This window comes from Halichoeres trimaculatus, unplaced genomic scaffold (genome assembly GCF_033239565.1).
Source record: "Halichoeres trimaculatus isolate MK-OKI-2021-1 unplaced genomic scaffold, fHalTri1.1 fHalTri1_scaffold_8, whole genome shotgun sequence".
NCBI lineage: Eukaryota > Metazoa > Chordata > Actinopteri > Labriformes > Labridae > Halichoeres > Halichoeres trimaculatus.
The window spans coordinates 38,004,201-38,114,311 of NW_027437186.1; the positions used below are offsets into that span (position 1 = coordinate 38,004,201).

At 40.2% G+C, this 110,111-nt stretch overlaps 6 protein-coding genes across 7 annotated transcripts; 2 read left to right on the top strand and 4 right to left on the bottom strand.

The window, feature by feature from the left end:
• Nucleotides 1-5,729: 5,729 nt before the first annotated feature.
• On the bottom strand, nucleotides 5,730-9,170 carry znf488 (zinc finger protein 488). The gene is made up of 4 exons (XM_074675790.1): nucleotides 9,006-9,170; nucleotides 8,122-8,341; nucleotides 7,569-7,797; nucleotides 5,730-7,465 (listed from the first exon to the last, which is right to left on the bottom strand). The coding sequence occupies exons 1-4, from the start codon at nucleotides 9,014-9,016 to the stop codon at nucleotides 6,381-6,383; spliced, it is 1,545 nt and encodes a 514-aa protein (XP_074531891.1). The 5' UTR covers nucleotides 9,017-9,170; the 3' UTR covers nucleotides 5,730-6,380.
• Nucleotides 9,171-11,014: 1,844 nt separating this feature from the next.
• antxr1d (ANTXR cell adhesion molecule 1d) lies at nucleotides 11,015-52,276 on the top strand. Its single transcript, XM_074675789.1, has 18 exons — nucleotides 11,015-11,727; nucleotides 21,933-22,004; nucleotides 22,084-22,155; nucleotides 22,569-22,650; nucleotides 24,361-24,391; nucleotides 24,474-24,547; nucleotides 26,841-26,909; nucleotides 27,004-27,084; nucleotides 27,206-27,266; nucleotides 32,044-32,142; nucleotides 34,997-35,066; nucleotides 40,275-40,353; nucleotides 40,585-40,680; nucleotides 40,762-40,800; nucleotides 40,902-41,000; nucleotides 41,089-41,253; nucleotides 41,352-41,432; nucleotides 51,405-52,276. Exons 1-18 carry the CDS (start codon nucleotides 11,585-11,587, stop codon nucleotides 51,708-51,710), a joined length of 1,719 nt encoding a protein of 572 aa, XP_074531890.1. The 5' UTR covers nucleotides 11,015-11,584; the 3' UTR covers nucleotides 51,711-52,276.
• Nucleotides 52,277-55,435: 3,159 nt separating this feature from the next.
• Nucleotides 55,436-74,106, bottom strand: rrp12 (ribosomal RNA processing 12 homolog). Its single transcript, XM_074676359.1, has 34 exons — nucleotides 73,844-74,106; nucleotides 71,793-72,019; nucleotides 71,553-71,636; nucleotides 71,376-71,452; nucleotides 71,175-71,280; nucleotides 69,825-69,941; nucleotides 69,597-69,735; nucleotides 69,384-69,511; nucleotides 69,188-69,286; nucleotides 69,025-69,116; nucleotides 68,822-68,933; nucleotides 68,637-68,737; nucleotides 66,009-66,123; nucleotides 65,769-65,911; nucleotides 64,509-64,630; nucleotides 64,355-64,419; nucleotides 64,121-64,283; nucleotides 63,876-64,030; nucleotides 63,729-63,796; nucleotides 63,541-63,634; nucleotides 62,413-62,571; nucleotides 62,202-62,282; nucleotides 62,009-62,114; nucleotides 61,727-61,834; nucleotides 61,491-61,648; nucleotides 61,323-61,414; nucleotides 58,552-58,707; nucleotides 58,291-58,466; nucleotides 58,107-58,211; nucleotides 57,980-58,026; nucleotides 57,708-57,786; nucleotides 56,333-56,400; nucleotides 56,170-56,252; nucleotides 55,436-56,091 (listed from the first exon to the last, which is right to left on the bottom strand). The coding sequence occupies exons 1-34, from the start codon at nucleotides 73,980-73,982 to the stop codon at nucleotides 55,992-55,994; spliced, it is 3,864 nt and encodes a 1,287-aa protein (XP_074532460.1). The 5' UTR covers nucleotides 73,983-74,106; the 3' UTR covers nucleotides 55,436-55,991.
• Nucleotides 74,107-74,677: 571 nt separating this feature from the next.
• On the bottom strand, nucleotides 74,678-86,718 carry ubtd1a (ubiquitin domain containing 1a). The gene is made up of 5 exons (XM_074676576.1): nucleotides 86,366-86,718; nucleotides 85,859-85,945; nucleotides 77,663-77,890; nucleotides 77,013-77,198; nucleotides 74,678-75,778 (listed from the first exon to the last, which is right to left on the bottom strand). Exons 1-5 carry the CDS (start codon nucleotides 86,415-86,417, stop codon nucleotides 75,564-75,566), a joined length of 768 nt encoding a protein of 255 aa, XP_074532677.1. The 5' UTR covers nucleotides 86,418-86,718; the 3' UTR covers nucleotides 74,678-75,563.
• A 2,794-nt stretch (nucleotides 86,719-89,512) lies between these two features.
• On the bottom strand, nucleotides 89,513-96,639 carry zdhhc16a (zDHHC palmitoyltransferase 16a). 2 transcript variants are annotated; one of them, XM_074675772.1, is made up of 11 exons: nucleotides 96,481-96,639; nucleotides 95,390-95,647; nucleotides 95,089-95,283; nucleotides 94,706-94,794; nucleotides 92,471-92,499; nucleotides 92,190-92,323; nucleotides 91,906-91,989; nucleotides 91,726-91,811; nucleotides 90,407-90,530; nucleotides 90,192-90,262; nucleotides 89,514-90,102 (listed from the first exon to the last, which is right to left on the bottom strand). In XM_074675772.1, the coding sequence occupies exons 2-11, from the start codon at nucleotides 95,621-95,623 to the stop codon at nucleotides 90,000-90,002; spliced, it is 1,149 nt and encodes a 382-aa protein (XP_074531873.1). In that variant the 5' UTR covers nucleotides 95,624-95,647; nucleotides 96,481-96,639; the 3' UTR covers nucleotides 89,514-89,999. The 2 variants fall into 2 exon arrangements, with proteins under 2 accessions (XP_074531874.1, XP_074531873.1); XM_074675773.1 differs by lacking the exon at nucleotides 96,481-96,639 and having other exon boundaries at nucleotides 89,513-90,102; nucleotides 95,390-95,641.
• A 202-nt stretch (nucleotides 96,640-96,841) lies between these two features.
• On the top strand, nucleotides 96,842-101,531 carry mettl18 (methyltransferase 18, RPL3 N3-histidine). The gene is made up of 2 exons (XM_074675885.1): nucleotides 96,842-97,090; nucleotides 99,640-101,531. Exons 1-2 carry the CDS (start codon nucleotides 96,986-96,988, stop codon nucleotides 100,600-100,602), a joined length of 1,068 nt encoding a protein of 355 aa, XP_074531986.1. The 5' UTR covers nucleotides 96,842-96,985; the 3' UTR covers nucleotides 100,603-101,531.
• Nucleotides 101,532-110,111: the final 8,580 nt, after the last annotated feature.

The window sequence follows — 110,111 nt, forward strand, 5'->3', positions numbered from 1 at the left end:
CATACCTGCCAGCTCAATCCCATTCTATTGTGAGAGTGCCTCCAACATGGTCGAGCTGGAGTTGATTACATCAGATGAAAACTCTGCATTTCTTCATTTACCTGTAATATTTCATCTTATACTTAACTGAATCAGTCACATGATAACGTTAGCATTAAAGCTGTATTCATCAAAGCTGAAGTTTAAAAAATAAAAGATAATTTCTTTACTTTTACAACTTTTTGTGTCCTAGGGATAGTCATCCTCTTAACGTCCGTTGTGTTGTGACTTTTGTATTCAAGTTGTTGGGGGGGCTATCTTTCAGTATTTTGTTTTCTTGTCTGTTAAAAAGTGACAGAAAATATTTTAATCTTGTGAAACAAAAGGTTAAAGCTTTTAGAGTGGGGTAAACAAAGCAGTGTGTAATGTTTCAAACAAATAGTGTCATTTTCACCTGATAGTAGAAGTTATAAGAGTTTTTTTTAATACCGTTTATCGTTCTGAGAGTTTAAACTAGGGCTGGTTATTGCCAAAAACCTCATGATTCAATCCGATTTTGATTCTTAAGGTTTCGATTCGTCGATTTCGTATTGATTTAAATGCTTCGATTATCGATTTTCATGCTTCATGTGAACATATGTGGTATGGCACGTTTACGTTTTGGAGCAATAAAACAACCCAAACGTCGGACTTTAAAACTTCAAGTCGATGCATCGATTCATCAATATTATTACCCACCCCTGGTGTAAACAGGCAGGTGACGAGCGTGGCCTGCAACGATGATGATGATGAGCGGTAACACAGCACCAACAGGTTAAATATGGATGGCTGAGAGCAAAGGATGATGGGAGAAAAGCTGAAAACATGACTTCCTGTATTTAGAAAAAGAAGGTAAAACTTTTTGGCTCCAGCCAGCCTTTTCACTGACTCGTCCTCTCTGAGCTGAAGCGTCTCTGATGACTGTGATCGAGGTTTTTATACGTCATGTTTGTGTTAACGGACAGTTTACCTTCACGTCGTCTGGCTCTTTCTCTTTTCCCTCCTTTCCTGACTGATCCTGGTCTGCGTTCACAAAGCCAACCCATGTAAACCACGATCTCAGTCACAGGAGAGCCTCCACAAAGGTCAGCTCCAGCCCAGAAACCACCAGGGTCCAGACCGGTGCTCGGAGCCCGCTGGGCCTAAAAGCCAGAACCAAACGAGCCGAGAGGGAAACCAAGAACAATATTAGTTTTTCCACATGATGACTGTTCAATTACAGCGAGCAGCGCGGCCTTTAAGAGACGACAGAGAGTTTCTGTGTCTGGGCTGAAGCAGCTTTCTCCTCCTGCTCCGAGGACCAACAGCTCCGTCCACCAGGATGGAGCTTTAATGGACGGACACCGTGCCTCTTAATCACCTCTTTAATCACACCGACCGCTGGGCATTTCACTTTATAAACTGTCCCACTCCATTATAACTGAGGGGAAAAATACCTTTACAGGTTTCCAAACCTGTTTCCAGCCAGAAACGGAGTTTTCACTGGGAAACTGAAACAGCCTCAGGGTGAACGTGGTCAGAAAATAACTCTTTATTTACCAGCTCGCTGTGGGAAGTGTCCCGGGATAACTCTGGCTATGGTTTGGTGTTTCGCTGGAAAGAAAAAATCTGATTGGAAAATAACGACCGGGCCTGCAGGATGTGAGGGAAATGTGTGATAAGTAGCGTTAGCGAAAGCAGCGTTAATGAGAGAAACTGACAAAATATTTTACTGGGAAGAAATAATTCCTGTTTTTTAATATCATGCTCTAAAAAAAGATAACACGAGACGGTTGGCTGCCATCTCCTTTGGTCTTATTTTTAGTAGAAAATGTCTTTATAGTAGAAAATCTGCCTGTGGTGTAGGAAAAAATGTTCTTGTATTAAGGAAGTATTTCTAATTCAAAAAAAAAACCTGACGAGCAAATTTTTCTTATCCCACGGACAGATAGTTTTACCTGTTATAAGAACTTCAGATTTTCATTTTTTTCTCCTAACATCTTGAAATAAGACGTGTTTCTGGGTTTGTCAGGTGAATGTGGCTCATATCAAGTCAAAAAAGACAATTTTTACTAAAAATAAGACAAAAACACTTGTTTTTAATCCATTTTTTTTTTGCATTTTCAAAGCCTTTGCTGACAAACTACCACCAACAACAACTTGGAGAAGTTGTCAGCTCGGCTGTAAGTTGTTAGGCGCCGCCCTGTTGGCTATGGCTGCCTGTTGCAGCAGCTCTCTCTTTCGTCATCTTTGTATTTGGAGTGGATCATTACTTTGTATGTTTCATTTGTTGGTCATGGACACCAAACTTTTTGTGTCTTCAGTGATATTTTTACTACTTTTTCTCCTGTGTTTGTCTGGAGATCCTACATGTAACCATGGCTGCATTGTTTACATGTGAAATCAGCTGTTAGCAGCATGTAGCATGTCAATGCTAACTGGTGCTAGGCCGGATGTTTCCCACAAGGTGAGGAGAAGGAGGTGAGGACGACGTGCTGGTTCTCAGGTGTGAGCTAAGAAGTGACGACATGGACCTGTCCTTCCATCCATCGTTATTGGTAATGTAAGATCTATCTCCAATAAGATGGACGAGCTAGCTGTGCTAACCCAGCAACAGAGGGAATACCAGAGGGCAGAGTAGCATCATGCTATCCACAGACATGGCTAACAGAGCTAACAGCAGACACCAAGGCCACATGTGAAGAGCTTCACCTGCTGTGAGCAGACAGGATCCAGGAGACAGAGACTGAACAGACTGCTGAAGAAGCTCAGTCCTGGACCCTGTGGAGGTGGAGGCTGGCTGACTGGACAATGATGGACAAGCTGTCAGCAGCTATTTTACTATGGAGCTTTCTTGATTGCTGCTGGGACTTCAATTTCGTTGTACTTGTTGCAACGAAATTGAAGCCTTATTCTATTCTATAAGATGTACGTTGATATATTGAGACCTGTGAAATGCTCATTTTCTCCCTCTGGGTTTTGAGTGTTTTCAGTTGAAGTTTCAGTCCTATTCTTAGAGAAGCAAGAAAAACCAACGAGGCTCATTCCTCTTAATTGGACTCCTTCATCCTCGTCCACACACGACAGATGGATCCAATACATTTTACAAAGTGTGAGACTTGAGAAAATCAGATTCTCTCTGAAAGTTTCCTTCAGACTGTTTATGAAATCTGCCAACCTGTTTCCTCCATACAGATACCTGACGTACTGAGGCTGGAAACCAATGAACTGCTGAGTTATTTTATTTATTTTTTCATCATTATCTGAAAATAATCAGATCTAAAGGTGTAATTCTTCCTTTTCCTTCCTCTTTCCAAGCCATCATCATTTTCCTGTTTTTACTCCATCACAGTTTAGTGTATTCTCCTTTTGTCCTCGTAGTGTGAATGAAGAAGTTGTTTTAGTTCAGAAATTGTTCAGTTTTCTGTATCTACTCTTATTTGTTTCTATGTGTTATTTTAATTCAGTCTATTTGTTTTATTGATGTTCTTATTTACTTATTTATTTATTTTTTACTGTGCAGCACTTTGGCAAGCTTTACTGTTTTTAAAATGTGCTCTAAAATGTCTTTTCCTTCTCTCCACCGACCTCGGGAACAGAGAATCTAATAAAGATAGCCTATTTGACATAAAAAAGGAAGAAACAAAAAAACAAAACAAATAGTCAGAAATCATCTTCAGTTATCAAACATGGGAATAACTGAAATGTATTTTGAGTTTTCAGGTTTTACTTCCAGGGAACCGTCCACATCCCCAAAGCCTTGAAGAGCGGCGTGGGCGAGTTCCCGTCTCTGCTGACGTTACAGAGACTGAACTCAGCCGAGCCGTGACTTTCCCATGAACTCCAGGCCGACTAACCGCCTCATTTACCTGAAACAGAAGCAGCTTTTTCTGTCTGTCTGCAGAGTTTAAGAAACGTAACACGCTCTGATGTCCTCAGAAAACTGGAGGATCTGAATCCAGAGCAGCGTGTGGACACCGTCAGGGTTTACTGATGAACGGTCACTTGGTTTGACTTTGAGAGGTCGTCTGATCAGTAAGATGAATTTGTTTCTGTGCTGTGAGAGGAAGAAGAGAGGAGGCAGAACATCTGAGACTGAAAAACACTCAAAACTCAGCTGCCAGGCTTTAACCTGCACGTCCAGACCAAGGTTATAACAGTTCACTAAAACAAAATTAAAAACAAAAACTAAAATTTAAAATACATAGCAGTTAACTCAAACTAATAAAAACTAGAAAAGAAAACAAAAACGATAAGTGAACTAAAACTGTATCTTGTGTTCACAAAACTAACTGAAACTAACTAAAATTAAAGACTAAATGTCCTTCGTTATCGTTTCTGACAATATTAACAGCCTTTAGGATTTAAATTAATCTGACACATTTTCCCAACCAGTTTTACCACAGTTTTCAGCAGTTGTCAGCGCCGTACGGCACCATCATAGTGACGTACTGGGACGTGTTTGTTTCCTGCACTGACTGGCTGTGCTCTGTGCTGAGACCAAACGTAGAGGAGCAACGAATCAGAGCATCTGTAATAGTTTAATTTAATCTGAGTCTGACTTTATTGATACAGAGTCCAAGTTTATCATTATTAAAAAACAGATTATATTGTTTTATTTAATTTATGTTTTTATTATTTTGATCAAATTTATGTTAATATTATTTTATATAAGTTATGTTTTTATCATTTCTATGTAATTTATGGTCACATTATTTTTATACAGTTTGTTTATATTATTTTATATAATTAATGTTCATATTATTTTTATGTAGTTTATGTTTATATTTTTATAAAATTAATTTTTATATTATTTTTATGTAATTTTTGTTAATGTTATTTTTATATAATCTATGTTAACATTATTTTTATATAGTTTATGTTAATATAATTTTTGTGTAATTTATGTTTATATTATTTTAATCAAATTTATGTAATATTATTTTTATGCAATTTATGTTAACATTATTTTTATAATGTTTATGTTTATATTATTTTTTTGTAATTTATGTTTACAATATTTTTGTATAATTTATGTTTATATTATTTTTTATATAACTTATATACTTTCTATATAATTTATGTGAACATTATATTTAGATAACTAATGTTTTGATTATTTTTGTGTAATTTCTGTTTATATTATTTTTATCTAATTTATGTTTATATAATTTTTAAATAATTTATATGTATATTATTTTTATATAATCTATGTTTATATTTTTATATTAAGTTTATATTATTTTCTTGTGTTTAAGGCAGCAGCCAACAGTTCAGTATCAGCATTGACTGAGCAGTGAGCTCTATGTTGGAAAATAAACAGTATTACAAAATATTTACTCTGAGCTTTTTGAATCCTGCACGAGGTTAATAAGGTATGAAAAACTAAAACTAAACTGAAACTAAACTAAAACTAAACTGAAACTAAGCCTTGTTGCAAAAATCTAAACTAAATAAAAACTAGAATGCCCGCTCTTAACGACAACGACAAATCCAAAACGATTATAACCTTGGTCCAGAGGTGACACGTGACCTCTGAGTTTTTGATTTCAGATTTTCCTGCTTGTTTTTAAAGCCCTCATTGGTCGGGCTGATACTGGTACAAAGATCCAGACCGGTCACACAGAGGATCTCAGACAAACTCAGTGAAACCTCTTCCTAAAACCCACTTTTAAAGTATTACTTTTTATTGACTTAAACTTCTCTTACATTGTTTTATGTGATCTTAACTGTTTTGTATTTCATTGTTGATCATCCTGTAACTTTGTTTTGAACGGTGTGATACAAATAAAGTTGGATTGGAAGTTTGGAAAACTGCTTCTTAGTGTTTAAACCTGTTTTTTTATTTCATCTCCACCGATAAGGAGTTTAGTGACACAGGAACTTGGTGTCCACACCTAATCCTGACCCCTTTGCTCTCACATGAGCACAATCCTCCTGTGGGCTCACACCCAACCTCTCTGGACTCTTCCAGGACCGAGGATTAAAAAGTAAACTCTGAATCAGACTGACAATGCCCTTTCTTTAGATGATGAAGAAAAACTCAACACGTCTGTTTCTTTTTCACATTTTAAGAGTTGAGAACCAAAGTGCAAACACACTCAGTCCATGTCTCGTCGTTCCCATCGGAGCAGAGAGAAGCTGATAAATTAGAGGAGAGGTCTGTGACAATCATGAGCTGTGCTTCAGAGCCCTCAGTCTGTTTCCTCCTCAGCTCCTTAAGGCACAAAGTCATCACCAGCTCACACCCAGGTCTCTACCGCCATCTAGCGGACAGGCTGGTGTTCACTACATTCATCACCAGAGCGTCTCTGAGGATCCGGACTCTGTTCAACATGAGCATCAGCTGAGGAATAAATAAAGTCCTGTGAGTCCTCCTGGTCTCAGTTATGGGAGGTCATGTGTCTCGACAGGTGGTGCCGCTCCCTGAAGTACTCGTGGCAGATCGGACAGGTGAGTTTCTCCTCCCTCCTCTTCCTCACCTGGGACTCCGCAGCGAACTCCTTCTTGTGGTGAGAGCGCATGTGGAAGACGAGGTCAGAGGTCATGCGGAAGGACAGGTTGCACTTGGCGCACCAGTTCTGCACAGAGACCCCGAAGGAGGTGAAAGTCGGAGGCAGGATGGTGAGGGACGACGTGGTCTGCAGCTGGACCCCGATGTTCCGGGACCAGTGCTCTGGGGCGTAGTGAAACGCGTTGTTTAGAGCGACAGGGGAGGGCCCAGCCTGTAGGTCCGTCCGCAGCATGCTGGACGCCATCAGGTTGCTGTACCCCACCACAGTCCTGGAGGGGAAGGGGTCTGACATCTCCTCTGCTCGGCTAGAGGGGGCTGTTGGCGCGCTGCTGGCGCACGCCTGAGGCTCCGCAGGGGAGGCTCTCTTACTGGGTTTACAAAACGCGCTCTTCTGCCCGCCCTGGCTGCTGGACACCACCAGAGAGAAGGCGCTGACGCTGCTGGAGCGCTGCGCAGAGCTCCCCCCTGTCTCCTCAGCCTCTCTGCCGTGCGTAAAAGTCCCTTTGGCGTCCCCTGCTTCCGCATCCTTACATCCCACATGATCCGGCTTCATCTTCTCAGCCTTCCCAGCAGAAGAGGACGCGTCTCCCGCTGCCTGCTCGTAGCCCCTGCTCAGCTGTGAGATGTTATCATCGTTGGAAATATTCGTTTTCTCCAGGAGAACCGCTTTCCGCCCCCTGGGGCTGAGGCTCTCCTCATATTTCCTCCTCTTTGGGAAAATCTCCGCGTCCTCCTGACTGCTGCTGCTGCTGCTGCTGGATCTCTTGTGCTCCAGGTCTCTGGCGATGTTGTGGAAATCCGTCACCCGGTGCTGCCTCTTCAGCTCCACCTGCTTGTGCTCGTAGGCTTCGCGGCTGTAGGTGTCACTCTTGACTTGAGTGCAGAGAAACCGGCAGTGGGCCAGGAAGGGGTACTCGTTCCTGAAGACCTGGAGACACCTTCCACATTTAAAGTCTGAAAGAGACAAGAATCACACGAAATGAGAACAAATACTCCCACAGAGGTTTGGAGGAGTCACAGAGATCCACCCTGGGTGTCTCTCTCGTCTCTGACTCACCTTCACTTGAGCTTTTGGTCATTTCCGTGAAGCCCAGCAGGTGAGACAGCTCCTGGTCGTACCACACCAGCAGCTCCTCCTCTTGCCTGATGTCCCGGATGGTCCTCACGTACAGCTGACCCGCTTTCAGGAAGGCCTCTGTGTTCTGCTCCTCTCCGTTACGCGCGGCCTGGACGAGCCTGAGCCAGGACAGCACCAGCGCGGAGTTACGCATGGCCTCAGGGTCCACCTGCGGAGGAGAATCATCAATACATCAGGTTTAAATATATTTTATTCCTTCAAAAGAGGGATCCTTGGCAGAAAATAAAACTTTTTTTTTAATTTTGAGTCTGGCTGTGTTGATTTTATTGATGCCACGTTTTCATTTAATACAAAATAATAAAATTCAAAGCAGGAAAACAGAAAAAAAAACATTAAAGTGAAAAAGTAAAGAATTATTTAAATGCATGAATTTCCCGCGTCTATCTGTGCCCATCATGAGGTGTTCAGGGACATTAAAAGCTGCCGGAAACAACTGATCCACGCTCAGCTCTTCAGACCCAGGACCACTCACCCGGAACACGTAGGACTTGCTCCTCTTGTCGCAGGATTTCTGCGCTATGAAGGCGATCGTGTCGTAGAAAGTGTTTTGGAGCAAACAGGGGCCGAAGCAGGTGCCTGCGGGGATGCTGCGCGTAACGACCACGCTGGTGAACAGATCCGCTGGAGGCTGCAGGAATTTACTGTCACCGGTCCAGATGGACCGAGGCAGGAAGGAGTGATCCATCATTAGACTGGAAGAAGGAGATGAGGATGGATTAGAAGCTGCTGTGGATGGAATGAGGTTCGTCTGATATTTGAAGGAAAAGGAGGAAACGCGGTCAGGGTTAGGGCCTAACATCAGCTTTAAAACGAGAAACACTGATTAAAAAATACTTTTTAGCTAAATTATTCTTAAAGCAAACACTGAGCAGAATAAAACGCGCGTTGGAGAGGTCTACTGTTAGCTGATGCTTTCATCTCCCGTTAGATCTCCTTCCATGCAATGTCGACAAAAATATCAGATAAGACACCAAATTTAATCTCACGATTTAAACTGATAAAATCTCCAAATCAAACAGAGAAACAGAGGCAGTCGGTGCCGAGGCGAAACGATTTCTAACGTCCTTTGTCTCAGTTTTTCAGTCGGTTTCTCCTTTTGTCTCCCCATCTGCCGCGCAGCCAACTGCCTGCTCTGTACGCAGGAGAAGTTCAGCGTGTGCTTTCCCTGGTGGATTCACAGCATCACTAAAAAAAAAAGATGAGGAGACACACGTTTCTGTTTTCCTCTCTGATTAAAAAAAAGTGAAGGGTCTCAGGAGTTTAAAATCTAAAGAGAGATGAGCTGAAGGTTCCAGCTGATGAAAAACGATGCACCCTGGTGTAAAAACACTGCGCTTCATCTGGATGTGGACCTACCTGCCGGACATTGGAGCAGCTGGTGCCGTGCGTCGGTGCCTTGCAGCAGGTGCTCGTCGCTGCCTTCGCTTCGTGCTGAGGAGTTACTTCTCCGGCTGCTTCTCGCTCCGTACTGTCCTCCCTGCGCTCTCCCACTCCCACTTATCCCCCTCACGGAGCGCACTGAAGCGTGGCGCATTGATGTAAACACGTGCGCGCTCACGGACACACACGCGCGTACACACTCCATGAATTTGGCTGATTGTCTCAGGCTCTGGTTTACTGTCCTCTCTCTGAAGAAGAGGGATGTAGAAGCTAATTTGGTGGAATCACGTGGTATTTATGAAGATATGATGTTAATCCAGGAACAAAGACACAGATTAAAACGTGTGATTCCTACAATCTGACCTGTGTAAGAATCCACCATCAGGGCCTTGATCACCACAGTATCTGTAGCAGACCTCACACACACAGTTAGCAGCCCCACAGATAATCAGACCTACTTGTCTTTACACGCTTTGGAAACCAGAAACAGTCTCTAAAAATCTTTCTGGAAACAATAAAACCACCCACACTCCAGATAAGCAGTGGTATGTATTTCACTGGCTCGTGTGGGCAAAGGGAAATAGTAAAATTGGCCACTTTCCTCAGTGTGAGGCAGGGTGGTCTGGGTTTGCCACCGGCTAAATGCATAATTCATAAAGTAAATGTTTCTGTCTAATGAGCATTTAATGGATTATTCTGCATCAAAGCTCCGGACTGGATAAATGTCCTGCTGCTGATGGAGCCAACTCTGCGTAATGAGAAAGCTGGAGCACATTAAAGCTTAAGATCCAACAGCCTGGTCAGAGAGCCACCACATCAGGGAGGGAGGGGGGATGGTTTATTTAGTGTGGATACAACATCTCTGAAACATTAGATTTTATAAAGATAAAATATTTATTTATTTATTTATTTATTTATTTATTTATTTATTTATTTATTTATATCTTTTTGGCGTTTTTTCGTTAAATATCACAATATAATTTTATTTTATTTTATTTTATTTTATTTATTTAATGATTTTTTCACCATTACAATAAAATGTGATTTAATTCTATTCAATACTTTTTAATGTATGTATTTTTTTTAAGTTATTAATCTTTTATTTATTTTTTTTATTTCTTCACATAACAATGTTAGACGTTTTTCTTTATTTATTTATGTGGTGATTTTTTCCATTTCACAATGTTAGGTGTTTGTTACTTTTTAGTTTATTTATTTATTTATTTATTTTTATATACTATTTTTTTGCAATTTGTTTCCACATAACGATGAAAAGTGATTGTATTCTATTATATACATTTTTATTTATGTATTATTTTTTATTAATTTTGTGGTTTATTTTTTTATTTTTTCCACATTACCATGTTTGGCGTGTTTTAATATTAATTTATTTATTAGTGATTTTTTTTTTTAATAATACAATGTTGGTTTTTTTTTTAAAATATTTATCTTTTATTTCTTTTTTAAGTGATTTATTTTTAGTGATTATTTTCACATTACGACATTTGTTGACTTTATTTTCAATATATTTTTTCTAATTTTTATCATTTTTATAATTTTTATATTACAATGTTATGTGGTTATTTTTAGTTTTTTAATTTTTATTATTATCTTTTTTTTTTTTATTTACGATGTTAGGTGGTATGTGTAAGGATTTTTTTAAAAATATTTAGTATTATTCATTATTTATTAGTGATTTTTCTTTTTTACATTACAATGGTAGGTGTTTTTTTTAGGATTTTCAAAAAATATTTATTATAATGTTTTTATGTATTACTGATTTTTTTACATTAAAATGTTAGGTGATAATTTTAATTTTTCTTTTAAATATTTATTTTCATTTATTTTTATTTTTTGAGATTTTTTTTTCACATTATAATGCCTATTGTCAGGACTCATGCCTATTGACAGTCTCAGGAGCACTTTTACAGAGGGTTTCAGGCACAATGAGTCTGTTTTTGCTGGAGGGCGTTTAAGGGTTGAATATCATCAGGCAGAGATTTAATCCAGTTTTTCTAAGGACAAAATCTGAAGTCACATGAATAACCAAACTTCTTTTATTCAAAACAAGAGGAAACTGATATTTATAAAATATGTGGTTCATTAACCAGGAATGGTTTTAAAAATCAAACATGTTGGGCATTAAACTCGTCCAGTGACTCGGACAAACACGAAGGACTGAGTCATGTCTTCGGTCTGAGGTAGTTTGATGTTTCTGTGGGAAATTCCCTGAGCCTGAGCAGATCCTCTCACTCCTCTTTGTGTTTGTCAGGGTAACACTGGAGTTTTGTGTCTCTCCTCGGGTGTCGCTCCTCTCCTCCATCCTGCTCTGCCTCGGTGCTGTTTTTTTTTTCTCCTGAGCAGAAAGAAGAGTTGGAGAGCCCGGCTCCAGCTGAACCACCCTGCTGTCTGCTGAAAGCTCCGAGCCTAGCAGGGCAAACCGTGAAAACAACACGTCTCCAGCGCAGCATCGACTCAGAAACTGCTGGATGGGATAAAATGTGAAGGTCTTGGCGTGTCACGGCGTTGGAGAAGTCAGCAGAGAACCGGGAAAGATGGCGTGGGCTCAGACTCGCGTGTTGCTCGCTGTGGCTCTGCTGGGAATTTTCCTCCTCGGTGTCTCGGTGAAAGGAGAGCAACAGGAGGAGGAGGAGAGATCATGTCAGGGAGCTTTCGACCTCTATTTTGTCCTCGACAAGTGAGTGTCCGATATTATTTATGGCTTTGTTACTTTCTCCTCGCTGCGCATTGCCATGCAACCGCCCCGTTGTTTGGAAACGCGGAGCGCATCAGTCAGATCCGGGCTGTCGGTGGTAAAAGCAGAAAGTCTGAGCCTCTGAAAGTGTGAAACTGACTCTTATTACAACACTTTAACACAAAGCAGGCCGTGAATGAAACTGTGTTTTCTGTTTTGAGGGATTTCTCCGCTGATTAGTCACTCAAACTCATTTTAACCCTCATTGTTCATCTCAAAGTGACTTTGCGTAAACGTTTCTTGATTTGTTTTTGAAGTGAGGTGACTTTTCAGACAAAAGAGCTTTTGCCTTCCTTTCTTTTCCTTTCTTTTCTTTTCTTTTCGTTTCTTTCCTCCGGTCCACAGTGGAGGGGCAAGCAGGCAGAGCAGCACTCACGGGATGTGGGCAGGGCGAGCAGGATGGATAGGGTTTCAGGCTGATGACGCCTGCGGATACAGCTGCAGCTGCTGCGCCTCAGCTCAGCGGTTCACTGAGGCCTGCACGGTCATCCTGTTAAACTCTATTATTTTCTCCATCTTCACTGAGCTCATAGCATCCTGGACAGCCTATAGAGACTGCAAGCTTGGAGTCAGATTACAGGGAGTTTGACCTCTGAGCACTAGATGTGATGAGGTTTGAAGAGTCTTCTGTTTAACACTTTGTCAGTCATGTTTATTTAGAGATTGATCCTGGTATCGAGTGTTGATTCTCCTTATAGCTGGATCAGTATCAGGAAGAGGGCTGATCCATGGTGCTGATCCAGGCAAACAGCTCTTTACCTTTTTTTTTTTATTTACCGGCTCCTGGCTTCTTGATTTGACTTGTTTCCTCTGATGCACTCTTTGTTTTTTGTTTTTTTTGCTGCATCACCAGTCCACAGGGTAAAAAGTTTGCAGTTGAAAAGAACTTGTTTTTTCATTCTGAAGCTTTGTTTTGCTGCTAAATATTTAAATATTCCATAGTCTGAATAAGTATTAACTTTAGTAATTCTGTTTACTCATTTTTTGGCTTTATTATTTAACACTGGTATCAGACTGTTACTAGTATTAGTCAGTGCCCAAAGTCCAGGTATCAGTAGAGATGGTTGCTGAATTAGGTACTTTTATGAGCCCCATTTACACGACAACGTTTCATCTGGAAATGCTGAAACACAGAGAAAAATCTGTTTACACAGAAACGTAGAGGGACTGAAAATGCTGTAGTGAGCATGCCAGGCCTGTAGGTGGTGCTGTAACTGTCATGTCCTGAAGCAGCTCTTGGTAGATCTCCTCTGAAGTAGAGTTGGGCCGATCATCTGGTGTAAACAGATGCTCATTTAGTTAAAGACAGTCACAGATTCAGCAGATTGAGCAGAACAAGATCAACACGGTATATCACCATGATCGTAACAACGGGACTGAAGAGGAGTGTGACGTCAGCGTTTCCACTGAAAAATGGCAATGGTGTCGGCAGCGTTTCAGAAAAACCCCACTCCGGAGGCCGTTTTCAAAGTTTGCGTTTATGGTTGGCCGAAACGCAACAAAACTTTTGTGTTTCAGCCTAAAACTGTTGTCGTTTTAACGGCCCCAGAGGTACTGACCAAATTCCATCTGTAGGACCGGTTCATATGAAATCAAACGGTACCATGTTTAGGTACCTGAACGCATCCTTGTGACTGAGGCAGTGGAAGAGTAGGAGATTTTCCATGCTGGACATGAACGCAGCATTACAAGTTTATATGTCTAGAAATACATGTGTTAAATTGAAAAACTTTGTGATTTTATTATTAACCCAATTAATATTTCTCACCACATAAACACACTAAAGTACTGAAAACTGGAACCGTTGAGCACCAATAACGATGGCAAAGTATCAGGAATCGTTAAATAGACTAGAACTTTATTGTCATTGTAACAAGTACAACGAAATTGAAGTCACAGCATCAATCAAGAAAACCAAAGTCAGAAAGTGTATAGAAAGTGTAAAAAGCTCCATAGTAAAACAGATGCTGACAGCTTGTCCATCATTGTCCAGTCAGCCAGCCTCCACCTCCACAGGGTCCAGGACTGAGCTTCTTCAGCAGTCTGTTCAGTCTCTGTCTCCTGGATCCTGTCTGCTCACAGCAGGTGAAGCTCTTCACATGTGGCCTTGGTGTCTGCTGTTAGCTCTGTTAGCCATGTCTGTGGATAGCATGATGCTACTCTGCCTTCTGGTATTCCCTCTGTTGCTGGGTTAGCACAGCTAGCTCGTCCATCTTATTGGAGATAGATCTTACGTTCCCAATAATGATGGATGGAAGGACAGGTCCATGTCGTCACTTCTTAGCTCACACCTGAGAACCAGCACGTCGCCCTCACCTCCTTCTCCTCACCTTGTGGGAAACATCTGGCCTAGCACCAGTTAGCACTGACATGCTACAGGCTGCTAACAGCTGAGTTCACATGTAAACAATGCAGCCATGGTTACATGTAGGATCTCCAGACAAACACAGGAGAAAAAGTAGTAAAAATATCACTGAAGACACAAAAAGTTTGGTGTCCATGACCAACAAATGAGCCAAACAAAGTGATGATCCACTCCAAATACAGAGATGACGAAAAAGAGACGAAAAAGTTACATGACTAGCAATATGCAAAAATATGAACGGCACCAATCCATAGGTGTCAGTATTGGAACCAGAAAAGCTATTTGTGTTGCACTGTTGTTAAAAATCCCACAAACTGTTTTCTGGCTTCACTCACTTTAGCTTTTCACTTTCTCTTCAGTTTGCCAAAGCGTAAACTTTGGGGAATTGAAAATGTAGATGAAGACGCTTGTAGATTTGAGTTGGAGACCCCATTCTTCGCTGAAATGAGAGAGGTGGTATCACTGCATCATCCTCTGGTTTTCCATTTTCTGTGGTTTTCTTGGGAATTTCAGTCGTCATCAGATAGCCGTCAGTTCAGGAATTCAGTAAATGAGGCATGAACGATCCAGGATGATAAACTCAGAGAATCATAGAGCGTCAGAAAAACTGAGCTCTCCCAGACAAAACAAGACAAACCCAGTTTCTCTGCACCAGCTCTCAGAGTAAACCCTGAATCAAACTTTAATATCTTTATACGTTTACGAGAAGGACTGAGAGCCCTAACGTGATGTCTCATCCCCAGAGCAGCGAGTTTCAGGCTGCACGCTCTCTGAGGATGTTTTTGCCATTTTTTGGCGCTGACTGCTCCAGTAATTACTCATGTGTGATCTCACCGCAGCCTCAGAGCTGCTGAGCTGTTTTTCGGAGCAGCTCAGACATTATAATCGACATTTTTGTCATATCTTGGGCCGCAGTTACAAGGTGAAGTTCAAGCATGAGGACGGAGAGCAGTCAGACGTGTCAGAGCGTGCAGAGTGAGCAGAAACAGACGAGGAAAAAGAAAATGAGTCTCTGAGGATTCTGCAGGTGATAACAGGTTTTAAAGCCAGAGGATTAAAGTGAGTTTGAGGTGGAGGACTGATTCTGCAGCGTGTTGTGATTCTGGGTGGAGGCGTTAAACTCTGTGGTGTCTTTATGGTGAGGTAACGGTGTATGAAACCCTCCGTATGACCTCGGCTGCCCTCTTTTTACCACCCACGAGCCGTGATGTGGACACGCTGAGTGACATTTGGCTCTGTGTTTGACACATTTATGATCTTTGGGGTGTCCATGGCAGCATCTGCAGCTGCTCTTTAGTTTTTACCCTTTGATTCAGAAAGTTTAGGAGCGTGGCGTGTAACGCGTGGCCAGGCCTGAGGTACGCCTGTGTTTGTCTGGGTGTCTGGACCTGCGTGTATCAGCAAGCCTCCAGGACGCTTCTCCTCCTGAGATGGCACCGACTCTTTGGATGTTTTCAGGTCTGAAATGCCAGGAGTGTGAGCGTCAGAGCTGTTTTAACCTGCTTAGTGTTTGTCTGACTCTCCTCTGTGGCGTCCCTGTCCTGAGGGTTCAGAGACGTGCTGAGCAGAGAATGTGAGCGTGAGGTTCACCGGACAAATTAAAGCAGCACCAGCGCCCCACATTCCTCCACTCCACGTGTGACCCCGACCAAACTCCAGGCTGCATACTTCCTCTTTATCTGATGTCGCCAGATCAGGATAAAAGCAGCTGTTTTAGTGAGTTATTCATCGCTTCAGATACAGACTCTGAAGGTAGAAACAGGAGGACATCCAGGGGAAACCTTTGCCTTGCCATCAGATCAAGTTACAGTGGCGCTAAAGAGTAACACAGACACTTTAACAGATCATATTTTCAAAACAAACATGAAATTTAAGCTTTTGTGAATAGTTTCCAATTTATATGAAATATTGATCATTTTAATTGTGTTTCTTTTAATTGCAAAGGACAGACTTGTCTGTTTTTAATGGGGCAGCTCCACAAAAGGCTCATAAGTGTGTGAAGCTGCTTGTGTGAACTCCCAGTTCCTCCTTTTTGTGTAATTTTGAGTAAAATAGCACAAAGGTACGTCAACGTTAACTCATAACAGCACTAAATAAAGCCAAAAAAAATGGATTTGATCTGACCTGGGCAAGAGTCTGCAACCTTTACTTTCAAAGGAGCCATTTTTCCTCAGCTCACCTGGATTAAAGTCATTCAGGAGCCACAACATCTACTTTATCTCCACAATAACCACTATGAAATGTATAAAATCTAGTGACTAATTATCTAAAAGAGAAGTTGTTAAAGTTTAGAAAAATGTACATGTGATGCCTTAATTTTTTTAAATTAAAATTTAAAAAAAATTAGAAGTGCCAAAAATTGCAAACAGTCGCAAAAAATCTAAAAATCTCACAAATCTTTCACAAAATTGAAATTTCAAAAGAATGATAAATAAAATAGTTATTTTGTAAAAACCTGAAATTTTAAAAAGTTGCAGTTTTTTGTAAAAGTTTTATCAAATTGAAAAAAATGACAATTAGAAAAAAAATGCAAAGCAATTGCAAAAAAATAAAAAAAAATGTAATTTCAAAGATTTGCAACCAATTAAAAAATAATCAAAAAATTGTAAAAAAAAATTGTAAAAAAAAAGTCACAAAAAAGAACAAAATACAATAAATTTGCAAAGTTTTTTCTAAGTTTCATAAAATTAAGATTTTGACAAACAGAAAAAATTAAAAATTTTGTATTTTCAAAAATTTGCAACAAATTAAAAAATAATCAAAAAAATTGTAAAAATGACACATTTAAATAATAAAAAAATGAAATTCAATAAATTTGCAAAGATTTTTTTTAAGTTTCATAAAAAAAAGACAAATAGAAAAAAAGTGAAATTTAAATAAAAAAATAACAAAAAAATCAAAATGTATGAAATTTCAAAAATTTGCAACAAATTAAAAAATAATCCAAAAATTGGAAAAAAAAGTCACATTTAAAAAAAGTTTGCACAGTTTTTTGTACATTTTATAAAATTAAGAAAATTGACAAATGGAAAAAAGTGAAATTTCAAAAAAATTGCAAAAAGAATCAAAATTTATGAAATTTAAAAAAATCTACAGCAAATAAAATAAAATCAAAAATTTGTAAAAATGACACATTTAAATAATTAAAAGAATGAAATTCTAAAATTTGCAAAAATTTTTGTAAGAATACTTTAAGGTGATTACATTGATCATGTTCGTCGAATTATCATTTGTTGTTTGCTCTTGTTTTGCCACATCTCAAGCATGTATTTGAAGTTGTCAGTGAAATGAATCCATCCACACAGAATTAAAATCAGTATTTTCTTCCAGATGAGTCTTTTTGTAGATGTAGTTATCTTCCCAGGGCTGTAAAACTTAAGTTAGCCACAGGTGCATGGAAAGTTGGTGGGCTGTTGATGTTGTAGGAGGTGAAGTAGAGCGGTGGCAGGCTTTATTGACAGATGGGATGAAGATTTAGTTCAACTAAATGTTAACGCAGTATTTTATTTAGTGTCAGTGTCTTTAATCATCAATACCCTCGGGAAGAAAAATAACTATTCTTTATTTCAGTAATATTTTTTAAAGCTTCAAAAAGCCATATGAGGTTGAAGACCCTTGGTTTAGGTAAACAAACACCCAAAGAGACGTAAAGCAGCGTCTGAGGATTTGGATCAGATGAAACTGATGAGCCTGTTCCCAGAGGAGAGTCCTCCTGGAGGCTTTTGTCCTGCTCTCACTCCCAGAGAAAAGGGATAAGTGGAGCAGGTAGTCAGTGGTTAAAGAAAGGGAACAAAGGCAGGTCATCAATCTACCAGCTCAGACTTTCTCTGTTTACAGCCCTGTCACACACACTCTCACACACACACACTCACACACACTTGCTGTAGAGGCTGTTTGAAGTTGCATCCTTAAGCAGACGCTCACACTCACATCGACCCCCTGCTGAGTGTTACTACTTTGTCCTGCTGTTGTTCATGTCGCAGCCTTTTCACTCTGCGGACCCCCAACCTGTTGTTAGCCTGGCTGTGCTCACTGAGACCATCTGTTCCGCCTCACGGGTCCAACACACACACACACACACACACACGCTCATATAAACACGAGCACACACAGCGGCACACGGGCCAGCTGCCTGCTACATGGTGCCTGCTAGAGGCAGACTGCTACATCTGTCCCTGTCTAACCTCCACCCCTCTGGCCCAGCAGCAATTAGCCCCCATTAGCAGCCCCCTGGGACTGCGCTTCATTAAGGAGACTGTCATGGCTGCAGCAGCATGTAGCGAGCTAACCAGCAGCTTCACCGCTGACAGGTTCCTGTCCACTGTGATGGCATCTGACGGCTCGGCTGCAGGAATGTCCTCAGATATGGACTCGAGAAGCTGTTAGCGCTGGATCTGGTTATTACCTACAACACTCATTACCTCTGAATCACTGGGTGAGACGGACGGAGCGCTGTATTATCTGGACCTGTATGATTCTGAGGTTTGCTTTTCTGTTGACTCAGCTAAACTCAGCATGAGTCATGAAGTGAAGCTGTGACTTCACAGACATGCATGTCAACAAGCGCTGATGCTAGCAGCTCAGTGAGCACAGGAGAAAGCAAAATGTGACAGTTAAGGAGAGGCACGGATACATGTGTATGGAAACACGCTAAAAATAGACGCCCTCCTGAGGATGGAGCAGTATGGAAGGAGATAAACATCCCTACAGATACACAGAGAAACACACAGAGAGCTCAACGCTAGTTAAGATTTTACAGCCTTTTCAGATGAGATTCAACTTCACAGATTTAGACCAAAAGAAGATCCTGACCTGGCTTGTTAGTAGTTTGAAGAATCGCCCTGTCAGCTCAGCCATTACATCACCACCATCGTCCACCATGACGTCTCTGATAAAACCTCAGAGAGACGATCGCAGGTTAATTACTTCACTTTACCGTCCCGCCTCTGTGCGTTACACACTGTATATGAGGCGTGACCAGGGATGGGAACCTTTCACATTTGAAACAATACGGTACTGATGCCAGATACCTGGCAATGGGTCCAGGTACTCAACGGTACCACTTTCGGTACTTTTTTGTGTTTATGTGGTAAAAAAACATTAATTTGTTTAATAATAAAATATTTTATTGTTCAATTTAATACAATTATTGTACAATATATAACCTTGCAATGCTGTGTTCATGTCCAGTAGGAAAATCACCTACTCATCCACTCCCTCACAGCCACAGAGATGCATTTAAATTAGATTAGATTAGATAAGTTCAACTTTATTGTCCTTTGAAGGAAATTTGTCTTAGACAGCAGTACTACTGGCCTAGGACGCAGTATTTTAAATGACAAAATACTAGACACATACAACAGTCACATAAGCAAGAGGTCGGCAGTAAGCATGGCCAGAAGTTATTGCACAAGGATGTAAAAGTGCAGTGCTGGACACAATACGATAAGAACAAAACATGGGTAAAAGTCAGATAATAACAGCTAAGAACAAGTAGAAGCAGATAATAAGTAAAATATGTAGAAACAAGTTAAAAAAAATAGATAAGAAATAGAAAATAAAACCATGGATAAAAGTGGAATAATCTTAACAAGTCAGTGACTGGTGGCAATAAATTAGGTACCTAAATGTGGTACCTTTTGGTTTTACGTGAATCGGAACCCGGTACTTTTGACAGAATTCAGACTTCGGTACCTCTAAAAGTACCTAATTCGGTACGCATCCCTAGGCGTGACACAGATGTTGGTATCTAGCCTTGAAATGGTGTTGCTGGTTCGATATAAATTAAGATTCTTTGATATTTATGATTTCTGTGGTTTTTAGTTTGACTCTCTAACACCAGACCATGTGAAAAGGTTGAATTCAGGAGTTAATCAGGTGATCTGACATCTCAACTTTTTCCAACCCGGCTGATAAACACAGACTAAAACGAAGGCCTTGTCAAACAAATCTTAACATAAAATAAAAAATAAAATGTTGTGGATAAATAATGAAGTTAGACTTTAATTCAATGTCCAGATTAGTTGGACTTTAAACATCTCATTCCTCTGGATCTACTCCAAAGTTGTCCCTGATGTCTGAAGCTTCATTTTCCATCTGTGTCTCTCTGTTAATGACAAGTTCTTTAGATACTTAAGAGTGTGTTAGGTATATTTGTGATTAAAAAAAAGGGTCTTCCTGGGGGGTCAGAGAAATGTGCTTTTATTATGACATTATTCTTATCTTGATGGACGCATTTCTCTGAACCCACTGGCAGATTCTTTTTACTTGTTTGAGGCAAAAAAAAAGACTTCAGATAACTCTCACGTCTTGCTCAGCTCTGATATTGTTGTTGTTGTGCTACAGATGTTGATTTGAAATATTAGATACTCAAAGGAGTTAAAGTTCCCATCTCCTGCTCCTTTCCTGCAGTTTAATCTGGATCATTGATGTCTTCATGAAATGGTAGTAACATGTTTTGGTCCAAAAAGCCAATGAATCAAGCACAGCAGCATTGTTTCCAGGCTCTCATAGCCCCTCTGTTCAGAACGCTCTGATTTAGTGGGCGTGGCCTTCATATGTAAATGAGCCACCGCTGATACCGCCCCGCTCTTCCACGTCACTGAGAGCGGCGCCACGAGCTCCGAGTGCACAATGTTTAGAAAAAAGAGAAGCTCGTTTACCGTAACATTACAGGCTAAAACAACAGGCTAACTGCAGCTAAAGTTAGCATCCTGAAGCTAACACAGAGACAGGGGGGACACTGAGGAAAAGCTCTTCCATCTGCTCCACAGCACACAGCATTTAAAATACTCACATTTCCAGGGTCCCAGGTTTGTTGGAGGATGGTTGGTAATGCGCCTGGATTCAGGACCAGTCTATTGGCTAGCCCTCTGTTGGACTGTCCAAAGTTGGAAAAGCAGTCGGCCGTGAAGTGACTAGCACACACATGCTCAGTTTTACTGAGTGTAGCTGGAACATTTCCTGATAAATGAACTCTAAACACTTAGTCTGTCTTCTTCTGAGATGGGAAGCTTGAGCATGGAACTATGTGGCTGTTTACAGCCAAAAACAGAGCAGTGATGGCTCTTCAACTTCAGCGCCCACTCCCCACTGCAAACAGCTGGTTTTAGGTCAGGATTTTACATTCACAAGCTCTACCAAGAACAGGTTTGGTCATTAAATATCACATTTTGTGGGCTGGGAGGAAAGACAAAGACCCACAATTTCACTAAAAGACTTAAAAAAGTGAGTTTTGTATAATATGGGACCTTGAAGTACCATTTAACAAAATGAATTGTCTTTTAAAAGATGCGCATCATGAACTTTATATCTTCAAACAACATGTCAGTTCAAGTTTTTCCACTTGATCTGATGAAGAAATCTAATCTATTGTGACAAACTTTATGAAACCCCCTCTGATGGAGCGAATGAGACGTAAAACTCCAAAGAAAAGCCAGATCACACTGGGACTATCACCCTCTGATGAAACTTCAGGATTATTCATCAGCAGTGTTGCACAACTTTAATACAGGCCAAACTATCCGACCGGCTGCCTGGTTTGTAATCTTTACACAGATGAGGGTGGTGACTGCATTAGTTTTACACATTTGGCTTTGATTTCACTTACTAGGAAAACAATCTTTATTTATTATTTTGTGAATAATCTCTGAGAAAGTTGGCGTCATTAACTATAAATCCTGAGTTCAATAAAAAGAAGTGTTGGCTGCAGCAGAGGATAATCAGTCATCTGCTGAAACATCACGTTTTCTCCTTACAAGGTTGTGTTCTTGTTGTTTTTCAGATCAGGAAGCGTGAAGCATCACTGGATAGAGATTTACTCCTTCGTGCAGCAGCTGGCGGAGAAGTTTATCAGGTAAAAAGTGTGTTCAGTTATTGGAGAATGTGACTGTTTGTCTTGTCTTGTGTGATGTGAAGTGACTCTGTGTTTGCAGCCCCATGCTTAGGATGTCCTTCATCGTCTTCTCCACACGAGGAACCATCATCATGAAACTGACTGAAAACAGGTGAGACCTGCGCCTGAAAAACAACCAAACTGTCTGAATCCTCTTTCTGTTTACGACTTCTCTAATACCTAACATTTCCTCTCTGCTCGTGTTTATGTTTAGTTTCCCAAACTTCTGCAAACTTGGTTTTTAGACCCAGACTTTCTTGCTCCTTCAAATTGAATTGATCACAAACTTTATCCAGCTTTAAGCAACCAAAAAATACACAACAGTCCATTCAGTCTCCTGGAGACACGTTCTGCTGTACAGAGATTGGCTTGAACACAACCTAATCCACGTAATTACTCGCCAACTCGAACCATTCCCTATCTCCTTCTCTGTCTACTGTACAGGGGAAGTTTCTCAGCATGTTTCCAGAAAAGCAGCTCGTTTCCAGAGAGTTTTATCTGCATCTCTGTCTGTTTATCCCACAGAGAGGCCATTGATGGAGGCTTAAGGGCTCTGAGCAGAGTGATCCCTGGAGGAGACACGTTTATGAACTTAGGGCTGGAGATGGTAAGGAAGAGGCCGAGGGCCTAACTCGCACGTAAAGCCATCCTTAATCCCACAAACTTAGTGTTCGACTCAGGATTTCACTCCAATATTTACAGAGGATAAAAAGGGTTCAAAGCAGGAACAATAGCAAGAGGAAGCGTAGGAGGAATGCATCAAATCATGTGATTTCCCCCGTTCTTGAAACAGCACAGATTTGTGAGTGAATGTAATGAGGCGCTGTGAAATTAAATCACTCAGCCATGTGGTTTCATTCTGGTTTGTTCAATCAAAAACATGCCGTCGTCGTTAAGATTTTACAGCATTTTCAGATGAGATCCAAGTCCAAAAATTCAGACCAAAAGAGAGATGCTAACATTTGCTAAGCCTTGTAAAAGAAGATTGTGACCTGGCTTGGAAAAAGTATGAACATATTTTAACACAGTGCTGCCTATAGATGTTTAAACCAGGGGTCTGCAACCTTTACTTTGATAGGAGCCACTTTACCTCAGCTCACCTGGGTTGAAGTCATTCAGAAACCACAAAATCTATTTTATATTCATAATAAAGACAATAAAGTGGATTAACACTTTAGTTAAATATAGTTAAATATAGTTAATGATCTAAACAAAGTTTTTTGAACTTATGAAATTCCATATATGATGTGTTAGTATTTTTTTATTACCAAAAAAGTTTTAAAGATATTGAAATTCAAAAAAATTTGAAAAGTTTCATGTCAAAACATTTTTGTACTTTTTGGGGGAAATTTTAATATATTGTGACTTTTTGTTATTGCAAGACATTTTGAAATTTAAAAAACTGCAAAGATTTTTGAAATGTCAAAAATCTGCAAATTTAAAATTAAAAAAAAAAAAAAAAACTTTAAACAATTTTGAAATTTAAAATAATTGCTGAAATTTCAGCATTAATGAAATAATATTAAAATTTGACAACATAGATGGACAAAATCGCTCAACTCATCATTTTTTGTTGGTTGCTAATGTTTTGCCACATATCAAGCCCAATATTAAGCTGACATGTTGTCAGTTAAATGAATCCACCAAAAATTGCAAAAAGATTCAAAAAGTTGAAAAATGACAAAAAATCACAAATAAATCAAAATGTCAAAAGTTAAGCAATTTTTGTACAAATAAAAAAAAATAAATTTGAAAAAAACAACAACATGCAACTTAAGAAATTTGCAAAGTTTTGGGGACTTTTTTAAAAATTTAATTAGAAAAATATGAAATCTAAAAAAATTGCAAATCATTTTTTTTTTGAAATTTTCAAAAATTTGCAAAAAATAAAAAAATAAAAATAAAAATAAATTCAACAACGCAAAAAAATCTCAAATTAAAAAAAATTAAAGAATGACGTTCAATAAATTTGCAAAATTTTAACATAAATGAACGAATATTTGAATATGATGGCTTACATCGATAACATGCTCAACTCATCAGGTTTCGTTGGTTGCTAATGTTTTGCCACAGATCAAGCCTAATATTAAGCCTATGATGTTGTAGGAGGTAAAGTAGAGTGGTGACAGGCTTTATTGACAGATTTCTTTAATCATCAATACTCTCTGTAAGAAAAATAACAATTCTTAAAGTTACAAGGAGCCACTGCAAAGTAGTCAAAGAGCTGCAGGTTGAAGACCCTTGGTCTAAACCTTTACCTTCTGTCTTTTTTGCTGAATGATTAACATGTCCTCTAATGCCTTGTTTGCATTTGCAGGCTAACGCACAGATATACCAGGAGAAGCATGGTGAGCTACTCTGTTAACTACTAAAGCATATAAACCTGTGTGTGGTCAGTTAATAGAGAAATGACAGGTTTATGCTCTGCAGGCACAGCCAGTGTTATCATCGCTCTGACTGACGGAGAGCTGAATGAGTGGCAGTTTGATACGGCTCAGCGGGAGGTAAGAGCTCTCATCAATCACATTAAATACATGAAAACATTTCCTCAAAGTTGAGTAAAATTTCTTTGTGGTTTCAACTGTTCTGATGTTTGGACTTGCTTCTGGTGTTGAGAATCATTGAGTGACCTAGAAAACTGCAGACTTTCAGCCAAATTAGTCCGTGGATGTTGTTTTAAACGCTATTGAAAACAGGAGGAAACTACTTTGCTGTCCTCGTAAATGCCTCTTTGTTTAGTCTTTCATGACAACATCCGAATATACTCTTCTCTTTTTGAACACTGCTTGTATTTGTGGTAAACAAGAACAGAGCAAATTGCTCTCCTCGTGAATCTCAGTCTAATAAACAATCTGAATAAACTCCTCATCTTTGTTGTCTCTTACAAAGACATCTGACACGTAAACTAAGAATTCAGTCATTCCTCTTGTAAACAAGAGTTACTGGATAAATTAATGAAAGATTCAGTCCCATCATGGAGAGAGAACAGATGTATTTCTGGAGACTGTCATCATATTAAATCATTAGCAGTGAAGCACGTTATTTACAGACAGCATACAGCCAGCTTTAAGTCACAGCTCTGAGAAACATACAGCTCAGCTTGAAGCCACATTTATCTGTGTTTGAAGTTTGGTTTCCAACCAGTCAATGCCAAGTGTAGTTTCTTATGTCTGGCTTCAGATTAATGATACAGATACAAACATTATTTCACAAGCAAAGGAACCAGAAACATAAGACAGACTAGTTCATATTACTTCAAAACAGGCCAACATAGAGAGCGTCTCTGTCCACAACATGTTTGTTTAATGAGTTCCTTCAGAGGGAAATAAATCATATAAAATAAAAAGTGATTCTTCATCTAGCCAACTTTAAATCAGAGTTTCACAAAAAGCAGAGGAGACAGTGCAAATAACTAAGGCAGCCCATGACCCAAGTACAAACTAAGGCCCAAAACTGGTCTTTTTTCAGGATCAAGAATAAGAACTTAGACATAACTGCCTAGGCTTATTAACATTGATCAAATCCCCACATTTTAATAGGGTAAGCTGTGTTATTTGGTCAAACAGTTAGCAGTTTCATCTGTAGGTGAAGCCTCCTCAGGTGTTTGGGAGTCAGTGTTTTATCAACTAACCAAAGGACAACATTACCAGACACCATTTGTTTTTTAAATCCATCAAACTATAACCAAAAAGCAAAACAAGTTCCCTAAGAAAGAGTTCAACACACCAAAACTAAAATTCATTGCGGTGTCAGAAACAGAAGCGGGAACAGAGGGACGTAACGAAAACACGGTGAGGGAGCTTAAAACTCCCGCCCGTATTTTACAACACTGATAATACAGCCTGTGATCAAAGTGATGCTTTAATACGTAAAATATACGTGAAAAGAGGCTACATCAACAGAAATTTTAGATAAGAACAGAAGAGGAAACGATGAAATTGAAAAATAGTGCTTACAGGCGTTAGCCCGGAACATCGGGTAGAATCCAGTCCGTGTTTTCCGATGGTCCAGTCACTCGGTCAGATTTGCCGCCGTAGTCCAACAGAGGAAATCGATAACATCCAAACGCTGTTTCTTCGAGATTTCTTTAAGTGTAATGTGGAATAAACCGATTTTAACTCCTTAAACTTGAATTAGTATGAAAGCAGACGACAAACTGTCAAATTTGAGACGTAGCAGCGCTAACCGCTTCTCCGTAGCCAGCGCCATTTTGGATTCCGGCGTCAACGCTTTATTGGACGTCTGAAGAAAACAGTACGTCTGGAGGCGGGAGGCGTGTCTGTGACGGTCAGGTGTGTTGCGTGGTTTGCGTGAAGACTGGAAAATTGTGCTTTGATTCCTCAACATCACTGTATTTTATATGGAAATAGATTAACGGTGAGCAAGGTCATCAAAATTTCCATCTTTTGTTCCGCCTCCCGCTTCGGACGGACTTATTTTCCTGCAACACAAAATACAGTGTGATGCCTGTATGAAGGATCATCCACTAGGATCTAGTTTATGATCATAACCATGCAGTTTATTATTTAAATAAATGTATGAATTTATGCTCTGTGCTATTAATCCTCATTATTATTTACTCTTTAGCTACTGATATGCCCCTGAAGAAGTAATTACTTCTTCAGGGGCATATCAGTAGCTAAAGAGTGGTAACAAGAAGCATATTAATATGCTTCTTGTTACCAGTCTACTGTTTAGTGTGTACTGTTTGGCAAAATAAGATGTGTTTTTTTTATTCCAGAAGCTCACTAACTGTTAAAGCTAACTGCATTTTTTTATTCATTCTTTTTATTGCAGGCGCAGAGGGCCAGATCTATGGGAGCCATTGTTTACTGTGTAGGGGTCAAAGAATTCAACCAGACCCAGGCAAGATCATAGATAGATTTTAAAGATTTAATGCATAATGATAGAAAAATAAGTGAATTAAAGTGTCTGTCTTTCTTGTTCTGTTTTCCTGTAGCTTGCAACCATTGCAGACACTGTGGAGCATGTGTTTCCTGTATGGGGAGGCTTCCAGGCCCTCAGGGGAATCATTGACTCGGTACGACACGAACATACCAAACGCATACACACACTCTGAGCCACACAGAAAATAAACACATGAAGCTGTTTAACTGTTTTCTGGATGTTTTCATCTTCTCTCTTCTCCTCAAATCTCCCAGATTATCAAGAAGTCCTGCATTGAGATTCTGGCGGCGGAGCCATCCAGCGTGTGTGCAGGAGGTAAGCAGCGTGAGCAGCCTGAGCAGCGAGCAGCGAGCAGCTCCCCTCCTTGTTAGGGAATCACAGAGCGGGATTGTGTCAGATGACAGTCATCTAAAGCCTGTGGAGTGGAACATGATGTTGAGTAATCGCATGGACGCTTATGACCGTGGAGTGACAGAGAGCGTATTGTCATTCACGGCCGGGGGAAATTAGCATAGCCGCTTCAGCACAGCGTGTGTGCAGGAAGGAGGGGGGGGGGGGGTCGGGTGTTGGTCAGAGGAATTAGCCGTGAATCTTTAAGCATGGCTGCTTCTCTGGCCTAGTTTGCCACATCATGTATGTTAAACAGCTATTCAGACTGCTCCTCATCCACTGTGTCCAGCCTCTCCTTTTTCTTCTGGTCAGCACTTTCAGGAAGTGAGGAAGAGGATGAGAGAGATGATGAGAGAGGGGGCTTTTATGTGCAGCCAGCAGGATGGATGAGCTTTGACATGACCTTATTAGGACTCACTTAGGAGAGTGCATTTACAGCCATGCTACCAGGACAACCAGGGGAGATTAGCATCCATTATGGGATGTGAAGGATGAGAGAAGACGCAGAGGGAGGAGAGGAGAGGAGGATGATAAAACTGTTGCCTTAAAAGCACAAAAACGAGGCAGAAATGCTGAAGAATCTCCGTCGTGGCTTCATGGTAATTACAGTGTCTGGTCTGAGTGTGTCACCAGACGTGTGCTCAGATATCCTCCAACAGCCTCGTTTGTAATTCGATTGATGAGCAGTGTAATGGTCAGTGAACTAAGAAAGCAAAGACCCACTTAGAGCAGGAGTTGATCTGGCCTAATTAACGAAGAGATTACAGCATGCTGTGCTTATGCAAACAATGCATCTGAAATCCTACTCCTGACCAATAACTGGCTTTTAGTCTGGTCCCATTGGAAGCAGATAACCACAGCTTTTGTTTTACAAACCGAAGGCTGCAGAAGAGACGCCCAGAGGTTTGTTTGAGCCATCCACACACTTCTTTTCCCTCTCACGCATTTACATATTACACATTATGACACATTGCATAGGTAAAGTGACAGTCTGTGTCCCCGTCTTTCTTCCTGCCTGCCTGTAGACACACACACACACACACACACGTGGGGATGTTCTTTATTCAGCACACACGAGCACATGCACACACACGTCCCTCACGTTGATGTGAAGTGACCAGAGCGGGCTGCCTGCAAACAGGCCATCAGACTGGACAGTGAATGTTGGGCCACACTATCTGACATGACAGCACACACACACACACACACACACACACACACACACACACACACACACACACACACACACACACACACACACACACACACACACACACACACACACACACACACACACACACACACACACACACACACACACTGAGAGGATGGTGAGAGTTGGGCCTTAGATTTAACATGACAGCAGAGATTGCTGCTTTCATTAACGCCTGACCCTTTTCCTCCCCGATGTCCCATCCTCCGCCGCCCCTCCCTGCCCTTCACTGTCCCGTCGCACTAACGTGATTGAAGAGCCGCTGTTCGGACAAGCCGTACCCCATTTTTTTCCCACACACACACACACACACACACACTCATAACAAAGGCAGAATCACACGTTGGTGCAGATGTAATCCTCGTCAAGCGTTCAGGTGTCGATGTAAATGGACGTGAGGCAGGCAGAGAGCGCAAAGGCCGGGCAGCAGCAGCTTGTGTTGTTCATGTCAGCAGGGCACCACCAGTCTCTGACCACCATGTGTCTGACAGCACTGACCTTTCAGCCCGTCAAGCCTCAGTGTGTGTGTGTGTGTGTGTGTGTGTGTGTGTGTGTGTGAGTGGAGGAGATGCTCATATTGAGTTCATGTCAATGATTGAATTATTGAGAAATGTAACATTCTGATTTTAACACTCCTGGTTTGTGAATCTTTAAGTGGTGTCAGGATTTAAAATTTAAAATAAGTTAAGATAAAACTTTCTTGATCCTCAGGAGGGATGGGAACCTTTCACATTTGTAGCGATACGGTACCGATAGATCGTACCTGGCCATCGGTACTGGTACTCAACGGTACTAATTTTAGGTACTTTTTTTGTGTTTATGTGGTAAAAAAATATCAATTTGTTTGATAATAAAATAAATATTTTTCTCAATTTAACATATTCATTCTTCAATATATAACCTTGCAATGCTGCGTTTATGTCCAGCATGGAAAATCTCCTACTATTCCACTCCCTCACAGTCACAAGGATGCGTTTAGGTACCTAAACATGGTACCTTTTGGTTTTACGTGAATCGGTACCCGGTACTTTTGATAGAATTCAGTCAGTACCTATAAAAGTACCTAATTTGGTACCCATCCCTAGGTCAGGGCATTCCTATCTGCAGCATACATCAAGTGGAAAGTAAGGAGCAGCACAGAGAAATATAACACACGGTACAGTACACTCATTTAACTTTAATAATAATAATACAGTAAACAAGATTGTAGCAGACTTTACAGATTTAACATATTAATAATATTTAAAGTGTAACAGGCCGGAGCTGCCTGTACAGATTGATATATTAAAGAATTATACTGTTGGATACCAACAAAGACTGGACATTTAACATTTACCTGTGCTGTATTTAACTGGACTGATGCAGTTTAATATCGTCTCTGACAAAAATATCAGTCATGTTTTAAAATCTAACATAACCAAATGTAATAATAATAATAATAATGCATTTTATTTATATTGCACTTTACATTTACACAATCTCAAAGTGCTACAGAATAAGAATAAGAATAAGACACAAATTAAAAACAAATTGAAAAGCAATTTGAAAAATAATTAAGACACCTTAAAAAAAAAAAAAAAGTCATTTAACTGTCTAAGATAACTGTGCATTGATTGGGGATAGACCGATTAATCGCTGGGCTGATTATTGGCGCCAATATTTAGATCTTAATGTATATCAGCATCAGCCTTTTTGTTTTAAATCCAACAGCCAATAAAAAAACCAAACAATTTAAAACTGTTTGCAGTCACTATTCTGTCTCCAGCATCGTCCCACCCACAGTACCACCTGATTGGTTACACACACAGCCATGACTCCGGTAACAGCCAATCAGCAGTGAAAGCTGAGGAAGTGTACTGTGTTTAGTTTTCCTTTAACTTTGAGACATGCTGCTGAGCCTGGGAGCTGTTTAATAAACATTTACTTAAAGCCAATGAAGTTACGTGTTGGAGTTTGTATCATTTAAAATGTTGACGGCAGTATTTTCACTTTTACTGCAAAAGAATATTGGCTCCAAATATCAGTTATCAGCCTTCTTGACTACCAGTAATCAGTATCTGCCCTGAAAAAACAACAACATATGGGTCAATCTCTAACCTTGATATTAGATTGTAAAGTGCTTGGACTTGGATTTTTTGTCAATTTGATTCCCTTAGAGCTAAATGTGATATGTTTCTGTTGCTGAGCTGTTTCCTTCGATGCTAACAATGTGGGAAGTGGTGCAACCGCTAAAGCAGCCGAAGCACTGAGCATGAGAAATGATGAGTTTTAAATCCCCTAATTAAACTTCACATTGTAGTGAAGCATTAAAAACCACACAGACCACAGGTTTCTGTGAAGAGGATCACAGAACAAGCTGTAAAATAAAACGCTGAACCAGAGTGATTTACGTACTTACAGTGATATTAGGGCGGGATTCAGGAGGAGACAAACAGCAGGCAGTGCACGAGCAGCAGGCAGTCATGCAAATGCTCAGGTTCATATCCTCCTGAGTCCACCTGTTTTTATCCAGCACTCGTCGTTTTGCTAAAATATGAACGAAGTCAGATTCGTTTCAATGTCTCTGTTTTGCACATTAAAACCTTTCCTTTTGGATCTCCTCCATCAGCAGCTCTGCTCTGAAATATTTCTGCAGCATCTGTAAATATGAAAATATCTGCAGACAAACTGAGATCCTGTGAGTGTGTGTGTGTCCTGTCTGACCTTTAGAGAAACACTGTCAGAAATACACCCACTGATGTTTTTATCCAGTGATCTTCACGCTGGAGCCCTAAATGTTAAAGGTGTGGCTGGAGCGCTGGAGGAAGTCTTAGTGCACAGCCAGAGAGAGCACAAACATCTGCACAGAGTCGTGCATGAAGACGTTAGTTTGACGTTTACACACTCCTCAGAAAACCACACCGTCACACACGTTGTGTTCAGACACACATCTGCATGCAGACTCAGACGTGTATCTGTGTGTTAATGGCGCCATAGGTAAGGTCAGAGCTCCTCTGACAGAGCTCTGCTGTTGTCAGCCCTGCAGGCGTGTTTCTCAGCGAGTGTTTTTTTTTCCCGCTCTCTAACATATGCTGGGTAGCAGCCACATAGACACTGCAGCATATGCTGGCAAGCCTCTGTCAGTGCGCTTTAACAGAGCCCGGGGGACGCTAAAGGTCAAAGACATGCACACACGCACACACAATCACACACACACCTCCTGGCTACTGCACAGCACACATTTGTGAATAGCAGCACTTTAAGCATTAGCACCACTGGAGCTTGTTATGGCCTTTCCACACATACACGCACAAGCACACAGATATAAACAAGCAGTAATGAGGCATGCACCAGTTTCTGCTGCTAGAGTTGAGCACATCAGAGGAAAGGATCGCCCTCAGCACTCAGCAAAGTGGTGCTGCAGAAATGTTTGACTTTAAGCTAAAACAGAAGAGCAGCTTTAACCCGCTGAAAAACCTGAATAATAAAAATCTCTCTGCTCTTTTTTAGAGAGTTTCCAGGTGGTGGTGAGAGGAAACGGGTTCCTGTACGCAAGAAATATCGACCAGGTCCTCTGCAGCTTCAAGCTGAATGATACGCACAGTCTGGGTAAGTTCTGCACATGCATACAAGTAAGTACGGTGGCCTGTGGGTGTCAGACCATGAATGCAAAGGCAAAAACACAAATGCAAAAAGCAAAAAAGTTATCCCAACAGACACAGGAAAGTTGCAAAAGTAATTAAATTATTATCTTTTTGCATCTATCTATGACTACAGGGTGGGCCAGAAGGATTTACCCATCGTATATCTCAATTTTGTTTGTTTAACTTTTGTCCTAAAAACTTAAAATTTTGGATAGTTTCTCTTAAAGTTTCTCTTGTTTACTCCTAATGATTGTTGAGTACGGCATCGAAGGGTAAGTGCGACCAGGTTGTTGCCTTGAAGGAGGCTGGACTGACAACAACGCAAATCATGAAAAAGATGAATGTTTGTGGTAAGACTGTCTACAATGTCATGAAACGTTACAAGGAGACTGGAAATACCAGCAGCAAGCCGATCCCTGGAAGAAAACGTTCAGTCTGGACCAAAAGGGTTGTTGAGATGGTGAGGAAGAGAAACCAAAGGAATCCTCGCAGGAGCACAGGAAGTGAACATCTCGAGACCTTCACTGAGAAGAATCCTCAAACAGGATCTCAGACTGAAAGCACTAAAAATGAAACACAGACGACTGATTTCAGCCGCTCCTGAGAAAAAACGTCTTGACAGAGGGAAATGATGCTGAAGGAGATCCAGAGTGCTGCAGACAAAGTCCTGGTTTGGTCTGATGAGTCGTCAGAAGCAGCTGGAGTCATGGTGTGAGCTGCTGCTGCATCTGATGTCTCAAAACCTGAACCGACCCGCACTGCTTGGTGGAAACGCAGCTTTTAGCTGCGTTTCCACCAAGCAGTACGGGTCGGTTCAGTACGGTTTGGGACGGATCCTGTTTGCGTTTCCACAGCAAACTGTGCCCTCCTGTGGTGGGCGGCGTGTAAGCTGGAAGCTGGTAAACAACAGCGTGACGCCGTAGCAGCTTACCCTGCTATTAAATCCAACAAAGAAGAAAACACGACACAGTAAACAAAGAGCACAGATGAAGACATGCAGCATTTCGTCCTGTCTGTGATTTTCATGTAACTCTCTGTTACAAAGAACAATCAAGCCTCGTTTCAGAGAAGTCTGTGAGCCGCCAGGAGAAATGCAGCCGCTGTCAGGGTAAGTGACAATTCTTTTGACCAATCAACCGTCTGCAGTGTTGTTGCTCCACCTTCTGAGAGCGGATCGGTTCAGTCTGGCACCCATACGAAAGGGTCCCAAAAAGTGGGACGGCTCGTCTCGGTTTTTAGGGATCCGTCCCGGGATGAGTCTGTGGAAACGCCGCTAAGAGGGCACCGTACCGAGACGAACTGACCCGGACTGCTTGGTGGAAACGCGGCTCCTTTGGTCTTCATTCAGGAGTGAACAGCCAGTTGTTCCTTCAAATGCTTGAAGAAAAAATGTTGCCTTGGTGAACCAGTGCGTTTGGAAACCAGTTTGTCTTCACACACGCTGGAGCAGCTGCACTTTCCTGGTCTCTGGGACGAGAACATGTGGCCTCTGTCAAGTCCGGACATCAATCCAATGGACTTTGGGATCTGGTCTATCCTGGAGAGGGAGGTCTGAAGAGTCTCTCACAGCAGTGTCAGCGCTTTGAAGACAGTAGAGGTAGACCGATATATCAGCCGGCCGATATATCGGGCCGATATTTGGACATTTGTCTCTATCGGCCATCGGCCATATTTTCTTTTAAAAAGCCGATTTTTGATCCGTTGTATAAAATGACGCAATTTTTGATCAGGCACAAAAAAGATGAGCACCTCAAACTTGTGGAACCACTTGGATACATTACATACTTTTGTTCAAATTATATTAATAAGTTTAAATTTCTTTTTTGACATTTTAAGAAGAGTGTGAATGTTTACTACTGCTTGTTACATTGTGCGTTTACTCAGACAAAATATTTCATTGTTTTGAAAGCTGAATAAATGTTCAGAGGACTGGACACGACTTGTAATAGATTTCTCTTAGTTGCTCAGAAATTGCTGCGTTTCACAAAAATGTGATAAATATATATTTATTTAACAATCGGCCTGAATATCAAATTGGAAAAACCGGCTACGCATATCGGCATCGGCCCCCAAAAAACCCATATCGGTCGACCTCTAGAAGACAGCTCTGATGAAGTCATGGTCAAACTTGATGCAGAGACAGAGCCAGGTCGTCTCCAGGCTGTGATAAAGGCAAAGGGCGGCCATATTGAGCTGTAAATCTTTTTGGTGACAGAGAATAAAGTTTAGAAACTATGTTTGTCTGCAAGAGTTTTTGGATAGAGCGGAAAAAACGATGGGTAAATCTTTCTGGCCCACCTTGTAATATCCTCATAGTACTTATATTTCTTTATTTACTGGAAAAATACGTCATCTTATATTAAACTTTATGAATCAACAACATTAGCGTCAAGTAGCATAGCTGAAGGTAAAAGACAAACAATCATTTACTTACTTTCACGACTTTTCTGTGTCTGTTGGGAAAACTGTCCTCTTATCTTTGTGTTGTGCGTTTTGCAAATCGTCCGACACCTACAGGCCACCGTAGGTAAGTGTTGAGAAAGCATGCAGAGAAGAGCAGGGATAAAAAACGATCCAACATTTTGCTTCTTGAGGATATATTTTCTGGAAAGTTCCTGCAGAGCACTGAGCTGTGATGGTTAAATTTTCTTTGTATGCTTCCCATTACAGCTAATTGCTGTTATACATGAATGCTAACTCTTTAAAGCGTTATTGGATTCTGGTTTGGCTCGTGTTTGTAGAGGAATGTGGGAACGGGTTCAGGCTGCAGATGTTAACGTTTCCCTGCTTCACCAGTGACTCTGTCTTTCCCCGTGCAGATGAGAGACCAGCTGGGATTCAGGACACCTTCCTGCTCTGCCCGGCTCCTGTCATCGAGGAGGTGGGGAGGTAAGACGTGTTTTCAGCTCAAACACTCTCAGCTCAGATATTTAGCAGCTGCACGCAAGTTTTGTGTGCGCTCAGAAGACTGCTGTCCTTGAACAAATTAGGGCCAAAGTCACAGAGTGTCTGTGATCAATCAGTGTTTGTCACAGCTAACGAAGCCAGACACCAATCAGGAGGGGACAACAGGAGCAGAGCCCAGGAACACGACTTAATGACAGCCTCAGTGGAGAGGACGCTTCAGCCCGTGTGTGATTTATCCCGTTTTCTGTCTGACACTTTGGGAGAGTGAAAGTGTGAGCTGAGACAGTGGGGCAGCGCAGAGTTTCCTCTCAGGGCTTCTGGTTTTGAGCAGGACTTTCAGAGCGATGCTGTGGGTTGAGCTGGGAGAGGACTGAGGGAGGACCGGCAGCCTCCCCGTCCCTGCTGCCTGCAGTCTTGTGCATAATTATACACTTGGCCCGTGGCTTCAGACACCTCCCAGTCATCATCTGTCTTGTTGCTGTCACTCAGATTTGTGGTGTGATTTGAGCTCGTCCTGTCTGCCAGTGAAAGTCCTGCCGCGGTGGGGAAGAGACGGGAAAAGATACGTTTACTTTTCACACTTTGGCAGCAGGAGGAGTTAACTACACACAGAATATATCACTCATCAATCATGACAGACGCCACACGTAGGATTTTAACTGTTACTCAGAGGTAACTCTTTGAAATCTCTTCACAGAGCAGAAAACACCCATCCTTAAGTCTGAGCAGGACCTGGAGCTTCAGTACACGCTGAAACGGCGCCCAAAGGAGGCGTCCTCACACGCAGCAGACGCTCATTAAAGCAGAGTCAGCAAAACTCGAGTCTTATGGTGCTACAGAGGAAATCAGCTGTGAATGGCTGAAGGGTTAACTGCAAAAAACTCAAATCTCATCAAGTGTTTTTGTCTTATTTTAAGTAAAAATGTCTTTTTAGACTCAGCCTGAGCCACATTCACCTGACCAGTCCAGAAAAATGTCTGATTTCAAGTTATTTAAAGACAAATTGAGGTCTGAATTGCTGTAACCAGCAAAAAAAATCTTCCAATGGAACAAGAGAAAAGTGACTTGTATTAAAGTTCCCATCTCCTGCTGCTTTCCTGCAGTTTAATCTGGATCATTGATGTCTTCATGAAATGGTAGTAACATGTTTTGGTCCAAAAAGCCAATAAATCAAGCACAGCAGCATTGTTTCCAGGCTCTCATAGCCCCTCTGTTCAGAACGCTCTGATTTAGTGGGCGTGGCCTTCATATGTAAATGAGCCACCGCTGATACCGCCCCGCTCTTCCACGTCACTGAGAGCGGCGCCACGAGCTCCGAGTGCACAATGTTTAGAAAACAGAGAAGCTGGTTTACCGTAACATTACAGGCTAAAACAACAGGCTAACTGCAGCTAAAGTTAGCATCCTGAAGCTAACACAGAGACAGGGGGGACACTGAGGAAAAGCTCTTCCATCTGCTCCACAGCACACAGCATTTAAAATACTCACATTTCCAGGGTCCCAGGTTTGTTGGAGGATGGTTGGTAATGCGCCTGGATTCAGGACCAGTCTATTGGCTAGCCCTCTGTTGGACTGTCCAAAGTTGGAAAAGCAGTCGGCCGTGAAGTGACTAGCACACACATGCTCAGTTTGACTGAGTGTAGCTGGAACATTTCCTGATAAATGAACTCTAGACACTTAGTCTGTCTTCTTCTGAGATGGGAAGCTTGAGCATGGAGCTATGTGGCTGTTTACAGACAAAAACAGAGCAGTGATGGCTCTGACGTCGGCAAATCCCCAAAATCCAAACAGCTCGTTTTAGGTCAGGATTTTATATTCACAAGCTCTACTAAGTGCAGGTTTGGTCATTAAATATCACATTTTGTGGGCTGGGAGGAAAGACAAAGACCCACAAGTTTCACTAAAAGACTTAATAAAGTGATTTTTGCAAAATATGGGACCTTTAAAAAGCAACACAGAGAAAAACTTTACTTTATTTTTCCAAATTGTTCAATAAAAACAAAAACAGGTGACATCATTGCCCTGAATCATTTTAGCATCAGATCTAGTTACAGAGGAGGTGGTTTCCTGTTGTGGGCTGATAAAGTCTGGACACGTGGTTTTGAGGGAGTCCAGCTCCCAGCACCACCTCCTCACCCTCAGACCCTCAGACCCTCAGACCCTCAGACCCTCAGACCCTCAGACCCTCAGACTCTCAGACCCTCAGACCCTGACTCCACTCCTGCTCCACCAGAGTCTGATCACATGTAATGAAGTCATTGACGCTCCTGTCACACAAATCTGTGTTGACTGGGAACCTTCCGGATGCAGCAGTTTCCCCTCCTCACACACACACACACACACACACACACACACACACACACACACACACACACACACACACACACACACACACACACACACAGATTGATGATTGATAGGGGCTGAGATCTCCCTGTCAGAGGGAGCTGATAGCGCTGTGTCCCCTCACGCCTGAGAGGAGGCTGAGGAGGACTCGGAGGACTCGGAGGGGGGAGCGGCACCTGCATCGCCAGTTTCTCCTCTGAAGCCAGTGTCAGCACGAGTTATGAGACGAGCTACGGCAGCAGGAGGGGGACAAAAACAGCCAGAGATTGAGGAAATGGTGAAGGAGGGTCTGAGAGCGCTGAGGGGATGTGGGACAGGAAAAGCCCTCCTCCTCCTACCATCCCCCCGTGTCTCTGTTTCCCTCCCCCTCGTCTCCTCCTCCTCCTCAATACCCCCTTGTGTCTCTCTGTGCCCCCCAAACCATAAGACCAGCACAAGAAGCCTTTCTCCTTTCTCGTCCCCAGCTTTAACAACAATCCAGCTGTCTGTCTCCACCCTCACTGCTCCTCCTTTGTTTCTGAATAACCTAAATATTCCTGTTTTTTCACTTCCTCCACCCTGGAGGAGGCACGGGCTCCTCCTCCATGAGTTATCCTGTCCTCCTCCAAACCAAAGCTGTGAGCTTCCTCTCCCCCCTCGGCCCTGCCCCGCAGATATCAGCTTCAGAAGTCATTTAGCCGTCTGTGGTTTCCACATTAAGGGTCTGGGTCCGATCCAGACGGAGGAGATTCTTTCTCTGGGTGGAGAACTCGCTGACCTCCTCCAGCGCTTTCTGTCCCTGTCAGCGTGTTTGTGAGCTTATAAAGCAGCGAGTTTGGACAGAGGAGCTGGAGGAAGGTATTCAACACCTCAGGCGTGCTGCTGCAGCTCCCAAAACATGACCCTGACGTGTGCACGCCGCAGATCAGCTGATCGGTTTCAGCTTCAGTATAAGTTAAAACCCCCTGTGTGTCAGTTCCCCCCAGCAGTCTAAACCTATAGCAGCAGGACTAAGAGCTGGTTCAGGCCTGATCCAGCTCTAACTGTAAGCTTCATCAAAAAGGAAAGTTTTAAGTCTATTCTTAAAGGCTGCTCCCCGGACCTCAACCGGTAAGTTATTCCAAAGAAGAGGAGCCTGATAACTAAAGGCTCGACCTCCCAGACTACTTTTAGAGACCCTAGGTACAACGAGCAGACCTGCATGTTGAGAACACAAAGACCTAGACCAGGGATCTGCAACCTTTACTTTCAAAAGAGCCGTTTTGCCTCAGCTCACCTGGATTAAAGTCATTCGGGAGCCGCAAAATCTACTTTATCTTCAAATTAAGACAAAAAAGTGTATAATCAGGTGAATAATTACCTGAATGAGAAGTTTTAGTGTTTATAAATTTGTACATGTAATTTCTTAGTTTTTTATTTTTATTAATTTTTTAATTTATAGAATTTATTTAATTTATTTTTTATTACATTTGCAAATTTAAGAAAAAAAAAGGAATTTGTAGTGTCATAGATTTTTATAAATTTTGCAAAATTTGGAAATTGAAAAAAAGATAAAAAATTTGCATGATAAGAAATGAATTTAAAAAATGTGAAAAATTTCAGAGAAATTGTTGAAATGTCATAAATTCGCAAAAAAACCCCTAAATAATGCAACTTCAAAATTTTGCTTAATTTCCAAAAATTGTAAAAAAAAGAGATTTATATTAAAAAAATCAAAAATTTGCAAAATCTTGAAAAAAAATGTGGAAAAAAATAAAATAAATATATAATAAAAAATAAAATTCCCCCCCCAATTTTTTTTTTAAACTTCAAAAAAAAAAAAAAAAAAATTAAAGCTTTGTTTCAAGAGGTGATGCAAGTTTATATTATGATTTTACTTAGCGTCTGTGTTGTTATCATTAAAATATTAAAAGCCCTTATTTTAATTATATTTTTACAGCTACAAGGAGCCACAGGTTGAACACCCCTGACCTAGACGGATTATATGGAACGATTAAGTCTTTAAGATACGATGGCCCGATGCCATTAAGCGCTTTGTAAGTCAGAAGAAGAGTTTTAAACTCTATCCTAGATTTTATAGGTAACCAGTGTAGAGACGCTAACACTGGAGAGATGTGCTCTCTCCTCCCAGTCCAAGTCAGTACCCGAGCGGCAGCATTCTGAACCAGCTGAAGAGTCCTAATAGACTTATTAGGACAGCCGGATCAAAGAGAGTTACAGTAGTCCAGCCTAGAAGAAACCAAAGCATGGACCAGTTTCTCAGCGTCGCTCCGAGACAAGATGTGTCTAATTCTCTTGATATTGCGAAGATGAAAAAATGCCGTCCTTGAGACCTGTTGGATGTGAGAGTTAAAGGACAGGTCCTGATCCAAAAGAACTCCCAGGTTCCTGACAATGGTGCTGGAAGCCAAGCTGATGTCGTCAGAGGCGGCGATGTTGTTCAAGAAAGCTTCTCTGAGATGTTTAGGTCCAAGAACAATGACTTCAGTCTTCTCTGAGTTCAGCAGTAAGAAGTTTCTGCTCATCCAGGACCTTACGTCTCTGAGGCATGCTTCAAGTTTAGATAAGTGGTTGGTTTCTTCAGGCTTCATTGACAAGTAAAGCTGAGTGTCATCTGCATAGCAGTGAAAGTTTGTGGAGTGTTTCCTCAATATAGTGCCGAGAGGAAGCAAATACAAGATGAAAAGGATCGGTCCAAGCACTGAACCTTGAGGAACTCCATACTGCACCCTGGTGTGCGAAGAAGAGACGTTGTTCACATGAACAAACTGATATCGATCCGAAAGATACGATCAAAGCCAGGCTAAGGCGGCTCCTGAGATAAGCAGAGCGTGACAGAGTGTGTGTGTGTGTGTGTGTTTTCAGGGTGATCTACCTCCAGGTGAGCATGAACGAAGGCCTGTCCTACATCACCAGCTCGGTTCACATCACCACCACCGAATGTGTGAGTCTATCCGTCCTCAGCTCACACCGTATCCTGCTTCACTTCACTTCTTTCCTTTCCTTATGTCCTTACTTCCTCTTCACTTCCAGTCTTTGTTTCCTCTCTGAGCTCTCCTCTGTTGAGTCTCATCAGAGGAGGCTGTGAGTACTTTCACTTTTTCCTTTCCAACGTCTTCTCATCGCTCATCCTTTGGTTGGTTTTGACTCTGACGCCGTGGTTTTGTGTTTGCAGTTCGACGGCACCATCGTGCTCATCTCTCTGCTGGTGGTGTTCCTGCTGCTGGCCGTGCTGCTGATGTGGTGGTTCTGGCCTCTGTGCTGCACCGTGGTGAGTCCGACCTCCACACCACGTCGGGGTTTAACTTCACTCAAACTTTAAATTAACTCCTCCTCATGTTTTTATCCTCAGGTGATCAAAGAGCCTCCTCCACCTCCTCCTCCAGAGCCAGTAAGACTCACAGCTAGCATCTCTCCTTGTTTGATAAATGTTAGCGTTAGCAGCTTTGAGACACAATGAGCTGCTTTTATTAATGACTCGTCCTCTCACAGGAATCTGATGATGAGGATGGGATGCCAAAGAAAAGATGGCCCACAGTGGATGCATCTTACTACGGAGGAAGAGGAGTGGGTGGCATCAAACGCATGGAGGTATGAACGCTAACGCTAACGCTAAGACCTTGCATGTTTTTCAGAGTCATGTATAAATAAATCAGAGTTTCATTAAATGATCTTTTAGGTGCGATGGGGAGAGAAAGGCTCCACTGAGGAGGGCGCAAAGCTGGACAAACCTAAAAACGCCGTCGTGAAGATGCCGGAGCAGGAGTTTGAACCGTACGAGCCGAAGCCTCGAAAGCCGCCCCGCAGACCGCCCCAGCAGAGGAGGTGGTACAGCCCCATCAAGGTCGGTCTTTAAACTTTAAAGTTAAATCATATTTATATTTGTGTTTTATCCTTTTCTTTAAATGACTCTGTTTAAACTGACTGATTTCTTTCCTCCAGGGGAAGCTGGACGCTCTGTGGGCTCTGTTCAGGAGAGGATACGATCAGGTGTCTCTGATGAGACCGCAGCCTGGAGACGAGGTGAGTCTGAGGATCAGTTTTAGGATAAAACACAAAAGTTTTGTTGTGTTTCGGCCTCTTATTAACACAGAAACTAAAACACAAACTTTTAAAAACAGCCTCAGAGTGGATTTTTCTGAAACGCTACAGCCAACGTTGCCGTATAAACAGTAAGCCACCGCTTGTGCTGCTCAATCTGCTGAATCTGTATCAAATCTTTAACTAAATGAGCATCTGTTGCTCCACTTCTGCTCTTAGCATTCACCAACACACCAGATGATCGTCCCAACTCTACTTCAGAGGAGATCTACCAAAAGCTGCTCCTGGACAGGACAGTTATAGCGCCACCTAAAGGCCTGGCATGCTCACTACAGCGTTTTCAGTCCCTTGGCGTTAGCGTATGAGGATGATTCTTCAATTAGGGGAGTTTTTCTGTCCCTGGGTTTGATTTCCAAGTTAAAATTTATTTTTTGTTTTACAAAAACAATAATTGTATTTGTCAGACTTTGGTTGAAGAAGCTCTGAAAAAATAACTGTGTCTCAATTTTGATATTTTAACACTTTTTCTGTTTCTGAAAATTCAAACGTTCAAGAAATTTAGTTTTGTGCTTGTTCCCAATCCAGGTATTTTAACATCCTCTCTATAATAAAGCAATAAAAGTGATAAATAAATTTAAGTCTTCACTTTAAATTTCCTGATAACCACTAAAAACGTCATTTTTTAAATTCATATAGTATATATTTGTTCATTTTTTTCTATTGCAATTAATTTATAGTTAATTATTGTTTTCCTTTACACTTCCATCATTACCACCATACTCAAAATTTTACAGATTAATAAAGTTTTTACAAAAATGACCGACATTGTTGCTAATTAGATGCTCCAGAGGAACATGCATGAGGCACAAGCCTGATTTTTTGATGCCCTTATACTTGAGTAATTTGATCTTTAATCCACCCTAATGTGAGCTGTCATTACCAAACAAGCTACTGTTTCAATATTTTAACTAATAAGTCCGAAATTTCACTTTATTTACATATATTTTGTGTACATTGTATGCTAGCTAACCTGTTAGCTCAGCAAGTCTAATTCTTAAAATCAACATTTTCTGCAGAAAGTCAAATTTGTCATTAACGTCACACAGGTAAAAGCCCAAACTACGTTTAATTTTTAACACAGAAAAAGGATTAAAATATCATCACTGAGGCACAGTTACTTTTTCATAACTCCTTCAACCTAACCCTCACAAATCTGCTTTTTTTTTTTAATCTTCTCATAAATCTTCCCTGGGGACAGAAAACTCCCTTAATTGAAGAATTATCCATAAACGCAGATTTTTTTTGTCTGTATTTTTGCATTTTGGTGTGAAACGTTGTCCTGAATCTCCTTCACTACCTTCACATCTGGAAAGAGGTTAAGTAAGCGTAATCAGGTATACTATAAACAGGATCCACACTGCGAAAAACTAAAATCTTATCTAATGTTTTTGTCTCATTTTAAGTAGAAAATTGTATATTATACTCCATATGAGCCACATTTATCTAAACAGTCCAGAAAAATGTCCTGTTTCAAGTTATTTAAAGACAAAATGAGGTCTAAATTTCTGTAACATGTTAAATTAAAGCTGCAAGCAGCGTTAGAGGGGTCCTCGGGCTCCTGCCGGTTTTCCCTCCAATGTGTCCATCAAAATAAGACGAACATTTCGGTGTTGGTTTCATCTGTCTACCACATTCCTAGCCCCAGTTAGAGCTGTTTTGGTGTGTGGGGTGGAAATGAGCCTAATGGCTCTGAGAGAATATTATGGGATGTCAGGGAGTCAGTTGATACCATGGCAACGTATCCTCTGCTATGCTGAATGACATCACCAGCTGCCTGCTTGGAACTCCTCTAATTAGCGTGAGACAAAGCCCCAGTAGAGTGTGGAATGAGAGTTTATCAGCCATCTAATGTAAAGAAGTCCTCACAGAGTCCACAATTTGACCCTAATCTGTGTAAAAAATATAATCAGTTTGTAGTAAATTTTGTCAGGAATCCATTTTTGGCATTTTTAAAGCTGTACAAGTTTTACTTTTTTGTCTAGAGGCCCAAACACGTCACAAAATCCTGGAATGGAGGGCTAAAAAGAAGGATTTATTTTAGAGAAATGTCCCAACTACTTGTCCTATAGGCCAGAATTTTGACTTAATCTGTGTTAAAAAATCAAATGGTTGTAGGACATTTTGTCAGGAATCCAACCATGTACTTTTTAAAGCTCTATGACTTTTAGTTTTTGTCTAGAGGCCCAAATGCAGCACTAGGGAGGTGCGTGCTTGGAGATGAAATCTGTCCTCCTCATCTGCTAACATTGAGAAATTCGAAAGCGGCCGAAAGCGGTCCGCAACTTTGAGGGCTCGCCATTCGAAAACCGGGCCCGAAACAACAACTTCCTGAACAACTTTTGTAGAGCAGGGTCTGGTCTGTCCTGTGATGCAATTTTCAAGCCGGTACCATTTCCGGTTTCGGAGGAGATAATTTTGGCAGAAAGGGTAAAAATTCGGAAAACTCTTATTTTGAAAGGCAAATTGCCGGCTTCCTGTGCGAGATAGGGCCATGGTGGCCATTACTTTTTTTGTGTGACACGATGAGACAAACACTTTGGTGTTGGTTTCATCTCTGTACGACATTCCTGGCCTGAGCTAAGGCCGTTGAAGTGTGTTTTTTAGAGGTTTCTTGGCTGTAGAGAGATTATTATGGGATGTCGGGTGTCATGTTTGGTATCATTACGCAATTTTTTGCAATTGTGAGGTGCGTGCCGATTTGGTGAGTTTTTGAGCATGTTTAAGGGGTCAAATTAGTGTTCATTGACGGTGCGGAATAATAAGAAAGAAACGCAGCAGGAACAATAGTGCCCTCTGCCTTAGGCCGAGGACCCTTAAAATCTGCCAATGGAACAAACGAAATTTGCTCAAAACTTTTCTCTTGTTCAGAGCTCATTTTGTCTTTGAATGACTTGAAGCAAAACATTTTTCTGGACTGTTCAGGTGAATGTGGCTCAGATTGAGTCTAAAAAGACAATTTTTACTTTAAATAAGACAAAAACACTTGATAAGATTTCAGTTTTTTGCAGTGTGTGTGATGCATTGAGTCTGGTTTAGTAAAGTTTTGTAGTTTTTGCTCCGTTCAGGGTTTGGTACAGAAAGGTTCAGTGTGTTCCTCGTCTTTGTTCGTGGTCAATCAAACATCTGCACTTTGTCTTTGAGTCTGTCACACTGAGACAACACGTGTCAGCGAGCTTCATGTACGGACTCTTCACACACACACACACACACTCATTAATGAGACACACAGGGTGTATGTGTGTGTGTGTGTGAATGAGCGACTGATCCAGCTCTGCCGGTCAAAGCTGCCCCTGTTCATACAGAAAGAGTACTGTACTCCTCTGTGCTCCTCTTTGAGGAGTCCCTGCAGCTCCCACAGAGTCTCTATCAGCTCCTGAATCACACTGCGCCTCCTCTTTGGAGGTCACAGCGAGTTTACGGTGATGGGAGAAGAAATAACGTCACAGAGGGTTTTATTCGCTTTGCTGCAGGTTTTATGACGCTGTTTAACTGGAAACTGATGCTGCAGCTCCTGAATCGTCTTGATAGCAGAGCTCTTATCTAACCTTGACCCTGTGTGTGTGTGTGTGTGTGTGTCGTAACCTCACAGACATGTTTTCATCCTCATACTGGTTGTCATGGTGAAACAGCTGCTCTGTAGTAAATGGTTTCATTGTGGCGTCTCGTAGCCGAGGCCGTATCACAGTCAGATTTATTGATTGGCTGGTTGAATGGCGTGATTCATCTGTAGGATGTATCCGTGTCAGCGTGTGTCTCTACTGTATCTGCAGTCTATAAACGCAGCCGCCATCGCCGCGTTCATCCCTCATTTCCATCTCAGAGGGTTTTTTTCCTCCGCGGGATAAATCATCTCAGTCAGGACAGAAGTTTCTGGAGTCTTTGTCCCACACTTTGTGGAGCTCGGGGTCATCGAGCTCCTCAACAATGACCCTCGCCGCTCTGTTCACGAGCCATTAACCCAGGAAAATACAACGCCAAGTCTCAGTGAGAGGAACGAGGAGGGAAAAATCCACTTTCATCACCAGGGAGGCCATCGCTCAAAACTGGAGCTAACAGCATCAGACACAAAGGGACAAGGATCCTCTTGTTGATGAAACCAGGACTGGATCTGAAACCCTCAGAGGGGATCCCTCACAGCTTTGGAGTCGCTCATCACAAAAGCTCAACTGTTTAACTCCTGCGTGGTGTTACGAGACAAAATCTTCAGATTACAAGATTTACAAAAAATAAAAAACAAATAAAAAAATAAACGACACCTCTGGTTTTAAAATATGACGCTGATGTAAAATTCTAAAGGCTGCAGTTCCTAAAGTGTCCACTTGAGGCCAGCTCAAGAGTCACCAGAGACCCATGTCCACCCATTCAGAAAGGCTGACCCTGACTGATACAGGAAACATGTTCAGAGCCTCACACGGGAAAAACTCTTTGGTCTGAACAACTTAAATTTTCTCTTTTGGAATTTTTTAACTCATAATTTTTTGAAGACATTAATTTTATAAGTTTTACATTAGTTCAGTTTAGTTGGTCTTTATTTCATTCATATTAAAAATATATTTACAATATGGAGATAAAAAAAACTCAAACAAATGAAAAGGAGCAGAAAGAAGAAAAAGTCTTATTGACTCTGCCCCTCCTCCCACAAAATGTTAAATAAACACATGATCAGAAAAAAACTGGGCCAGCCTTTTAACCAGGGATGGGTGGGTACTGGTACCAGTATCTGGTATCAGGCTGAGACCAGCAGCCGATACTCAAAGCAAAATAATCTTAAGTCAAGTAAGTCTTCCTTGCCAGTAGTTGGCGCTACATTGCTGCGGTTTGACCATAGACTGTAAAAAAAATGGACGTCCTCTTGCTCAGCTTAAAGTGAGGTCTCCACAAAAACTGCTCCCCCTGGTGGCTGGCTGCAGTATAGGTTAAAAATCCATCTCCCCAGTCATTCCAGATGGGCTGTGGTCAAACTTTAAAAAATTAATCCACCTGGTAGAAATGTTTCTCACGTCTGATTGTTGTGGTGATTTGAAGATATCATTTGGCTGTCTTGTATCCAAGTCCTCTTTTTTCAGAAAAGTTTTGTTAGTGAGTGAGTACTTGTACTGGTATCAGTCTGAAAAAAAGTGATTTCCAACATAATTTTAACTTTCCATTAATTGGTTCTTACAGAAAGAAGACATGGAAAACAATCTTCAAACATAAATACTAGTTTCTACTTTTCCACCAAACAAAAAAACTAAAAAAAAAATATTTTTATTTTTTCACTTATTTATTTTTTGCTAGATTTTGATCATCTTTTATCTCTGTATTTGTTTAATAAACTGGTTTTGATCAATTTTTTAAGGATACTAAGTGATTTGGCTTCTTTAGAGTCTCTGAGCTTCTTCCATGTTGCTCTGAATCTTAGTTTAGAAAATATTTCAAATCCTTTTAAATTGTAACTTTCCCTTTCCTCCAATCAGCGCTGGATGTTGGGTGTTAGGAGCTTTTTATGAGCGCTGTACATCATTTACAACATGTTAAAATCTAAAAAACTATTAAGTTTGAGCAGCTGTGATTTAACGAACACTGGGTTATTGATTTGTTCTGTAAAATGAAGATTGGTTGGATAAAAGTTTTACCTGCACTTCCTCACACTTCAACACAGTAGGTCAGGTAGGGCCCCAGTTATATAAAAGTTTTTATCTTTAAACATGATTGGCTGACCTGACTGAGGAGTGGGCTCACTGTGGCTGTTAGCAAACAGACTGAAGCTTTCAGGGATGTAAACTAAAATCTCTCAGCTTCGTGTCATTCAACAAAAAACGAGGGACAGCTGAGGTACAACCTGACCCGTCTCAGAAGCTGGAGCCTGCACCAAACACGTCAGGCTCCTGGATTCAGACCGTGAACCAGCAGCTCAGGACCACCTCCTCCTGCTCCCTCCACGTTACTCCTCTTTCTCTGCCTCTGCAAACGGCCATCAGCTTCCTGCCACTTCCTGCCACGCTCCCAGTGAGCGCGCGTGTGTGTGTGTGTCACTGTAACGTATGTCTCAGCTCTGCACGGTGAGCGTCACACAAACAGATGGGAGAGGAAAGGCCACGAGCCACATCCTGACAGAAGAGATTCACTTCTTTGTCCTCAGAGCTGACGGCACCGATGGGAGCGTCGGACCACAGAGCTGACCGCCACTCGTCCGTCCATCGATGAGTTTCTCTATCGATGCTAAGAGGATCTGATCACCCACTCTGGGTTTGTGTTTCCTGAGCTCGTCTAACGGCGTCGCTCGTTTCCCAGCAGCTCATCAGATCAGTGTTTGAGCGTGAACTCCTGTGAGCGCACACGCAGCGTCTTCCTCCTCTCAGTGGACGCTGTGAAGTCATGTGAGGTGACGGGCAGAGCTGTCAGGTCTGATACACGTCTCTGTCTCCATCCTCCTCCTCCTTTCTTTTTTACTGTAACGTCCACAAACGTTTGAGATCTTTGTAAACAGCCACGAAGTATCTGCTCCGTGTGTTTTTGTTGAAGACGGTGACGTCTGGAGGCTCCGGAGGAGAAAGAGGACAGATAGAGAGCGCTGAGAGGAGCGATGCTGGAGGTGTTTCTGGGTTTTGTTTATCTACACTCTGTGTCGCTGAGAGGATGAGCAAACGATCAGAGAGGAGGAGAGAGCAGGACAGTCATCAGAGCCAGAGGCTGAACTTAACGTATGACGACCCCTGACACCGCTCCTCTACAGTCAGAGGTCACAAACATACAATAAATTACCCAAGAAACACTAATCACTGTTTAAAAGAAAAGTCTACAGGAGTAGGAGCGTTAATTTAACTTCTTTACGGAAGTGAAGGAGGAAAAACTTCAGGCACATTTTCCCTCTCTGAGTTCAGGCTCGATATTTGTGCAGCGAAAGTTAACGAACTCCTTATTAAAGCTAAAGTAAAGACTCCAGTTTGAGAAATTTAAGTATTTTCCTCCAATCTTTTGGAAATGAAACTATTACTTAAACTGTTTCCTGACTAAATGAGTTTTTCCTGAAAAGTTTTGATGTGTGACTGAAAATACAGCAGAGACGTGAAGCTCAACTGACACGCTGCTCTGCAAAAAACTGAAAACTTATCAAGAGTTTTTGTCTAATTTTCAGTAGAAAATGTCTTTTTAGACTCAATCTGAGCCACATTCACCTGAGCAGTCCAGAAAAACTTCTTGTTTCAAGTTTTTTTTTTAAGAAAATGAGGTCTGAACCATTTTTCTGGACTGACCAGTTGAATGTTTATTATATATCAAGTATAATGAGACATTTTTTTAAATCAGACAAACTCACTTGGTAAGATTTCAGTTTTTTGCAGTGTGAATATCAACATGTGGAGCTGGCATATTTATTTTTATTATGTAATTTGCAGGGACAATGTATAATAATCAACATTTCAGTAAATAAGTCAGAGTCTGTAGCCCCTGGCCAGATGTTAGAGCAGGATTCAAGGATTCAAGGAGCTTTGTCTTTTCAAGGCATGTAAAAACACGAGGTGGAACAAAATGAGTTTCCCTGGTCCAGGTTTAAGCCCACATAACCTAAATAACATACTATATATCAGTGGTGATTGCTCTAAGACTGCAAGAGAAGCTCAGCTTCCCCTGAAATGTCCCTAAAAAGTGTTGATCTGTTCTGCTGTGTGAACATTTCATTGATAAAATCTGAGCTAGAATTCCTTCATCTTTAGTTCAGAATCAGCTCCTATCACAGGTAACTGGCTCCACCTCCTTCTCATTCATCCCCGCAGCGTCTCAGCGCTTTAACACAGTCGGACGCTCAGCGTCTTCTGACTTCAGCGGGGAAGCGTAGAGTGGGTTGTTCCACTGTGGAAACTGGACGGTCATTGGATAAACGCTGGGCTTTGTCCCGCCCATCGGACGCTCAGCGTCTCTGGGGGTCTATGAGGCAGTGGGCTGGCCTGGACGCTGGGCTTCTGCATGATGATTGGATGATCTGTCTGAGGCTGAATCCCTTTTTGATTGACAGTGAAATGAGCCAGTCAGTGATCTTGAAGTATAACCCTCCACAGGAGCATCTTCTGAGTTAAACAGTCAGTTGTTCTGGACTGATCCAGAGGTTTTATTGATCCTCAGAGAGTTTACTTTCCTTAAAAACGACGAGCGTTGTGTTTAAAGATTCTCTCTCTTTTCTCCAATAAGCAGCTACAGCTCCAGCTGAGGAGCTTCTCCCCCTGTCACTCACACTTACAGCCTGTCGTAGTCTCACTTAGCAGCTCCAGCTGATAACAAGCTGACACCGAGGGGAGAATTTACCTTTAAATAAATAAATAAACTAATTTATGATGAAGGCTGAAAAAAATGAGCTTCCCCTCCTCGACTGACCAGCAGCCGCCACTGAAATATAAATATAAAATCACACTTTATAAATATAGAGCACACAAATAAAATAAACGTCAATAAAAGGTGTCAAGTGGAAGCTGTAATATTTACAGCAGTTAGTGCAAATGGAAGAATAGTGCAAGTAATGCAGACACAATTAGCAGGCAACCTAAAAGCACAAGATCCCGTCCCTGGTCTGAATTTAACAACCTGAATAAAGGAGAGAAATACTAATAATATAATACTCCTCTGAATAACTTTGTTGGTGATTTTGGCGCCCCCTGTGGTGAAGCTTTACCCTTATTAGAGATGAGGACGGGATGTTTTGGTACCTAAATGCATCCTTGTGACTGTGAGAGTGGAAGAGTTGGTAATTTTCCTACTGGACATGAACACAGCATTATAAGGTTATAGATTCCTCATTTCCTCTGTCCTTCACTTGAGGAGTCTCCTCTCTCCTCTCTCCTCAGCGGTCTTCCTGTTTTATTTTCCTCTTCCTGCCCTCCTGCAGTCTTCCTCTAACCTTCCTCTGTCTCTGATATTCATGAGCTGCAGGTTTCATTCAGGCCATATGTTCTGGTGGAGGCATGCTTACAGTCACACACACACACACACACACACACTCACACACACACACACACACACACACACACACACACACACACACTCTGATATTCATGAGCCTGTGCTCTCATTGTGTCCATATGCTGTCTCTGGAGTTGAGCTGCTGCTCTGCTGCTCACAGACGGGTCCTTTCACCACCGCCTGGACTCCAGGCCCCAGCAGACCCCCCTCCTCCCCTTAACCGGGGTGTCCCCAATCAATTACCCACCCCTCACACACACACACACACACACACACACACACACACACAATGGCCTCCTCAGTCACAAAGCTGCTGCTCCCGGGGCCCTCTGATTGGCCCCTGGGTGACTTTGGGCCTCTGTGTTTAATAAGGTGTTATAATCAGACCACCAAGGGTCTGTGACACAGAGACCTCCTCTCCATCCCTCACACACACACACACACACACACACACACACTGAGCCTGACAGTGTGTGTGTGTGTGTGTGTGTGTGATGCAGTGCAGCACAGAGAGGAAACCATCAATGGGAACAATAAGAGCAGCGCTCCTTTCCACTCCTCTTGTAAATTATGTAAACTGCTGAGGGGCCTCTGTTAACCATTGTGGGCTCAAAGAAGACCCTCTTTACATCCCAACGAGTCCAGATCAGGAGACATAAACCACTTTGTGTCCTGGTCAGGAGACTCACAGCGCAGCCTCGGGGACGGCGAGGGGAACGGGGAGAGATCGAAGCTGCAGAGACGAGTCTGTGTGCAGCAGGTGCTGACGGAGCACAGACGCAGCTCTGTGTGTCTGCACGAGTCTGTAACACACACACACAGGTCTCTGACTGCAGAGCCTGGCAAACACACACACACACACACACACACACACACACACACACACACACACACACACACACACACCCTGAGTCTGATCTGCTTCTTTCAGCCTCTAAACGTGACGCGTGTGTCTGTCTGCAGGGCCGCTGCATCAGCTTCCAGAGGGTCAAAGACGCAGAGTCCACTCCAAACAACCGGCCTCCTCCTCCTCCTCGTATCCAGCACTCCCACTCCCCACCTCCTCCTCCTCCTCCTCCTCCTCCTCCTCACGCCGAGCAGCAACCTCTGGTCTCCAACTCCGTCCCCCGAACGAAGCCGCCATCGAGAGGACCACGCACTACACCACCCGCACGCACGCCGCCTCCTGTTTTCCAACCCCCTCCTGGTCCTCCTCCTTCTCGTGCACCACCAGGACCCCCGCCGTCTCGCCCCCCGCCCCGGCTCTGATGGAGAGGGGTCTTCATGAGGCCGGAGCTGAAAGCTGAAGCTCTGCGCTTTGTTGCTGGACAGCAAACGTATTTATGGGATGTTTTAGGTCGGCGTGTCGTTTCCTGTTGGAGTGTGCAGGTGGATGTTTTCAGAGGGAGGAGGAAGTGCAAAGCATTCTGGGAGGTTATGTGGTGTATTAGCGGTAGTTGAACAGCATGTGGCGGTGCAGAGGGAGGATGAGGAAGTGACGATGAGAGCAGCGTTGGTGACGTTACATCGTAGGTTTGACACATCACAGATTCATAGTTTCACGTTTTCAACCAAAGAAACTTTTTAAACTTAGTTAAAGTTTAGTGTAGAAGTACAGCGATCTTTGTAACTGCAGGGCAGTTTCTTTCTACTTTATTTATTTCTGCATCTGTTTCTATTTAGCATCAGGTGGTTTTTAATCTGCAGGAGGGAGCGGCTTTCTGGCATGTCTGACGGGATGTAACGAGGTCCTTTGGCGCCTTCTGGTGGAGGATTTTTATCAAACACGTGTATCTCATTTAATGACTGAAATGATCATTTGCATTATTTCTTTATTAACAACCTTTTTTCCAATAAACAGATTGGTTTTTTATCTGCTGCCTGCAGTGATTCATTTCCTCTTCCTGAATCCTGAAGGTGTTATTTTCCTGAATCAGCTCACAAACAACACAGACATGATGATTCATTAACTCAATAACTGGATATTACATTTGGATATATGTTTCTGTGAAGTCACAGCTCTTTAATTAAAGTTATTAAAGCTGCACAGCTGACGGGACACTAATAACCCACCCAGGAAATTTATGGAGCGAGCCTCCGAAGAGGAGCTCAGAGTCAGATCCTTCACGTTGCTTTTAGGTTTATTAAAAGACGTTTTTTGGGAAACAGCGTCGCTCAGAAATAAATCCTCCCACCGTTTGTTTCACATTTAAACGAGTTATTAAAAAAAGTCTGAATGAACTTTAAAAGTCTTTGTAAACTGCTCTAAATATTAAGTCCAGTAAATCAGAAACTCAGAGAAACTAACTGGACTTTGACATTGTGCTGGCTCCTACGGTGGCCCTGAAGGCTCACAGCGCTGCAGCTGAAGAAAACTCATCCAGAAAAACGAAACACAAGCAAATTCAGAAAACAACAGAAGCATTTAGGAAACACGCTCCAACAGAAGTGTTTCCAGGGGACACTTTAGAGTGATGCACATGTCCCGACACGCTCGCTGCTCTGTCCTGGTTTTCTTTCTCTCAGTCGTGTTGGAAAATGAGGTCAAAAGTTTGTGTTTTTGATTTATTTATAGAGCTGTGACTGAAAGTCTGCGTCATCAAACAAGCCTGTCTGGACATGTGCGTCACCTTTAAGTGTCCCCTGGAAACACCTCTGTTGCAGCGTATTTTCTAAATGCTGCTGTTTTCTGAATTTGCTTGGGTTTGTCTTTTTTTCATGTTTTCTTCAGCTGCAGCGCTATGAGCCTTCAGGGCCACCGTAGATTCAAGCACAACAGACTTTTACCAAATGAGAAAAAAGATGAAGTTTACTCCTCTCATCAGATTTAGCTTTTGATCTCAGTCTATGACTCTGGATGGACCCTGAACTCACCTTTAAACCACATGTTGACCTCGTCTCCAAAAACTGTTTGACTGTTCAGGTTTTCTGTATCGTCCAATCAGCTGTTTCTCTTTCCAGGTGAGGAAACAAATCACCTCCTGACTTCTGTTTCCCAAACTTGATCACACTGATACTGTTTATCAGGAGACCACAGACTCTCACCACTTTATACGACTAGTTATGCAGATTTGTTTTGAGATGTTTGAGCAGAATCTATCACTATTTCCTGTTTGAGTTCCTCGACTGGTTTCATCTAAAATCCAGACCAAAGTTTCACAGCTTGTTGCACGAACAGCCTCACATATCCCAAGATCCATTGCACATGAACGCCGAAGATGATGGACACAGCCAAACTCCAGAAGACGTGAAGGATTTCTGGCAACAACTATGTGATTATATTCCTAAAACATCAAAAATATTTCGTTTTACTGTGTAAAATGTGTTATTTGGGCTCTTTTTAGGTAATATACTGAGGAAAAACAGTTCTTTATAAATCTTCTCATTATTATTATATAAAAATATGTTCATAAATGTAAATCTCATGGTGTTTTTTTCTTTATTTTTTTTTACAGGGAATTAAATAAAATACATTCAATCATTCAGCAGATTTTATTTTATACTTTTTTATTTATCATCCCCCCAGTTCTTGTTCAGATGTTGAAAAATGTACGTTGTTAACTCTCATGTAAATGTTGGTTCTATTCTCTATCAATAAAGAAAATTATAATAATAATGTAAAGTAAAATAAAAAAGTATGATAGTAATAGTAAAAATCCTCCTGTTTTAAATGTGAGGTTTTGTTTCACATGTTTTTAAAAAGTGATGTAAGCCCGACAGGTGAGGGTGGCGCTGTGTGACGTCGAGGGCGACAAACAGGAAATGCTTCACAGACCAGACCGTCTTAGTTCAGTTCAGCCTTTGCGGTCTACACATAGTCTGTATAAAACATGGACGTAGTCTCACCAACGTCACCCGTCTGTTTCTGAAACGGTAAATGAAGCAGATCGGCTATAGCTACACCTTCAGCCATAGGGCACCTGTCGGTCACGTGACCCTCAGCTGTGCCTCTTATTGGGGGAGCTCACGATCTTAATATCCTCTGAACGGCTGAGTTAGACACAGTGGGAGCTGGTAGTAAAATTATCGACTCAGACAGGAGACGTTTTTTGAACCAGGCTGTAAAAAGGTTAATTTCTGCTTTGAAAACTGCTTTTTTTGGCTTGGTGTGTTTGTGACTTCCTGTACTTCCAGAGCCAGCCTCAAGAGGGCGCTGGAGAAACAGCAGATTTTAGCACTTCAGCATCGTCTCATATGGGTCCACGCAGGCTACGAAGGCCGGGTCCTCTGAAGGCTACAGCCCCTGAATTTAGACACAGCCATCGTGTCCATTAGAGACCCCACCTTAAACAGTTCCTGGATCCACGTCAGTCCCCAAATCCTCTTCCTGTTATGAATAACTTTTCTTTCACAGCCTCAAGAGTTCATAACGAAACAGGTCGTTTGTGTAGAAAGCTCCATCTCTCTGGAAGAGTTTTCCCTTTTTCCCAAAATCAATAACTTTTCAAGCTTTAGATCAAAATTATTCTCCCACTCACAACCAGTTGATCTTTATTCTGATGGTATCGTTTGTTTTTTTGTTTGATATTCTTTGTTTTTTTGGAGGTTAATTATTATTTTTTTACTAATATAATGTTGATGCTATCTGATGTTACTGTCATCACTATTATAATGATTTCTTTTTGTCATATTCTTATAACTTCATTATTTTTATTTTTTATATTTTTTATTTTAAAAAGGGCTTAGTGTGCGGTTTGTCTGGTATGACTTTCATTTATGTTATGTGTTGCAGTTGTTTTGGAGGCTTTCTCCATAAATTTCAAAACAAGATGCACCATCTCAAAGGGGCTTTCCTAAGTAAATTGAGATTAAATCAAAATTAAACCAAATTTACTGCAGGATTTTTTTTCAGCTTTTTCTTCCAGATTTTTCAGATAAAGGAAATTTAATCTGTTAAAAAAAGATTTGGTGTTTTTCGTCGTCTTCTTTCTGAAGTCATGTAATTTAAAGCTCCAGTCGTCTGATGTTTGGTCTGAGCTCATAAGACGAAGATGAAGAGGTCACTTCACCGCTTCATGACTCATCTCACAGGAGGGAAACGGTTTGTTAACCCATCCTGAGCGACCTACAGCTTCACTCCCAGCGTCTTTAGACGGTGCATTCACTGACACCTTAGAAAATCAGAAAAAACTACAGCAGGATGGAAACAGCTCTCTAACAGTTTGAGTCAAACAGGTGATTTTGTTTCAGCTCCTCAGATTAAAGTCTGCTTTAAAAACAGCAGCTGGGCTGATTCACTCCTTCACAGTCAGGACGGAGGCCTACAGCGCCCCCAAGTGGCCACATTAACACACAGCAGCAGTGACTTTTACCAAATCAGTGTTATTGATCTCCACAGCGTCACACATAAATACATTTCTATCAAAATCTGCAGAGACACATTCAACACGATCACGTCAGCGCCATGAAGCACGGACTGAGCTCCACGCCGCAGACGCCGCAGAGACGGAACGGCACACACACACACAGGCACAGAGAGTGTGTGTGTCTTTAAACTCTGTGTTTCTGAACACACACCTAAAGTCCACTGAGGAATGAGCATCATCTTCCTCAGGCTTTCTTCTTCTTGTGCATTTTCTTCCCAGAGAGCGCCCCCTTCTGGGCTCCCCTCACCATGCCCTTGAACTGGCCTTGTAGTTTGGCGCGTTTCCTGCACAAACAGATAGAAAACATTTCAGCGTCTGATGTTAAATTAATTCTTTATAAGCGGACGGTTGAGGATGGGTACCTGCGGTTGAGCTGAGCCTTCCTCAGAGGGATGTAGGCGTAAGGATCCAGCTTCCCTTCTTTCTTCACGTCTCCTTTTCCTTTCTGCAAACACGAAAGACTCAGGGTTAAAGTTTTCAGTCAGAAACTCCAAAAGAGTGTTTCTCTGGAGCTGACGGACTCACCTTTGATTTGTAGTCTCCTCCCACGTCCGGCCTTCCTCCCAGCGACCTGTGGATACCTGAGCCTCCAGCTGACGGGAGAAAACACCAGTTAACTCTCTGAATCCCAATCCATCACTGACAACAAACCAGTCACTCACTAGCAGGGCAACTGTGAGGAACTATGTACAAAAACACTTTATTCAAGTCTTGGATCAAAGAAAAGTGAAGTATTCTCAGTTAAACATGCTCTGAACACACAAACTGTTGCTGATTGGTGCAGAGCAGCCCCAAGCTGAAACATGACACCAGGAAGATGGAAGCAAATTTTCAAAGAATTATTTAGATTTAAATATAGGAGATATATCGATCATTCAGGGCTTATCTAAAGCAGTAAAACATGTAGAATTATCTGTTTTTACAGAATTGAGCAAACGGTTGATTTTCTGCAGATTTTCAAAAAGGACGTGTGAATAAACAAGATGTGGACGGCAGTCCCCCCAAAAATCACTCTTGCTTCCCTCCCTCCGGTTTAAAGCATGTTGCTGATGTCATACGTGATACATTCAGGGACCATCAGAAATTTGAAATTCTTACCTGAACACCACTTTTTCCAAGTAGAACTAACGGTTTGTAAATGCCAGACATTTGAAAACAAGTGCGTCTTTGAACGCCCCGCGGGTTTGGGATCCAGATTAATCTGGGTTTGTTTTTGTAATGCGTTAATTTGCAGTGTAATCAATTAATCTACTTAACGCGTTAAAATGACAGCCCTAATTTAAGGATTTTTTAAATAAAATTTGTAAAATTTTAGGATTTTTTTCTGTAACTTAAGTTTATATTTTTAAGATTTTTTTTTTTTTTTGTAAATTAAGTTCATAAGACTTTAGGATTTTTTTCTGTAAACAATATTTGTAAGATTCTGGTATTTTTTGTGAATAAAGCTCCTAAGATTTTAGGATTGAATCCAGTAAATAAAGTTAATAAAATTTAAGGATTTATAGAAAAATTGTTAAGTTTTTTATTTTTTTAATAAAGTTCTGAAAAATTTTGGATTTCTTTCTGTAAAATGTAAGGATTTTTTTTAATTTGTTGTTTTTGTAAATGAAGTTTGTAGGATTTTAGGATTTTTTTTTTCTGTAAATAAAATTTTTAAGATTAAAAAGCAGCATCATTTAGTGACTTTTAGTGATTTCTGGGACAGATAATAGTGATTTTCCTTTCTGAGGAGCTGGCATGTTGAAACTAGCAGAGCTTCACTCAGCTTTAATGATGTTTCAGATGGGAAACAGCCTCATTTTCAGCTTTTTAATGACTATACATGACATGACTGAGCTGAAAAATAATCTGTTAATAGTGGATTATTTCAGTTTATGCCGGCTCTGCTCACTGCTCCTACCTTTATACTTCATCTGAGGCTCCACGTCCATGTCCTCGTCAAAGTTATCGTCTCTGAACTTCCTCTTCTGGATCTTCCTCTAAACGTTTAAAAACAGATCAACCATCAGCTCAGTGATAAACCAGTTCAGTGATAAACCAGTTCAGTGATAAACCAGTTCAGTGATAAACCAGTTCAGTGATAAACCAGTTCAGTGATAAACCAGTTCAGTGATAAACCAGTTCAGTGATAAACCAGTTTGTAGTTTCTGTGTCAGCAGTTCGAGGACTCACACTCTTCACTCCAGCTTCCTCCAGGATGTCTTTCATCTCGCCGTCGCCTGCAGGAGGAGCAGGTCAGGTGACGTCACGGCCTTACGTTGATAATTAATGTGATTACTGAGAATGAAGATCCTCTCACCTTTCTCCTCCTCCTCCTCCTCCTCCCTGATGATGAGCCGTCCGTCGGAGGTCACCTTGAAGCCGTGCTCCACCTTGGCGCTCCTCTTCAGCTCTGGGTTGGTGGCTGAGGGAGACAGAAACAGGAGGTGTAAACCCCGAGCGAGCTCCTCTTTGATGGGAGGCTCACTGTGACCCTGACTCACCTAAAACCCTCTGAGAAACTTTAGGATCCAGGAAGTTCAGCGGGTCGTCCTCGCCTCCCTCTTTGAGCCAGGCCCGTCCTTTCTGCTGTCTGCCTGATTTCTTCTTCTGAGCGTTTCCAGCTTTCCCTTCGTCCTCCGACAGATCGCTGTCTGACTCTGCCAGGATCTCCTCGATGCTGGAGCCAGGAGGAGAGGGTTTTAGGACGTGGGGTAAAGGTGGAGGGATGGAGAGAGGGATCTGTGACGGGGACAGAAATCTACCTTTTGCTGCTGGCTTTGGGCGTTTCCTCCTCGCTCTCAGAGTCGTCCTTCTCCTCCGCCGCCTGTTTCCGTCTCTTGGTCCGAGCCTCTGCTTTGCGGATGTTGGCGAGCACCTTGTGATGCTCTGCAGGTAACATGCTCTTCACCAGCTCGAACCTGAGGACGCAGAGAAAAACATGGGAATCAGACAAAGGGACTGGTTGGGTTTGTTTTTTCATCCTGTTTCTGTTTCCATCACTCTGCAGACACTCAGCAAAAAACAGGAACAAACAGAGTCAAACAAACAGAAACGAACAGGAACAAACAGAAACAAACAGGAACAAACAAAGAGGAACAAACAAACAGGAACAAACAAACAGGAACAAGCAGGAACAAACAGGAACAAACAAACAGGAACAGCCAAACAGGAGCAAGCAGGAACAAACGGGAACAGACAAACAGGAACAAACAGGAACAAGCAGGAACAGACAAATAGGAACAAACAAACAGGAACAAACAGGAACAAATAGGAACAAACGGGAACAGACAAATTGGACCAAACTGGAACAAACAGGAACAAACAGAAACAAACAGGAACAAACAAACAGGAACAAACAAACAGGAACAAGCAGGAACAAACAGGAACAAACAAACAGGAACAGCCAAACAGGAGCAAGCAGGAACAAATAGGAACAAACGGGAACAGACAAATTGGACCAAACTGGAACAAACAGGAACAAACAGAAACAAACAGGAACAAACAAACAGGAACAAACAAACAGGAACAAACAAACAGGAACAAGCAGGAACAAACAGGAACAAACAAACAGGAACAGCCAAACAGGAGCAAGCAGGAACAAATAGGAACAAACGGGAACAGACAAATAGGACCAAACAGGAACAGAGAAACTGGAACAAACAAACAGGAACAAACAGGAACAAACAAACAGGAACAAACAAACAGGAACAAACAAACAGGAACAGACAAATAGGAACAAACAGGAACAAACAGGAACAAAAAGGAACAAACAGGAACAAACAGGAACAAACAGGAACAAAAAGAAACAAACAGGAACAAACAGGAACAAACAAACAGGAACAAACAAACAGGAACAAATAAACAGGAACAGACAAACGGGAACAAAGAAACAGGAACAAAGAAACAGGAACAAACGAACAGGAACAAACGAACAGGAACAAAAAGGAACCAAATTGTTCTCGGGGTAATCAGAAACAAAACCAGAGGCAGACTTAAATGATCCATGTGGACTGAGGGACAACGAGCTGATGTTAGACAATTAATTAAAAAAATAACCAAAAATAACCAAACCAATCCTTTATTTCTTTAACCCTCAGGGAACATTTTTGTCCTTCAGTTAATTTTTCTGCTCCATTTTTGGCCATTTTTGATAATATTTCGATACAAAGATATTTTATAAAAAAGTACAGCCCTTAAGGAAATTAAAGGACAAAATTTCCTCCACTGAAAACTGCTTTAGAAACATAACAGATTAATATTTTTCCTTTTTTTGCTCAAATTGTTCAATCACCTTCATTCCTGACTGAAAAAAACAAAAACTTAATTATTTTTTTATTGTTTAACCCTTTAAAATGCCAGTTTGATCCCATGATGTCACTGTTTTTATGAAAAACATAAAATAGGTTATTTTTGATTTAATAAAAGTTGAAGGGCTGAAGGAATGGGAACTTTTCACAGCTGAAATGATACCGCACCAATACCAGGTACCTGGGGTCTTATCTGTACTCAACAGAAACAATTTTTAGCTCCAACTTTTGTGTGTTTCTGTGGTGATAAATATTGATTTTTTTTTAAATATAAAGATATAAAAGTTTTTCAGTTTAACATATCTACTTGTTCAATATATAAACTTGTAATGCTCAGTCGGTGCCTATGAATGTACGGGTACCCATCCCTAGGTCTGGGTTTTTTCTTTGAGATCAGGCTGAAACACAAATAAGATTAGTGGTAAAATATTTCTAAAAGCACTGTCTCTAATTTCAGGTTTTCATTTTGGAGAAAAAAGTTCAATTTTTAAATTTTTACTGTTTATCATGAGATGAGACATACCCCATCTGAACACAAAACACATTTCTCTGACAGTAAAAACAACTTAAAAATACAAATGGGAACCCAAAGTGTTAAGATAACAGAAAATAATTTAACATTTGGTGTTTTAATTCAGACTGAAGTTAATTGAAAGATCAGGTGAAAATAATTTTAAAAGATGAATCTGTCATGTTTTAAAGGAGTTTCTGTGGAGGACATTTTCATTCATTGATTCCTGAAAGAGTCAAAAATTAAAAATCTGACTCTGCAAAAAAGAATATAACATCCCCTCAAATTATTTTTTTTAAAACAGATTTTATGTTTAAGTCTGATCTCTAACATTTATCATATAAAAATTAACCTATTTTATGTTGTGTTTTTTTTCATACTAAAAATAAGTACTTCATGTAATTAAACAGGCATTAAAAGGGTAAGATTTTTTTTAAGGGTATTTGGTGTTTTTGATTAGGAATGAAGTTAACTGAACAATTTAAGCAGAAAAAAATATATCTGTTGTGTTTTTAAAGGAGATTTTGTTAAAGGACATTTTTCTCCAGTCGTTACCTCAAAGGGTCATAAACTGACCCATGAGGGTCAAAGTAAAACCAAAATAGAGTAAATCTGAATTTTAAAGAAGATTTTTTCCAGGTTAGTTTTTCTGCATCACTTCCTCCAACTCTCACCAAAAGGAGCATCTCTGAAATAAATAAAAACCAGGACTCACCCAAACTTCCTGATGAACTTTGTGAAAATGTTCTTGAGTTTGTTCCTGAAGTGTCTCCTCACGTCGTCTTTGATGCTCCCGACGCCCTCCATCTAAACACAGAGGTCAAACTGGTCAGAGAAAGGTCAAAGCCGCCTCCTGGAGTCACCCAGAGGACCTGCGTCTCACCATGACCGTGGCGTGTGACGCCAGCGTCTTGGGGTCCATGATGAAGAGGAGGACCTTGATGAAGCCCAGCCCGGCTTTGACGATCTCTCTGGTCCGGGACGACAGCAGCAGACAGATGTTGTGCAGCAGCTGCTCCATGGTGCCGCTGTCGATGGCGTCTGGGACAGAAAGAGGAGGCGGACTGAGTCCAGTCTGCAAAGACCGGCTCTGAACCAGTCCACGGTCAGGGATCCTACCTTTGTACTCGAAGACCAGGCGGGTCAGAGCCAGCACGGTGCAGGTGATCATGGTGACGGAGCCGGTGAGTCCTGCGTAGACCAGCATCAGGTACTGGTCCATGGCGTCTGCAGCGACACATCATCCATCAGTTTTTCATTTTAAGAGTTAAAATCCAGGTTTACTGTCAGAGCTCAAACAGAAATATCAACTTTTTATTCTGGATTTGCTGCAGGAACGCTCTCATGTTCCCGTTTAATGAACTCTGACTATGACACAAAGACAGGAAGTTCAGATTTGACCTTTTGTGTTTCCGTAGAATCGTACGAAAGCGTTTCCGATCTCCACCAGCAGCGTGTAGGCGCTCTTACGGGCCCCAGCGGAGACCTCCTTGGTGCAAATGATCACCTGAAAGAGAGGACGGACAGGTGAAGCTGCTGAGCGTCAGACCTTTCTGTGTCTGAGAGTTTTAAAAACTCCTCTCTGAGTTTTCACCTCGGGCAGCAGCGCCGTCAGGAAGTCTCTGTGCTCCTCGTTGAGCCTCTTCACGATGTGGTTCAGACATTTCAGCCTCGGCTGAGAAGAAGAAAAATGATGATTAGACAAACAGAAAGCTCTCTTTGTTTGTTTGTTTTTGGATCCCGTTAGCGTTAGCATAGCAGAGCTATTCTTCAAACATGACTCCTCTGCACAGACTCAGTCTCACCCTCTTAGCAGGCGAAGCGGCGTTCTTCAGCGTCTCCAGCAGCACGCCTTTCAGAGTCTCCAGATTGGCCTGGACAAACGCCGTGCACTCCTCTCTGTCTCCTCCGCACATCTCCTCCAGCACGCGGTACGCCTTCTTCTGCATGGCCGGGTCCTTGATCTGCAGACGAGAGGAACAGGAAGCGCGTCGTCAACACAAACACGATGCTTCAACAGAAAGACGACAGGATGAATAACATTATGGAATGATCCTGCCTTTTTACTTATTTAGCTTTTCCCCTTTATTATCATTTTTTTAAATGATTAATTTATTATTATTTTTATTTTTATTAGTATTGTTTTTATTATTATTATTACTTTTTTTTTGTATTTTCATTATTTATTTAGTTATCTATTTATTATAATCATTATTCTTTATTATTATTATTATTATAATTATTATTATTATTATCATTATTATTATTTTTATTATTATTATTATTTTTATTAGTATTGTTGTTATTATTATTTTTTTTTTTTCTTTTTGTATTTTCATTATTTATTTAGTTATCTATTCATTATTATAATTATTCTTTATTATTATTATTATTATTATTATTTTATTAGTATTGTTATTATTATTATTATTTTTTTTTCTTTTTGTATTTTCATTATTTATTTAGTTATCTATTCATTATTATAATTATTCTTTATTATTATTATTATTATTATTATTATTATTATTATTATTATCATTATTATTATTTTATTAGTATTGTTGTTATTATTATTATTATTTTTTCTTTTTGTATTTTCATTATTTATTTAGTTATCTATTCATTATTATAATTATTCTTTATTATCATTATTATTATTATCATTATTATTATTATTATTTATTTATTTATTTTTTTGTGTGTGTGTATGTGTGAATGAGCAATTGTTTGAGGGGACATAAATGAAAATGTTTGTACATTTGATACAAAGTTTGATATGTATCTAAAACTTTAAAAAAATATATTGTTAAAAAAAAAAGACAGATGGCAGGAACAGGAAGTGTTTTTAAGTCATGCTAACAGCTAGCTCTGTGGATCCTCAGAGACAGGATGAAAGGAATCTACGTTTTTCTGCAGCTTTTTCGTTTCCTCACCTCCAAACTGGGCCTGATGAGCTCGAAGGTTTTGGTCATGGTGCCTTCATCGACAAACGGAGCCAAGACGATGACGAGGTCCATCATGGACAGCCTGAGACGGAGAAAAGTCAGAGTGGATAAAGAAAAAGTGAGACCTCAGAGCATCATCAGAAACCGACGGCGACGCTGACGACTCTGCCTCCTACCGTGTGAACTCGTTGGTCTCTGCGCCGCTCAGTCTGTCCGTGGCTTTTTGCAGGAACGTGCAGATCATCTGAGGAGGAGTTGACGGTTTCAGTCTGACGTGTCGACAAACATGAAACACCTGATGACTGAGCTTCACCTGGACTCACCTGGGTGTCTGTGACGGTCAGGTAGACCTTGATGGTGTCCAGCACGGCCATCCTGTAGTTGCCGTGCTCTCCTGCGGCGGGCTGCTGGCTGTACACGTTGAAGAAGATGGGCAGGAAGTTCTTGGAGAAGCGTCCCAACTCGGCCTTTACTTCTTCTGTGGACACAAAGACGTCACAGGAGGAAGACATGTTTGTAGTTTTTATAGTTTTTAACACAGCTCCTCTCTGCGTGGGAACGGTCTCACCTGTGGAGCAGCTCTTGTTGATGATGGTGCGCAACGCTTGGCACACCGTGAGCCTCAGATCAGGACGCTCATTGATCGCCATGCCGAGCACGCGAGCAATGCCTTTGAAGGACGCGAGGAGGTCGACGGGACACGTGCAGAAGCCTGGGAGCATGGTCCAGATCTGAGAGGAGACGGGTTTTACAGACTCGCTCTGCGCGGTTTGTAACGACAGTTTGGTCAGAGAGGATTTACCTGCAGCTGTAACGTCTGGTAGACTTTGGCCTCCAGCTTCTGCCCCGCCTGCTCCAGCTCCTCAGCTGTAACACAGAAACCAGAGAGAGCATCGTTAATCTGCTGCAGTTTCCTCATCAAACCTCAGACATGAAGCTTCCCGCTCTGAGTTTACCTCTCTGCTTGAGCGTCGAAGCCAGAGGCAGGAAGTACGAGGTGAAGAAGCCGAGCTGAGTGTTCTTCACGTGGTCACGGATCACCGGGACCAGCCAGCTGCGAGGAAACTCCAGATCATCCCTGAGGAAACATCAGGCTGAGTAAGTTTTTTATTTATCTAGTCCCATTGAGATTAAAACCCTCGTTTTTAAAGGGAAACCTGGCCGAGACAGCAGCAGCAAAAACACAACGTTACAGACATGAAGCAGAAAAAGAGACGAAGAAGAGTCAACTAAAAAAAAAAACAGGATTATGGATTAAAAACATGTTCAAGGAATCAAAAGTTCAAACAGTCGAGCTAAAATACTGACATCTTAAAGAGCCTGACTCCATGTTTTTCATTTTAGATTTAAAAACATTTCAGGAACCAATGAATAAGAGAAGTCTGAACCACACTGCGTCTGTGTCAGTGTCAGCATTAGTGTCAGTGTCTGCGCAAGTGTCACTAGCTACGTTTACATGGACCCAAATATTCTGTTTGCATTCGATTTATTTGCTCAAACTGAAAGAATTTAACCTTTGTATACTCCTCATTCTGAAAGAAAAGAGCCAATCTGAATGGACATTTAATCAGTCGCACAGGGTTGGAATATTCCTTTCCCCAAACCGATTGAGGTTTCATGTATCAACTCAGACAGAAAGTTGTCAGGGTGCGATCTTTCAGAGCATGCTCAGATATGACGTAAGATGCAACGAGAGACGTTCCTCAACTTTAAAAATGGCGGCGAGCCGTCGGCACTGGAGGAAAGTTTGTTTTTGATCCAAACTTTGAAAGAAATGAACATAATTTAAAGACTGGACGGACGACAAACCCGCAAACTGTCGTCCTCCAGCTTTGATAAATCTCGTGATGTTTACGTTTTTCTGCACATGCCCCATTGACTCTTCTGTTTGATTACAGCGGCGCATGTAGACCAGAGGTTGGAATATTCCTTTCCATGTTTACTGTTGTTAATATATTATTGTTTTCTGAAAAGTCATTCGGAAAGACAAAAACTCCTCATGTAACCGTGGCTAGTGTTGGTGTCTGTGACTGCATCAGTGTCTGTTACTGTGTCAGTGTCATTGTGTGCATCAGTGTTTGTATCTGCGACTGCCCCAGTGTCAGCATCAGTGTTTTTGTTGTTGTCTGGGCCATGTTAGTCTCAGTGTCTGTGTCAGTGTCGGTTTCTGCGTCAGTTTCAGTTTCAGTGTCAGCATCAGTGTCAGTGTCACTCACTCGTAGCCGGTGATGTTAAGCGGCACAGCACCCAGCACCACCTCTGGTCCCATGCTCTCCACGGCTCCTCCCACAGCCAGGTCCAGCTCCCCGCTGAAGGGGAACTGAGGGGTGGAGCGCAGGTCTGCCAGAGACTGCAGGGACTGGAAGGACAGGATACACACACACACACACACACAGTCAGGTGAGCTGATCCAGTCTCCTCCTCTCCTGTGACCCCCTGTGGAGCTCTGAGTCTACCTTAGTCATGACGGGGTGAGCCTGTTTCCCTGCAGCTCGGTAAAAGCAGCCCAGGATCTGCAGCACGAAGGGCCAGGAGGCGTGGAACCGATAGGAGAGACCTTCCTCTACGATGCTGGACACACACACACACACACACACACACACACACACACAGAAAGTTATGGTTAGCATGATGAGCTCTAACAGGAAGTAATTTTTGTCAGTATTTTTGTCAGCAGGGGGTGGTGGGGTCTGGTGCAGCTTGTCTATATATATCAGGCTTGTAATCTCCTGTAGGTGGCAGCGTTGTGCTCTTTGGATGAGAGATCAGCATCTTTACGAGGAGCGGATGTGAGACGACAGATGGTGCGTTCCATTTCTACTCTGAAGTCAGGATTTACGAGCTCTAAGAAGGAAATTTGAAGTGGAACGCCCCCCGAGGTCAGACTTTCCTACTGAGAAGTCGGCAAATCCACACCTTCCTCGAGTTTACAATCAAAGATGGCTGCCTCAGCTGTAAACGGTGATTTAGCTCCTGTTATATTCTGATTATTTTAGCTCTTCTGACTAGCCTATGTCCCAAAAAATCAGCCGTATACATGGTGTTGTTCAGTGTTTATCTAAATAAATATCGCTGTTATGGCAAAATTTCCCGACTTGGCAACTGGAACGCTTTTAACTCGAACATGATCTCACTCTCTCGACCCACTTCCTGGTTCTGATGTTAATGGGACGCACAGAGAGTCATGGCGAGACGAGGTGAGTCAGAAAAGTTCAGGTAGGTCACGCTGGAGCAGAGGAAGTGTCGTGGTAGTTCAGAGAGAAAGAGCGTCAGGATTGAGAGGAAAGACAGAGATCATGAAGAGGACCAGAGGACGGAGTGCCAAAGACAAGTGCAATCTAAACAACTGTTCCCTTGTTTTTGTTTTTTTTGCTCAAAACAGGGAGAAAGACGTGAAAGAGGAGTCTGCTCTTAGGGAGCTTCAGTGGGTGCGTCTCAATGCGTCGACTTTGTGCCTCCTCTCTCCTCTCTCCTCCACGACACAGGAAGTAGTTTCCCAGTCGCCATTTTGAAGACTGTCCCAAAGCGATGATTGTGCTCAGAGGAGAGAGGATGGAGGAGACTGATCAGAGGAGCTATGATCGAGGAGACACGAGAGCCGGCTTTGAGGAAGTCTTTTCACTGACAGACACGCCCCCTTATGGAATATCACTCTCTGATTGGACGCTGCAGCAGCTCAGACTTTACATGAAACTTCACAAACACAACGGAGTTTAATGAGAGAAAAGACGAGCTGAGGACAGGCACAGAGGATTGTTCAGAAACTGATCATAAATCTGGTAATAAAGGGTTTGCTGTGAGTTTAAAGCACAAAACACTGAACACAACCATCATCAAATCAATATAACAGAGGATTAATACAGAAAACTGACTGATCAATAATATCTTCCTGAGACACAATAAACTGGGTTATATTAATAAGCTTCAGAGTTCACGATCAGATGGGCTCAAGATAAAGGATAAATAATTCATAAATAATCTCACAATTACGCATTTTACTAGAAAAGTGATCCATGTCTTCTAAACAGCACACAGAATAAACAGAGAGCAGGTTTTCTTCATGGTAACGTGTTTAACTGGTTAAAGGAACAGACAAATCTCTGTTACTGTTTCTGTTTGATCAGAGTTATTACAGCGCACATGTGCAGACGCACAAACAGCTGTTAGAGCTGACTGACAGATGATCCAGAGGTGATCAGCTGATGCCGTCATCACTGAAACACGTCGCTTCATGTGACGCTCTGGAGGAGAGGATGTCCCATTGCTCTAAAAACCAATCTCCTCCATCCTCTCTCCTCTCTTCATTTCCTCATCTCTCCATCATCTCTGGTGGGAGGGGCTAAGACGCAAGTGAACGACGCAAGTGGAGGAAGGAAGGATGAAACTTTGTAGCTTTGAGACGCACTCAGTGTTTACAAACCTCATTCAGCAAAACGCTCTGAAGGCGGCCGGCAGCCAATGAGTTAAAGGTGCAACAGGGAAAAAGTTTGAGAGCTAAACTTTGGTTCATGCAAAAAAGGTGAAACAAAAAGTCAAATAAATTTAGGATTTTAAAAGTATTCTAAAAAAAATTACTAGTTTATTTTTGCAAATCCAGAAGACGTGCTTTTGCCAAATGTTGAGACAGCTGCACTGCAGGCTACTGTAAGACGTCTTTAGCGTCACGTCCTGAGAGTCAGCTCATCCATGAACTATTTTTAGATTCAAAACGAGATTTGTAACTCGAGTTAAACAGTTTTGATTCTAGCTGCAATTTGAGACGTGTGCCATCTCAAAAAGGTAATGCGCTCAGAGCTGCTATCACTAGCTTCAATATAACAAAATACAAGCCTTGGAGGGAAAGAGTCAGACAGGCAGTTTGCTCTAAGACCATTTTGGAAAGGTAAGAGGAGAAACAAGGAGAGAATGGAAATAAGAGTCTGCAGAGATATTACAAACAGAAAGGGGAAGACGTGTAGGTGAGTTTTAGGTTTTATTAAAAAGTTTTTCATTTTGCCGTTAATCCTCATCTGATTATTGTAGAATAATAAAAACATCTCAGACTTTACAAAGGAAAAGGAAAAAAGGGTTTGACGAACACTTACCGAAACATTTTGCAGACATATGAAGGGTTTCCTGTCGACGCTGTCGGGGCGATCGTCCCCATTTCCTCCATGTGAGGGGCGACACATTCAGTCAGCAACGTCTGAGACAGAAACACATCAGGAGTGAAAACACGTCAGGTTTTAAAGTCTTATTGATAATGTCTGACTGAAGCCTTCTTCGTTACCTTTAGCGTGTTAGCCGCTGCAGAAACCACCTGTGTGTGAGGCGACAGGAGGCAGGACATGGCGGCAGAGAAGAGACGAGGGAGGTGGCCGAGGCTCAGGGAGCTCTGCAGGCTGCAGGTAAACCAATCAGTGACGAGTGTGTGTGTGAAACTGAACAGATCATGTGATGTGTGTGTGATGTGTGTGTGAGACGGTTTGGTACCTGGCTAAGTGAACATGTGCTTTCTCCATGACGGCGAGCCAGGCCAGCAGAGGCTGCAGGTCGTTCTCGCTGGGCAGGTAGTCGTACAGCGCCTGGGTCAGAGACGGCGGTTAGCTTCACGAGCTTCATGTGAGTGTGTGTGAGTGTGTGTGTGTGTGCTCACCGTGATGATCTGTGCGTTGAGCTCTGCTGACAGAGACGAAGCGTTCGGTTTCCCGCTGAACAGTCGGTGAAAGGCCTGCATGGCGCTCGCCGTCACCAGCTGCACACAGAGACAGAAACGTGTTAGAGACGTCACGGCGGCGGCGTCAGAGTCAGAGCGTGTGGAGACAGTCTGATCAACGTGTCCGCGCCCTCACCACGTGGCTGAGCGTCATCACGCGGAGCAGAGTCTCGCAGCAGGACTTGACGGCTCCCAGAGGAAACGTCCCCATCAGCTCCTTGAGGAGGCCCAGGACGTGCAGCGTGGTGGTGTCCTCTTTGCTCCCTGAGGAGGAGACGCAGCGTCACAGACGGAGGAGGAGCACGGAGCCAATAAAAACAAACCACAGCAGGCGGTCAGCGTGTTTTACCTCCGGCCTGCTCCATCTCCTTGATGCAGAACTTGGCTGTCGTCATGGCGGCGGGGTGATGTGACGGAGCGTTATCTTTGAACAGGAAGTCACTTCCTCTGAGGACGGCGCAGACACCCTGCTGTGCTGCTTTACGCACCTGAGAGGAAACAGGAGGAACAGATTTTATTTTCTGCTTCAGGACGTTTCTCTCTGAGCTCAGATCAGCTCCCGGCCGGCGACACCCACCTTTGGTTTGCTGTGCACGGTGAAGCTGAGGAGGCCGTGGTACGCCTGCAGAGTGGTCGGGTAGGTCCACACGGATACGTCCTGTTTCCTCAGCAAGGTCGCCAAACACGACAGGATCTGACAGGAAAAATTATTATTTATTTTTATTTATTTATTTATCTATTTATTTCTTCTTTCAAAGGTCTTTTTATTCATATCAATATTAAGGAAAATGAGAAGGTTGGTCATGAAATAACACTTTTTTTTCTCCAATGGGTAACAACACTGGTCTCAACGAAAAGAAAAGCAACAGAGCATAATTATACAAAGTCACAAACCCACAATAACAAAGTTAGTAAGGGGTGTAGTACGAACAAATGAGCTGATCATCCAATAAATTATAAATTACAAAACAAATGGTTACAGAAAGTTTAAAGAAATTTATTTATTTTTAGATGAAATTAAGTCTAAGGTAATGAAATACACTAAAAGGATAGAATATATATGCAAACACATGTATACAGAAATACACACTTATATATATATAAAATAAAATAAAAATAGATAATAATAATAACAAAACAAAATAAAATAAAAAAATGGGGAAAAAAACTTATATATATATATATATATATATATATATATATATATATATATATATATATATATATATAAATAAAAAATAATAATTATAATATTAATAATAAAATAAAATGAATAAATGGGGAAATATATATATATATATATATATATATATATATATATATATATATATATATATATATATATATATATATATATATATATATATATATATATATATATATATATATGTATATTAAAAAAAGTTTTCTCTTTTCTATGTTAATTTTTTTATGTCGAACCAGTTGCTATTTTTTTTAGTTCTGTTTCAACCACCCTCAACTCTTCTACTTGGTGTTCTCTACTGTAAAAGAGGGTTGTGTCATCAGCAAAAAGTGAACATTTCAGCATTTTAGAGACACTAACAATATCATTCACATATAAGATAAACAATTCTGGCCCAAGAACTGACCCCTGGGGCACCCCACATGTTAGACTGCAGATTTCAGATTTAACATTGTGAGCTTGGACAAACTGACCTCTGTTTTTTAAATAACTCGGCACCCACTAAAGTGCCACCCCTCTAACACCGTATTTATAAAGTTTTTTTAGGAAGAATAGTGTGGTCTATGGAGTCAAAAGCTTTTTAGAGGTCTACAAAAATGCTAACCACAAAGTGTTTTTTATCTATTTTAGTGGATATTTCATCTGTTAGTTCCAAAAGTGCCATTGATGTAGAGTGACTATTGGTCAAAAGTTTCAGACACGCTCAGAGATGAAACCACTCACCCATCTGAGAGCTCCGGCCGTCTCACACGTGGCCTCTCTGGACATGACGTCCATCAAAGCTTTGGTGGTGTCTGAAAACTTGGAGATGAGCACCGGAGCAGGAACTCTGCAGGAGAAACATGCATCAAACAAATGAGGAGAAAAAAATCCAGAAATATCAAATATTTCTCTCAGATTTTGTTGTGGAGGATGAAGTCAAACCGTTTCATGACGAGGTTGAGGAGGTACGCCACGGCAGCCTGGGACTCGGTGGAGTCCACGACCTCCAGGGTGGTCATCTGTGGAGAAAAGGGCAGATTTACTTTGATTAATGAGCCCTCAGTTTACTTTTTATCACAACACAAGTCAGCTAACGATATCAAAACAGACAATACTCACCAAAGCAGCGAAGTACTCTGTTTCTGTCTCCTTGCCGCCCTGACTGCGGATCACCTCAGTAACTGCTGCCAGCACAGCACAGATCTGCGCCGCACATTACGACAGGAAAGGAAAGAGGAAATCAACTTTTTTTAGATTTTTCTCCTGATGGGAAATATTTGTGACATCATCAGAGCGAGACACAAACTCTGAAAACCAGTCAAACGAAGCTGGTCTCTCTGGACGTGGTTTCATGTCTACCTCTTTGTGAGCGGCTGAGTTGGACTCCCAGTAGCGCTGCACCTTCCTGAACGTCAGGTTGGAGCAGTCAGACAGTCCGCTGAGGAAGGTACCCGAGGTCCTGTCTGAAAACGCCTCCTCTGGCTCCTCCTCCTCCATGCTGGCGTCTTTACGGCCGCCCAGCTCCAGCGGGCCACTTTGGAGCTCATTGTGCAGCTTCAGAGCATCGACGGTCAGATCACTCTTATCTGCAGAGCACCAACAAGAAAACATCAACCCCACCGTGAAGACATGCAACTGAGACTAAAGCAGATACGTCAACAAATCTAAGATGAAGCTGTTTAATTCATGACACGGTTAAATGACATTCTTCAATCACAGCAAACACATAAAATAACCAAAAGGCTTAAACAAAGAGCTGCAGCCTCAGAGTGTTTATGATGTTAGATATGGATGCTTTGGTTGATGACTTTAAATTCTGTCAATAAAAATAAATAAATAAATAAATAAATAAATAAATAAATAAATAAATAAATAAATGAAAAAAACTATCCTATTGTTGGAGGTTTTTTTTAATTTATTTCTTGGGTGTAATTTTTTTTCGCTTGCATCTACTATGAAATAGCAAACTTAAATTAATATAAGCAATAAAATAAAATAAACAAAAAAGTTTGGGCAAAGAGCTGCAACTCTCAGAGTGTTTTTGATCTTAAATGTGGATGCTTTGGTTGATGACTTTAAATTCTGTCAATAAAAATAAATAAATAAATAAATAAATAAAATAACAATTAAAATATAATTTTAATAATAATAATAAAAAAATAATAATAATCATAAGAATAATAATAAAAGAAAAAAAACCTATCCTGTGGTTGGAGTTTTTTTTTATTTTTATTTTTATTTTCTTGGGTAGGAGTTGTTTTGTTTTTGTTTTTTTGCTAACATCTAAAACTAAAGAAAAGACCTTTAAGAAATTCAAAATATGGCAGATTTTTTTTAACACAATCAAAAGCATATTTAAATCAATATAAGCAATAACAGGAAATAGCCAAAAGATTTGGGCAAAGAGCTGAAGCTCTCAGGGTGTTTTTGATGTTAAATGTGGATGTTTTGGTTGATGACTTTGAATTCTGTCAATAAAAAAAAGAATAATTAAAAGAACAAAAAATAATTAAATAAATAATAATAATAAAAATTATTAGAATAATAATTGTAATAATAATAATAATGACAATAATAATAATAATAATAATAATAAATATATAACAAAACCTTTCCCATTGTTTGAGTTTCTTTTTTTTCTTTTTTTTTCTTTTTTAATTTCTTTGTTGTTGTTGTTTTTTCTGTTTTCTTTTTTTGCTTATATCTAAAATTAGAGAAAGACCTTAACATTTTCAAATTTAAGCAGTTAATTTTTTTAACACAGTCAAATAGCATACTTAAATCAATCGAGGCAAAAACATAAAATAACCAAGATGCTTGAACAAAGAGCTGCAGCTCTCAGAGAGTTGGATGGTGTTGACTGTGGATGTTTTGGATGATGATTATAAATTTGGTCACCCAAGAAAATTATCCTGATTTTTAAATGTATTTAACACATTCTTTTTACAGAACACAGTACATCTGAGATACAGCTAAGACCAACCCATGAACTGATGAACTGTGACTGTGTTTCTATCTGTAAACATAAGTGGCCTACTGTTAACGAGCATCAAACGAGCAAGATCCTTAAAAACACCCTGATTCAATCAAACATTTTTATCTTTATTCTGGGGCTGTGAGGAAATGCTGTCCCATGTCTGGATATCAGATGACTGAGGACTCAGATAAAAACAGTTTCTTGGCTCACACATCCATAAACACACAACTCAAGGTAAACGTTATTGGTAAATGACTCATGTTAACCTCCCAGATTTAAAAGATCTATGGATTAACACTTTGATCCACTGCTGTCATCAGTCTGGTCCTGCTTATTAATGTCGTATAAAGTTATCTGAGCTGCTCCAGGTTAAATGGCTGACTTGAGCTAATGTTAGCCGTAGCCACAGACCCACGTGTGACCGGAGGCTTACCGGAGGGTCTGCTGAAGAAGCGGCTCTTCGCGGCCCGACGGAAGCGGTTGGTCTGCGGGTTGGAGTCGCTGCTGTGTCCTTTCTTCCACCGTTTCAGTTTGGACCCGGTCCCGGATCGCAGTTTCCCCGATTTGACCATTTTCGGGGTTGAAATGATCACGTTTCACCACCACAACAGTCCACGCAGCTCCAGATGATTCTGTCGCTCTTTAAGTGACGTCATGGGCGCTCTCACGTGTCCGCGCTCTGTTGTCTGTCCAGCAGAGGGCGCCGTTTGACACTGAAAACAAGCGCGACTGAGCTTGTAGAAATAAATAAATGTAAATGCAAAGTCACCTTTAAAAAGCCATTTTTTAAACTTTTTATTTCAGAATTACAAAAATACTCTGAGTTTATTCAGACTTCTTTAAACCCCAAAGCTATAAAGACTCTTGAATGCTTAAATTTATTTCATTGTTTTAACTGAAAAAAAAGACTTTATATTACTTTACTTTCTTATTTGATCCATTTTCCTCCAGCATTTGTTCTGTATGTTCTTCTTTTGTCTTGTGAAATGTTATAATATTGAATTCTGTAAATGTATACTTTCAGAGATATTGTTTGACATTAATATTGATTAAAAATATATATAAAATAAATAAATAAATGAAGTTATCAGTCAGGAAAAACGAAAATGACGTCAGAAATCATAAAAAGTTATTTTTCCAGAAAAGTTGATGAGGTGTTTTTTGTGTGTTTATAAGTGAAAATGATGCTAATAAAATTTTGACAGGCTTCTTGGGACTAAATTTTCATTTCTACAGATACAAAGAACCAGAACCACAGGCTGACATCAAATTTACAATATTTATTGATAATTTATTCAAGTACAATGAGCATCATATTGTACATACAACTACAGTATTCTGTTTGGAGTGATGGCATACAAATAAACGGATCTGATCGTCTCTGGTACCGTTCAGAAAGGTGCTGTCGTTACATTCTGTGTCTTCATCGTGAATATACAGCTGTGACGTGAAAATGTAGAGTGCACATACATACATGACCAAACAACACAAGGGAAAGTGATATTTACAGAGTTTTTCTACAGCTTGTTGCCTGTTAAATTACATGACTCCTTACATGGCATGACAGAGATCTTAGAAAAAAGAAAAAGGACAAAAAGAGAGTGGATTTTCCTTACTGGGGTCCCCGTGTGAGTTATACTCGTTTTAGGAATACAGCACAAATAAAAACACATGGAGAGGAGGGACCAGTGTAAACAATAGAGCTGTGAGTTGATGTCACCACACAACAGACAGACAGACAGACAGACAGACAGTCAGACAGACAGTCAGACAGACAGACAGTCAGACAGACAGACAGGCAGGCAGACAGACAGGCGGACAGTCAGACAGACAGACAGACAGACAGACAGTCAGACAGACAGACAGACAGTCAGACAGACAGACAGACAGTCAGACAGACAGGCAGACGGACAGACACACAGACAGACAGGCGGACAAAGGGATGTGCATCTTAGGACTCTACTTCTACTCTAGAGTGTTTCAGTGCTTTTCAATATTCTGACTTCATTTGGAAAAAAGGAAAAGAATATAAAAAGGAGCAATATAAAAGCAATATTTCTTATATAAAAATGTACACAAAGTTCGACTGCAGTACCAGCTCCAGAGTGGTTAGAAACCCTAACTGCTAATCCTGGCTCGTCCTTCAGTGATCCTCAGTTAGCGATGACCGGAGGGTTCGTGTTGACGATCACTTGGACGACGTAGTCCTTCTGGATCTTGGCGTCTTGCAGGCGGGTCTTGTCGGTCAGGAGCTTCCCGGAGAAGAACCACCTCTGGCAGCCCACGTCGATCTCTTCGTGCTCCTCCAGCTGCTTCTTCAGCTCGGCGATGGAGTCGGCCATGCTGGCTGTCAGACGCACGTCCTTCCCTGAGAAAAGAGCAGGGACAGAGCTGACACAGATTTCTCAACACGTGCTGAGACTGAAACGCTCTGAATTATAAATGAGTCTGCAGCCAGAGGAGACGGGGTGCTTTGAAATGTTTGAGATGTCGTATGAGCAGAGGGGAAACTGCTGAACGTGTGTTTTCACATTAACTCAGTTTCTTTTCTATAATCTCACAGTTTAGGCTGTTTTTAAACAGTGTTTTTCTGTCTCTTAGTGTTGGTTTATATCTGTTCTGCTCATTTAACTTCAGCCATAAACTCAGCTACCGTGATAATGCTGGAATCACTACAGCCAGGTCTGCAACCTTTACTTTCATAGAAGCTGTTTAGCCTCAGCTCACCTGAATTAAAGTCATTCAAGAGCCACAAAATCTACTTTATCTTCACAATAAAGACAAAATAGTGCATGAAATTTTATACATTGTAAAAATCTAGTAAATATTTCTCTTAACGAAAAGTTATTTTTGTATATGTAAACTTGTATATGCAAAGTCTTGATTTTTTTATTTTAAAAAATGCAAATATTTCAAAAAAAAATTAAATAAAAAAATCTGCAAAAGATCCACACATTTTTTAAATTAGCAGATTTTGAATTTTTTTTAAAATTTGCAGATTTACAAATTTTTTGACATTTCAAAAATGTGAAAAAATGTAAAGTTTTATGTCAAACTTTACAAAAATTCAAAAAGTTGGCAAAAGTATTAAATTTTTTAAAATTGCAAAAAAAAGATTTAAAGAATTTGCAAAATTTGCAAAATAATAAAAAAGGAATTAAAATAAAAAAATTTAAAATAAATAAAAAAAATGCAGAAATAGCACAAATTTTGAAATTTAAATAATTTACAAAAAATGACAAGATTTTTTGAATTTGCAAAATATTGCAAACTTGAAAATGCAAAAAAAAATTAAGAATGCAAAAATTGGACAAATTTTGAATTTTAAAAATTTTGCAAAAAATGTCAAGATTTTTAAGAATTTGCAAAAACTTGCAAAATTTTGAAAATGCGAGCACAAAAAATGAAAATCCAAAAATTGCACAAATTTTGAAATTTAATAAAATTGCAAAAAATGACAATATTTTTAGAATTTGCAAAAAGTTGCAAAATCTTAAAAGAAAAAAAAGAAAAATAGTAAAAAATTTTGCAAAAATGTTGAAATTTCAATTTTTTTCCAGAGTGTCTTGTTCCTGTTTATCGGTCTACGGTCTGTTACTGACCTGATGAGAGTCGGACCCTCAGCTGGAACTCCTGCCTGCACGGAGGGGGCTGGTTTTGTTTCTGTGTGGTCTCTGTCACTTTGATGTCGTTGGACGTTTCAGTGATGAGGTTGACCGGAGGGGCCAAAGTGTACGCTGGCAGCTGGTATCGATTACCAAGCTCATCGTAGCTCTCTGTGAGGGAGCCTGGAGAGGAGAAACATCCAACATGAGAAACAGACTTTAACCACAGCTAATTAATAACTTTAACTTTCCTAACAGTCATTTTCAGGACTGCAGGTTTCATGTGGAGCTGTTTTCTTTCTCAGAGCTCAGATCAGAGTTACATGAACAAAACAAGCTGAGCTAAAAGCAAAGCCTCCTGTGAGTGACAGATAAATAAGCACGAGTGTCTGTTCCATCTGAACCAATCCATTCACAGCGGTCACGCAGCACTGCGACGATTACGTAACTATTACAGCAGTAATCTCTGCACAACTGATGCCGGGACTCTGCAAACTGGCCTCTGACATTTGGAGAATTACAACAGAGAGTTTAGCGTTTGTGCTGGAGGTGCCAGGACACTCAGATTATAATGATATCTGGATGAAGCACATTTCCACATCATGTGTTTGTTTCTCATGTGTGCCTGTGGGTGGGTGGGCTGCTACCGTGTGGGAGAGTGATGCAGGCTCCATCCACGATGGCCTGAGCCAGCTCCAGGTCATTGCACTCCGCTGCCAGGGCGGCGGCTCGGAGAGCGTCCCAGATCTCTTTCCGTCCGTCGAAAGCTGGAGCCGTGTCCCAGAACTCGTCCCTCTTGCTCCTCAGCTGGCCCTCCGTCATCGGGTACTCACATTTCCACTTCGGCCGCTCCTTTTTCAGGGGTTCGTTACGCCCTGAAAGGAAAGGGATGGCTGCGTTTAGTTTGATTTGAAGGCTGATGTGACAGACACACAACAACCAGGGCCTCACACACACACACACACACACTCAAACGACTCTGAGTTTGCAGAGAGGAGCTGGTGAACATGTCTGGAGAAACTTTTTGCTGTTTGTCTCATCCTGATGACACAATGGCTGCAGCTAACACAGCTTCTTTAAAGGATTAAAGGGCACTGACACCAAGTATCTGCTGGTGAGGCTCTGAGGGTTGGTTCACAGCGCTGAGCGCCGAGCGCCGAGCATCGAGCGCCGAGCGCCTCGCCGTGAGCTCACCTCAGAGCGTGAAGCAACATTATGCAACTCAACGGTCAGACTGACGTCTCTCTGAGCAGACGCTGCAGTTTCTTAGGATTTTAATCACCAGAAAAACACTCATTAAAGCTCAGATACTCACACGCTGTATGTTTTGGTCTAATTACTAAAAATAAACAAAAGCAAAACAAAGATTCACAAACAGTGTTTGGTGAAGAGCTCCACGCCGGCGCCATCATCTGTGATGTTTAACAACAACACCTTCGCTTTGAAGACAGACTGAAGACGAGCAAACTGAGAAACATCAGGTATACACACACACACACACACACACACACACACACACACACACACACACACACAGACGGACGCTCTGAGTGACAGAGGAAGGGAAATCAAAGAGATTATTTATAGAGCTGCAGCAGCTAGTAACACACACACACACACACACACACACACACACACACACACACACACACACAGCAGTGGATTAAAGTAATCAGGTTTCACATAACAGGATTTATCTGCCCTCATCTCACAGAGCATTGGTTGTGGAGACGAGCGCCCGTCGACCAATGAGAGTGGCAGAAACGTCCTCGCTGACGAGCACAGGTGGGTCGCAGAGAGAGGGACACACCTCCAGATCAATAATCAAACGTTTCCTCTGAAAACTTGAAAACTCTGAAAACTCAGCCCTGAGCTCTGTCAGATCTCAGAGCGAGTGTCTCTGACAAAATGTTTGGAAACAGCGTCTGCTGCTAACATCTGTCCGCTGTGTGAGCACGAGGCGACGCTTCAGGAGCTCTGAACAGATGTAAAGAGATGTTGTGTCATTAGCAGCTCAGGTCACCTGACAGAGCTGGACAAACACCCTAAGGAGTAAAATGAACAAACTGTTTGTTCTTATTATGTCATTTCTTCTGTTATATTTTTGTTGTGTTTTATTTTGTTTCTTTTCTTCCTCTTTTTATTTTTATTTATTTATTTATCTAGTCATTAACTTATTTATTTATTTTCTCTTAGATTTATTTTTTCTCCTCTGCATAAATTTATAAAAAACTTGAAAAGAGGGATCACTCTGTCAAGTTATATTTTTTTTGTCTTTTATTCAGTTTATTTTCTTCCTCTTTTTCTTTTTTATATATTTATTCATTTATCATTGTATTTATTTATTTATTTATTTATTTATTTATTTACTATTTCATATATTTATTTTTATTTATCTATTTATTTATTTATTTATTCATTCATTTATTTATTCTTCCTTAGATTTATTTTTTCTCCTCTGCATAAATTTATAAAAACCTGAAAAGAGGAATCACTCTGTCAAATTATAAACTTTTTTTTATCTTCTTCTCCGTTTCTTTTCTTCCTTTTTTTCTTTTTATTCATTTATTTATTTAATTATTATTTTATTTATTTATTTATCTATTTATCTATTTATTTATTTTATCTTACATTTATTTTTTCTTCTCTGCATAAATAAAAAAAACTGAAAAGAGGAATCACTCCGTCAAATTATAAATGAACAATGTGTATAAATGTTTGTGAATGTGACTCTAAATACATTAAAAAAAAAAAAAAGAATATCAATTTACCCTGAGAGCATTTTACCTTTCAGATAAATAAAATAGATAGATTTAAATATTATTAATCCCTAAAGGGAAACAGGCAAAGCTTTCTTTGTTCAAACAACTTTCAAATCCATAAACACAAAATAGCTGAGTGAAAAGAACTTATTTAATGTAACCCTCATCTCTTTTACTTTAGAGTCAGAAAATATTTCAGTATTTTTCATTTTCTCTCAACCCGTTTCTTTCTTTTCCTCCTTATTGGAGACAAACAGCTGCAGAGATACAAATAAGGTCATTAACATTTCAGCAAAACAGACACAAATAATCAGGTTTTCTCTGATCTGCTGAACAATCGGACTGAGAAGAGAAGTATAAACTGTAAAAACTGTGACGCTGTCTGCACATTATCGATCGATCCTTTATCGATTATCGATCCTGTTTCTCCTGAGACAGACTCAAAGGACAAGAGTTCGTCCTGAGTTTGAATAATCTGGACTTTCTGAGGATGTGAGGATCAGGTTTTCCTCCGAAGAGTTAAACCATTAAAGAACAGTCTTTGGAAACAGGGAGAAAGTGTAAAATTAGTTTAAAGGAATATAAGAAAACAAAACGTGTTTTTATAAAGTTCCTTGAAATCCCGTTTTTCCTGTCACCTGGAGAAAAGCTACAGACTTTCACCTGAGACAACCTGAATCACCTGAGGACGGCTTTTTCACCTCAGTTAGTGAACGACACCGGCTGTTTGTGCAGCGTACAGAGACGTCAGTCCTAACAACACGTCCAGATACCTGGAAACTTAAGCTCTTTGATTTCTAATGAAGCAGGTGAATCCAGGTGATGTCCTTAAGCTGCTGCAGCTGCTGACGGGTGGAAACTGTCAGCGCAAGTTTACAGCAACGCAGGTAAGAGGAGGGGAAATTAAAATCTGAAAAATGACTAAAGCAAAGACGTCTCTGACAACTCAACTCTAACACTAACAGACAAATTAATTTATGATTGTGCAAGTTCAGCCGTGTCTCTTCCAACGGCACACTGCAGAAGAAGATAAATTAATCATCCAATAAAAACTGCTCTAACCAGACGGTTAATTTAACTCACTAAGGACAAAACCCTGAAGGAGAAACTACAGCATGGGACAGGAAGCTGCAAACGATGGAAAAAAGCAGCAAAAAGCGTCAAAGGATAAAACTCCTCCCACAGAAAAGCTCGTACTTACTTTTCAGCAGGATTTTGAAGGGTGTGTTTGGTGCGTGATGGTAGTTGTATTCCCTGGAGTTGGGTACTCCCATGATCTCTGTCAGAGTCGGTGCGCGTCACTTTCCAGTCTGCATGAATGTGTTACAGAGCGGCGAACCTGAGGGACGAGCACAGCCCTGCATGCAACGCCACCAGCGACCAGCTGCCTCTGACACAACCTCCTGATCCAGTTTGCAGCGCCGTGCCGATTCAGAGCTCTGCTAACCGTGGCGACACTTCCCCACTTCCTTAAAAGTGACCGCTGACGTCCACTTTTATCCCTTCTAAAACAAACGCCTGGTGACCCAAAATACCCCGCGATGGTTTCATGGAAGGAGGTTCAACCTGTGGGGAGAGCGGGCGGGACGTCCTTGCCAGAGGGTCGTATCTTTACACAAGAGGCCTAATCCTATCAGCTCTATTCAGAGACAGGATGGAAATACCCAGGCACCCAAGGCTACATGCTAAACCTATTAACAGGCCGTAAAGCCCTTTGAGTATATTACTGTCTGTTGGCCGGGGAAGCTGCTGTATTTCCGTGATGCCTTTCTCCACCAAGAACGCTATTTTTATCAATGGAAGCAAATCGGTCTCTCTCAGACACCACGTATCCAAAACCAGGGGTCAGAGGTCACCTATGTTTGCATCTCAGGTCTCAGAAATAGACAGTGTCAGTCTTAAAAATACGAGATTCAGAGAAGAGGATATGAATAATGGAATAAGAGGTCAGGAGGAGACGTACTGAAGCACCTTTCAGTCAGTGTCAGGCTCGATGTCACACGAGGACAAAGGCTCACCTCTTTCCTCTTTAATGACTTTTACTTCTACGTATGTAGACAGTGTTTTAATTCACCAAAACCTCTCATTCTGCTTTAATTATCACCAAAATTTTTCACTTGATGTGAACTTTTATGGTGTAAAATGAGAATAAAAGGCTTGATCAGGGGTCTGCAACCTTTACCTTCATAGGAGCAAATTAGCCTCAGCTCACCTGGATTAAAGTCATTTAGGAGCCACAAAATCTACTTTATCTTCTCAATAAGGACAGAAGGGGGTATAAAATTCAATACATAGTTAAAATCTAGAAAAAAAAACATTAAACAAGAACATTTGTTTTAATCCACAAAACTGTACTTGTGATGTCTCAGTTTTTAATTTTAAATACATTTGCTAATAATTCAAAATTTTTAAAACAAAAAAAAAATGCCAAAGATTCACAGATTTTTTGCAGATTTAAAATATTTTTGAAATTTCAAAAATTTGCAAAATTTTGAAATTTCAGAATTTTAACTTTTAAAAGTTGCCAAATTACAAAAATTTTGTAGTTTAGAAAATTTGTAAAGAATCATAAAAAAAATTGTAAAAATTTAAAAAATTCTCTATTTTCTAACTTCTTTTAAAAGGTGTTAAACAATTTTTCAAAGATTACAAATTTTTAAAATATTCACAAGATCTTAAAACATTTTTTGTAAAAATCCCCCCAAAAAATTAAATGTTAGAAAATTTGCAAAAAATCAACAAATTGTTAGAATTTCAAAAATTGTCTATTTTTTTCATTCTAACTTCTTATAAAGGTATTAAACAAATTTTCAAAGATTACAAATGTAAAAAAAAATTCAAAAAATCTCTTTTAAAAAAAAATTGTCAAAATCTAAAAAAATAAATAAATGTTAGAAAAATTGCAAAAAATTAGAAATTGTTAGAATTTCAAAAATTGCCTCTTTATTTATATTCTAACTTCTCATCAAAGGTATTTCAAAATTTTCAAAGATTACAAATAAAAAAAATATTTAAAAAATATCTTTTTAAAAAAAAATGTCAAAATCTAAAAAAAAAATTCAAATGTTAGAAAATTTGAAAAAATTCAAAAATTTAGAATTATTTATAATTCATAAATTATTTTATGTCAATGTCTTTAATCATTAATACCCTAGGTAATAAAAATAAAAATTCTTTATTTCAATATTATTTTTCAAAGCTACAGGCCTGCATGAGGCTCCAGAGCCACAGGTTGAACACCCATGCTTTGAATAAAGCAGTAACATAATTCTAAGGACATTTTCAGTTAGCAACTAGAGAGGAGTTTTGGTGGTCACCACGCTGGAAATGTGGTCATCTAATGATGAAACCTCGTAGCTGTATTGTCTCTGAGCCGGATCTGTTACAGAATAATCATTCTCTGTCATACTCTGTCCAAAAAGAAATGGAAAACAGAGAGTGAAACAGCTTTTGTAAAAAACTGTCAATGTGCTGACTTGTCATTTTAACATGACTGTTAATGGGGTCTCCTTGGCTTTTGGAACCAGCCTCAAGTGGACACTTGAAGAACTGCAGCTTTTTTGGCTCATTATTTTTTCAGCTCTGTAAGTTGTAAAGTCTCAGTTTCTGCATTTGACTAACACCCAGCAGCTGTTTCAGGAATAAAAAATCATTATATGTAAATTATTAATCTCAAAAATGTTGTGTTTGCTTTGATTCATGGAGACACATTTATTCTGCTTCAGTAACGAGCTAAGGATCCATCCCAGGAGCTTCAATTAAACTGTTTTTTTTTATCTCCTGAAGAAGTTTCTGTTTTTAATTCTGTAAAATAAAAACCGTGTTCTCCTGACAGACCACGCGTACATGTTGGATAAACTTGGGGGAAGTGAAATCTCGTTGACAAAAAGAAAACAAAGAATGACTGCATCACTCAGACCAGCCAAAACATATGTCCCTCTCTGAAAAGGTTTTGGAAAATCATGGAGGATGGATCTTAAACTGCGAATGTGGAGAAGTGAGATGAAACTTTCCCTGAAGCTGCAAAGGAAGCCAGCACTCAGACATTTATCAGGGCTAACTTTGGGTGGCGCAGGTTCAGAGGAAGAATCATCCGGAAGGTTCAGGGTTCAGTCCCAGGTTCTGCTGTCAACGTGTGGACGTGTCCTTTCCAGACGCTGACCTCAAACTGCTCCCTGCTGCTGTGTCACTGGCCTGAGGATGGGATTAGCCAAAAACTGATGACGTCCACAGCAGCCTGTGTTACCAGAGACAGGATGTAGCGAGGATGGGTGAAAGTGACGTTTAATTTGGGCTCTAGAGAAAGTGTTGAACGTTTCACTACCTGGAAGTTTAAATTTGGTTAAACTCAGACGACGTTCATAGGACAGAGAAAACACTCAGCTTCTACGTCTTTAAAGCTTTTTTTTCTCATTCTCTGCTCTTTACATTTCCAGCTTTAGAATAGAATAGAATAGAATAGAATAGAATAGAATAGAATAGACTTAATAAATCCCGGGTGATGAAATGATCACAGAAGTCCTTTGTTTGGTTTTCCTAAATCTAAACTTTGACTGTAACAATGAAAAACTGTGAATCTGCCGACGGCATGTGCAAAGCCAAAAGCAATCGATCCCAGATCAAAAATATCCTAAGGTATTTGTCAGGTAACTCTTTTTTAAAACTATTTTTATTTTGTTTGTTTGTTTCTCTTTCTCCCTCCTTCTTTACTTGACTCCTCTTCTTGTTCCCTTTAGTATTATCGTTTTTTTTAATTTATAAAACTAATTTGCTCGTCCATCTCAAAGATGTGAAATACTTCAGAGAAAGGGAAAAAGATCTTGGTAACGAAAAAACAGATGGATTTTTGTGACAGATCCATGTTACTTTAATTTTACTTCCAGTTATTTTCAGTATAGTCATACATGTGTCTTTGGGTCTTGGGTTGTAAATGTTTTTTTTTGTTTGTTTTTTTTTAATCTATTTTTTTTTGTTGTTTTAATTATTTACTTGTTTATGTATTTATTTATTTTATTGTCACATAGTAGGGGGACACACTTTTCCAACACTATATCACTTACTAAAAATGTAAAATATTGGTATACTAACATTACATTTTAAAGATTTTTATTGTATGTTTAAACAAAATGACCATAAAAAAAGTTGTTTTTTTTTTTTTTTTTTTTTTTTTTTTTTTTTAAAGAACTTCTACCAATAAACTCAAAAAGCTCAAATAACCAAACATGAATTCAGAGCTCGATCCAGAGGATGAGTGGACTAACATCCTTCCTGGATCTGGGTCTGAACCACCATGACCTGAATGACTGGGAACCTGGACAGACATGATCCTAAAGCCAGCCCTGCCTTGAGGATGAAGACATGTAAATATTTCCAGCAGCAGATCAACGTGAGGCAAATCATGCACCAAGTAGGTCAAACTTTGATATGAAACTCTGCAGACTCCTGCTCCTGCTCCTCCTGCTCCTCCATACATAATGCATGAGGATCCAGCTGAGTGCACAGCAGCTTTTATCACCAATGGACTGACCTGTGTTTATATAAAACAGTCCTATAGCACAGACCTGCAGACAGACTCTGAAGCTTTTAGACGGAGGATGTTGAAGGACCCAGCTCACACAGACATGTAGCCGAGCTGTTAGCTCACCTGGCTGCTTTTTACAGATATGTGAACATCACTTTGCACTTCCTGCGTGAAATACTGAAGTTAATCTGTTATTATGCTGGCTCTGACACTGTGCCTTCTTTCTAACGTATCAGAGGAAGTGTAACACTTACATTTTAATCAACACAAAGCCCTGTCCTCTCAGTGAGAATACAAAATAATCCAAAACAGGAATATTTATAGGCTCCCTCAGGCTCAGGCCTCATTACAGCTCCACCTTTCATCCTGCCAGCAGCAGCAGCTTCACTCAGCGTGCACAGAGGAAACACAAAGACCCAGTCTGCTTTACGCTTTCTGACATTACTCCCTCATCACTGGGACAGTGTTGGTGTTTCTGCAGCAGTTTGACGCATCAGGATCACTGAAGTTCCTCCTGAATAACAGGAAATGCTGCAGCTCAGGCTGCTCCTGCTCCTTACCTCCACGCTTTTTGCTCCTCGCCGAGCTGCGGGCACTCCCTTGTCCATCCATCCTGCTCCTCCCCACGCAGCCTCCCATCACTGTCCCTGCACGCCACACCGAGGAGAGCATCCATCATTCATTTTGCAAAATGTGTTCAATGTGTTAAAACTGAGGTTAATGAGCAGCTTCCGGTGATGTCACATGAAGAGCCTTATAAGGAGGCATCATCAGGAGTAATGACAGCTCAGCACTCCTCGTTCCTGCGGGGTCAGGCAAACGGCGATGTTTACGTCACGTGTACTGCCAGCTGACAGGGCACGCGCCTCAACCTCATGCTGCTGCTGCTGCTGCCATCATTTCCCATCAAGTGTTTAAAAAGTGATGATGGACTAAAACTAACTCTACGTGTCTGTGATTTTACACAAATAAACCTGATAAAAGCAGATTAATTTATCAGTTTGCAGAATTAAAAACCTGAATATTTAAAACCACCAAGTGTTTGATTTTTTTTTTTTTAAACCCACCGGAAATCCAGTCTGCTAAATTATGCATCCGTCTGCAGTTGGCTTGCCACATCCGAACTCGTTTCCAGGTGAAGGTGTGTCTGGATCCTGACGCGACGATCAGCAGAGGATGCCAGTCGGCAGGTGGAGACTCAAACTGGGAGCTGTGTGTCGGAGCAGGAAGCTGGACCGGGGACCAGTCCCGCTGAGAGGAGCTTCTGGTTAAAAATAATAAAAATAAAAACAATAAAAATCTTCCTAGACCACAAATGAATCGCAGTTAGAGTCCGGATCCTCTTGACTCATGTTGCACGGAGCTCACGCAACCGGACTGATCGTTCTTCAGAGAATTAAATCCTTTAGGAAGCGCGCATGCGCAGCGCACAGCTCCCGGCCCGTTAAGTTCACTGGAATGAGACCGGAAACCGGATGTTACTTTCTGAATATGCTGCTTTTAAATTATTTATGATTTTAAAACATAGAATTTGAAACTAAATAAAAATCATCATTCACAACATCTTGAAAATAATCTAAGTAAAATTATAACGTTTTTTTTTAAGTTTATGTAAAATTTAAAAGATTTGCTCGTACTTTCCTGCAGTCTGTTCTTACTGTTGGTCTTTTATTGTGAAAGGTGGATGAGGAAAGTTTGGTTGTGAGCTGTTTTTCTTTACCAAAAACTGTCTTTGCCTTAAATATGATATGAGTTAAAGGCATATTTTTTTTCCCCAAATATTATTTTGATATAATTTAGATTTATTAAATTCCCATTTTTGAGTGTAGTTTTGTTTTGTTTTGATTTTTCTTTATAGGTTTTAATAGAATTCAACTACTGAGAAATACACAATGTACAAACATGACTTAAAATGCAGATAATTTGAGAGAAAAGCCAAACCGTGCCTGGCCAGCGCACATAATGTTGTAACACAATTTTATTTTATTTTTTATTTTTTTAAATTTTAGACATCAAAGATAATATAAACAGTACCTGACAATAAAAGAATGAAAAAGAATGAGACCGGTAACCGGATTTTACTTTCTGAAAAAAAAAAAAAAAAAAAAAAAAAAAAAAAAAAAAATTATATATATATATATATATATATATATATATATATATATATATATATATATATATATATATATATATATATATATATATATATATATATTCGTCATTATTTTGCTTTTTTTATTGTCAATGTACTTTCTGAATATTAATGCTGCTTGTGAATTATTTTATAATTTTAAAACATAGAATTTGAAACTAAAGAGAAATCATCTTGAAAATAGTCTAAGTAACATAATAAACTTTTTTTTTTTAATTTATGTACAAATTAAAAGATTTGCCTGTATTTGCCCGCAGTCTGTTCTTACTGTTGGTCTTTTATTGTGAAAGGTGGATGAGGAAAGTTGAGTTGTGAGCTGTTTTTCTTTACCAAAGACTATCTTTGCCTTAAATTTTATATCTGAGTGCAAGATGGCATTTTATTTACATAATGTTTTTTAAGGTTTTTTTTTTAAAAAATTTCTATTTTTGAGTGTAGTTTAAGTGTGTTTTTTTCTATATAGGTTTTTATAGAATTCAACTACTGAGAAATACACAATGTGCAAATATGACTTTAAATACAGATAATTTAAGAACAGAGCCAAACCCTGCCTGGCCTATGTACAGCAAGTTATAACAAATATTTCTTTTTTTTTATTATTTTAGACACATCAAAGAAAATATAAACAGTACTTGAAAATAAAACCATCTAAATATGCCTGATAATAAAATAGGTTGTCTTGCGATTAGTTAAATAACTAATGATTATCAGTTTGATCACTTTCCAGCTTAAACACCTAATAAATACACGAACTATCTTTTTATCCTGAACATATTTATTCATTTAAATTATTTCTTTTTTCTTCTTCTATTTTAACAATTTATTAATTTTATTACATATATTTGCTTAATTTCTGAATATATATGTATTTATACGTGTATTTGTATAGGCATAACTATCATTATAATTACTGTCTCTTCTTGATTTAAAACACCAACAACAATTTGAGTTTGAACTTAACTTCCTATCATATACTAACATGTGATACATGTGTATGTTCACTCATATGTGTGTGCATATGCGTATGTGGGTATTTACATGTATACGAGTGTGTAAGTGTATGTACATGGATCTATCTATCTATATATTTTTTTTCTTTTCTTCCCTTTTTTTCTTTTTTTTTTTCTTTTTTTAAATATCATCATTATTACGCTTTATGACCCTTGTTTGTGTATCTGAATGATGTTTGGTGTTTATGCATAGTTGTGTTACATGTATTGATGTGTTTGCACTAAGCTTGTTAAAACAATAAATATAATGTTGGAGACAAAAAAAAAATAATGATACTTTTTTGCTTTTCACTAAATAATAGTGTCCTTTCTGACGCACCAAAATATCTTACATCTGATAAACTTCCATTCAGTATTCTGTATCTCCTCTTTCTATAAAAATACTCTGTCCCAGCTGCACCGCCTCTCCAAAACTCGGTGTTGAACACTGCCCCCTGCTGGAAGATTGAATACTTACATGTCTCTGAGAAAGTGAGTTGGTGGACTCCTGCTCAGGGGTTTTTGGAGGAATAATGAGCAGCTGCTGGGTGAAACAGAGTTCAAAACAGGCTAAAATCTGCCATCATCCTGTAATCTCTGCTGCTTTTATCTGTTAAACTCTTCCTCTTACAGTCGCCTTATAGCCGCTAATCTCACCCACCGTTTGACCGAGCATCAGCTGGATGGTAGGGAGTTTTCTGACAGAAAAGTTGGACAGGAATGTGAAGAGTGAACTCCTACCTCTGCTGTCAGCGCTGTGCATCTCCTCGTCTGTGTGTGACGTAGTATTTTTATATCAATCTTCTTTAATCTCAGATTAATCCTCCACTATGAGCAGACTGTGTGAGCTACGATGTGACGTAATGTTTGAGCAGGAGTTTGTCCGTGCATGACCTCAAAGAATAGAAAAATCAGTAACAATAAATATACCTGAAAGTACAAAAATACCTGTCTGTGTGGTTACTGAGCCTCTTTTAGAAGTTAAAGAAAGCGTAAAATGACCGTTTGTTTTTATAAAGAAATTTATAAAGATTTATTAACTTAACAGGTAAAAAATCAGATAAATAACACATTGTCAAAGAGTTTCTCTTTAAAGTGGATCTCTCATGATAATATTGGGCTGAAGTATGAACAGAAACAAAGGAACATAAAGTGTTAGGAGGAACCTTAGTGTTATTTTTCCCTGGTTGTTTTCTGGTTCTCGTCTATGATTAAAGATCAGCTGAGGAAAAACAAAAAGGGGGAATATTTTAAAAATCTGAAGATAATTCAGTCCATGTCAGTGAGATTATGTAACTTATATAAATCTCAAACTCTTCCCATCACAAAGCTCTGAGTCCATCCAGACCAGTCACTCAACAAACCTCCCAGCACACGCCGCCCTGTCAGAGGTGAAAACGTCGACCATGACCTGGTGCAAAGCTGCATCAAGTGTTTGAGGTATCGGAGGTTCAGCTGTTTGGAGATACGAAGCAGGAGTCCCTTTAAATCCACCTGATCCGGAGACCAGAGCCAGTTTGATCCAAAAAACCTGCAGGATCCAGGCCTAGACCGAGTCTGTCATACAGGTATCAGGTCCTTTTTGAGAGAGAAGGCCTCCCATGTCAGACCGTCGCCGTGTGGGGCGTGACCCGAGGGCAGCAGGACGCGTGTCACCCAGTGGCTGCAGACAGAGGAGAAACCAACAGAGAAGTTAGAGCGTGCAAAGGATGATGGGTATCTCCCCCAGAATCAGTGCGAGCACAAACACACCTGCTCTTCTCCACGCCCAAGAAGACTTTCCAGTTATTCAGCCTGCCGTAGTTGAAAGGGTTTCTGTACACCTGCCAGAGCAGTTAGAGGAAAAAAGGCCATTACTCAGCTAATAAAAGTCACAGGCGTTAAAACAAGAACACATTTGTTCTTATTAAAGGTTTGAAGTCGCTCATACCTGCCACAGCTGATGTGGATTATAAAAGCACGCTCACCTTTCCTCTCTTCGCCAGGCGCTTTGTTTCCTTGCCGTTGATGTGCCGCTCTATGCTGGTCTCTCCTCTGGATATGAGGACTGCGTGCCACACGGTCAGAGACCCCAGAGCCACTCCCACCGTGCTGAAAGAAGAGGAGACGTTTCATCTGATCATCTGTGGAGATCATGAAGACGACCAGCGAGTCTGAGCGCTACAGACTGAGAGATAACGCTGAGCACACAGGAGCTGGTGTGACTCAGGTCAGGGCACTTCACTGGTTTGTGGAGAGAGTCTGACAAAGACGAACCTTAAAGCTCTTTTAGAGTAAGATACAGGTGTTTCATTTCTGAGATTTTCATGGGAGCAGCCACAAACTGTTGGAGCAGATGTTACGTTTTGGGCCATAAACAGCACGAATGAGGCTAATTTAGTGAACATTTTAACATCTGTGAATTTACTGTGTGTAGACAAACTCCTCCAGGTACAGTACAGTGCATGGCTCTGTTTGGAAAGTGGCGTTTTTAGAAAGTTGTCAAATTCTGCTCCTCTGGAAATCCCTCGAATCTCCTTTCTTCCACAATGAGGCTCAATGACGTTATTAATTTCTAAAATTGGTGGAGATGAGTTTGACAGGGAAAAGAGGCTCCAACAATCTCTTCAATTTTATTTTATTTTTTTCATCTTTTTAATATGTAATCTTTTCTTTTTATTTCGTATATATATATATATATATATATATATATATATATATATATATATATATATATATATATATATATATATATATATATATATATATATATATATTTTTGTGTGTGTGTATTTTTTTAAACAATATGTTTGATTATTATTTTTATTATTTTCAATCAATCAATTTTCTCTTCTCTTCAATTTTATTTTATTTCATTTTATTTTTTTCGTCTTTTTATTGTTATTTCTTTTTATTTTTTTATTTTATATCATATATATATACATATATAGATATATTTTTTTAGAACAATATATTTGATTATTTTATAGTGGGAAATTGATTTTGTTGTTTACCTTTTTTATTTTTTATTTTATATTATTTTTTATATTATTTTTTATATTATTTTTTATCAGTTATTTTTTTTGTTTTCTTTATCACATTTCTTGCATTTTTGATGCTTTCACTTTTTAGAACAATATATTTGATTTTGTTGTTGAGCACAGAGACCTTGTTCATTATTTTACTAAAGAAAAAACAAAAACCGGGCATTGTATATTTTTTTTATTTGTTTAACTTTATTCTACTTTATTTCCCAAATAAAAAGATAGAAAATAAAAGTGTGGAAAGTATGAAATGCATTTTTTACCTGGTGAGCACCCACATGTAGATGATGCACTTATGAATCATCCTGTCCTTAAAGGTGTACGGAGGTGCTGGTGTCAGAAAGTTGGTCTTCACAGAAATAAAGAGAGCAGATATTACATAACCACACAATAAAAACTCAGTTTCATCAACACTGCATGCTGTGTTTCCTCTCTGACCGTACCTGGCCTGGAGGGAGGAGCCCTATCAGCTGTCCCATCCCTGTTACTGGCACCCCTGGTTTGTCCATATCCATATGCTTAAAGCGCTGTGAAGGAGCCCAAAGGCAGCACAGGTAGAAACAGACGGAGAGGACGAGGCGGTTAGTAAGGAACGGATCAAACCCATCAAAGGAAAAACACCAGACAGAAAGAAGTGTGTCAGACTAAACCCAACCAGCCCTCGAGGAGGCGCAGAGCCAGCGAGCTTACAGCGGCGGAGTGAAGAGCACGAGTCGCTAAATCTCACCTCGAGCGCATTGTAAGCATCAAGGAACAGGTTTCTGCCACTGATGCTGCAGTAGACGCATCCCAAGGTCATGAAGAGGCAGAAGGAGAAGAAGTAACGGTGGTTGAAGTGTCCCACACAGTTATTCAGCCAGGCTGACGAGCAGGCGTTCAGGAAAACCACCTCCTCTTTACAGTCACATGATCTGACTTTAAAATCTGAAACATGTGGACGCTCTGACTAAAAAACTACAACAACACTGCTTCTGCTTTTAAAAATAGACATGTGGGCACAAAGGATACGACAGTGATGGTCCATTTTCAGGATACACCTTTGAAGGAGAAGAGACAGAGTTTAGACTCATCCAGACTTCTGTTAGTTTCATTCAGCTAAATGAGAAAACACAAACTGTTTTCTTATTCACACCAGGCTGCTGTTTATCAGCTCCACTGCTTCACTCTGACCCTGGTGTGAGACTGTTCAGTCTGAGCATGCTCCGTCCAGGCTGTGTCGGGTCACAGAGGACAGACTCAGCTCTGAACACCTGAACGGTAAAGAGGTGATCACATTTGATGACCTCACTCGCCATCTTGATCACGTCTTTACGCCTGACTTGGAGGAGTCAGGTGAGGTCATCAAATCCAGGTACAGGACGCTCTGACGGGCGGCCCGAAAAAAACTGGGATCAGACTAAGTTCTGCAGAGAAAGTTCACCGTTGTACTTTTTTCAACTTTTAAGATTGTTGAGTTCAAGAAACATTACACAGAAAACAGAGCAGAGGCTCCAGGGCAAAAATCAAAATCAGGAATTATTAAACCTTTAACCTGGATTTCATTTAACGCAGGATTTTCCCACTCTCACCAGTTTATTCTGTAAATATCTGTTTAATTGAATACAGATAGACAATTAAAGGTAATTTATTGAAGCAATTTATTTGCTGTTTCTTAGTTTGTTTGTTTTTTTTTCATTGTCTTATCGTCCCCTTTTATCTTTATTTTTTTATTTCCTGTTTTTAACAAGCTGTAGCACTTTGAGATCACCTGATGAAAAGGGCCTTATAAATAAAACGTATTATTATTATTTAATCAAAAACACAAATCAGCTAGAATAAAAATCTTTCATGGAAAAAAAAAATCAAATTTCCTTAAAAAAAATAAAATAAAATAAAAAACTGATTTTTCTTGCAGGTGTTTGTATTTGAAGAGGGTGGTGTATTAGAGAGACTGAATAACAAGTGGGGAAAAAAATCAAAATAATGTCAATGGCAGTTTTTCATCAGTTAAAAGCTCTAAATGTTGGTTTTGATTTTTTTTTCCTAAGCCTGAAGTTGATGGAGTTCTCCAACTTTTCCAACTTTTAGTAAAGAGGAGCAAAGCAACAAAGTGTCACTTGTTGTATGCTGTATGCTTTGAAAGTTATAGGTCCCATATTGTGCAAAAATCACTTTATTAAGTCTTCTAGTGAAATGTGTGGGTCTTTGTCTTTCCTCCCAGCCCACAAAATGTGATATTTAATGACCAAACCTGTTCTTAGTAGAGCTTGTTAATGTAAAATCCTGACCTAAAACGAGCTGTTTGGATTTTGGGGATTTGCCGACGTCAGCGATTCCCTTTTTGACCAATCAGGAGCAAGTCTGACCTGATTGGTCAGAGGATATACCAAAGTTGAAGATCCATCACTGCTCTGTTTTTGTCTGTAAACAGCCACATAGCTCCATGCTCAAGCTTCCCATCTCAGAAGAAGACAGACTAAGTGTCTAGAGTTCATTTATCAGGAAATGTTCCAGCTACACTCAGTAAAACTGAGCATGTGTGTGCTAGTCACTTCACGGCCGACTGCTTTTCCAACTTTGGACAGTCCAACAGAGGGCTAGCCAATAGACTGGTCCTGAATCCAGGCGCATTACCAACCATCCTCCAACAAACCTGGGACCCTGGAAATGTGAGTATTTTAAATGCTGTGTGCTGTGGAGCAGATGGAAGAGCTTTTCCTCAGTGTCCCCCCTGTCTCTGTGTTAGCTTCAGGATGCTAACTTTAGCTGCTGTTAGCCTGTTGTTTTAGCCTGTAATGTTACGGTAAAGGAGCTTCTCTGTTTTCTAAACATTGTGCACTCGGAGCTCGTGGCGCCGCTCTCAGTGACGTGGAAGAGCGGGGCGGTATCAGCGGTGGCTCATTTACATATGAAGGCCACGCCCACTAAATCAGAGCGTTCTGAACAGAGGGGCTATGAGAGCCTGGAAACAATGCTGCTGTGCTTGATTTATTGGCTTTTTGGACCAAAACATGTTACTACCATTTCATGAAGACATCAATGATCCAGATTAAACTGAGGAAAGGAGCAGGAGATGGGAACTTTAAAGCTATCGCCTGCATCTTTGAGCAACCTCTGCTGTTTGCTGGTAAATGCTCTAAACACCTGTATGGGACAGAGTTTACACTTTGGATGACAAGCGAGGGTATAAAAAATGAAGCTTTCAAACCAAATGTCACATCAGGTAAAGAAATGTAGGGCAGAAAAAAAAGAAGCTGGACTCACCTGTTACAGATGCCACAGTGGTGTGTTCTTGCTGGTTTGGGCATGATGCATTTTTTGCAGACCGACACAAACGGGCTGTCGTTTTTCTCCTGATGCAGAGCAAAGGAAGTTTATTTATACAGTTTATTTCAGCCAGGTAATTAAATTAAAAAGCAGAAAAAATAATAAAATACAAAAAAGGGCAGCTGTAAAAAGGTGAGTCTGGATCTGAATGAGCAGACATTTTCTGGCAGTTTGTTCCAGATATTTGGAGCATAGAAGCTGAAAGCTGCTCTCCATGTTTGATTCAAAGAGCAAACTTTTAATGCATCACCAGATGTTTTTCTGACTGATGCCTGGATTAGTGAAGCTATTTGTGGTTGTGGGGAAAAGTGAGCTCTTACTGTGGGGAGGTAACCAGGGGACGTCTTTGTCGCCTTGTAGTAGTGGAAAGCGATCATGATGAGATTCCAGTGACCGAAACACACGTGCCAAGCGATCCATGGAGGGGTGTACGTGTTGAGGACCAGAGGCAGCAGGACGACGTAGGCTATCACCACGATGGAGCTGGTCAGTATCACAACCAGACAGACAAACACCTGTGAGAGACAGACAGACAGAGCACATCAGTCAGAAATACTCCAGAGCAGCGCTCCAAAGAGGTCAGCACACAGCTAAAAGCACACGGATGGATCACACACTGACCGTGCCAAACCAGCGGGTGATATAATCCACCGTCCAAAACACTGGCTCAAAGACCGAGTCAAAAACCACATCAGAGTCCGTCAGGGAGTTAAAGTAAAGTGACTGCACCAGCAGCCTCATGTAGGCCCATATCTCTCTCATCCACAGAGGCAGACGACTCCTTCCCCTCCTCACACACGGCCGCAACCGCACACAGCGCAGCAGCTGGAGCATCGAGCTGGGAAACCACCGCATCCTGCATCGGAGACGTGATTGCTCCTGAAGGAAACAGAGAAATAATTACACAGTGGACTCTTGTCTAATGCACTGTTCTTTATTTAATGGTGACATTTTTGACATAAAGTTTGCTCTAGTTTGTTCTGGGTGCCAATCTGTCCATTAACCTACCAGAGAAAGCAGCACATGGAGAGCACTTTTGAAAAACTACTTTAACAATTAATTAATTCCCGAAACAGTTTCCAATCAGATCTGTAGTTCTGTTTATTGACTAATCTTTTAGGCTCTAATGATGTCTAGTCAATACAAATTACCAAACGCTACACTTGGGAGCCTGCCAACCTGGATTTACTGTCAGGGAAGTTGTTTATATAACTACAACATCAACATCTGACTGCTGACACTTTAACTACAGAGCAGGTACAGGTCAAAGGTGTGCATCATGAAGACAGTGTATCCACTGTTTAAGCAAACTAAAACAAAGCTAACTAAAACAAGACTTAGGATGTGGACAAAGGGACTGCCTGCTGATGACTTATGCCAAAACCCTTGCCTTGCTGCATTCCTGTCAGGGTGGAGTCTGGGTGGAGTATGTGCAGGTAAGAGGGTCTGAAGGGGAGCTGCCTTCATTCACTGACACTGACTCCATCAATTTCAACACATGAAGACAGAAAATATCCAAGATGTCGTCTCCAGGACACTACAACACATTTTTCTTTACATAAACATCGCTGTAAACAACCCCATAGAAAGCTAACGTTCCCAGGTCCCTTTTGTTTGGATGTCACACACTGTTATCCAATTCAAAACCCGACGTTAGGACACGCGTCCTCACATTAAAAAATGATTTTAGATGAATTAAATGTCATACTCACTCTTCTATGAAGGCGACAAACCTGCCGAGAGAGAATCTCCCGTCGACATGCTCGAAAAGAGGCCAAAAACTGGATTATTCCCACATATTAGCGTGAAGAGCAGGATCAGGGACCTTCTGTGACAGTTAACAGATCCGAATCCTGATCCTTAACCAACGCGCATGCGCTAGGCCGACGCTGCAATGCATCATGGTAGTTAGAGTCAGGAAATATTTGTAATGTCATGTTTCTGCTGAAATTTACATTTTGAACCCAGATTTTTTTACGTTATTTTCGTCTAAACATCACATTATTTAAATTATCAACCCACTGTAAATCTATTTGATTAATTCATTTTTTTTTAAATCTGTAGTTGGTGACGCCGTTTGACGGAATTGTGGGATATGAAGTTCTCAGACGCAAGCAGTAACACTCACACGCCTCTTTGCTCGCCATGTGGATGTTGCAGTAAACGATTTGAAGAAGTTTAACATTTTAAGCTGTTCCTGCAGTGTTGACAGTCATTATGTCTTTTTGTTTTAACTTCGATGTTCCTTCACAAACAACAAACCTGGACGAGGAGGATGGAAATCAGCTCCGACAGGGGAAACAAGACAATGCAGATTTACCAGTGAGTAACGAGTTGTAGCTGAAGTTACTTAAACTGTTGGGGTGATAAAGTGGATAATTAATGTTGTCCATCAACACTTCTGCTGAATAAATCAACCTGCTGAACTGAGGTGTGTGCTAAAAACAACATGGGTGCAGTTGACCCATGAAGTAGATCTCAGAAATTGTAGGCTTGGGTTAAAGCAACGTTTGGTAATCAACATTACATTTAGTTTCAAAACGACCAAAACAGTGTATTATTTTTGTAATTAAGGCCGGACTATTCAATTATTCTGTGCAAAAATGTGCATTAGTCTTGCTAAAGAGCTGGTAGCTTTTATAAAAGGCTATTATGAGCTGTAGTCATAATAAAGCAAATAAAGCAAAAAATGAGCAAACATATTGGCTAGGATTTATATACATGAAATTTATTTCCGTAGACTCATCTAGAAAAAAAACCCTATTATTATTATTATTATTATTATTATTATTATTATTATTATTATTATTATCATCATTATTGTTGTTTTATTATTATTTCTGTTTTATTATTATTGTTAATAATAATAATAATAATAATTATTATTATTATTATTATTTTCTTTTTTTCTGTAAAATTGTAAGTTGTCTAAATATGTAATAATGATTTTCTTTGTCACTGCATCTTTAATAATTATTAAATACATACATATAAAGGTTTTTTCACAACTTTTGTTTACTTTACAAAGTAAAAACTTTTATAAACTTTTATAAAACTACTTACTTATGAATTATTTTGTCTTTGAGATCATACAGGCAGAATTTATCTAATAGATTGGATTTTAAAAAATGACTTAAGTTACAACTTCTGACCTTACTCCTTATAAGAGATGAGATATTTCATGATGCAGGCTGCACTTCATGATTACTTGAAGGTCTTGTTTGTGAAATAAAGTATAAACGGTGTTGAACAAGAGGTAGAAGAAGAGTAAAATATGGTAAGATTCAAAGCCAGAGATACAGCCTCTCTATACCAACACACCAAACAGAAAAACAGATGGACTGAATTCAGATCAATAATAATAATTTCCTCTGTGGAGGGGATTTGATTAACAACAGTCAGGATAGGTGAGCAGCCACTAGAGAGCGCAGGTTGACAGCTCTCTGCCCACGGATGCTGATGTCACAGGGTGGAAATGTCAATAAAGTCAAAGGAAATGATACAAGTTCATACTGATAGCCGACTGGAGGAGCTGTTATGATTGAGTCAGATGTCAAAGTCCTGAGGCGTGTTAAAAAAAAAACACATCAGGCATTTTTTAGAGATGACGTGTTTGTGTGGGTGTGACAGCAAAAACAATTTGTCAATCATACAGTAATTCACAATGAACTCACGTGCTTTTTGGATGTCATTACTACCCCGCATTGGACGAGATGTACAGTAACTTAGTTTTCAAAAGCTTTCAACATGTGCAGTCATGACAGTGAAAACCTGAACAGGTCACGTTTTAACACCAGTTAAACGTCAAAGCTGATTTTAAAACTGTGATGAGACTGGATGCGTTATGTAGGAGGGTTGTGTTTCAGTGACAGCTTCAGGATTTGATTTGATTGTTTTTTTACTTTTTTCTTCTTAAAACTGGTACGATCAATAACAAAGCAAATTATGACATCTTAGTGAAGATACTTCAAATATTTATAATTTTAATTTATTTTTTTGATCTTATTTAATTCTATTTTTATCACACAAACATTATATATATATATCTATAAACATTATATATATCTATATATATATATATATATATATATATATATATATATATATATATATATATATATATATATATATATATATTTATATATATATATATATCTATATCTATATATATATATATATATATTTATATATATATATATATATATATATATATATATATATATATATATATATATATATATATAGATATAGATATAGATAGATAGATAGATAGATAGATAGATAGATAGATATAGATAGATATATATATATATTTATCCAATAACAGCAAATTATGACATCTTAGTGAAGATACTTTAAATGTTTATAAGTTTTATTAATTTTCTTATTTTATTTAATTCTATTTTTATCACACAAATAAAAAATATTAAGGATATATAAAAAAAATGTTTTTTTTATTTTTAAAATTTTATTTTTAACTGCCATTTATTTATTTATTACTATTTTTAAGTTTATAATTTAATCTATTCACAAATCTGTACATTTTTTGTATATCAATTTTTTTTATTAATGATAGTAAATTATTTGTATGTTTTTCTTAATTTTATTTTGTTATCTTATTACTTATTTAATTATTTATTTATGAATGCCTTTTTATAATTTCACCTTTATATGCATGTGTATGCCTACCGTACCAAGAATTAAATTAAAAGAGTGGATAAAAAAAGAGAAGATACCTAAAATACCCAAAGCAGTGTCTAATAAACTCTGAGTCCTCCATGCTGCAGTGGTACCTCAGACGACACAGGCTCATTTTTATTTTTACAGCTTCTCACGTTGTGTCTTTGTGATGTAATCTGCTCTTTTTTCAGACTGAGGGGAATAATCCAGCAGATCCAGTGAAAGAGGCCAAAGAGCACCTTCCTAAACCTGACCCCCAGGTCCTCCTCATGGACGCTGTGTCTGAAACCGTCGTGGTAGGGACTCTTCCTCCTCTTCACTTCCTCAATGAGACGGTTTTTGAAAAGACTGCTGAAGAAAGGGAGGACGGGGAGAAGATCCTGACCCTCAGCGCCGAGCAGAGGTCTGACCTCATCTCTGGCGTGTACGAGGGAGGACTGAAGGTGTGGGAGTGCACCTACGACCTCCTGGAGCTGATGGAGAGAGACGGAGAGACCTTTGGGGGGAAGAGGGTTTTAGATTTGGGCTGTGGTGCAGGACTGTTGGGGATACTGGCTCTGAAGAGAGGAGCGCTGAAAGTCCACTTTCAGGATTATAACAGCACAGTTATTGAACAGCTCACTGTGCCAAATGTAATGCTGAACTGCCAAGAGGATGACGAGGCCGCCAGCGATGACGAGGGAGAAGGGAAGGGTAAAGGAAAATCACAGGAGGCAGACGGTTTGAAGGAGAAGTCTAAAAAGAAACTCGAGGGGGAGGATGGCGGCTCACTTCCAAAGAAAAGAGCGTTAGACGTCTCCCAGCACGCAAACCTCACCAAGTGCCGCTTTTTCTCTGGGGACTGGAGCACGTTTCTCGCTTTGGTGAAACAGGAGAGCCCACATCCCAGGTATGACATCATCTTCACCTCAGAGACCATCTACAACACGGCCTATTACCCCGCCCTGCACCAGACCCTCCACCAGCTGCTGGCTCCACACGGCCTGGTCTACCTCGCCACCAAGTCACACTACTTCGGCGTGGGGGGCGGGCTGCACCTGTTTGAGACGTTTGTGGAGCAGAGGGGCGTTTTCTCGTTGGATCACCTGTGGGATGGGGAGGAGGGACTGCAGAGACACGTGGTGGTCCTACGTTTTAAAAAGGACGAGAAGTGAAACTCTGAAGCCGCTCGTTCAGAAAACGAAGCTCAAACTGTGTTTAACGTCTGCTCAGCTCTGGGTTTCACATACACAGGTGGATCACAGATTTCTGATGTTTGGCAGCTGTTTCTGGAGAATCAGATGGTCACATTTCACAATTTCTGTCAGACCTGACAATCGTCCAATTTCTAATAAAAATGGTCAGACTGGACTTGATTTCTTCCACCTTCACTTGACAAGTCCAGGAAAATGTGTCACTTGAAGATATTAGCAAACAAAAGTGGGGCTTAACTTGTTTGTAATGAGTAAAACTTTTTGTAAAGTTTCCTGATCAAGTGTAAAAACTTGCACCACATTGGCAGATTTAATTAATCTCTGAATTCAACTCAGACTCATTTATGTGGATTAATATCTTTAACTTAGCTCATTTAAGTCATAGTCTTTATTTTTTTTTACAGTGAACATTTCACAGGCTGAAGCTGTGTTTCCTGTACGGAGGCCCCGAACAGTCATGAGATCATATATTTAATTTACTCAGTCTTCCTGGGAAAAACTCTTTGTCTTCCTCAAACCTGGATTAAAAAATGTGGAGCAGCCTGTTTCCTGGTGCTAACACTAAATTCACACAAACTCACAAGTCCCAACAGTTTAGGGTTAACAGGGAAATTCAGGGTGGAAAGATAACGACGGTGATGTTGGCTCAGGGTCAAAAGCTCCAGGAGGACGTGAACTGAGCTGATCTCATCCCGCTGGAGGACGATTCTGTTTTTACACTTTCTGACTTCAACTTTAATTTACTGTACACATTTTAAACACAGGTCTAGTGATTTACTGAGAGGATACTGAACACACAACACACACACCAACAGTTAATCATAAACTGATGGAATTAATGAGTTTTTATTTTGGTTACAAACTCCTGTACAAAATATAAACAATGTCCAACCACAAAAAAAATAAAAATAAAAATAAAAAGAAATGTATAAAAATGCTTGCATAAAACATTTTTTTTTTACAAACACCTTTTTTTTATTTTTTTTTTTTATTTTTTCAACAAACTGTAACCAAAAAAGGAGTAAGCTGAAGCCAAGGCTAATTTTTGCCTGTCCTTTACAATTAATTCTTTGATTGGATTTTGGATTTTTAACTGAAACAGACATCAAAATGTACAGAATGCAATTTTTTATTTATTAAAATATTTATTTTTATGAGTAGTGTACTACTCTGGTTTTAACTCTTATTTTTATAATATTTATTATTATTAAATTATTTCTATTTATTAAACTAAATAAAAAATTAATAGATTAATTTAAAAAAGTTTAACGTACACAGACCTGGAGATAATATAGTAACTACAAAAACCAGCAAAAGTCAGTACACAGTTTTTTCTGGTAAATATATTACAACTCTACAAGGCTCAGTCAGTATTTTACTGTGATTGTAAAATATAATAAAAAAAAGGTAAATAAATAAATAAAAATAAAGAAAGAAAGAAAATTGGAATCCTAAATCGCAATATTGGTAAAAAAAAAAAAAAAATCACAATTAGATTATTTTCCAAAATCGTTCAGCCTTACTGATAGGGCTGAACAATCAAGAGAATAAGAAAAATACTGTTTCTTATTTTTGTCACTGAAAGTGGTAAATAGGATTAAATCATGTAAAAGTGTTGGATTCTTATTAACGTTACACACAGACTGTCTTTGTGGTCTGGTCTTTATAAAGTGAGAAAAGAAAACCTTTCTGCTTCAGTTAGCATAGCTGACTGAAGCTTTCAGTAACTAGTTAAAAATGATTTTCGGTCCGTCTCAGTAGATCCTGTTAAACCCAAGCAGCACCCCCCAAATATAAGAACATGAGATGATGCTGAAGTGCTAAAATCTGCTGTTTCTCAAGTGTTCGCTTAAGGCTGGAAGTACAGGAAGTCACGTAAAAAAGCTGTTTTCAAAGCTGAAATTAACCTATTTACAGCCTGGTTCAAAAAACGTCTCCTGAATCTGTAATTTCTCTATCGGCACACTGTACAGGGGGTGAATATTTTTCTAACTTGTCAGTTCAGAGGATCAATCAGAAGAACAGCTCAGGTCACGTGACTGATGGGCACCCTATGGCTGTACTCAAAGCCCTCGTCACTTCTAGCATGGCCGCCAAAGCCGATTTGCTTCAAAAATCAGTTTCTGAAACAGACGGTGACGCCGGGGAGACTACACACATGTAGTCTGTAGTCTGACTGATCTGTTGGGTCTGTTTTGTAGTAAACTACTCTGGTTTTGAGTTTCAGGAGGCGGAGCCACAGGTGATGATTTTTTTTCTACCTTTATTATAAATGTACAAAACAAACTATGGATAGATTGTGACATTTTAATTATTTTGTTAATCATGCCACAGCAGAAACATCATAATTAATTTTTAATCTTACACCAAGAGTTATATCATTTATTTTTTAAAAATCTGGAAGGGAATGACTTTTTATTTTCACAGCAGATGGAAAAACCACTTCCATATAATCCATGTATGGTTTAAAATAAGGTAATTATTGGTTTGTATGGGTTTTAATGAATTTGTAGAAGTAAACACCTCTTTTACAACTTGAAGTGACAAGATTTACTCGTGTTTCTTTGCATCACTTCACTTCTATCTCACGGACCGTCTAACGTTAGTGTTGTTGTATTGTAGTTGTAGTGCCGACTTATTCCAGTACATGGCGGTAATTCACCAAAACCTGACACCCTTGTTTATTTTTATTTCCTGCCCAGTTTCCTCGTAAATGATCACAAACTGGAGTGATTTTTTGATGAATATTCTGTTAAACTTTCGGGGAATCGTAGCAAATACGTCCAGATTCATAACACCAAGCTTGTAGCACAATATGAAGACAGCATCTGAGATTCCCACCCTTAAAAGAAATGGTCAGACCGGCAAACTTGTGCAGTAATTTGGATGATTTGATGTGACGCTGTCCTTCCTGTAAAAAGTGTCAGAGCTCTGTGCTGTGGTTAAAAAGAGGAATACCACAAAGTTTCACCAAACAGAAACATCCTCTCCTTCTTCCCGATCACTCTTTTACATTTGGTAAATGAACACTGATAAAATGAGCTGTCTCATCCTCTGTGTGCGCCTTCTTTCACTTCCTGCGTACGGAGACCTGAACATGTCTGCTGTAAGGGAAGCGCCGCTGAAAGGGGCTGTTACAGGTCTTTAGATGCTCGGGGAGGAGAGAAAGGAAATGGGCTCAGTGACCTTTGCGAGTGATTTCCCCAGTGTTCAAACAGCAGCATGAAAGCCAGGCTTGTTTCTGAAGTCCGGCGCAAAATGTCAATTGCAACTTATCCCACCAGCCCAAGGCCGGAGTCTGAAAGTGGAGTCTGGAGTCACTGAGCATCAATGGTGGGACGCTATAAGGTCTCTAACTCTGCTGAAAGCATCTCTTCAGTCCGTCGGATTTTACCTCCAGGAACACGTGACACGAGTGTGCTCTCTTGCAAAACAGTGTAGTGACACAGCATGAGTCTATACGTCCAGGAAACGTGTGTGAATACACGTCCAAGATCAGGGAGAGGGACGGAGGAGCCAGTCTTTCCAGCGGCTGTGGAAACCCCTCTCTGCTCTGCTGGAGGAAATCTGTCGGTTTAATGTGACAGGGCTTTTTCTGAGGAAGTCTGGGAGAAGTCCAGACTGGTTTCTCGTACGTGAGGTGACGAGGTAGAAAGAATGAGGAAATAAGAGGTTGATTTCAGGCAGGTCAGTGGACAGAGGAACTGTTTCTGACTCAGTGTCCGTCAATTTCTGTTCAGATTCTCTGCCAGCTCAGCCCTGACGTCTCAGTCAACAGTTCACGTTAAAGCTCCTGTCAGGGATTTTCAGCCGTCGCCTCCTGAGGTCAGAGATGTTCACCTTTCTCTTCTTGGTCCTGTTTTCTGAACACGTGTTACTGTAAGGATTTGTAGAAAGGAGAGCCGTGTCTTCATCATGTTGTGTGTCACCTGGTCTGACACCTGCCCCCTCACAGCGGCCTCAGGCCTTCATTATTACAACACAGAAATGTCCTTTCTGATGCTTCAGTGAGTCATGAGGAGGCGTCTCTTTTGTTTCATGTGTTTCACAATCAGTTTCAAACTCCTCACGTGGGCTTGAGCAGAAACTACAGAAATAATGCCAGCCACGTAGAAAACGTCTCCGTCCACGCTCCCGTGAGAAACCCTCTGCCTGCGTGGGTTTCAGCGCTTCCTGTGAACAAAGCGCTGTCTCAGACACCTTTGATGACTTTGTCCCGTGCATGCTGTGTTTTTGAACCACCAATGTCGTCACGCTGTCTTTGAAATGTTTTTCTCAGTGTAGAAACTTTTTTTGTTGAAAGAGAAAAAAAAGTTTCTGGCTGCTTCATTACAGGTCATTAAGGAGAGACTGATTATGGATTAACGGCACTGATATTTAGCATTTTGAGGCAAATGGAAAACTTGGCTTCTTCTAGAAAACTTTAAAGATGTATTTATTTAACTTTATCAGACAGCTGCTGAGCCTGGGAGCTGTGTAATAAAGCTTAAAGGCTTTAAACAAAGTTAAGTGTTGGAGTTTGTATTATCCCAAATTTTGGCGCCAGTATTTTCACTTTTGCTTCAAATGAATATCAGCCCCAAATATCGCTTATCAGCCTCCTTCACTCCTGATATTTGGTATCAGCCCTGAAAAAACACATCGTTCTTTCTCTAATTTTCATCCTTCATGGTTCAGGTCACTTTTGTAGTCAGTAACAAACATGACCATTTAGTTTAATCAGTTTCACAGCCAAATAAAAATCCTTACAGTGACTTAAATCAGCTGAATGAAGGTGACACCGTCGGCCTGTATCCCCACTCCTCCACTCTCTACTCCCCACATCTCCTCTCTTCAGCTCTCCTGTCAAATAAAAGCAAATTTGACCCAAAATACCTTTAAATACCCGAGGAGATAAGGCAGGCAGAGTCAGTGACATCTTTTAAATCTCTTATCAGAACTCATTTTTTAAGATTTATGTTTATGTAATTTTAACCTTTAAATTTTATTTTATGTTCCACTTAATTTACCTTAATTTCCACTTGTTGTCTTATTAGCTTGCTTTGCCTTTATATTTATTTATTGGTAGGTTTTACTGTATGTTTGTGCACACACATTATTTTTATCCTTATACTTTTCTTTTGTTTTAATGTTTAATGATTTTATTTTTTGTATCTCTCTCAGAACCTTTTCCTTTTTCCACCTGATGTGATTTCATCCTTTTTCCCCTTTTAAAAATTTATTTATTTACTTAATTTAATTCAATTTTATTTATCTATTTATTTATTTATTTATTTATTTATTATAATTTAATTTATTTATTTATATTAATTAATTAATTATGTTATTTTATTTTATTTATTTATTTATTCATTTATTTTTAGTCTTATATTTGTTGTCTGTATAATATCTCACTGAACCTCCTGATATTCTGTTTTTAGTCTTCGACATGTTTTTTTTTTTCTGTCAAAGCACCTTGTAAACTATTTGTTTTTAAAGGGGATATATAGATAAAGTCTTATTGTTATTATTAATATTATTAGAATTTTTTTTATATTTTTTATGTATATATTTTTAAATATTAAAAAAGTAAAAAAAAAAAATCCAAAATATGGATGACGAACTTCAACTCTGTATTGTGTTTATGAAAGCAGCTAAAATCAATATATAAAGAAAATGAGCTCAGTTTTATTGCATGTAGATGTTTTTTTTTCTTCTGCCTTTCCACTAATTGTTATAAGAAACATGATTTTTTGAGTGTTAGGCCCCCTGTTGATATTTCTGACCCTTAATTATTGTCATATCATGTAGTCAACTAATAACACTAATAAAACTTAACCGTTAAATAGCAGATTCGTGCTGAAAATGAGAGAACTTCACTGATAAATTAAATGTAATCATGGTTAAATGTCATGGTTAACTGTCACCACTCAGGAATTCAAGTTATTTTGGAGCGCAGGTCTTTTTGGATACACTCCTGTTTTACCTCAGGTCACACACACAGTCTCATGAATCACTCTCATAATTAACTCATCAGCGTATGATGTAAGCTCTCTGCCTGCTGATAAATGAAACAACCATGATGAACTGATTCTAAGAAGCATGTTTTCAGCCGCTCATACATGACGCTGCATTTCAACACCTACAGAGTTTGGACAGAGTTTCCAGTTCCCCATTGAGTAACTTAACTTTAGTTTAACACGGTTTCTGTTTGCCTTCAACCTTCCAGCGTGCGTCGGCCTCGTCATCATCTCTCATCTCTACAGCTGTTCAGCGCCTGTGGGGGAATTCCTGGTTCCTCCAGCAGCCGCAGCCTTTCCCCTGCTTACTTTATGGGAACAGGGGGCAGGGCAAGTCAGATGGTTTTCCTCAGAAACTATTATGTGTTGATTCACTGCGAGGGGGCGTGCTGTTCACTCCCACCGTTTCCTTCTTACTGGGAAGTGACTGTCAGGCTTACCGAACGGAGGGAGTGTATGAGAAACAGATAGAGCGGTGGGAGGAGGGAGGGAGTCTGATGGCTGATGTGAAAGGTGCTGGTATTTAAGCTCTGAATGTCACACAGTATGCTGTATCCCTTCTTGGGACTTGGAGGACATGGGAGAGTGAGCCGAGCGGGCAGGTGGACGGAGGAGGGATGGCTCACTGCTCTTTCAGGGACAAGCTGCGGCTCACACGTCTTGTTTTGAAGTTTCAGCTGCCTTCACCCCTGGGAGGCCTTTAGGAGAGGATATATGTGCTCACATCCAAGCTCTGGGAAGGAAACTCATAGTGAAGTATGGGTGAGTACAAAGGTAGGAAATTTTCCAAATCGCTCCAAATTATGTGACAAACTGTCCTGATGTTTGATTTGTGATAAAAGCATTTCTTCACAGACTCTCAGCTGACACGCACTGTTAAATCTGAGTGTTAATGCTGTCATTATGAGTGAATGAGTGAGTGGTTTTTAATGAACGCTGTAAATTAAAGTTGAGTCGAGGTCAAACCTCCATCGAGGCAGCAGAACCGGTTGTTTCCCACTCCAACTGCCGGAAAGATAGGAGTTTCCTGAACGTGGTCAGGTGTGGCCTTCCGCCAAAAGTTCATTGTGCTGAATTACACGTATCCTCAAAGAATGCACGCTCACAGCTACAGAGATAACATTCAGCTTTTATCGTCCTGCAGCATCACTGTAAATATTGACCCTTCTTTGCTTTAAAATGAGGAAAGAGATTCAGGAAAATAAAACACAGGTTAATATCCAACTCAGCGTGGATGGGTCAAAGATACACCAAGCTTGGAGTTATCTTTCTGTCCCAAAGTTCCTATCCTGGGAGTGTTCAGCCATAAATGATGAGTCATTTCATCCCTTGACCAGAGACTATCACAATGATCTGATTCACTTTCATTTCAGCGGTTATGAAGCAGTTCCAGGAACACTTGAGTTCAGAGGATGGCTGGGCTCTCCATGAGTGTGTTCGCTGGAGTCACTCAGATCTGATCCTGTTCATGAAAACGTACACATGTGAATTGGATGTTTGACCACAGTGTGTGAGTGTGTGAGGCCGGCTCCTATCGTTACTGTAACAGCCTGTTGCTCAATCTTCCAATGAAGGAAGGAGGGCTGATATCATCGCTCGTCATGACCCCGCTTTTCTTGAGAAATGGAGATGGTCATTAGTCACAGACCTCAGTGTGCGTACGGCTCAGCTCGCTCGTACTGTCGTCTGTTTGTTTGAGATGGTTTGTGCTGCTCTGTTTTTCCAGCTCCACACAAATGATACGACATGGTACGCCGTGTCAGATGTTTGAGTCATTACAGATCTTCAGCTTTCTGGTTTTGAGTACTCTGCTATGAGAACTGAATTCCATAGATGGTGACGTCTTCAGGTGTCGTCTATGGGCTCAGTTCTTTTGGTAAGGTACCCCAGCACGGCGGGAAACATGGACGACAGCTTCAGACACTCAACGATTTGATTTCCCAACTTCTGTGTGTTGTTTTCTTCAACAAAAGAATGTTTGATCAAGTGTAAGTTTTCAGAAACATTGCTAATAAAGTTAGCCAAACTAAATTACTTCCCTCTCTAGTTTATTTATTCTTTCTCCACTATCTTGAAACTGCTTTTTCATTCGTACATTTCCTGAGAAAGAGGCAGAGCATTTCTGGACAAACTAGATATTTAATACACACACCAGCTCCTTTTTTTTCAGATCTTATCTTAGCTTAAGATCCGTAAAATCTGAAGCCGTGTTTTTGGCAGTTAGCTAGGTTTAGCGATAAGAGTGGGTGTAGCTGTCGTTATGGTTTACGTATAAAGTGTTAAAAGAATCTAAAATAAAAATTTACTCCAGGGATTTTGGGCCACAAAAAGATAAAAGATTGTCCCTTGAAAACTTTACTGTCCCAGGACAAAGCACCTCTTCATGAAACACTTTTTCTGTGTTTCCTAAACAGATTGAACAATGTTAACACGCCTGACAGAGTGTTTGCTTCATGCATGTGTAGTTCCCCCTCGGTGGCCTCTGGGTTTCGCTGTGTTAGTTTAGTAAAGGTGATTTTGTAACATGTAAAACAAGGTCCAACGGAAGATTTGGTCTATTGTGGCCCATAAAAAGGTTTTATGAAAAACATCATATTTATAAAGATTATGCTCTGGCATGGAGTATCATAAAAGAGTCTGAACGGAAACTTCTTGAGTGTTTTTATGCGTTTATCTCTCTTACCCTTAAACCCTGACCTTAAAATTTTGTGTTTTTCCCATAAGTGCCTGACTATGTCAAACTGTATGTTTTTGAAATAAATCCTATCATATTATGCATCAACTTAATTTTCTGTTTCTTGATTAAAGTTGTATTAACCAGTGTATTAAAAAGGATCTTAGCTGAAACATGAACTCTACGCTACATACATGCCACGCACATGTCTGAGTTAGCCGTTAGCCGCTCAGTCATTGTGAAACTGTCAGACCCCAGCGCTACCACCTCCCGCCATATGATGATGGTGTCATGATGACTTCCTTCGAACAACATCCTCAAAGTGAGGGTGTATCTCGGCTGAACTCTGACTCATCAAGGACAGTTTATAACTCTCATTATGAGTAAGCTCTGACTGAATGACCCCTGTACATTATCTTCACTATTTAAATAAAAACTCCACTGGCCACTTTTCTCTGTTACCGTGGAGCAAAAGAGGAAAAAAACACATTAACCTCTTAAGACCCAGTGTCTACATATGTGGACATTACATTTCTGCCTCTCAGACCCATGATCCTATATTTTTCAAACTTTGACAGATTAGACACATTTAGGGTCACTGCCCACATCATCATTTGGTGAAATCACAACATTACACCAATTTTAGTGGAAAAAACAATGTATTTAAGTACAATAACACAACTAACAAACACCTAATAGAGAACTCATAACACAAATAATCAAACTTCCCATACAAAGACCAAGTTTAGTTATTATACCAATTAGGTCTTGCTTATCCAAAATAGCAAAAAAAAAAA

Coding starts and splice junctions, on each gene's coding strand:
- ubtd1a (XM_074676576.1), bottom strand. CDS start 86,417: ATGTGGCAAGCCAACTGCAGACGGATGCATAATTTAGCAGACTGGATT. Junction 85,946..86,365: donor TTTAGCAGACTGGATTTCCG/GTGGGTTTAAAA, acceptor TGTGGCGTGCAG/GGACAGTGATGGGAGGCTGC. Junction 77,199..77,662: donor CTGCATCACTCTCCCACACG/GTAGCAGCCCAC, acceptor TCTCCTCTCCAG/GCTCCCTCACAGAGAGCTAC.
- antxr1d (XM_074675789.1), top strand. CDS start 11,585: ATGGCGTGGGCTCAGACTCGCGTGTTGCTCGCTGTGGCTCTGCTGGGA. Junction 22,156..22,568: donor ATGAAACTGACTGAAAACAG/GTGAGACCTGCG, acceptor TTTATCCCACAG/AGAGGCCATTGATGGAGGCT. Junction 40,681..40,761: donor GGCCTCTGTGCTGCACCGTG/GTGAGTCCGACC, acceptor TTTTATCCTCAG/GTGATCAAAGAGCCTCCTCC.
- zdhhc16a (XM_074675773.1), bottom strand. CDS start 95,623: ATGCGGTGGTTTCCCAGCTCGATGCTCCAGCTGCTGCGCTGTGTGCGG. Junction 94,795..95,088: donor CCCCTGGTTACCTCCCCACA/GTAAGAGCTCAC, acceptor GCTCTGCATCAG/GAGAAAAACGACAGCCCGTT. Junction 90,103..90,191: donor TTGGGCGTGGAGAAGAGCAG/GTGTGTTTGTGC, acceptor CTCTGTCTGCAG/CCACTGGGTGACACGCGTCC.
- znf488 (XM_074675790.1), bottom strand. Junction 7,798..8,121: donor GCAAGTCCTACGTGTTCCGG/GTGAGTGGTCCT, acceptor TCTCCTCCGCAG/GTGGACCCTGAGGCCATGCG. Junction 7,466..7,568: donor GACCAAAAGCTCAAGTGAAG/GTGAGTCAGAGA, acceptor TGTCTCTTTCAG/ACTTTAAATGTGGAAGGTGT.
- rrp12 (XM_074676359.1), bottom strand. CDS start 73,982: ATGGTCAAATCGGGGAAACTGCGATCCGGGACCGGGTCCAAACTGAAA. Junction 69,736..69,824: donor CCGTGCACAGCAAACCAAAG/GTGGGTGTCGCC, acceptor GTTTCCTCTCAG/GTGCGTAAAGCAGCACAGCA. Junction 62,115..62,201: donor TGACGGCGCTGCTGCCCGAG/GTGAAAACTCAG, acceptor CCTCTCTTTCAG/GTGATCATTTGCACCAAGGA.
- mettl18 (XM_074675885.1), top strand. CDS start 96,986: ATGTCTTTTTGTTTTAACTTCGATGTTCCTTCACAAACAACAAACCTG. Junction 97,091..99,639: donor AAGACAATGCAGATTTACCA/GTGAGTAACGAG, acceptor CTCTTTTTTCAG/ACTGAGGGGAATAATCCAGC.